The sequence below is a fragment of the Ziziphus jujuba genome, chromosome 9 (assembly GCF_031755915.1).
Source record: "Ziziphus jujuba cultivar Dongzao chromosome 9, ASM3175591v1".
NCBI lineage: Eukaryota > Viridiplantae > Streptophyta > Magnoliopsida > Rosales > Rhamnaceae > Ziziphus > Ziziphus jujuba.
This window is the reverse complement of record NC_083387.1, coordinates 27,323,145-27,467,323: the sequence shown is the minus strand read 5'-3', so window position 1 is coordinate 27,467,323 and position 144,179 is coordinate 27,323,145. Positions and strand designations below refer to the sequence as shown.

The window sequence follows — 144,179 nt, the reverse complement described above, 5'->3', positions numbered from 1 at the left end:
AAGAGCTTCTTTGACCGTTCTTGGTGCAACAATTTGATTAAGGGAAGTAGGAGGTAAAGGATGTTTAGTAGTTAAAAGAATTTTTGAAGTATTGGGTTTGAAAATACCATTTTTGGATCTAGTTATCATAGGATGAACTGATTGAGTATTTGGTTTGAAAATACCATTTTTGGATCTAGTTATCATAGGATGAACTGATTGAGTATTGGGTTTGAAAATACCATTTTTGGATCTAGTTATCTTAGGATGAACTGATTGAGTATTGGGTTTGAAAATACCATTTTTGTATCTAGTTATCATGAGATGAATTGATTGAGTATTGGGTTTCAACAAAGAAGGATCTGTTCTTAAACTAAACAAAACTGGTTGAGGAATAATAGAAGAAGTATTTGGCCTAAGAGGAGATTGAAGACTAGAAGATGAGTGTGAGGTATTAGGAGCAGAAGTAGAAGTATCAGACTGTGGAGAACAATTATATGGAGACAAATTAACTGGAGGAACAAGAGCAGAAACATTAGGTAAAGGAGAATTATTTGCCAGAAAAGAAATTGATTCAGTAAATGAAGTATTTTGAGGAAAAGAACTTGGTAAATTTTTATTAGGAATAGAAGAGATATTTGGAGTGAAGTCAGTCAAAGGAGTAGAGCAGACATTTTTATGCAGGATAAACAAAGGTGCATCAGAAGATGAATAAGAAGAGGAAAGACACACTTGGTTGTATGAAGAAAAACCAGTCAAAAAAGGAAACTCAGTTTCATGAAAAAAAGCACTATTTGTAATATAAACTCTCCCCGATGGATGTAAGCAATGATAACCTTTATAATCAGGGCTATATCTCAAAAAGACACACTTGGTTGTATGAAAATTCAGCTTGACCTTGTTATAAAGTCTCAAATATGAAAAACGGGCACACCCAAAATCTTTAAGAAAAGTGTAATCAGGTTTTTTATGAAACAACTTCTCATAGGGAGAAAGTTGATTAAGAACCTGAGTTGGTAGCCGATTGATCAAAAAAGAAGCATAATGAAAGGCTTCCCACCAATAAACCAGTGACATGTGAGCTTAAGCCAAGAGATGTCTATGCTTCCTCTCCACATTTCCATTTTGTGTGTGAATATAAGGACAATGATGCCTAAAGACAATACCAAACTTTGAGAGATAAGGAAGAAAGGATCTGAATTCACCTCCCCAATCAGCTTGAAGAACTTTGATTTGTTTATCAAACTACCTTTCAACCATAACATGAAAACTTAAAAAAATTAACAGAGCTTCTGACTTTGTTCTTAAAGGATATATCCAAACATATCTTGAGTAATCATCCAAGAACTGTATGTAATACTTGTATCCTTCCTTGGAACTAACTGAAGCAGGCCCTCATAAATCTGTATAAATGATTTCTAAAAATGCTGATGCTCTAAAAGTAGAAACAAGAAAAATTGATCAAATGATTTTTACCAAGTTGGCAGGCATCACAAAAGAACTCATCTTTATTAAGAAATTTCTTATTACAACTTTTGAGGACTTCCAATGTAACTTTATTAGTTGGATGTCCAAGTCTATTATGAAACAATGCAAACTCTGAAACATTGATTCTATGACAACTATCACTTGTTGCATCTGGTAAACACTGAGAGGAAGTAGTACATTGAGAAGAAGTAGTACATGATAAAGGAAAGCAAAACGATTCACCAACAACATCAGAAACACCAGCAGCAGATTTAGTAGCACAATTTGAGAAATAGTGACCCTTGTCACGATGTGAACCAAAGTCAACAGCACAAAAACTGGTAAACATCTTATTTGCATGTAGTCTTTGTCTTCTAAGAATAGGAGCTTGCAATTTGTACAATCCATCTTCCAATACTCCTCTAAGTTGAGTTCTACCTTACTTGTCCTTGATAAAACAATAGTTATCAGTAAACTCAGCAACCAATCCATTGTCTCTAGTTAATTGAGAAATACTTAACAAGTTTTTTGCTATGCAAGGAACAACCAAAACATTTTTAAGTCTTACTACCATAGAGATGGAAGGTATGAATGAGTTACCAATATGAGTAATATCCATATTCTGCCCATTGCCAACAGTAAGTTTATGGTTCCCTTGAAACTTAATATGCTCAAGCAGGCTATCACCATCTGCATCTACATGATTAGTAGCTCCACTATCTAAGAACCAGGAAGGACTTAGGTCCACTGTTGTAGACACAAGATTAGCACTAGAATGTGGAGAAAGAAACAGATTACTCATATTAGCTGACATTTGAGGCACTAAAGAAAGACCAACAACATTTGATCCAATGGAAGCTGACATTGGAGGCATGAAAGGAAAACCAACTAAATTAGATCCAACAGAAGCTTACATGTGAGGCATAAAAGGGTAACCAGTAGAATTCATGCCAACTGAAGCAGAAAGAGGTGCATTAAAGTGAGTTACACCATTATGAACATAAAAACCAATAGACTGCTATGGCACTTTACCAGAGATGTTGTTAGAACTACCAAGTGGTGTTGAGACACCATAAGAAAAAGGATTATACAAACCAAACATTGAACCATATGACTGTAAATTTGGAGCAACAATTCCAGGAGTTGATTTAGGCATAACTGGTGATCTCATATTGTAATTATACAAAAAGTTATTAGAAAAATCAGATTGTAGAGTGAGGTGCTCCAGCAAAGAAAGTCCTAGGATTAGTACCTCCAACAGTAAAGCTTGGCTGTGGAACACTTTGCCCAAACGGTTGAGCATACTTATAATAATAAACATCACCAGTATGTCTAACCATTTTATAAACTTGACAAATTGGTCAATTAGTACCCCTGCCACGACCAAAGAAACCTCGTCCTTGAGTATTGTAATTCTCATTTCAATAATTGTAGTTGCCAACATATCCTCTGTCAAACCGAACTCTTCAAGAGAAACCACGACCAGCATTGATATTAGGATCAGAAAACTAAAAATTTGTGAGATCCCACATCTGTTGGAAAGGGAAACGAAGCATGGCTTATAAGCGTGTGGATACCTTTCCCTTGTAGACGCATTTTAAATTTGTGAGGGCTGGGTTGTAAAAGGATTTCCCAGGCCCAAAGCGGACACTATCTACATGCGAGTGGTCTGGGCTGTCACAGATGGTATCAGAGCCGGACCCAGATCGATGTGCCAACGAGGACGCTGGGCCCCAAGGGGGGAGGATTGTGAGATCCCACATCAGTTAGAAAGGGGAACGAAGCATGGCTTATAAGCGTGTGGATACCTTTCCCTTGTAGACACGTTTTAAACCCATGAGGGCTGGATTGTAAGAATATTTTCTAGGCCCAAAGCAAACAATATTTACATGCAGGTGGTCTGGGCTGTCACAAATAAAGACACGTTCCCATGAGGGAAGGTAAAATCGTGAGGGGTAGGAAGATGCGTTTCCATGAGGGAAAGTAAAACCGTGAGGGATAGGATTGGGCTCACTACCTAGCTTCCAAAGCAGACAATATCTCAGTTAGGCCGAGGAGGCCCGGGCCAGTGGGACTGGCAGGTAGGGGTTGGAAGAGGATTCCCCCTAATCACTGAGATGCATTTTAAACTCGTCAGGGCTGGGTTGTAAGAGGATTCCCCAGGCCCAAAGCGGACAATATCTATATGCGGGTGGTCTGGGCTGTCACAGATGGTATTAGAGCCGGACCCGGATCGATGTGCCAGTGAGGACGCTGGGCCCCAAGGGGGGAGGATTGTGAGATCCCACATTGGTTGGAAAGGGGAATGAAGCATGGTTTATAAGCATGTAGATACCTTTCTCTTGTAGATGTGTTTTAAACCCGTGAAGGTTGGGTTATAAGAAGATTCCCCAGGCCCAAAGAGGACAATATCTACATGCGGGTGGTCTGGATTGTCACAAAATTACTTCCAGAGGTCTCAACATGCCCATGAGTTGGAGGTTAAACCAAGTTTACGAAATTCAAACCAGTATGAGAAACAAAACTTATCATATTTGCTGAATGAGAAGGTCTAAGATTCATAGAAAGAGCAGAATTATAGTCTTCCAACTTGCTTTCATACGCAAGTAATCGAGATCAAGCCTCTATCAAGCCAATTGAGTCTCGTCGAGAATTAAGATTTTTAGAGATAGGATCAAACTCAGGTCCTAAACCACCAAGAATATAATGTGCAAAATCTGTCTCATGCACAAATTCACCAGCAGCCTCAAGATCATCAGCAATTATCTTCATTTTGAGCCAATATTCATTAATGCTTAAACCTCCTTTTTTAGTGGATTGTAACTGTGTTCGAAGACATAAAATTTGAGATCTTAAGTGAGATGCATATGTAGATTCAAGAGTTTGCCAAACATCAAATGTTGTTTGTAACCCAACCAGATGACGTAGAACTTCATGTGAAATTGTAGCTCGAATCCATCCTAATACCAATTGATCCTATTTCAGCTAATAGTTAAGTTCTTCATCAACATCAGCAACACCGCCAGATCGATCATCCGCAAGAACTAAAACTTTTCCCAACGCTGTTCTTCGTATAAGAATGAATTTTTCCAGATCATGTCCTTAGAGAGTAGGAAGAATTTGTGACCTCCATTGAACAAAATTATCTTCCTCAAGCTTCATAACATTACTTGAGAAAGGTGAAACAAAAATCAATGCATATTTCTAAGTAGCCATGAAGGCAGGCTCTGATACCATGATAGGGAAGAAAAACAGCAAGAAAAAGAAAGAAAATGCAAGAGAAAATTCAAGAAAGAAAAATCAGAGAGAGAGCAAAAAACTTCCAGAGAGTTCTATTTTCGAGTTATTGTTAAACTTGTTGAAAAACAAGAAACTAATACACCAAGTATTTATATTAGTACTCTAAAGCAAAAACTAACAAACTTATAACTAAAATACAATCACGTGGTGGGTCACATGACATTTATCTAACTGGTGTGATAATCTGGCAACAAGGCTATGCTAAAGCTATGCTGAGCTGGCACTTTCCACAATAAGCTGGCTTCCATTTATGCAGATTTCAGGAGTGCTACCATAGAAAGAGTTGTTTACTAAACTTAAAGCTAAAAGAGAATTGCTCAGGTTTTTCAAACATGCAGGAAGCATACCACTCAATTTGTTATGGCCCAAACTATTATATTGAATGGAACTTAAATTGCAAAACAACGGTGAAACTTCTCCACTTAGTTTGTTGTTTGGAAGATCATAATTTAGAATGGATGGTGGCAGAAATGGAAGTGACCCTTGTAGCATGTTATTGTCAAGAAATAAGATCTTTAGACGAAACAATGGAAGAGCAGCAGGAGGTTGCTCAAAACCTGTCAAGAAATTTTGAGAAAGCTCCAAAACTTCCAAGGTTTATGTGCTGACGTTCAATAAGTGGGTATTTGGCCATGCATTTGGTTTCCAGCAAATGAAAAATATATTAGATTTTTTTGGTACCTTAATAAAGCAGGGAGGGTAGTTAAATTGCATGAGCCCAATTCTAAATAATATAATCGAGGAACAGTAGTACCATTTGTGATGTTTTTTTCCAGTATTGAGCACTGACAAATTTTTATATGATAATTGGAGTGCAATGAGATTTGTCATGCCAGGAAACATATCAAAATCTAAAGTTTCGCTCAACTGATTATCAACAAGACTAAGAACTAGAAGTTTCTTGAGTTTGGAAAATGAATTTGGCACAGTACCATACAAGTTATTGTCATTAAGTTTTAGTAAACTTAATTGGGTAAGGTTTCCAAGCCAAGGTGGAATTTGACTAGTTAATTGATTATACCCAAGTTCTAGTTGGGTAAGTTGGGTGAGATTTTAAAGGGAAGATGGGATATGGCCATTCAAAAAATAATCCTTTGAAAGGTCCAAATCAGTGGGCCTAGTTAGCTTACAAGGTAATGTATAAAAATCCATACAACCCATAATGTATAGTTCTCTTAATCTTGAAAGATTTCCAAATTCAAATGGGATTTGACCCCTCAATTTATTTGCTGAAAGGGATAAATAAGCAAGCATAGTTAGCTTACCGATTGATGAAGGAATCGAACCAGCAAACCCACTCCACTCAAGGTTGAGATATTTTAATTGTGATAGATTGCCCAAAGTAGAAGGGACTTGGGAATGATTAAAATCATTATCAGTAAGGTCAAGGATTCGAAGCTGAGAAAGCTGGAAAAGAGTGCTGGTGGAGTTGATAGAACCATAAAGACAACTACTGTTAAGATGAAGTGCGATTACAAGCCCGGATTCCTTATCACACTTGACTCCATCCCAGAAGCAACAATCATGGTTCTTCTCTCCTGTCCAAGATGCAACCTTTGGATATGCAAAAGGAAGCAAAGAAGCATTCTTGTCCATTACAAAGCTGTCCTTGAACTGCAATAATGCAATTCTCTCGTTGTCATGGCAAAGTGGCTGAGCACATGTGAAAAAGAAAATGATTTATGCAAGGTGAAGTAATGGGAGTTTTATAGAAAATCGCAAGAAGATGAACAAAGAGAAATCTAGTTCCATTCTTGTTCAGAAAATAATGGAAGGGTTGGGGAGAGAAGTATTGGAGTTGTTGAAAAGTCTTAAGCTTGTATTCATGAAAAATGGACAGGCTAATTATAGCAATAACATGGCATAAGCACAACATGTATGATAAAGACAACCAAAAAAAAAAAAAGACAAGCTAATTTGTTATTCTAAAAATAAAGTTAAAAAAAAAAAAGACAAGTTAATTTGTTATTCTAAAAATAAAGTATGAAAGGGTCTCAGCGGTCCATTACAGACTAATTAACAACAAGGGAGTATAAACTTTCTACTCACTCCAAGACTTGGGAGTAGTGTAGATTTCTTTGAGGTGTAGAGGGAGAAGACTGATTCCTGCTTTAGTCAGCCCATACATGTTTGAAAATAACATGCCTGAAAAAGGTCCAAGACAATGCTGGCCGGCAAGCCTAAAAAAATTCCAAGACAATGCCAGCAATGTGACTCAGCAATAACTTAAAATAAACAAGTCAAATCAAGGTTGTTTGTATTCTTCCCACTGCACGCTATTGAAACCAAACCATATATACTCATTTCCAAGATTTCTAATTCTAATTATATTTTATCTTAATGAGGTAGGCTAATATTGGAAAAAAATTAATAAAATAAATAACATGGAAGACCAAACATGCACTGTGAGATCCCACATCGTTTGGAAAGGGAAACGAAGCATGCCTTATAAGGGGGTGTGGATACCTTTCCTTTGAGAGGCCTTTTAAAACCGTGCGGACTGGACCCAAAGCGGACAATATCTCATACGGGTGAATTGGACTGTTACAGATGGTATCAGAGTCAGACCCGGATCGGTGTGCTAGCGAGAATGCTGGGCACCAAGGGGAGTGGATTGGAAAAGGGGAATGAAGCATGCCTCATAAGAGGGTGTGGATACCTTTTCCTTGAGAGGCCTTTTAAAACCATGCGGGTGGACTGGGCTGTTACATGCACGCTTTGGAATGTACACTAACTCCATCCTAGTATGCTTGAATGTACAATGCAATGATAGATGAAGCATAAACTGCCTTAAATAGAATTTATTTATAGAATCCCAAAAAATGTATTTACTTTATATATTCTCAAGTTGAGCAATCCAAGCACAAGATATTTAGAAGGCAAAGATTAAAGCTTTTTGCCTTCTTTAATACAAATACATAACCACAATCAAATATGTTTTTTTTTTTTAATTACATGAATTAATTCAAATGTCTTGGAGAGAGATGAATAACAATAGCAAGATCAAGAAGTTTCTGGAGACAAATGCCAAGATCATTAAAAAAATATATGAACCTATTTTCCTATTCCACCTCCATCCTCATTTAGAATGAAGATGAAAACAGAGATGGGAAAACAGGGCAGAAGCTGCGAAACAGAGATAGACATGGAGAGTACAAACTCTCACCTATCCTGTCAATAAAAGTTTGTGACTTTCATGATCAACTTTTTGTGTTCTCTGTTTAATATATATATATACAGTCCATCTATGGTGCGGACGGTTCTCATGCGGACCACAGTATTGGTGACAGTTTTTCATAGTATTGGTGACGATTTTCTAAGAAACCGTCGTTAATACTATGAAAAACCGTCACCAATACTGCGGTCCTCATGCGGACCGTCCTCACCATAGAATTTCTATATATATATATATATATATTTCAATGCAAAACAAAAATCAAATCTGCATAAAAGACACTAAAAATAGTTACCTAATGAATGATTACATCTTATTGAATAAAATAAAATGCTTAGTTATTACAAACTTTAGCTATGGGCATACCTGTTCTTTATTAAACTTAAGTACAACTGCCTACTACTATGTATATACACATTACATGAGGCATGAAATTGGTGGATGAGAGGAAAGATAGATGCTGTTTGGTTAGCTGACCTGCAAATATTGTATTATGAAAGTGACAAAGCGAGAGGAGGGGGGAGAGGGAGGGGAGAGAGAGGGAGTCAGCAATGGTGATTATGATTTTGGCATGTTATGGAACACTTCATGGAAATAGATTCCTTATTTGGTTGAAAATTTTGTAATCCATGAATTTTGAGGGCATAAAAAATTAATAAATTAAGAAAAAAATGATAATTAAATACATTTATATTTTACCGTTCCATGTCATCAAAATTGTGGTTCAATTTATTTTTTGAAACTAAAGCACATGTAGTACTTAATGTCAATACATGACTTAACCCATCATTCTGTATCTCTGCTTCCTCTGTTTCCTCTATTTCCTCTGCTTCTTCTATATAAACTAGTAATGTGATACCTACAACAAATGTCCTCAAAGCAATTTACAAAAATCTCTTCTTCTTTTTTTCTTTTTTTTTTTTTTCCGTGCATTATAATTCTTTTGAACATACTCATATGTTCCATTACCATATATTGGAGTTAATTAGGTATCCTACCAAATTAAAATAGCTTTTTCTTTTTCTTGGTCATCAATTTTAATTATCTTAATTACTAAACCAATTAACATACAGTCAACGAAAAGATGTTTAATTCATTCACTATCTTACCAATACAAAACAAACGAAATGATCCTACTTACAACTATTTATTGCATTGAACATGTGGAGACAAAACTAAAACATAAACATAGAAACAAAAACACAACTAAAAAAAAAAAAAAAGAGTAGAAATAGCTGCAAATACAATAAAGATTCTGTAGGTGAAAAAACCCAATTATTTTCATACTTGTGGCATAGCTTCCACATCATGATGTGATCATTTACGTAAAACTTCAACCTCTAACTGCCCCCCTCCTCCTTCTAACTGATATCCTTTTCATCAGCCACAGGTGCAAAATCTCCATAAACCAAAATTACTTTTTCACAAAAACAGTATTCCTAGTAGCAATTCCAACTGCTAGCCCACTAACATAAATGTTATCCAATCAAATTCAAAATGAAACCCCTGAGTCTTCAGAAGCTGGTGATGATGATTTTGGGCCTCATAATTCCCACACCCTGTTGCTAATGTATAATCACATAACCCGAAGTTTCCATGATATGAACTTGTTTTGCATGTAGCAAACTGGTTCCCCTGTAGTATATGTCTTGTTAGATGGTTCCCCTGTGGTATATAAAATTAGGTAACACATATTTTCTGTTTTATAGTTTATTTAATGTAGTTTTTGAATTGACCCTATTAGAAAATTTGCTGGCTCAACCCTTGTTGCACTTTGGTCTTAGGGACCAACAAAATTACGGGAACAATCTTCTCATAATCTTTGGTGGCTTTAGCCAATGACTTGTTCCTCAAGGCAACATGATCAAGTGATGTGTTAATATAGACTAGTCTATTTATACAGTTCTGACCGCATTCTACTTTTAAGGAAAATAAAGGATCAAAAGTTTGTGGAGACTAACTGCCTAGATCTTCAAAAAGGAGATGAGTTGCACGTGAGAATCTTCAATCAATTTTGTTTATCTCTATTATTAAATAGTAATTTCCATTGCTTGAATTTAAATTATAATTATTATATTCTCAATGAAAACTTTTCAAATTAGAAGTTACCACATTGATAATCATAAAGACTTGAGGGAAAATGAATAAGGATTACTTTTGCTGTCCAAATCTTCATACTAAATCTCAAGAACTATGTTATCATGTCATAAAAATGTTTCTCCTTTCCCTAACTTACAGATGTTGTTTGTCCAGTAAACTACAATATAATGTATAACTAAAGGTAAGACATAAAATAGCAAGAGTTAATAGAAAGACAAATACTTTTGTTTCTATGCTGTTCTTAATCTCAAAACATTATGGATAAATAGAACTTGATTACTTTAACCATCATTTCATTTCTCTGCTTCCTCTTCTTCTTTGTTTCCTTATAGATTAAATTAATATAAATTAGTAAATGTGATTAAAAAAAAAGGCTTCAAAGTAATTTACAAAATTCAATTTTTCAAATGGTTTTTCTTACTTTTTCATCTTGTTTTATTGTTAATTTTTGAACATCCCCCATTTTGTTCAATACCATATTGGACACAATTAGGTCATTTACCAAACAAATAGAACAGAGATAGAGATGAAGAGTGCAAATTCGGGAATAAAAACTCAACTGATAAATAAATAAATAAAGTGGTCATGCATAGCAGAGCACTTTTTTTGAACCCAGGACCCCAAAGGACAAGTTTGTACTCGTCTTCCATCATGGTGCACTTGAAGGGAATAAAAACTCTTAAAACCGTTAAGTCTATCTGAAACAGAGTATTGGCAAGAGTTTAGCTGTAAATATAGTTTAATAGAAAAAAAAAATGACAAGCTTTGAAGAAAGTATAGTTATGCATACATAAATAATTTTACTTGAAATATAAAACTTTCAATTTAATATTATATCGAGAAAGGAAAATATAACATAACATTATTTCCAGTAATTGGGGGCTACAATAGAGGCCAAAGCCAACAATACTGTGGAACTTTAGTGGGTTGTGCATCCTTTCATGGGAATTATATATAACATATGTATGCCAATATAAATCATTAAAAGGTGCATAAAAGAAACCTAAAAACCCTTAAATGATGATTACAAACTTGAACTACAAAAGAAAATTTTGGGACAAACGAAACCATCAAATGAAGATTGCAACTTGTTCGACAAAAGAAAAAGCTTACTACACACTTTAGCTACAATCACACCAGTTATATATTAAACATAAGTATATGATCCAATTCATACAAGTTACCTCTATAGTCTCACCCTAAAAACTCTAGAAATCAAATCTGGCTTCTTTGAGGTGATCACAATGTTGGGTTGAGAAGGTTACGACCAAGAGCAAGCTAGCTTGAAATGTTAGCAACAAGCAAACTTTTGGTGATGCTCTTGGGAATGGTTGTGTGTGAGTTGTGTTTTTAGGTTTTGGTTATGGTGTTTTCTGATTTTTAGGATTCCTAGAGTGTTCTAAGGTGTTGAAGAAGAGATAAGAAGAAGGGGACCACGTTGGCTTTTGAAAATAAGGCTTAGATGTGTAGCCATTTCATTCATTTTACAATATAAGCTTGAAATTACAACTAGTTCACACATGCCAAGCATGTGAGCTTACAAAATGAGTAAAGTATTTGAAATTTAAAAAGTAAAATGGTCAACACCTAACTTTTCATACATAAAAGAAGTAAAAATCAGCTGCAACATGTCTATTCCAAATATAGTAAAAAGTGGCACATGGTTTGAACCAAGTTCCTATTGTTTAACTAGTTTGGGTAAACAACCAAACTAGCTTCACCTACTTAGTTCCCCTTTGTATCTACTTATGAAACTTGGTTTGAATCATCCTTGGTCATCAATAAATATTTTTCCAAGAGATAGAAAAGTTCTGGAACCGGATCATGGGCCAAACAGCTCCAAAACTGACCCATACTCTACATACTGGGCCCATCAGATACAGCAATCTCTTTGGAATATAAAATGGACTTTTCCATGTCATTTTGATCTAAAATTTGAACCATAGTCTTCTCTATATGTCTGTAGACATCCCTCAAAATGTCAGCCCAAAACTCCATTTTCAACCTGAGATATAAGATAAATAGTGGAACTATGTTGCTGGAAATTATGAATCCAGCACCATAGGCATTTCAAGCATAACATTCCTACTCTTTTGTGCATAATTTTGCCTATAATTTTGCATACATAACTTAGGCACAAAACATTATCAAAATATACCTTGCATCAATTAAAAACATACAAAAAATATAAACTCATAACAGGAAAGGATTTGATACCAAGGTGTGCATGCTAGCCGGTGACATGCACCATCAAGTGGCAAAATTGCCACACTTCAACACTCCTCCTTGGCAATTTTGTATGAGACATTGAGAAGTCCTCTCAATATCTCAAATATCTTCTTTCCCAATGGCTTGGTAAAGATATCCGCCAAATTCTCCTCGGAAGTCACATACTCCAACTTCACTTCACCACTTGCTTCAAATTCCCTTAAGGAATGATACTTGACCGGTATGTGCTTGGTCCTCCCATGTTGGACTGGATTTTGTGCAATTGCTATTGCTGAAGTATTGTCACACAATATTACCGTGGCTTCCTCTTGCTTCAAGCTCAAGTCCTCCAATAATTTCCTAAGCCAAATACCTTGATTAGCACAACTTGAGCAAGCAATATACTCGGCTTCCGCGGTGCTTTGTGCAACGGTTTGTTGCTTCTTGCAACTCCATGAGAAAGGACCATTTCCAAGAGTGTAAATGTAGCCCGATGTGCTCTTGCTATCATCTAAAGAAACAGCCCAATCACTATCACTATAACCAAGCAAAGCTTCATTCATGCCATCCTTATACCATATACCAAAATCACTAGTACCTTTCAAATACCTTAGGATTCTTTTTGCACAACTAAGATGATTTTGTGATGGACTATGCATAAATCTTGACAAAACAGCCACACTAGACATGATATCCGGTCTAGTAGAGCATACATATAAAAGGCTACCAATTAAACTTCTATAGATGGAAGGATTTACCTTTGGAGAATCATCATCCTTCACCAACTTGGTGCCTTCATCCATAGGTGTGGCAACGCTATTACAATCCTCCATGTCAAACTTCTTGAGCAACTCCTTCACATAGCTTTCTTGAGATATGAAGATGCCCTTGGATGATTGGACAACTTCAATTCCAAGAAATTATTTCATCTCTCCAAGGCTAGACATCTCAAAGTTCAATTCTAGCTCACTTTTGAAGTTGCTCACTTCTTTCTCATTACCATCGGTCACTAGGAGGTCATCAACATAAAGAGACACCAACACCATGCAACCATGATTCCTAATATACAATGTAGACTCATTAGGACTCCTCCTAAATCCATGCTTTGTTAAAAAACCATCTATCTTGGCATACCATGCCCTAGGAGCTTGTTTAAGGCCATACAAGGCCTTGTGTAGCTTGTATGTCAGGACCCGTCCAAAATTCCTCCCCGGAACCCTAGACAAGCCCTAATCCCAGGGAAATACCACCGAATCTTCCAACGGAAAATCCGGCAGCACCTCCCCTAAGGGTAGGACTTACCAAAAATTACCTGCACTGAAAACACACTTCAAAAATTCATCCCCTTATTCCTCCCACATTACTACAATTTGTTTCCACAAATTTACAGCACTTCAAATAATAACAGCAGCAACCCAGTGCATAAATAATAACTACACGTCCAATATAGTATACAGAGCATTATACAACAAATGTGGAATTAATACTATGACAGATAAAAAGCAATACAAGATAGAGAGGAAAAAGGGAAGAAATACTTCTTGGACTTCGGCAACGAACTGAGACGTCGGGCTCGCCCCGGACAATCAACGTCTCCAACCTGGACCTAGGGGAATGGAATTTAAGAGTGTGAGATGCTAATCATTTCAGTGAGTGACCCTATCTACTGAACACCTTTAATATTAATAATATACCAAATAAAAGGATTTAATTAATCAATACCGAACAATTAAATAAATAAATAAATAAACAATTGAAGTAATATTTTCTCTCAAAACCCTCACTATTCACTCCATTGGAAATGTTCCCCTTTTAAAACATTTTCACAAAACCCGATATTCGTACTTCCCGAAAACCAAGGGACCAAATAATTTAATAAACAACAATAAATAAATAAATACCCAAATATAAATAAACTGTAATAAATTATAATAAATAATTTTGTACTCTTTGGGGTTTGAAATCTCTATCCGAAAAATTTGTACTTGACGCACCACACCATATACCAGTGATGCCCTCCGATACCCAGCGTCCTGAGCACTGATTGGCGGGGGGATTAAAGAGAGAAACTTGCAAACGGCACTTCGGCGTCCCGACAGTACCGCTGCTGAAACCATCATCCCGGCCAAGGGAGGGGCGGCTGTGGCCAATATCAAACTTGCCTGCCCACGGTCCAATGGCAACTCACGGGTGAAATAATAATACTTGTGCGCTGAACCACATATACATATACCAGAACACCAATACTGTGTGAATGCGTCTAAAATAATTATTAAACCAACCGTACCGTTTTTCCAAAATTACCGTGGAAAATATACCAAATTTTCACAAAATACCATCCCACATATTTTCTTTTAACAAACCGGTACGAAAACATCGATAACAAATAAACCATAATTTTCTCGTAACACAAGATGCAACAATTAAAATACCGCGGGCATAATTTATACAATTTAAACAAATATTTTCATAAAATATTTAACCCAATTATGCCCGAAAAATAATACTTAAAACCACGTACGATTATTACCGAAATACACTTTGCTCATGCATAAATAATAAATTAAACCACAATAAAATAACAATTACATCGTACCACATGAGCATGATTCAAATACCAATTAAACATAATTAATTGCCCAAAATATTTTTGAAGGTGGGTCACTCACCTGGAGCACGCAATTTACCTAAGATCCACCATGGGATCAATTCCATGACTCACCCGTGCTCCTAGAACAAAATCCACACACAGTCAAATAAATTAATATTTTAATCGGGTAATAATACCTGGTACCCAGGCGGTCAAACACAAACGTTAACCAACATGGTCGAATAATATACCGAATTGAAGCTTGAGCGACGAGGATCACGGATTTCGTCTTACTTTCCGGTGATGGGACCCGAGGTGGTCGGAATCTCGGCGGAAAGCTTTCGGGATTTGACTCCTCAATTCTCCCAAACCGTCGCAAATTGGTGGAAACGGATGCCGGATTCGGGTTCAGGAGGTCGAACACAGTCGGGAGGGATCAGCGGTGTGACTGGGTACTCGCCGGAACAGTAACTTCCGGCGAACCGCCGCGGTCACCGGCGGCGGCGCGTGCGGTGGCCGTTGGCTGGGATTTTTTGCAGATTTGTAGATCGAGGGGAGAAGAATCCAACGGGACCGGCGGTGAGGCAAACGGAGGCCGGACAGCGGAGAAATCGGGGTTTGAAAATTTTCGGCCCCTCGCTAGAAAACGCTCCGATCCCGGCGCGTCGGAGGTCCGGTGGCTGTGAAATTTGGTGGGTAGCCCGGACTTGAGGAGGTGGTGAGGGCTGGTCGGCGCCGGAATATTTGAAAAACTCCGGCGGCCGGTCGGACTCTCTCTCTCTTCCCCGAGATTTTTGTCAAATAAAAGCCACTGTGTGACACTATTCATTCCACGTGGACCAATCAGAAGCTGACACGTGGTGTCACTGTGCACTTAAGCCAGATATAATAAAATATTACGGTATCCGGCGAACTTCAAACGTCCATAACTTTTCAACCAAACGTCCAATTTAAACGTGCCGCTAGTCTATGAACTCGTATCGACGAGTACTTTACAACCGTACAAGAGTCAACACCAAATTACACCACAAGAAAAAGTCAACTCCGGCACCTTTTGGACTGTTTGCACCTCAACTTGTTTTGCCCATAACTTTCAAACCGTAACTCCGTTTTCAACGTGCTACTAGTCTACGAACTCATGCCAACGTGTACTTCATAACGGTACCTCAGTCAACCTAGAATTCCAATCGAGTCAAAAAGTCAACTTTTGACCCCTTGAGTCAATGATCAATAGTCAACCTTGGTCAACGTGCGAAAATTCCGACATGGTTCGGGACGGGGTGTTACATTGTATACCTTCTCTTCACTTCCTTTCTTCACAAAACCTTCGGGTTGCATAACATAGACCTCTTCCTTCAATATTCCATTCAAGAAGGCTGACTTCACATTAAGGTGATATACTTTCCAAAACTTTTGTGCCGAAATTGCAAGGAGAAGTCTTATGGTTTCCATCCTTGCAACCGGTGCAAAAGTCTCTCCATAATCCACACCGGCTTGTTGTGCATATCCTTTGACAACAAGCCTTGCCTTGTGCTTATTTATGGACCCATCCGGATTGTACTTGGTCCTAAAGATCCACTTCACCCCAATAGCATTCTTTCCCTTCGATTTTGTTACCAAACTCCAAGTGTCATTCTTGTTTATCACATCGATTTAATCTTGCATGGCTTGTCTCCAATATTTTCTTGCCATAGCCTCATGGACATTGATTGGATCACTCAATGCCACATTACACCTTTCATAAATCTCATTAAAAGGTCTTGTGCCTCTCACACCATCACCAATCTCCAAATCAGCCCCTATGGAGATTTCTTGCTCATTCTCATCATATTCATCATCATGGGCAGCACCTTCATCATTTCCTTGTTCCTCATCATTATCATGAGCTTCAAGCTGACTGTCTTCATCCATACTAGCCAACTCCTCCTTACTACAAACCCATTTAGCTTCCTCATCAACTTTCACATCTCTACTTATCACAAGTTTCTTGGTTTCCAAGTTATACACTCTATATCCCTTGGTCACATCACTATAGCCAACCAAGACACCAACTTGTGACCTTTCATCAAGCTTTCCTCTATTTTCTTGTGGTACTAAGATGTAACAAATGCTTCCAAATACCCTTAGATGATCAAAAGAAGGCTTATATCCAAACCAAAGCTCAAATGGGGTTTTACTCCTCAAAGACTTGGAGTAAAGCCTATTTTGGATGTAGATGGATGTATTAACTCTTTCAGCCCAAAACTTCGTTGGCAAGCCACTTTCAAACAACAAACATCTAGCCACCTCCATGATGGTACGGTTCTTCCTTTCACATACACCATTTTGTTGTGGTGTGTATGGTGTAGTGAATTGATGAACTATACCATGATCCTTACAAAGTTGTTTGAAAGCCTCACTTGTGTATTCCCCACCATTGTCCGTCCTTAACACCTTTATAGTGCAACCGGATTGATTTTGCACTAACTTCATAAATTCTACAAACTTATCCAAAGCTTGTGATTTTCTTTCAAGGAAATACACCCAACACATTCTTGAGTAATCATCAATGAAAGTTATGAAATATTTGCTGCCATTTAAGGATGGAACACTCATAGGACCACAAATATCCGAATGTATAAGTCCTAGCTTCTCCTTTGATCTCCAAGAATAAGATTGAAATGCTAGCCTAGTATGCTTTCCTTTTTGACACACTTCACACACATGTTCTTGCTTCTCCACCAATGGCATGTCTCTAACAAGTTCATGTGTGCCTACCAATGACTTAAAGCTAGCATGGCCTAGTCTTTTATGCCAAAGTTGAGAGGTGTTCTCAACTTTGGTGTTCAATGCAACCGATGCACCATTTTCATCCATATTCAACCTAAAATTCTTGTTCTTCATTCCAACACACATTAATTCATTTCCATGAGGATCAACTATAGTGCATATCATGTTTGAGAAGTGTAATGCATATTTGTTCTCAAGCATTTGACCTACACTAAGTAAGTTCTCACATAAAGAAGGTACATAGAAAGCATCATGGATAGTTTTGATACCTTTGGTGGTGTGTATCACCACATCTCCTTTGCCTTTCACTTCCATCAAGGCTCCATTTCCAATTTTAACTTTGTTGTGGCTACTCCTATCCAAGTTTGTGAACCACTCATGCTTGTGAAACATATGGTGTGTTGCTCCACTATCAATGATCCATCCTTCATCATTCTTGATGCTACTAAAACAAGTAGCAACAAACAACTCTTCGGATTCACTATCACTTGCATTATCTTTAGCAACATTTGCTTGTTGCTTATCTTTCTTGTTAGCCTTGCATACTCTCTCCACATGACCCTTTTGTTGGCATTTATGGCAAAATGCATCCGGACTCCACCAACACCTTCTTGGATGATGACCTTTCTTCTTGCAATGGTGACAAGGTTCATAGGACTTCCTCTCGGGTTTGCTAGTTTCACCTTTCTCTTTTATGACCTTAAGCTTGTTCTTCTTTTAATTTTGTGTCTTTTGATGTTGTTTAGACATAAATGCAGCCTCCATTGATTCTTCATGTCTAATCCTCCTCCTTTGCTCCGTAGCTTGCAAGGCATTCACCAACTCTGTCAAGGAAATTTCATTTAGGTTCCTTGACTCCTCCAATGAAGATATCTTAGCTTCAAACCTCTCGGGCAAAGAGATCAACACCTTTTCTACAATCCTTTGGTCACTTAATCTTTCACCTAGCACCCTAATTTGATTCACCATATTAAGAAGCCTTGTGGTGAACTCCTTAACTGTTTCTTTGTCTTTCATCTTGATAGTCTCAAACTCCCTCCTTAGGTTAAGGATTTGCATTTGCCTTGTCCTTGCACTCCTTTGGAACTCATCTTGAAGTTTTTCCCAAGCTTCTTTGGCACTCTCACATGCCATTATCCTTGTGAAAATGGTATCACTAATACAAGAATGAATGGCTGTGAGAGCCTTGAAACCTTTAGCCAATTCCTCTTCATGGTGCTTGATTTGGTTGACCGTTGCCCCTTGTCTCAAAGGCTCGAGTTCTTGGGGATTTATGGTGACCTCCCAAAGACCATAAGCCTTCAAGTGGCTTGCATCTTGATACTCCAAATGTTGTAGTTCTCCCCATTGAAGATAGGAGGAGAAGGAGTTAAAAAACTTGAAGAAGCCATGTGAATGTTGCTTTCGAGTATGAAGGAATATGAAAATATATTTGTGCTTTCAAGTATCTCTTCACTCTCAAGGAACGAACCAGCCCAAAAACCTCACAAATCTCACAAAAATATGCCTTGATCTGATACCACTTTGTTGGGGTAAGAAGGTTATGACCAAGAGCAAGCTAGCTTGAAGTGTTAGCAACAAGCAAACTTTTGGTGATGCTCTTGGGAATGGTTGTGTGTGAGTTGTGTTTTTAGGTTTTGGTTATGGTGTTTTCTGGTTTTTAGGGTTCCTAGAGTGTTTAAGGTGTTGAAGAAGAGATAAGAAGAAGGGGACCACGTTGGCTTTTGAAAATAAGGCTTAGATGTGTAGCCATTTCATTCATTTTACAATATAAGCTTGAAATTACAACTAGTTCACACATGCCAAGCATGTGAGCTTACAAAATGAGTAAAGTATTTGAAATTTAAAAAGTAAAATGGTCAACACCTAACTTTTCATACATAAAAGAAGTAAAAATCAGCTGCAACATGTCTATTCCAAATATAGTAAAAAGTGGCACATGGTTTGAACTAAGTTCGTATTGTTTAACTAGTTTGGGTAAACAACCAAACTAGCTTCACCTACTTAGTTCCCCTTTGTATCTGCTTATGAAACTTGGTTTGAATCATCCTTGGTCATCAATAAATATTGTTCCAAGAGCTAGGAAAGTTCTAAAACCGGATCATGGGCCAAACAGCTCCAAAACTGACCCATACTCTGCATACTGGGCCCATCAGATGCAGCAATCTCTTTGGAATATAAAATGGACTTTTCCATGTCATTTTGACCTGAAATTTTAACCATAGTCTTCTATATATGTCTGTAGACATCCCTTAAAAGTTTAGCCCAAAACTCCATTTTCAACCTGAGATATAAGATAAATAGTGGAACTATGTTGCTGGAAATTATGAATCCAGCACCATAGGCATTTCAAGCATAACATTCCTACTCTTTTGTGCATAATATTGCCTATACTTTTGCATACATAACTTAGGCACAAAACATTATCAAAATATACCTTGCATCAATTAAAAACATACAAAAAATATAAACTCATAAAAGGAAAGGATTTGATACCAAGGTGTGCATGCTAGCCGGTGACATGCACCATCAAATGGCAAAATTGCCACACTTCAACACACAGGTCCAGCCACCATTCCAATTAGCAATCCACATCCATATCCCACCACTATTGATTTCCATCCAAAACCAAATATGGAATCTGATTTCTCATTATTGTATTCATCATTAGAAGCTGGCAAAGTAGGAGTTTCACATTTTCTGGACAATGGAATGCCGTACAATCCCAAGTTACCCTCAAAAGAAGAATCTTGAAATGTTGAAACTTGTCCGCCTTGTGGTATTTGACCCATAAGTTGATTGTGAGACAAGTTTAAATATGCAAGAAACGTGAGGGTTGTCAATTGCTGAGGGATTTTACCAAAGAGCTTATTGTTAGATAGGTCCAATGATTCGAGCTCCTTTAGATTTGCAATAGCTGATGGGATGAGTCCATTAAAATTGTTGCTTGACAAATTCAGCATAATTAGAAACCGAAGATGCCATAATGTAGTTGGAATTTCTCCATCAAATTTATTGTTGGAGAGATCAACGGACATGAACTTGGAGCCTCTGCAGATTCTATAGCCAAAATGGGAACGTATCGCTTAATTGATTGTGGCCAAGATCCAAAACTTCTAAATCTTTGCAGTTGACAAGTGACCGTGGAATATTCCCATATAATTGGTTGCGACTCAAGTCCAATGTCATTAATCTATCCTTACGTGTGCAGATATGAGGAATATTCCCATGGAAGTTGTTTCTTCGAAGATTGAGTACAGCAAGGCCCCAGTTACCCAAACATTGAAAAATAGAACCTCCTAGACGATTACTTGACGCATCAAGTAGTCTTAGATTCCATAAGTTACAGAACAATGGATCAATTGTTCCAGTCAAGCTATTATTTGAGATGGAGAAATAAAGGGTGAACATTGGAGGAACAACAAGTGGTCCCTGCAACATGTTTGAATTAAGATCAAGATAAGTCAATTTCATCCACGGGAGAACTGATGGAACTTCTTCCCAACCGCTAATGAAATTGTGAGAAAGACTCAGCCATCTCAAGTTCATGGTGGCTATACTCAAGAATCATTTAGGTATTGGGCCGCCAATAATATTGTGAGAAAGATCTAATCTCACTAATTCATTTTGTGCTTTCAGGAAATCAGGAAATTCACTTAAGTTGCACGAGGATAATTGTAAATATTTAAACTTAGGAAGAGCATAAACATTCATACTTACATTTGTTGTAAGAGATAGGCTATTGTATGAGAGATCAAGATTATTAAGCATGCTCAGCTCTGAGAAGACAATGCCCAAATCGACTCTGCCACTTAAATTATTTGAATTAAGGTACAGATTAGTCAGCCGATTCAATTTGAAGATGGAAGTTGGAAAATGTCCATTTAATTTATTTCCTCCTAAAGTCAGAGTAAACAATTCGGATGAATTAGAGATCAAGATACTCTCAAGGCCTATAAACTGATTGTCATCTAGAATTAGGACTTCCAAAAGAGGCAATGTAAGTAGAGACGAAGGGATGACTCCATTCAAAGAGTTGGTTGACAAATCAAGGGAACTAAGAAAGGTCAAGTTATTAAAAGCACGGGATGGGATTGGACCTGTCAAACTAGTGTTATGGAATCCGATTTCTTCCAGAAGATATAGGAGTGATAATGGGAAGCTTCCATGGAAATAATTATCTGAAAGATCCAAAGAGGTTAGTTGTGTTAGATTTCGAAGTGAAGATGGTATCTGACTTCTGAAATTATTGTCACTAACATCTAAAGATTTCAGGTGAGGAAGGTTGAGTGAAGAAGGAAATTCACCGCTAAATTCATTGTTTTCCAGGTGAAGTTGTGTGATCTTTGCAAGGTTAAGTGAAGATGGAAATTGGCCATTGAAATAATTGCTTGACAGGGAAAGATAAGATAGTTGAGAAAGGTTCCAAATAGAATGAGGAACTGGCCCTGAAAATTCACGTTCAGAGAGACTCAAAACCTTCAAGGACTTGAGGTTGCCAACTGAATTTCGTATTTTCCCTTCAAATTTTGTTTGTTAAAGTTGCAAAGACATGAGATTGCTGCCAGAATGAAATTTGGGAAGAGAATCGATGAGATCACCATTACAAGACAGATCAACGATTTGTAAGTTGGGCAATTGGAATATCTTCTTCGGAAATTCACCATGTCAACTGCAGCTATGAAGAGAGAGATGAGTCAGGGAAGATAAATTGGCCAAGGATGCAGGTACTTTTGAAAAAAGATTTAGACTGTCGAGATGAAGTTGTCTTAAACTTGACAAGTTTTGGGCAAGCTTTCTCAGCAGCTCGGGATCTTGGTAAGGTGGACACAGAGAAAAAGGCCAGTTAGAATAGGAAGAAAGATCAAGTGAAACCAAATTTGTTAGGTTTAAGATTTGAGATGGCATAGGGTCACAAAACCCAGAGAGAGAGAGGTTGAGATGGGTTACCGTGGAAAGTTAGCCAAACTGAGCAGGAATTAGGCATGAATTGAAGTGGTTATAAGCAAGGCTTAGCTTTTCAAGATGAAGCAACCTGAAAAGGCTGCTGTTAGAACGCAAAGGGCAGCCATCAAGCCTGCTGTTGCTGAGCTCAAGGCATACAACATGACCTGTTTCCATATTGCAAGTGACTCCATCCCACAAGCAACAATCACTGCCTTCCTTCCAATCTCTCATCTTTGAATATTCTGGGTCTATGGGGCTAAATTCCCATTTGAGTTGCAGTAAAATGGAGGATTGGTGAGGGAGGCAAGAGGAATTGGAAGAGTGTGAAAGAAAGAAGAAGCATGATGATGAGACGAGCAGGAGATAATGGAATAAGAGGAATTGATATGCCGTTTTCATTTTCACAGGAATGATATTGAAAAATAGAGGAATCAGATTATGTATCTAGTAGGTTGGAACATATGAACGTTATAAGGCTTTATATAGTTCAATTTTTAGTATAGTGCAAATTTCAAATAGTTCCTCTTATTTTACACTTTATTATTATCATTGAGAATATATATGTGAATCTGAATTTTTGAAAATTAAATGGCTTTCCAAAATTTTAAAAAAATAAATAAAAAATCTTTTTGGTCAACAAGCTTCTTTCGAGTCTTTTTCTACCTTGAAAGTAGAAGTGACTAAAAACTCCATCGACATATGGAACACCAAAAAAGATTAAAAAATTGCAGGGATATGAATCTTGACCATACACCTATTTATTTAAAAATTATTTTGATAGGAATGTATTTATAGAGAAATATTCTACTCCGCCGTGTCAAATATGTAATATTTCTCCACAGCTTATTAGTTATATGTAATCTAACCATGAACTATATAAATGTAATCAATGTATGTAATTAATGGGTTGTTAGACAACATAAATTGTCCTATTTTGTCTTTATAGAAAAAAAAAATACGTCTATTTTGTCCAATAGTCAACGAGAATATTTTTTTTTTTAAATATTACAATGAGTACATGAATGAGATGGTATCATAAGTTACTCATAGTTGATATTTATGTGATGCTCAATGTGGGTCAGTGCAGCATACTAATAGACTATCTGGTATTTAATTTCACATCACTCGGGTGTAGATAATGGGATAATTCAATTGTACTAATATAGTTATCCTTATAACGCCAATATCTTTTCAGAACGGTTAGCTTCAAAATTTAAAAGAATATTGAAGTTAAATTTAATTGTCAATAATATCGATAGAGAATGACAGATATGCAGTAGAGATGAGATGTTATATTTAACAATTGTGTGTATGTCACATGCTTTATTTTGGTATTGATATAATTATTGAATTGCTTGGTTTACATTGTAAATGATATATATGATTGTCATACAGCATAGCATCAGAATTTAAAAGAATATTGAAGTTAAGTTTAATTGTCAATAATATCGATAAATAATGATAGATATGCCAATAGAGACGAGATGTTATATTTAACAGTTATGTGTATGTCACATGCTTTACTTTGGTATTGATATAATTATTGAATTGCGTGGTTTACATTGTAAATGATATATGATTGTCATACAGCATAGCATAATGTATCCATTACATATTATACTATCAGGACCGTCCAAAATTTCTCACCGGAATCCTAGACAAGCCTTGATCCTAAGAAAACCCTACCGGACCCTCCACTGGAAAATTCAACAGAACCTCCCCTAAGGGTTGGACTTACCACAATTTCCCTGCACTGAAAATACACTTCTATATACACCATCTTATTCCTCCCACCTTATTATAATTTAATTCCACAAATTTATAGCATTTCAAATAAATAGCAGAAAATCAGTGCATAATTAATAAATAAATGTCCAAGACAGTATACAGAGTTTTATCGAGATACAATTAAATATGAAATTTAATACAATAAAGAATAAAAGAAACAATACAAGATAGCAAAGAAAAGTAAGGCTCCTTGAACTTTCAGCAATGAACAAGACATCGAACTCGCCTCCAGACGATCAATGTCTACTAACCTGGATCTAGGGGAATGGAATTTAAAAATATTAGATGCTAATCATCTTAATGAGTGACCCTAACTACGATACAATTATTATAATAATAATAATATAACAAGAAGAGTAATTTATTAATTAATAATAAATAATAAAATAAATAATAAATAGTTAAAATATTGTTTTCTCTCAAAACCCTCATAGTTCAATCAATTGGAAAAGTTTTCTTTTTAAACCATTTTCACAAAACCCAACAATTGTACCCCAAAAATCAAGGAATAATTGAATTAAATGAAATGCAATAATATAGAATGCACATAAAATACAAATATTAATTTAGAACTCAAAAGTTTACATTGGAAACACTTTAAAAACCAATTATTAAATTTAGAATAAGATATTATAAGATGAAATAAAATAAAATCATAAATAAACTTGTATTAAAGAAATTTGGCATAAAACAAAAATAAACTCAATATATAAATTATAAAATTTATTATTTAAATCAATGAAATAATCAAATAAACATTTTAATAAATTTTAAACCTCCAACTTGAAATAGATTATAAGATATAAATAAAATTCATGTTAAAATCTTGAATTAAAACAAATAATAAAAACGTGGTAAAATACATTTAAACAATCAATCTAAAATACGTAGATTAAACAATTTAATTAATGAAGGAAACACTTAAATCGGTTTAATAATCTATTTGAAGTAAATGGTAAAAATATAAAAGAATTTATTTTAAAACACCAAATCCATTTAAACAGTAAAAATCAAGGTAAAATGCATTTTAGAAACATTAATTTAAAATAATTGACATAAAATATGAATAAATACATTTTAGAAAATACTAATTGGAAATAGGTGATAAAACAAATTAAATATACTTAATTTAAATACGACTTTAAAACTTTGGGATTTGAAATTTATATCTAAAAAAAATACATGCCGCACCACACTATATAACAGTGATGCCCTACGATACCCAGCGTCCCAAGCACCTTCTAGCAGGAGATTAAAGAGAGAAACTTGCATACGGTCGCTTCGGAGTCCCGACAGTGCCGCTGCTTAAACAGTCATCCCGGTCATAGAGGGCGGCGGCTATGGCCAATATCAAATTTGCTTGCCCTTGGTCCGATGGCAACTCACAAGAGACATTACAACTTGCGCACTTATCTACATATACAGTACAGAACACCAATGCTGTATGAATGCGTATAAAATCAATTACTAAATTTATTATTAAAATACCAAGTTTTTCCAAAATTCACAATCACACATTTTTCATTAATATCACCAGCATAAATCCATCAATAATATCTAATTTTTTCCATATCATAAAATCAACCAGATAATATTTCAAATGCATAAATATATATTTTGAAAGCACCATAATTTAAACCAATATTTTCTTGAAATCTTTAAAATTCAAATCATGCCAAAAATAATATTAAAACCACATGAAATTCGTATATCCTTAAAATCATGTAAATGCACTTATTATGCATCATAAAATCAACATCAAACTCAACAATAATTAATTAAAAACCTTAAACCATAATTCTTTTAAAATCCCAAATACATTTTGGCAACAACACATAAATTAAAATTCACATGAAAGCTTCCAACAATAAAATTTAACAATTATTAACAAAATCCCATATCCATAAAATTCTTGAAATCAAAATATTTCTTAATGCACAAATAATTATAATTCATTCAATTTTGGCATCAAAATTCCAAATATAAATTTACTAAATATTTAACACATGGAATATAATTTCCAAATATATAATTAACACAAAAATATATATAATTTATCAACCCAAAATAATTTTGAAGGTGGATCACTCATCTCGAGCACGCAATTCAATCAAGATCCTCCATAGGATCGATTCCACAATCCACACGTGCTCCTAAAATATCCACAATACACAAAACTAATTATATTAATATTTTAATCGAGTAACTCCCAAATGGGTACCCAGGGAGCGAACACAAACGACAACCAAAATTTATGAATGATATACCAAAGCAAAGTTTGTGAAACGAGTATTATGGATCTGGTCTTACTTTTCAGAGTTTGGACCCATGGTAGTCGGAATCTCACCGGAAAGCTATCAGACTTTAGGCCCTCGATTCTCACAATCCATTAAGAATTGAGAAAGTGGACATCAGATTTAGGTTCAGGGGGTTGGAATTAGTGGGAGAAGATAGACGGTGCAACTAGAAACTCATCGGAAATCGATTTCCCGACGAGCCACCATGGTCATCGGAACCTATCATTGCTAGTGGCGCATCCGGTGGCCATTGGTCGTGATTTTTGAGGAACAGGTAGATCGAGGAATGGGTGACTCAACGGGATCAGCGATGAGGCAAAACGGAGGTCTAGTTTAGGAGAAATCAACCGGAGAAAAATTTGGCACCGCCTTCAAAAATCGCCTCAATCCGAGTGCATTGGTGGTCGATTGGCCGTGATTTTTGGTTGGCCGGCCAGTTTTCAGGTGGGCTTCAAGGTTGGGTGGCGCATGTATGGAAAGGGTGGCCGAAAAATGGCAAATTGGCAGTGGCTGGTGGTGGTCTCTCCTCACTCTCCCCTCCCTTCTATCTCTCTCTTCTCCCCCAGCCCACATGTATTTTGGCCAAAATAAAAGCCACTCGTGGGTGATACTGTTCACTAGGGGTGGGTTCGGTGCGGGTTGGTTCAGTTTTATGGATTTTTTTAAACCGAACCGACCAATTCGATTTGGATTGGGTACAAACCGAACCAAACCAAACCGCATGTGCAACCCGAAAATCGACCGAACCGACCATCCTTGGTCGGTTTGGGTTGGGTTCGTGGTTTGGGCCTCGTGTTGGGCCTTAGCCCAAATTGTATATATATTTCAAATTACGTATCTTTTTGGACCAACATTGTATAAAGTTTTTTTTAGGCCTTTTTAATCATCCATCTATATTTTAAATTAGGTATCTTTTTCAAGTTATTTTCTAAATTAAATAATTTTAACATACATCCACCTAAACAAAAATACCAAATAAGTTAACTATTAAGCATCAAACATATTAAATAATACAACATAAAATTATACAACTATAATACAAATCTACAACTACCAACTTTTAGGCTTATAAAATGTTAATAAAAATAACTTTTAATAATTTTATTTTATAATTATATAATATATTTATATATAAAAGTAAAATAAAATGTTAGTTTAATTAATGATTGGTTTGGTTTGGATTTGGTTGAGTAAAATTTCATCCAACCAGCAATCCGAATCGATCGTTTCAGTTTTTTTTATATATTTAACCGAACCAAACCAATTAATGAGTTAAAACCAACCCAAACCAAACTAAATATGTCGGTTTGGTTGGTTTGGTCGGTCTAGTTTGATTTTTGCCCATCCCTACTGTTCACTCATGGGATTGGCTTAGAACACGACACGTGGCATACATTGTTCACTCAATTCAAAAATATATTAAAATATTACGATATTCGGAAAACTTTGCAGGTCCATAACTTTCAAACCACATGTGTAAATTAGGCGTGCCGCTAGTCTATAAACTCATATCGATGAGTACTTCACAACCATGCATGATTCAAAGTTCAACTTTGCACGAATAAAAAGTCAACTTCAGCATCCCTTGGATTTTTTGGACCTTAACTTTTTTTGCTCATAACTTTTAAACTGTAGCTCTGTTTTCGATGTGCTACTAGTCTACGAACTCAGGTCGATGTGCACTCCACCATGGTGCCTAAGCCAACGCCAAATTCCATCTAGAACAAAAAGTCAAATTTTTAACCCACTCGGTCAACGGTCAACCTCGGTCAATGTGCAAAAATTCCAATGTATTTCAGGATGAGATGCTACAACACCTTCTCAATGGTAAGAGGACCAGTTGATCAAAATAAAAAATAATAATAAAAAAATTTCTAACAAATTGGTAGGAGCAATCCTATTTTTAATTAAAGTTAAGTTCCTTTAAAAAATAAATAAATTTAAAGTTAATATGAGAAGGTCTATGAAATGGAAAGTTTTCAAGAAAATGAGCATTTAAAAGAAATTATTCCACTTCAAGGAATTGAATAAAAATTGATTCTAGAGCACAAAATGTTTATCAAAAGCTAATTATTATTTTGTATGTTTATAATTAAATACATTTATCATTTAAGGATTAACTTAATTCATATTTAAATTATATTAATTTATTAACTAGTAAAATAATAAAATATCACCTTGTCATGTTCTTTTAATTAATGTATTAGTAAACTTTTGGTACTCTTCAATAAATAGCAGAAAATGGAATATGTATGTAACAAAGGGAAAATGATCTTATTTCCCAAAAAAAAAAAGGATGGGAACCGCCGTTTTGACCTACTTATGTATGACACTTAGGCTGGCCGTAGCAACCGCCGTTTTGAATGCACAAATATTATATACATATATATATATATATATATAATACTAAAAAAAAAAAAAATAGAAGCGTGCAAATAAAATATAAGCCACATGCCTACATATTAAAGTACTCTTAAAACTTAAAATAATATATTGAGTTTATAAACCTATATTGCATGTATGATCCAACAAATTCTAATTGAATTGTATTAAAAATCTAGTCTAATGATAAAACTATTGAAAATATATTTTTAGATCCCAGTTTGACTAATACCTTAATAAATTTTTAATTTAATTTAAAATATAATGTAATATTTGGTTAAAAAAATAATTATAATTAATTTGCACACGCAATTTAATTAATTTGTTGGAGGAAGGTCCCAAGGTGTTTTTCTCTGTACTGCTTATTTTCCCTTGTTGGGTAGAAATTTTGTAGATTAAATTAACTTTGGTACTCTATTTGATAATGTCTTGGAAATTTCTGTTTTGTAGCCCTTAACGATGAACACTAAGGTGACCCATATTTTTTTTTTTATTTTGATGTAAATTTTATAGATTAAATTAACTTGGTAACTATTTAATTAGTCTGTAAAATGCTAAAGATTTAAGACCAAAATTTTCAAATGTCATGTCAGTTCCTATGTTGTGCCCGTGGTCATGAACACTACTAGAATTCTTTGCTGAGATGACATATATGCTGAGATGACATATATTAATTTGCTGAGATGAGTTTTTTTTCACAAAGTGAGTTTCACATTTTTTTTGGGCATTGTGAAAACTGCACAATCCCAAGTTAATTACCCTGGAAAGAAAATTTTGGAAGACTCGAAACTTGCTCTTCTAGTAGTATTGGACCCAGAAGTGCGGTAGAATTTTTTATTTTTTATTTTTATTTTTTTGATAATCGATACTTGGATAACATGGTAGTACAAGAAATCTATTATTGAAGAGTCAAAAATTATTTTGTGTGTTACATATGTTTTATCTTATTGTGCATAACTATAAGTTATTTGGTTTTCCATGCAAATAATATAGGGATAATACGATATATCTGTTATATATAGCATCTTCTCATATGTTAAGTAGGAGGACCGGTTGATCCAAAAAAAAAAAAAAAGGTTTGGTAGGAGGAATCTCGTATATTTACTTTAAGTTAAAGCTCCTTTCAAAAAGGGTGAAAAAAAGGGTGAAAAAAATAAACAAATAAATAAAATTAATGTGAAAGTGAGAGTGAGGGTTACTAATTAGGAGACCACGAAAAACGGTAAGTTTACAAAAGCAAATGTGAACTACTTAAAAAAGGGGTCTTTCCACGTTGAAGGGATTGAATAAATTTGATAGGAAAAGACTACACTTGGACTATGCATGCAAAGAAAAGGGAAATGACCGACTCAATCATAATAAATTTGTCTTTTTTGAAAGCACAAAGAAATGAAAGGATAAATAAATTAAATAAATTGTACAAATAAAGTTTAGCTAACAGATGTATTCCTCAATATTAAAGTCACTTTAAACAACTTAAAATAATATTAAGAATAAGATGGGAAAAAATAAATAGCAACTATAAAAATCAAAGAACTAGTAGTTGCAGCAGAGACATCCTGGACGATACTATTATATATGGAACTTATAATACATAATTGTGTATTTAGTTTTGGGATTTTTTTCCTCTGTGATATTGGTGATGTTCATGATGAACCTTTTTTTTTTTTTTCCTAATATATATATATATATATATGTATACATATGTATGTAAAAGACCCTTACAACCATCAAAGGAAGAAAATATTTATTCATTCACCAATTAAAAGAAAGTACATTTTTTCCACATGTCGAGACATCATTCCTATTAGTAGTCCACATCGATATATTGTAGTGGTCATTAGAAGCTGACAAAGGAACTTCACATTTTCTGGACATCGGAAAACCACATTACTATCAATGAAGAATTTGGAAATTAATGTCGAAATTTTTTCTCCATTTAGTATGTTGGACCCACAAGTGCAGTAGGAAAAAAAACAATTTTTTTTTTTTAACCAGGACACAGATAATGTGGTATCACAAATTACTAATTTATTGAATAATTAACAATTATTTTATACAGTTTCGATGCTATTGTGCATGATTATAGATCATTTAATATTTATAATGCATATGATAATTAGAAATGACACTACATAGTATAGGGTATACCTGTTATACGCAATACCTTCTTATACGGTAGGAGGGAAAGTTGATAAGAGAAAATAAGGAAAAAAAAAATAATAATAAAAAATTAGGTAGGGGGAACCTCATATATTTAATTGATTAAGTGAAAGTTCCTATAACAAAAAATAATAAAGTGAAAGTCCCTTTAAAAAAACATAATTATAAAGTGGAATTTAATAGAGGATCCATGAATTGGAAAATTTACCAGAACAAACCAACGACTTAGAAAAGAAACCTTTCCATACGTTCAATAGACTATACAAGACAAGATGAGAAATGGACATCTATGCACGTCAACTGTGACACACTTTATCTCTACTTTTACCAGCACCCGCGTTTTAAAAATCCACAAAGAAAAGAAAAGAAAAAGAAAAAGGTTTGTGCAAATAAAATCTAACAGCTGTATGTCTCAATGTATTACAGTAACTTTTTATTTTATTTTTTTATTTTGCTCAATAGGGTTACTCTAACCTAGAACTTTAGGTAGGGAGGATTGTGGATAATGAAGAACAATGAAGGAAAAATAAACCACTACAATAACATAAATAAATAAATAAAGAACTAGAACTAAGAAATGTTTATAAAAAACAATGAAAAAGAAACCGAGCTGCTAAATTTCTTTTAATATTGATGGTAGAGGATTCGACTAGATTATTTTTAAAATAAGTTGCCATTGTAGTTTAACTTTCACATTCCAATTTAAATAACTCTTTTTTTATGTCAAGTAATATGCATGCTTTCCATTTGAGAAAAACAACGTTGAAGCATCAATGTATTTGAGAAGGCAGTTCATTTATAATACCCAAAAAATGTAGGAATATTGTTATCAATGCACCTCAATTCCTAATTTCTAAATTAAACTAAATGAAAGATATAAAAATGCCCATGTGATAGGCATATATGTGGCACATGATTAATCTAGGAAAGGGATGTGGAAAGTATAAGAAAGACAGACAGTGTATTTTTTTATAAAAGTTTAGGGTGTAAAATGCTAGATAAAAAATTGGGGATGCAAACTGCAAACTCTGATATGATTTGGAGTGCAACGGAGCCAATTTTTCTTTAAGATAAAATTTTGAAGGTATCAAAACAGAGATGGGAAAACAGGGCAGAAATTAATAAACAGAGACAGAGATGGAGAGTGTGAACTCGGTCCTATCTTGTCAATGATTGTTGGGTTTTGATTATGTAACAACAAACCAAATTTGGAAGACTTGTTGTATCCAAAAAAAAAAAAAAAAAAAGTTGAAAGACTCGAATTATCAATGGATTAGTCTATGTTGGCTTTAAATAAAGCAGTTTATGGAAGGCTTTGGGTCATTAACAACCAATTAGTCTTGTACAAGTTGATCATATTCCACATCTTCTAATTTGAAAACATGCTCATCTTGATTGCGAGAAATTTTTAACTTTTTTTTGCTTTCAGAAGAAAAAGATGCAGTTGAATTGACCCATAATGGAAAAAAAGAACTTGACTTGTCCCCATCATTTTGTATCCCTGCTTCCTCTCTTCTTCTCTGTTTTTTTTCTTTTATTGATTTTCGCATAAACTTGTTATAGCTAAGATCGATCATCTATAAGTTGCTTCAATATGTACACATTAATTTGAGGATGCTACCAGGAAATTGTTACCATCAGATTTACAGCTAATAGAGAATTGCCGATATTTTAAAACAATCTGGAAGCATAATACTGTTTCAACCATATAATAAATTTTCCAATTTAATATTTGATTTATTCAATAATTACTACGGAAATTGTGTAAAATGACAACTAACCCATGTTCATTGGAGATGAAAAATGATTGGGTTCTTTTACAAGTATGAAAAAACAATAATGAAAAGATTTATTCTGTATTAGTCCTACACCGGAAGCTCAACGGTCAATTTGGAATTTCTTTATCCATAAATTGATGCTTCAACATTAATATGGAAATTATTTTGGTTTTAGGTGGCGCATTGGTGCACCAGGAGATGACATGTAGTTGGAAATTTAAAAATACCAACAATTTCTCATATAACAATCAATTAGTCTTTCATTCTTTTCATTAACAATTAATTAATGTTACAGACTCGCAAGAAAGAGAGAAAAAAAAAAATAGCTTGCATCAAGCACTTGAAGGGAATAGAAATTCATAAAACCGCTAAGTCCAGGTAGAGTAATTAGCAAAAGCCCAAGCTGTTAATATAGTTTAGGGGAAACAAAATTGACAAAATAAGACAGGTTTGAAAATTGAAGTATCAGTTATGTTAACATCAAAAAATTTGCTTGAAATATTATATTTACAGGAGACCATATCAAGATATGAAAATAAATATAAAATGTACATTGCTTGCCACAATTAGCGGCTACAAGAGAACGACCAATGCTAATTCTATTCTGGAACTTTTGAGGGTTGTATATCTTTTCGTCGAATATTTTTATGCGATTGGTGACATTCATGATCAACTTTTTGTGTCTATTTAATATATATGTCAATGCTAAGTGTGTATACATATATATTTTTTAAAAGGTGCATAAAGAGACACTAAAAATCATGAAATAAAAATTACATCTTGTTATATAAGATAATAATAGTAATAATAAAATTATTTGAGTAAAAAAGGGAAAGATTTTTCATTATATATGCTTAATTTTGTCTCCCATAATATTCACTTTATAAATCAAAATAGGACAATTATATTTTTTGATCCTATATGCTATTTGAAAAGTGGTACAATAGGATTTGAATAAGAGAGAAATGATCAAAGAAATAAAAGAAAAAAAGAATTGATTGAATATAAAATTATAATCTATATATCCAGGGGAAAAGAACCAAAGTATCCCTTAAGCTAGTGTGCAATAGAACTGTAGAAAACACCAATAAATGAAGTTAAAAAACAGAAAACAAAAAAACTGGGGATAGAAAAACAGAAAACAAATTAGATAATGTAAAAACAACCAATACTCAATCAAAGAGTAATTAATATATAACTAAAACAAGAGAAATAGCTGCCAACACAATCCAGATTCAGCAGGAGAAGACAACTGATTATTTTTATACTTGTAGCCTAGCTTCCACATCATGATGTGATCAATTATTTAACACTTCAACCTCTAAACCCTCACGTCCTCCTCGTTATAACTATCCTTTTCCCTTCCCACAGGTACAAAATCTTCATAAACCAAAATTGCTTCTTCAAGTACAACATTATTCCCAGCAACAATTCCAACTACCAGCCCACTAAAACATCCTGGCAAAAATGTCACCCAAACAAATGCAAAATGAAACCATGATTCTTCAGAAGCTGGTGGTGGTGATTTTAAGGCCACATAACTCCCACATTTTGCTGCTAATGGATAATCACGTAACCCCAAGTTCCCATCATATGAACTTGTTTCAAATGTAGCAAACTGGTTCCCCTATAGTACTGGTCCTGTAAGATTGTTATGAGAAACATTGAAGAAAGCTCGAAACGTGAGCTCCTTCAGTTGGAAGGGATCTATCCATGAAGCCTGTTATGCTCTACAAGTTTGATGGTATGTAGCCACTAAGAATCTTTGTTGGACAGGTTAACAACTTGAATCCCTTGTAGATTCCCTATACTTCCTTGAATCTCTCCTTGGATCCTGTTCCTAAAGCACAGCAGTAATAACAAAAAGAAAAAAGGAAAGGAAGGTATAGCTTGTAACATAATGAGGAAGACTTGAATCCTCAATGACTTTAAATAATGGCAGTTTGAGGAATGTTGAGTCTTGGTTCATTTCTTAAATAACAATCAATTAGTCTTTTCCCCCATTTTCTTTTTTATCATTAACAACCATTTAGTCTAATGGTAAAAAAGAAAAAAAAACAAAAAGTCTCTCATAATAGAGCACTTGATGGGAATAGAAACTCATAAAACTGTAAGTGTATTTGAAACAGTGGCATAGTAGGGAAGATGAAAACAGAGCCCCAACTTAGGACTGTCAATGATTTAGTCATGATCAACATTTCTCGAGATATTTTCTTTGCTATTTGTGACATCCATTATGAACCTTTTGTATTTATTACTTTTTAACACATATACAGAGAAAGAAAATATGATGGGTCGAGTCAACTTCTTTTCATCCATTATATTTCAATGCAAATTCAGTATTTGCATTGAAATATAATGGATTAAAAGAAGTTGACTCGACCCATCATATTTTCTTTCTCTGATTATTCTGATCTTCCCTGTTTTCTTATTTGTATTAAGGGAAAAAGATTTTTCTTTTTTTAAAGAAAAAACAAGTTTGAGTATTATTGGTGTAGTTATTTTACTTGAAATGTAATATTTTTAATTTAATATTATATCGAGAAAGGAAAATATAACATAACATAATTTCCAGTAATTAGGAGGTGCAGCAGAGACCCATGCCAACAATATCGTGGAACTTTAGTGGGCTCTGTACCTTTTTCATGGAAATCATATATAATATATGTATGCCAATACAAAACATTAGAAGGTGCATAAAAGACACTAAAAACCATCAAATGAAGATTACAAACTTGTACTACCAAAAAAAAAAAAAAAAAAAAAAAAGGAAGAATAAAAAGCTTACTATTCACTTTTGCGACAAAAAAAACCATCAAATGAAGATTACGAACTTGTTCTACGAAAGAAAAAGCTTATTACACACTTTAGCTACAATCACACCAGTTATACATTAAACATAAATATATGCTCCTATTCATATGAGTTACCTCTGTAGTCTCACCCTAAAAAATTTTGAAATCAAATCCGGCCTCCTTGAGGTGATCACATGTCCAGCCACCATTCCAATTAGCAGTCCACATCCATATCCCACCACTACAGCTTTCCATCCAAAACTAAATATGGAATCTGATTTCTCATTATTGTTGACACCATCAGAAGCTGGCAAGCGAGGGTTTTCACATTTTCTGGACAATGGAAGACCACACAATCCCATGTTACCCTCAAAAGAAGAATCTTGAAATGTAGAAACTTGTCCACCTTGTGGTATTTGACCCACAAGTTGATTGTGAGACAAGTTTAAATATGCAAGAAAAGTGATGGCTGTCAATTGCTGAGGGATTTTACCAAAGAGCTTATTATTAGACAGGTCCAATGATTCAAGCTCTTTTAGATTTCCTAAAGATGATGGGATGAGTCCACTAAAATTGTTGCTTGACAGATTGAGCATAACTAGAGATCTGAGACGCCATAACGTACTTGGAATTTCTCCATCAAATTTATTGTTAGAGAGATCAATTGATATGAAGTCTGTTAGAGTCGTTACCAACTCCATTTCTTGTCCCTTACATATTATCTTCACCGAATCATTATAAGTCCCTTTTTCATCGTATGCTGCATCTGACTCAAATCCCATTTTGGAAACTTTAGAACTCATGGAAGTCCAATTTCTAAAATATTCCAAAGGTAAGTTTCCGGTAAAACCATTATGAGAAAGATCAAAGGTTTTCAATGTCATAAAGCCAAAAAAATCACGAGGACACCATATTGCGCCACGAAATTTATTGGAGCTTAATACTAGAACTTGGAGCCTCTGCAAATACTGCAACCAAAACGGGAATGTATCACTTAGTTGATTGTGTCCGAGATTTAAAACGTCTAAGTTTTTGCATTTGACAAGCGACCTTGGAATATTCCCATATAGTTGGTTGTGACTCAAGTCTAATGTCATTAATATGCTTCTATCTCTGCAGATTTGAGGAATGTTCCCAACGAAGCTGTTTCTTCGAAGATTGAGCACCCTAAGAGAACCATCCAGGTTTTCCAAACATTGAGGAATAGTGCCATCCAGATGGTTATTTGATGCATCAAGTACTTCAAGATCCCTTAATTTGCAGAACAAGGGATCAATTCTTCCAGTCAAGCTGTTATTTGATATGAACAAAAACCTCGTAGACATTGGAGGAACAACAAGCGGCCCCTGCAACTTGTTTGAACTGAGATCAAGATGAGACAATCTTTTCCATTGATGAATCAATGGAACTTCTTCCCAACCGGTAATGAAGTTGTGAGAGAGACTCAACCGACCCAAGTTCATGCTTAAGAACCACTTAGGTATTAGGCCGCCAATTTTATTGTTCGAGAGATCTAAAATGCCCAAGTCATTTTGTGCTTTCAGGAAAAAAGGAAATTCAGTTATGTTGCACGAGGACAAAAATAAACGATCAAACATGGGAAGAGCAGAAATATTCAAACTTATATTTGTTGTTAGAGATAGGCTATTATATGAAAGATCAAGAGTTTTAAGCATGCCTGAGAAGATTTTGAAATCAACTCTGCCACTTAAATTGTTTGAACTAAGGTACAGTCCTCTCAGCAGAATAAATTTGGCGATGGAACTTGGAATATTTCCATTCAATCTATTTCCACGTAAAGACAGAATTTCCAAAAAGGATGAGTTAGAGAGGACTTCAAGGTCTATAAACTGATTGTCATCCAGATGTAGCTCTCGAAAAGAAGGCAACGTAAGTAAAGAGGAAGGGATGGCTCCATTCAATGAGTTGCTTGACAAATCTAGGATATGAAGGAAGGTCAAGTTACCAAAAGTATGGGATGGGATTGAACCTGTCAAACTGTTGTTACGGAAATAGATATCTTCCAGAAGATATGGGAGTGATATTGGGAGGCTTCCATGGAAAAAGTTATCTGAAAGATCCAACCTGACTAGTTGTGTAAAATTTGCAACTGAAGATGGAACACGACTATGGAAATTATTTTGGTAAAGATATAAATTTTCCAGTTGTTGGAGGTTTCCAAATGATGAAGGAAATTCACCACTAAATTCATTTCCTCCCAGGTGAAGTGTCCGAATTTTTGCAAGGTTACCAAGTGTAGATGGAAGCTGACCATTGAAAAAATTGCCTGACAGGAACAGATATGAGAGTTGAGAAAGGTTTCCAATGGAATAAGGAAGAGGCCCTGAAAACATACAAGATGACAGATCCAATTCATCCAATGATTTGAGGTTACCGATTGAATTTGGTATTTTCTCTACGAATTTTGTATTTCGGAGTCTCAAAAACGTGAGGTTGCTGCCAGAATGAAATTCCGGAAGAGAACCAGTAAGATCTTCATTATCCGACAGATCAATGGCTTGTATGTTAGGTAATTGGAATATTCTTCTTGGAAACTCACCAATTAACCCGCATCCACAAAGAGAGAGATGAGTGAGGGAAGATAAATCTGCCAAGGATTCGGGTACTTGTGAAGAAAGATTCAAACCACTGAGATGAAGTTGTCCAAAACTAGTTAAGTTTTGGGAAAGCCTTCTCAGCAGCTCTGGCTCTTGTTTAGTTGGATATGTGTCAAAAGGAAAATCCATGCCAGAATAGTAAGAAATATCAAGTGAAATCAAATTTGTTAGACTTGAGATTTCAGACGGTATACGACCAGAAAAATTAGAGTTAGAGAGGTCGAGATGGGTTAACCTGGAAAGCTGCCCAAACTCAGAGGGAATTGAACATGAACTGAAGTTGTTTTGAGCAAGATTGAGCTTTTGAAGATGAAGCAACCTGAAAAGGCTGCTGTTCGAACGTAAAGGACCATGAAGGCTGCAGCTAAGGTCAAGGCCTACAACATAACCTGTTTCCATATTGCATGAGACCCCATCCCATGAACAACAATCACTTCCTGCCTTCCAATCTCTAATATTTGAAAGATCGTAAATAGGGCTGAATTCTCGTTTGAGTTGCAGTAAAATGGAGGATTGGTGAGGGAGGCAAGAGAAATTGGAAGAGTGTGAAACAAAGATGAAGCATGCTGATGAGATGAAAAGGAGGTAGTGGTGTAAGAGGAATTGATACGATGTCTTCATTTTTACCGAAATAATTTTGAAAAATGAGAGGAATCAGATATATGTATCTGGTAGGCTGGAATGTATGAGGGTTATAAGGCTTTATATAGTTAAATTTTTAGTGTAACTTTCAAATAGTTCCCTTTAGTTTTTTTTTTTTTTTTTTTTTTTTTCCTTTTAACTTTTTTATTTTTTTATTTAGATTATGACCAACATTATATTTTTTAAATTAAACGTCTTCTTCTCTGTTTTGTTCCTTTTTTTTGTTTTTTTGGTCAAGATATGGAACCCCAAAAAATAAAAATCCATGGATATGAATCCCAACTATACATGTGTTTAATCAGCAGTTAGTGTGGTAGAGGGAAAAAAAAAAAAAAAAAAAAAAACAACCTGGTATATGGATAACTTGGTATCAAATATCATTTACAATTGAACACTTAAAAACTATTTTGTCCAGTCCAAATGCTCCAATTGTATCGTGTATGATCATAGCTTGTTCGGTATGTATCGCACATAATAATTATATGTGAAATGAAGGAAAAAAAAACAAAGATTGGTAGGAGGAATCTCCTATATTAAATTAAAGTGAAAGTTGCTTTAAGAAATAAAAAAATGAAAGTCCCTTAAAAATATAAAATAAAATGAAGTGAAATATAAAAGAAGGGATGGTACAATGGAAAATAGACAAAAGCAACTGAACGACTTAAAAAAGGAGTCTTTCCGCGTTGAAGGGATTGAAAAAAATTATACAAGAAAAGACGAGATCTATGGAACATCCATGGCAACAGAGGGGAAATGACCTATTCAACTATTGCACTTTGTACACAAAGAAATAGAAAAAAAAAAAACAAAAAAACAAAAAAACAAAAAAAAACAAAAAAAAATGAATGGACAAGATAAGGTGAAAGTTATAGGAGGGTCCATGAAATGGAAAATTCACAAAGTAAATGAGAGACTTGGAAAGAAGTCTTAAAGAGGAGAAATAACCTACCTAACCATAACACTTTGTAATCGACCCCAAAAAAAAAAAAAAAAAAAAAAAAAAAAAAAACATAAAAAAATTGTAAGACTTTATCCTACATTTACCAGCACCCACGTTTTTTCGAATGCACAAAGGAAAAAAAAAAAAAAAAAAAAGTTTGCACAAATTAATGTAAAATCTAACAGCTGCAAGTCTCAATATTAAAGTAACTTTTTTGACAACTTTATTCGTTGTGAAGAAACGTAGTCCTTAATTAATCAAAAGAGTCACAAATTATCATCTTAAAAAAAAAAAATGGCAAAAATAGAAAAACTATCAAAATATCATAATAAAGAATATATATATATATATATATTGAGGAACAAGCAAAGATTTTTTTTTATTTGCCAATTAGTTTTTAAAAAAATCTTTTTTTCCAATAAATTAGCTTGTTACAGTATCGGCTAGCTTTAAATTAGAAATGGCAAAAAATTCCACCAACATGTGGACCCAAAAGGAATTTCCACACGGACATGACCCCCCTCAACTTCAGTATGTTTTAATCACAAATCAGTATCACCTAAAGGAGCAATAGTTGACCAAATTTATATTAAAGGATCTGGACCTTGTCAAGTCAGGTTTACTGAGTCCCACCTATTAAAAAAAAATAATTGAGTCGCACATGCTATTTAATTAATTTGCCGGAGGAAGGTCCCAAAGCGTTTTGACTTTACCGCTTTTTTTTTTTTTTTGGGTTAAAATTTAATAGATTAAGTTAACTTTGGAACTATTTTAATGTCTTGGTAAGTATTATGTTGTGCCCCTTAACGATGAACACTAGGAGGATCTTCTTTTTTTTCTTTTTTCTTTTGGTAGAAACTTTACAGACTAAATTAACTTAGTGAAAAATTAATTAGTCTGGAAAATGCTAAAGATTTCAAAACCTTAATTATTTAGTCTGGAAAATGCTAAAGATTTCGAAAACCATTTTTTTTTTTTTTTTTTTTTTTTTTTTTTGCAAAAGTCGTGGTAGTCGTTGCTATGTTACGCCCCTGGTGATGAACACGAGTATAATTCTTTACTGAGATAGCAAATATTAACTTGATGTATTTAATTATGTTTTAGTTTTTAGACCAAAAATCTAACATGGAAAAGTTAGTAACGGATTTGTTGGTTAGTAGCTTAATGGGTTTTGACTTGTTATGAAACAGCTGGTGGCAATGGATTAATAAATTATTAAACTTTTAAACCTTTTATTGTCAATACTTGAAAAGAAAAATTTTGGAAATGTGGAAATTAACCTTGTTCTTCTTGTACTATTGGACCCACAGGTGCAGTAAGAAATTTCGATTAACTTGTACTTCTATATGGTATCACAAGTAATTCATTATTGAACAATCAACAATTATTTTAGACCATCCACGTTCAAGGGATTGAATAAATTATACAGGAAAAGACTATACATAAACCTAGCATGTAGACAAGAGGGAAATAACATACTCAATTATAAGAAATTTAACAAGCACCGGCCTTTAGAAAGCACAAAGGAGCAAAAGAATTAATAGATAAATTGTGCAAATAAAATCTAGCTAACAGCTGTTTTATTCTAGATTGGAATCACACGAAAAAGATAGACTCAACGAAATGGAAAAGGATTTATGGGGTGACACTGACACATTGTTGACTCTTGACTCAAGCCAGCTATTTTATACTATTAATCCTAAATATTTTTCCAACAAGTTATAATAGAGTTGCTCATGCAATTTAAATTTGGTTGGAGAAAAGTTCCCAGGTGTTTTCCCTTAATCGCTTTAATATTTTTTTTTTTTCATTTTGGTAGAAATTTTATTGATTAAGTTTACTTTTGTAACTATTTAATTAGTATGAAAGTTTCTAAAGATTTCAAAACCAAAATTTTTTCAAATGCCATGGCAATTACCATGGGTTATTAATGCTTGATCGTCTAGAATTGTTGTTTAATGTTTCTAACTAAAGATACGACAAGTCTCTTATTGGATTAATGCTGCATCATCTAGAATTTTTGTTTCTAACTTATTAGAATTCGATCAAAAAATAAAAATAAAAAAAAGGTCTGTAATTAGAACGACCTGATAATAGTATACTAATATCACTAATCACAACTGTTGCATTTGCTTTGTTTAATTGGACCAAGCTATCTTTTAAAGTTTGATTAGAAAATCAGTTTATTACCTCTAAAAACAGATATGAAGTAAAAATTGAAGAGGGTGGGCTACCAGACTTTGAATGTGTTTTCTATCCTCGTACCACAAATTCGGTTAATCATGCACTTACACATTATGGCTTCGATTCTACATCTTGTTCTGTTTGCTAAGAAGATGGTCCCATGCGGCTTTCTAATCTTTTTTCTAATGATGTTTTAAGAAAAACTAATAATTATCCAAAGTGGTTGCTTGTATATATTTTAAATTTTTTTTATTTTTATTTTTATTTTTTTGGGAAAATCGCTTCCTATGTAGCAAATGGGATGACAAGTTTCTCGGCATCAGTTGCTCATAAAAGATCGACCATATCAAAACTGATATTGAGGTGGGAATAAGATGGTTAAGAAACAGAGATGGGAAAACAGGGCTACAAATTAAGAAACAGAGACAGACAGAGATGGAAGCGAGCTGGATTCCTGTGAGTTTGTTATGAGAGGTACATTGAAGTATGCAAGAAAGCTGCTTCAGTTGATGAGAAATCTTTCCCTGAAATCTGTTTTGAGAAAGATCAAGGGGATTGAAGCCCAGATATTTTCCATGATGCTGATGGCATACTTCCAATAAGAATGTTTTTGGAAAACTTAAGAATTCAAAACCCTTGTAAACTCCCAATTCATTCTAGAATCTTTTCCTTTGAACCTGTTGCTTGAGAAATCAATCACCAAAAAAAAAAAAAAAAAAGTCCTGGATTTTGTAGAAAATCCTATCCATACCCTTGGCTGTTAATTTGATTATGAGTGAATAAGCTTGGGGCCATGAAACAATTGAGTTAGTAAAGCTCATGGCAATGAAATACAAATATCGAAGTCCAATCTCATTTAAAATGAAGATAAACGAAGAGATGGGAAAACAGGGCACAATAAAGAAGCAGAGATAGAGATAGAGATCAAAAAGAGTATAGCATGATAGAGCAATTGAAGAAGGGAATAGAAACTCATAAATAGAGCACTTGAAGAAGGGAATAGAAACTCACAAAACTTCCAAGTCCTTTTACAACAGAGTAATCTGCATGAGCTAAGCTGTGAATATAATTTAGGTTTAAAAAAATGACAAAAAGGAAAAGACAAGATTGGAGATTAAATTATCAGTTATGTATAAATAATAAATTTATCTTGATATATAAAATTTTAAACTGATCAAGAAAGGAAAAGCTGCAGCAGAGACCCATTGAAGAATCCTACTTAAGACATAACATTAAAACTGTTATGTTGTAATGAACATGTGGAAGGAAAATCTGAGAAAGAATATAACAAAAAAAACAAAAAACGAAAAACAAATAAAATAAATTAAAAAGGGGAAGCAAGTCACATGGAAGGCAACACAATCAGGATAATGCCGCAGATTCGTTTAAACTCAAGTTTCAAACTCCCTCCTCATTCTAATTCTCCTTGTCTCAACAACAATATGACATATAGCAATTTCAATTACAAGTCCACTAGCATATCCTGGCAAAAATGTTAGCCAATCAACCCTGAATCTCTCCCTGAGGAGGAAGGAGGGATTTCTCCTTCTTTTGGGAAAGACCAAGGGATTAAAGCTCCCAGATATATAAAACTTTTGAGGGTTGTGTATCTTTTCATCAGCTATTTTCTTGGATATCGGTGATATTCATGGTAACTTTACATGTTATCTGTTTGATATATATATATATATATATATATGTCAATGCAAAATACTAAACGATGCATAAAAGACACTTATTATAACTAAATGAAGATCACACAGTTTTGCCACAAACACAGCAGTTACTTATTTAACTTATTGCAAACTTTTGCCACAACCACAACTTTTACATATTAAAAGACAATTAACACATAAAAGACACTTAATATATAAAAGAAAAAGCTTATTACACACTCTTGCCACAACCTCAAGTGCATTCAGCTATGCTCCAATTCATTTCAGCTGCCCCTCTGCAGTCTCACCCCAAAAACTTTGAAAACCAAATCTGGCCTCCTTGAGCTGATCACATGTCCAGCCACCATTCCAATCAGAAATCCACATCCATATCCTATCACTATAGCTTTCCATCCAAAACCAGAAAAGAAATCTGATTTCTCATTGTATTGATCATTAGAAGATGGTGTGGGAGTTTCACACTTTCTGGACAATGGAATACCACACAATCCCATATTACCCTCAAAAGAATCTGGAAATGTTTGAACTTGTCCTCCTTGTGGTATTGGACCCACAAGTTGATTCTGAGAGAAGTTTAAATATTCAAGAAAATTGAGAGGTGTCAATTGCTGAGGGATTCTACCAGAAAGCTCATTGTTAGATAGGTCCAAGGATTCAAGCTCAATTAGATTTCCAATAGATGATGGGATGAGTCCGTTAAAATTGTTGCTTGACAAATTGAGCATAATTGGAGACCAACTCCATTTCTTGTCCCTTATTTATTATGCTCACCGAATCATTGTAATACATTTGTTCAGTGTAAGTCAATTTCTATGACTCATTTGACTTTTGGGAAACTTTAGCACTCATGGACGTCCAGTTTCTAAAATAATCCGATGGTAAGTTTCCAAAAAAATCATTATGAGAAAGATCAAGAATTTTCAATGTCATAAAGCCAACAAAATCATGAGCACAGCATATTAGACCGTGAAATTTGTTGGAGCATAAAATGAGAACTTGGAGCTGTTGCAAATTCTGTAGCCAAAATGGGAATGCATCACTTATTTGATTGTGTCCAAGATCTAGAACTTGTAAATCTTTGCATTTGATTAATGACCGCGGAATATTCCCATATAATTGGTTGTGACTCAAATCCAAAGTGACTAAACGGTCTGAAGTTCTGCAGAATTGAGGAATATTCCCATGGAAGTTATTTCTTCGGAGATTGAGCACAGTAAGATAACCATCCAAATTATCCACACATTAAGGAATAGTGCCCCCCCAGATGATTATTTGACGCATCAAATACTTCAAGACTTATATTACAGAACAACAGAAAAATTGGTCCAGTCAAGTTATTATTTGAGATGAAGATATAAGAGGTGGACATTGGAGGAACTATGAGGTTTAGAGAAAATATGATGCAAAGCTTAATTCGTATTATTAATCTATGGCAACTATTTATACAAAATACATTGAAGTGAGTATGGAAATAAATCAACAGATATGGTAAGTACAATATGACAGTATATTACAATTTACATATGAGTATTTGAGTCCCTTATAGAAACAACAAGTGGTCCCTGCAACATGTTTGAACTGAGATTAAGATAACTCAATTGTTTCCATGGAAGAATAGATGGAGTTTCCTGCCAACCGTTAAAGAAGTTGTGAGAAAGACTCAGCGAATTCAGGGTCATGATGGATATGTTGAAATATAAACTTGATTTTTTGGGTTATTATTTTGTGGGCCTTGGTTACTTAGGATCCAAGTTTTCTTAGAGTCCAAGTTTTAGAAACTACTTTTAGGGTAATTTTATGATGTTTTATGTAGGTAGGGTTAAGTATTAGTATAAATATTGTTATGTTTTTTCCTTGGGTGTGCTGTAAGCCACAAAAGCTGAGAATCATTCAATAAACCAGCAGCTGCAGTTTTCTTTCCTTCCTTCGAGTTTTGCTCTCTGTTTTGCTGTTCTGTTTTGTTTTGTTTTGCTTCTGGTTTTTGTTTCCATTCAACAAAATGGTATCAGAGCCTAGTTGAATAGTTTCGTGAACAGTAGCGACGTAAACAGTACCGTGATAAAAAAAAATGGCCAATAATGGTATGGTCCCTTTCCAAGTTCCAACACTCAACAAGAATAACTATGACAACTGGAGTATCAAGATCAAGGCTCTCCTTGGCACCCAAGACATATGGGAGATAATGGAGAAAGGCTACGTCGAAACAGAGAATGAAGTTAGTTTATCTCAAAATCAAAGAGATAGTTTGAGAGACTCAAGAAAGAGAGACAAAAAAGCTCTCTATCTAATCTATCAAGGATTAGATGATGATGCGTTTGAGAAGATCTCGGAAGCCAAGTCGGCTAAAGAAGCATAGGAGAAGCTTCAAATCTCTTACAAGGGAGCCGATCCAGTCAAGAAGGTACGACTTCAAACCTTAAGGGCCAAGTTTGAAATGCTGCATATGAAGGAAGGAGAACTCATATCTGATTATTTTTCTAGAGTATTGATTGTGACCAATCAATTAAAAAGGAATGGTGAAAAAATAGATGATGTTAAGATCATGGAGAAAATTCTTAGATCATTAGATTCAAAGTTTGATCATATTGTTGCCATTATCGAAGAAATAAAAGACTTGGAAGCTATGTCATTGGAGCAGCTCTTGGGTTCATTGCAAGCTTATGAAGAAAAGAAAAAGAAGAAGGAAGGAATAGTGGAACAGTTGTTCAAGACCCGAATTGATGCAACTAAAGAGGAAACCAGCAGCAGTCACAATGATCAAAGCCAACAAGGACGAGGCCGTGTGCGAGGACGTGGCCACTGGCAAGGACCTGGACGGGGCTGGAAGTTTGGTGATGATCATAACAGCAACTTTCAAATAGGAAGAAGATCAACAAGAGGTCGTGGGAGAGGTTTTTCAGCACCAAGGTATGATAATAAGTCCCATGTAAAGTGTTACAAATATGGGAAACTCGATCATTATGCTTCCGAATGTAGAACCCCTAGCTACAATAAAGTTAAAGAGAAGGCCAACTATGTCAAAGAAAGAAGTCAAGAAGATGGTACCTTGTTGTTGGCTTACAAAGATAATGAAAGAAGTGAAGACCATACATGGTACTTGGATACCGGTGCAAGCAATCACATGTGCGGAAGGAGAGGCATGTTTGTGGAGCTTGATGAATCCGTGAGAGGCAATGTATCTTTTGGAGATGAATCCAAGGTAGCAGTAAAAGGAAAAAGCAGCATCCTCATTCGGTTAAGGAGCGGAAAGCACCAGTTCATATCAAATGTATATTATGTGCTGAGTATGAAGAGCAACATCATGAGTCTTGGACAAATTTTGGAGAAAGGTTATGATATTCATCTAAAAGACAACCATCTTTGTATAAGGGCCAATGTAAGCAACTTAATAGCCAAGGTGCCGATGTCAAGAAATAGAATGTTCATGTTCAACATTCAAAATGATGCTGCCAAGTGTCTCAAGGCATGCTACAAAGATGGGTCTTGGCTTTGGCATCTTAGATTTGGGCATTTAAATTTTAGAGGTCTAGAGTTGCTATCCAAAAAGGAGATGGTGAGAGGATTACCTTGCATTCGTAATCTGGATCAAGTTTGTGAAGGGTGCTTACTTGGAAAACAATTTAAAAAAAGTTTTCCCAAAGAGACAACTTCGAGAGCTCGAAAGCCGCTGGAACTTATACATGCTGATGTGTGCGGTCCAATGAAGCCTAGTTCACTTGGTAAAAGTTACTATTTCCTTCTTTTCATTGATGATTTTTCGAGAAAGACGTGGGTATATTTTTTGAAAGAAAAATCAAAGGTATTTGAGAATTTTAAGAAGTTTAAGGCTCTTGTTGAGAAAGAAAGTGGCTGTTTGGTTAAAGCTATGAGATCTGATCGAGGAGGAGAGTTCACATCAAATGAATTCCAGAAATATTGTGAAGAACATGGAATTCGAAGGTTTTTAACAGTACCAAGATCCCCCCAACAAAACGGTGTGGCAGAAAGGAAGAATAGAACAATCCTAGATATGGCGAGATTGCTGAAGTAGTTTTGGGCAGAGGCGGTTACATGTTCTGTCTACCTATCTAACCGATCTCCAACAAGAAGTGTGTGGGGAAAAACACCTCAAGAAGCTTGGAGTGGAAGGAAGCTCGGTATTTCACACCTAAGAGTGTTTGGAAGCATAGCTCATGTACATGTACCTGATGAGAAAAGAAGCAAATTGGATGACAAAAGTGAGAAGTATGTCTTCATTGGCTATGACATAAACTCCAAAGGGTACAAACTCTACAATCCTAAGAGTAGGAAAACAATAATCAGCCAGGATGTTATATTTAATGAAGAAGAAGAGTGGAATTGGGAATCACATGATGAAAGCTACAATTTTCTCCCATATCTTAAAGAGGAAGAAGCGGAACAGCCAGGTATGGAGCTAATAAGAGAGGAGTGGATCACCCACCAGCTTCACCAACAGCAAGTCTTCAAGAAGGCGGAAATTCAAGTGAAAGGGCCCCACAGTTTAGGAGTTTACAAGAGGTATATAAGGTAACTGAAAACCAGGATGATCTCACTTTGTTTTGTTTATTTGCTGATTGTGAACCCGTGAACTTCCAAGAGGCAATGAAAGACAAAAATTGGAAGAATGCCATGGATGAGGAGATAAAAGCAATTAAGAAGAACAAAACTTGGGAACCAGCTTTACTTCCACAAAAATCCAAGGCTATTGGTGTGAAGTGGGTGTATAAAGCCAAGAAGAATGCTAAAGGTGAGGTTGAAAGGTATAAGGCAAGGTTGGTAGTGAAAGGCTATAGTCAAAGGGCTGGTATAGACTATGATGAAGTTTTTGCACCTGTTGCACGATTAGAAACGGTAAGGTTAATCATCTTATTGGCAGCTCAACACAATTGGAAAATACATCAAATGGATGTGAAGTCTGCGTTCTTAAATGGAGTTCTTGAAGAAGAAGTTTACATCGAACAACCACAAGGATATGAAATCAAAGGACAAGAAGACAAAGTCTTAAGGTTGAAGAAAGCACTTTATGGGTTAAAGCAAGCACCAAGAGCTTGGAATGCTAGAATTGACAAGTATCTCCAAGAAAGGAATTTTATCAAGTGTCCATATGAGCATGCACTTTACATTAAAATTAAAAGAGATGATATATTGATTGTGTGCTTGTATGTAGATGACTTAATTTTCACGGGCAGCAATCCAAGTATGTTTGTCGAGTTTAAGGAGGAGATGACGAGGGAGTTTAAGATGGCCGATATTGGGCTCATGTCTTACTATCTCGACATTGAAGTAAAGCAAGGAGGTGAAGGCATATTAATTACTCAAGAAGGGTATGCTAAGGAGGTACTTAAAAAGTTTAAAATGGATGATGTAAATCCGGTTGGTACACCAATGGAATGTGGAGTCAAGTTATCAAAGCATGAGGAAGGAGAAAAGGTGGATCCAACATTTTTTAAGAGCTTTGTTGGAAGTTTAAGATACTTGACATGTACAAGGCTAGATATTCTCTATGCTGTAGGAGTTATAAATCAATACATGGAGAATCCAACAACAACTCACTTGAAGGCAGCAAGAAGGATTCTTCGTTATCTAAAAGGTACAATAAGTTTTGGTTTGTATTATTCAACTTTCGATGATTACAAGCTTGTTGGATATAGTGATAGTGATTGGGGTGGAGATATAAATGATCGTAAAAGCACAAGTAGCTTTGTGTTTTATTTGGGAAATACGACGTTTACATGGATGTCAAAGAAGCAGCAAATTGTTACTCTTTCAACATGTGAAGCGGAGTATGTAGCTGTCACCTCTTGTGTTTGTCATGCAATTTGGCTTCGAAACTTGTTAAGGAGATTGGGCAGTCCACAAGAAGAACCAACCAAGATTTACGTGGATAACAAATCAGCAATAGCCCTTGCCAAGAATCCTATTTTTCATGATCGAAGCAAACATATTGATACGCGTTATCATTATATTAGAGAATGTGTTATCAAAGGAGATGTACAGCTAGAGTATGTGAAGACTCATGATTAAGTAGCCGATATTTTTACCAAGCCTCTCAAGCATGAAGTCTTTGTTAAATTGAGAAGTCTAATAGGAATAACTAATCAAGTTTAAGGGGGAGTGTTGAAATATAAACTTGATTTTTTGGGTTATTATTTTGTGGGCCTTGGTTACTTAGGGTCCAAGTTTTCTTAGAGTTCAAGTTTTAGAAACTTCTTTTAGGGTAATTTTATGATGTTTTATGTAGGCAGGGTTAAGTATTAGTATAAATATTGTTATGTTTTTTCCTTGGGTGTGTTGTAAGCCACAAAAGCTGAGAATCATTCAATAAACCAGCAGCTGTAGTTTTCTTTCCTTCCTTCGGGTTTTGCTCTCTGTTTTGCTGTTCTGTTTTGTTTTGTTTTGCTTCTGGTTTTTGTTTCCATTCAACAGGATATGCTCAAGAACCATTTAGGTATTGGGCTACAAATTTTATTATGAGAAAGATCTAATGACAGTAATTCATTTTGTGCTTTTAGGAAATCAGGAAATTCAGTTATGTTGCATGAGGACAAATCTAAATACTGAAATTTGGGAAGAGAAGGAATATTCATACTCACATTTGTTGTTAGAGATAGTGCATTATGTGAGAGATCAAGATTCTTAAGCTCTCCCATCTCTGAGAAGATGCCGAAATCAACTCTACCACTTAAACTGTTTGAACCAAGGAGCAGTGATGTCAGGCTTTGCAGTTTGAAGATGGAACTTGGAATACTCCCCTTTAATTTATTTCGATTTAAAGACAGATATTCCAATTGGGATGAAATAGAGTTGATACTCTCATGGTCTATAAACTGATTGTCATCCAAATATAGGGATTGCAAAGAAGCTAACGAAAGTAAAGATGAAGGGATGACTCCATTCAGCGAGTTGCTAGACAAATCAAGAGTCGAAAGCAAGGTCAAGTTACTAAAAGTTTGGAATGGCACTGGACCTATGCAACTATTGTTGTTGAAGTAGATATCTGCCAGAAGATATGGAAATGACATTGGCAAGCTTCCATGGAAAAAGTTATTTGAAAGATCCAGATCGCTTAGCTGTGTCAGATTTCCAAGTGAAGAAGGAAATTCACCGATAAACTCATTGCTACCCAGGAGAAGTTGACTGATATTTGCAAGGTTCCCAAGAGAATAAGGAACAGGCCTAGAAAATATACAATTCATGAGATCCAAAACATTCAAAGAGGTAAGGTTGCCAACTGAATTTGGCAATTTCCCCCCAAATTTTGTAATCGAAATTTCCAACGACAAAAGATTGCTGCCATAATGAAATTCCGAAAGAGAACCGGTGAGATCACCATTATCCAGCAGTTTAACTGATTGTAGGTTAGGCAATCGGAATATTGTTTTTGGAAAATCGCCATGCAAATTGCATCTATCAAGAAAGAGATGTGTTAGGGAAGATAAATTTCCTAACGATTCAGGTACTTTGGAAGAAAAGTTTAACCCACCAAGATCAAGAACTCGTAATGTTTTCAGCAAGCCTTCTCAGCAGTTCAGGCTCCTGAATATTTGGATAATAATCTCCGATATCCTCACAAAAAGGAAAAGGACCTCCAAAATAGTAAGAAAGATCAAGCAAAATCAAATTCGTCAGCCTCAAGATTTCAGATGGTATAGGACCAGAAAACAGAGAGCAAGTGAGGTTGAGATGGGTTAACCTGGAAAGTTGGCCAAACTCCGAGGGAACTGGGCTTGAACTAAAGTCGTTGTAGGCAAGGTTGAGGTTTTGAAGATGAAGTAAGTTGAAAAGGCTACTGTTAGAACGCAAAGGGCCCTCAAGCGAGCTGCTGCTAAGGTCAAGGCTTACAACATGACCTGTTGCCATATCGCATGAGACTCCAGGCCACAAACAGCAATCGGTGCCTGCTTTCCAATCTGTCATCTTTGAAGGTTCACCTGGTTCATCGAGTTTAAACTCTTGCTTTAGCTCAAGTAAAATGGAGGATTGGTGAGGGAGGCAATAGAAACTCATGACCGAAGAGGAATTGGAAGAGTGTGAAGAAACAAACAAGAAACATGATGATGAGATGAGCAGAACGAAATAAAATAAGAGGAATTCACACATCCTCATCTTTTCTGTTTTTGTTTTGTTTTTTTTTTTTTTTTTTTTTTTTTTTTTTGGGGACAAAATGTATTATGAGTGATAATGAAGATGAAATGGGAGGAATGAGAGATTTGAAATTTGTGAAGGTTATGACACATTATGTAGTTAAATCTCTAGGGAAATTTTCAATTTGTCCACTTTATTTTGATTTTATATATGTTATTGGGTTGAATTGAACAAGGTTTTCGCTATAAAAGAATGGCATTACCCAAAAAAAAAAAAAAAAGAAAAGAAAAGAAAAAGCTAAAAAAAAAGGAAAAACAAAAAGCGTGGCCCCTACTATTAAGTCCTTTCATTTCATGGACTGTATTCGCAGCCCGCACTCCATCCCATGCTTTTTTATTTTAAAAGCCAACCGTTAAAAATGGGTATTTTTTAATGTTTCGCTTTTTATTTTGAGGAATAGGTTGGGATGCTCTTAGGTTTTGGTTTTTTTATTATAAAAATAAATAAAAAATAAATTGATCTCAATTTTTGCTCAGTATATTATATACATGAGGGACAAATTTGTTTAGCAGCGTATCCTCAGCTATCCCGAAGAAGGGAAAGACTATATTTATATATAAAGAGAGTTAGCTCATGTTAAGTTAACCTGACCATTTTAACATTAACCTTTTATTATGGGCTCTTAATTTAATGGTTTTTGCATTATGTATTTCATTGTTAGTCATTGCATCACATTGCGGACTAAAATTTTATTTAAATAAAGTGAGTATTAGAAGGACCTAAATAATCATAAAAAAAAATTTTAATCTCAATCTTTGAAACGATTAAAAAATTAAAAAATGAAATTTTGATGATAAAACTATCAATCGATTTAAAAGAAGTCTAGTTGAATACATATATATATATATATATATATATTTGACCTATTGAGAACTTAATTCTCATTTTATATTGGGTAACTAATCACGTAACAAATACTAAATGTTGTCCTTTACTCAATTAGTATGTTAGTTGTAAATCATTAATTGAGATAATACTATCAGCAATTAAGCTTGACACATCAACACACTCCCATCTTATGTGGGAAATATTGTTCCTAACCTAGCATTACTCATACTAACCCTTATTTAATAAAATACGTGAACAAAAGTTTGTTAAGAATTTCATCAAATAAGCTTAAAAATATTAAATAGGTTTTCAATAATGGTTTTACTAGAGTCACCAAATATATTTATTAAATTTATTTATCAAATGATATGATAATATTTAATTGATTTATTTTTTTATTCTCATAATTATCCATATTTAATTATTTAAATATGTTAACTAATAATATTTTAATAAGTATCATTTTGTAAACATTTGTTAATTGATTTATTGTTTTATTCACTTAATTATCCATATTTAATTATTTAAATGTGTTAACTAATAATATTTTAATAGTGTCATTTTGTAAACATTTGGATGCATATATGTTTCCGTAAATCTGTCAAATTATCATTCTTCAAAATTTCACTTTAAATTAAGGATCCGTTTGGGAAGTATCAAAGTTAAATGGGAAAATAATTTTCAGAATTTAGTTTTCTGTGATTTAGTTTCCTAACAATTATTTTTTCTCCTGGTTTATTTGGTAAGTAATAGAATAGTTGGGATTTATAAGTAATTAAATTTAATATTGTTTAATAAATTAAGGGTAAATATGTATTTTAAAAAAATTTCAAAACTAATTTCTTTGGAAATTTCAAAATGACACCTATATATGTGGGAACAACTTTCCTACATATTTTTCTACACTAGTGGGAATCTAATTCCCTAGTCCCACACTTTTCTACTTTACAATAAACATCCAAATAAAATAAAGTTATCACTTTCATAAGGAAAATAGATTCTCAAGTTATCACTTTCATAAGGAAAATAGATTCTCACTAACTTTACTTTTATCCAAACATATCGTAAGAGAACAACTGAGTTATTAAAGCAACCAATTTCTTGGTCAATTTACCAAGTGAATCCCCCATCCCCAATATAAAAAATAAAATATAATTCACTTAAAAAAAAAAAATTGAAAATCATACTTGGTTGAAGGTAATTTGTCAATATTTTTACACTATTAGTTGTTACTGCATTGTTGAGGCTACAAGTAAGCTATAAAGATGCATATCTACAAGTATATAAAATAGAAATGTTCACCTAATTATATATATAGATTAAGGAACAAGCTAAGATTTTTTTTCTTTTTTTTTTTTCTTTTTTTAATCCTTTCGGTCAAAAGATTAGCTTCTTCCAGTATTTTCTAGCTTTAGATTAGGAATGGCAAAAACTTCCAACATATGGACCCAAAAGAAATTTCCATGGACATCACCCCTTGACCTTCCTAGAGGAACAATAATTGTTTCAGCCAAAAAAATAAAAATAAAAGAGGACTTATAAATGAACAAAATTTGTTTGGAAAGGATTGGATATTCTGATCAATCTTTTTTCATTTTTCCTTTTTTTTCTTTTTTGCACATATATATATATATATATATATATATATATATATATATATATATATATATATATATATCTATCTATAAGTCAATCTGCTATTGAGCCGTCATGATGATTTTTTCATTAAAGTTTTTATTAGTAACTTTTAAATTATTTTAAAGGCTAAAATTTAAAGATATTTTAATATATTATATAGATTTAGTGACAGGTTAAAATTCTAGAAAAATAAAGTAAACTAATTTAGGTATCATTTAAATCTCATCTATATATTTAAATATTTTATTTTGAAGCAATTTAAAAATTGATAAATAAAATTATGATAGAAAAACCATCAAAAAAATATTATGATAAATGGATATATATATATATATATATTGAGGAATAAGCTAAGATTTTTTTTTTTTTTAACTTTTTGGTTAATAAATTAGCTTGTTACAGTATTGGATACTAGCTTTAAGTTAGAAATGGCAAAAAATTCCACCAACATGTGGACCCCAAAGGAATTTCCACTCGGACATGACCCCCTTGACCTTCAGTATGGTTAAATCACTAATCAGTATCACCTACCGTAACGTCAAAAAATAGGAATGGCAAAAAATTCCAACATATGGACCCAAAAGAAATTTCCATGGACATCACCCCTTGACCTTCGACCTTCCTCGATGAACAATAATTGTTTTAGCACACAAAAATAAATAAATAAAAGGACTTATCGATGAGCAAAATTTATATGGGAAGGATTGGATATTCTTAGTCTTTTTTTTTTCTTTTTTTTTTTTTGGTAAATATATATATAGAATCTGTTTATGGTGCGAACGTTCGCACATTTTTATCATGCGGACCACTGCAAAAATGATAGTTTTTTAAGAAATCTTCATCAATATTATTATGGTGCGGATCATCTATAACGTCCGCACATTTTTATCATATGAACCACTGCAAAGACGACAGTTTTTTAAAAAATCTTGGTTAATATTATTATGGTGCGGATCGTCCATAATGTAGAATTTCATTATATATATATAATATAAAAATTTTAACTTATATATATAAAAGGTCTTAACTCTTAATTTAAAAACTTCAGGTTATGACTTCGACGAAGGTCGTCAACCCTTAGCCTTAATCTACAGAATTCATTATAAAGTCTCAGGAACTAATATGAACTTTAAAGCTAAACAACACAATGCTAAAGGTCATACTATGTTAATCCAGAGTCAATACCAAGATTTAAATATTAAAATCCCTAAATTAATCAAGTGGTCAGATGTTAATTTACCCTCTGATTGGGTATTAACTGATGTCCGTAGTCCAACCCCTATTCAAAATATTTTAACCAACACTGACTTCATTTCCCAATCTGATGATGGATCAGTTAGAATCACCTTTGATAGAAATCCTAGATCTAATCAATCCTTAGGAACCTCCTCAAGAAGATCCCTTAATCAACCAATCATAGAGTCAATCTCTTCTGATAGTATATCCCGAAGAGATTATGAAATAGAAAAAGATTTACAAAAAATTAAAATTCAAGAATTAGAACAACAGCTACACAAATTACGATTAGAAAATGAACTTAAAAATCTTAGATTAAAATCAATTCACCACACTGGACAAGTTAGTCAGCCTCGTTACAGTGATGAAGAAATAAAATCAACACAGTCACCCACAGCCTCAGATTTCATCGATCCCCAATTAAACACATTAGATACCCCTTTTAAACCACACTGGAAACAATTAAATCAAGAAATGATGTCCGATAAAAATCACGATAGATTAATCAAATATAGACAATCACACACTAGAGAACAGAAAGAAGAAATTTGGCAAACTTGGAAACAAACAATGTTACAACTTAAATTTGACATTAAATTTTTTGATTTTCTTGAAAAATTCTATTATCCTTTAAACAATTTAAAAACTTTAACAAAAGAAAAATGGATTAAATCAGATAAATCCACAGTCATGTCTAGTCACCCTCCAGTTGAAAAAATAATCATTCCCCATTTAGATAATCAAGTCATAGCCTCACCCTTTAAAACTTCCACAAATGAAAATAACGATTTAATTAATGAGACTCGAAAAGTCATTGAACAAAATAATTACACAAATCAAAGTCTTATTACCATAGGTAAACAATTAGATAAAATAGAAACCAAAATTGATAATTCCTCTAAAGAAGAAATTAAACCTCAACCACCAATAAAATTTCTAGATATTACAAAAGTTCCAACCCTTCCAAATAAAACTAATCAATTAAGTCAACTCTTAAAAGAATTACAATTAAAGACTTCCAGTTCCAAAATTGAAGCCTCTTCTTCAAATCTAGCTACCAGAATCAAATCAATCTTCCATAGATAATCATATTAATAGACTTAAAAATCAAAAACCAAGATTTAATACTTTTAAACAATGGAATAATAAACCATTACCCCTTGAATTTCAAGAATCAACCTCTAAATTTCAATTCTCTGTCAGTTCTGATAAATTATACGAATGGAATATTGATGGATTAAAAGAACAAGAAATATTAAATAAATTGCACCACATGTCCATGGTTGCTAATAGTTATTTTACTAATCAAAACCTTCCCCAACCTGAAATTGTTGAATTATTAGTCACAGGTTTTACTGGTACTTTACACTACTGGTGGACAAAACATTTAACAGATCAATCTAAATCAGAAATCATTCATGCCGTTAAACTAGATGAAGAAGGACTCCCCATATTTGACGAATCAATAGGTCAAGGTGTCCCAGATGGTGTCAATACCTTGTTAGCCACAATAATTAGACATTTTATAGGAACCCCTACAGCTGTCACCGAAAGAATTCATAGTCAGTTAACCAATTTACACTGTCCAACTCTTAATGATTTCGAATGGTATGTACAAACATTTACTTCTGGAATCATGATGAGAGACGATAGTAATCAACCCTTTTGGAAAGAAAAATTTATCAATGGTCTACCCCAATTATTTGCTAGGAAAATCAGAAATGTCTTAAGTAATGATAGTGGTCACATAGACTATGATTCATTAACTTATGGAGATATCGTCTCAATAATCAAAAAAGAAGGACTCAAAATGTGTACTGATATGAAAATAGCCAATCAATTAAATAATGATAAAAAGAAAACTAAATACGAATTAGGAAATTTTTGTCAACAATATGGTCTATCTACCATAGCACCCTCTAGGCAAATCAAAATCAAAAACAAATCACATAGGAACGCTCTTAGAAACAATAAATATTCAAATTCTAAAGTTTATTATAAATCCCATAAGTATAATAAACCCAATCCTGATAAATTTTATAAATCAAATAAACATAAAAAAGATTCAAAAGATAAAACTAAAATCAAATGTTATAAATGTAACAAATTTGGTCATTTTGCTAATCAATGCAAAGTCAAACAAACAATCAAACAATTAGAAATACCAGAAGATCAAAAACAAAACTTAATCAATGTCTTAGGTATACACAACACTGATAGTGAACATAGTGAAAATAATATTTACACTGAATCAAGTTCTGACGAATCAAGTATTCACACTAAATCCACTAGTGACACAGATAACCCTAAAATTACTTTAGGATGTTTAGATGCTTGTTGTCTAGATACCTGCTGTAATCAATCACTTAGTGTCTTAACTAATTCTACAGAAGATAAAGATATAATCTTAGAATTACTTAGTAAATTAGAGAATCCTGATGAAAGAATAGAATACATGAAAAAATATAAAAAGATAATAACTGATACTCACAAAGAAACAAATCAACATAATAAAAGTACTCAAAAAATCTGTTTAATAGAAGCCTTACAAACATTTAATAAATCAAAAACTAAACCCATAACTGTTCAAGATTTACAAACAGAAATTAAAACAATCAAGTCTGAAATTAAAGAATTAAAAATGGAAAATCATTTAATTAAACATCGATTACAATTTATTCAGGATAACCCCCATCCTCTCAGTCCTAATCAACCTGATGAACAGGAAGAAGGTTCTTCCCGTGATAATTGTCTAGCTTCAATTCAAAAAATCAAACTTAGAAAATGGCACATCAAAATCACCATAATCATTAAAGATTTTCAATTAACAACAATTGCACTTTTAGACTCCGGTGCATATTTAAATTGTATTCATGAAAGTCTTATCCCTAATCAATATTATACCAAAACAAAAGAAAAATTAAGTTCTGCCAATGGTAGTAAAATGGATTTAAAATATGAAATCAATCAAGCTCAAATTTACCATAGTAATATTTGTTATACAACTTCTTTTGTCTTAATCAAAAATATGACAGATCAAGTCATCCTAGGTATTCCTTTCCTTTCTTTGTTATACCCATTTATCACAAATCATGATGGTATAGTCAGTCACCCTTTAGGTGAAAAAATCAAATTTGATTTCTTGCTTCAATCAAATAATGTCCAGATTTTTCAAGATCAATCTATTTCAAAACAGCTTAATCAGATCCAAATCCATCATCCTCCTTTTTATTCCTCTTATCTTCCATCTTTCAATCAATCCTGCTTCTATACATATCAAATCATTAAAACTTTATTTCACAACCTATATTTATATATCTTTGCATTTTTTCAAATCTTTGCATACTATCTTTTCTCTAATCATTTTCATTACAGCATGTCTCGCCCACGCGGCTACATAATCATCAACAGCACATCTGTTCCAATTTGGAGTGGCGAAAATTCTGAAAAGAATTTCCCAACCCAATTTGAATTAGATACCCCCCAAAGAGCCTTAATCAATTCCATTTGGAATCAAACCCATTTTGAATCACCTGAAGAAAAACCAGATTTTATTCAAACCCTTGATAACCTTTGTTTTTACTTACAATCAATCAAACAAAAGCCCGATAGTAAATACTATTCTTATTACATCCTATTTACAGGCCCAAACCCTGGCCTTTATAAAACTTGGTCCCAAATAACCCATGAAATAGCTGGCCAAACCAATACCCAATACCGAGGCTATTATAGTCTCCATGAAGCCCTTGAAATCACCCATAGAGAAATAGGTCCAAAAACCTTTATTCACCCTTGGGTTAGAATGGACCCAGAATTTTCTAAAACTCTCCGTTCTGTCCACAAAATCATTTCTAATCAAGCTTCTAGTTCCCAATCCGCCCAAAAAATGCAACATACCCATCCTCGACCAATCACTGTTATTGCCAACCCACACCATCCCAATAATCAAACTATTCAAGCCCAAGATCCTCTAGATCTCCTCAATAAACCTTACCTAGATCATCCCTTAGAATTCCGAGTTCATGAACTCAAACATAAGAATCAATGTCTTAAACACCAAATTCAAACCCTACTTCATAATAATGCCATCCATCAACTCCATATTAATCACCTCCAAAAAGACCTAGATTTTTGGACCAACAAACAAAAACAACCTCTTAATCAAAACCACGGTTCTACTAGCCATTCCAATCAACCTTTTCAGCTCATTGACAATCCTTATCCTTTAATCAAAAATTCCACCTTACCTTGGAATCCTGCCCGTATCTTTTTCTACCCTAATCAATGGTTACATCAAGATGGTTTACCCAGTGATATTATTTCCCGTATTTGGAAAATCAAAAGAAAACAATTTTATGATGAATTTAATTTCCTCCAAAAAATGTTACGATCATTCATCCAATCACCCAATACCTGTCCCCGTGGTATGTATGCATATTCGGAAGCTGTTTTGCATCCTTCCAATATCAAATGTACCACATGTGACCCTGAAAATATACCCCTTAATCATGTTGGCTGTCCACACCAAATCAGTTATTGTATTTACCGTGTTGGCCTATATGCCGCAACCTTCCACAATTTTATTTACCAAAATAAAACAATCACTTGGGCCACCCTCTTTGACTGGGGATTAGTTGGTACCATTATATTCACCCATACAGATCAAGCCCAAAACTGTACTGAACTAATCAAAATGGCCATCACCTGCCTCTTTTTACCCCATCATTCAGCACCATTAAAACAACAAGGATATATTGCTGCTCACATCACATCCACTCCACCAGAATGGATCCATGGATGGGAACCAGCACGCCACCTAATCACTTTTGAAAAATCAAAATATGCTACTAATCATTTCCGCCAAGACGAACAGGTACGTAGATGTTCCAGTCCAATCACAAAACAATTACGCCATTGGAGAGCTGCTGTGTATGGAGACAACTTTAATCTCCAACATATCACTCAAAAATATTTTTTAGCCAAAGAAAATCAATATACAAAATTATATATACACAATGGATTCAGATATGTATGGAATGATGTATTTGTATCATTTCACTACAAAACAATGTATCCAGACCTTGCTGCTATTTATTATAAAATTTTCAAAAAACAAAGAATCATTAATACAGACAATAATCAAGAATCAGATGAAGACATAGAACTTGATCCAGATGAAGACGATACCTACCAGTTTGGAGATGAAGAAGATCACAACATCAACAACATGTTAGAAGCCTGAAGTCATAATCAATGTCAGGAATCTTTGACAGTACAAAGTTACTTTCAACATTCCACTCACAAAAGCAGATCACGAGACTTTACTGTTCAATCACTATTCATGAACAATAAAAGAAGCCGAAAGCATATCACTATTCAATCAACTATTCATCAACAGGAATCAAGTCCTCCTTTGCCTATAAAAAGGAGCCTCATTCTCATTCCAAATCAAGTTTTTTCTTTGGAAGTTTTTTCTTTCAAGAGTTTTTTACTACTGAAGATAGAGAGAGCTTAGAGAGTTTCTGGCAGATTTCTCCTCTTTCCTCAATCTTCTTCTATCCCAAAAAACTCTGTAATCAATTTATTTATCCTGAGTGTTGAGTGCTTGTAACACTTTGGTTCTTCATAATCAAGTAAGCATTCATATTTATCATTCATATATTTTAATTATTTTATTTTCATATATTGCTTGGCTGGTTATACCGCCTTCAATATTATTTATTTTCATTAAATCATTTATTTTCATTAAATCATTTATTTTAATTAATTATTTTTATTATTCTTGGCTGGCTTTGCCGCCTCTATCTTTTGTCATTTTCATTTCCTTCCGCATATTTATTCATACTCTGTCTGCTTCATCATTCATACTCTACTCGTTGCCCCCTTAAGTTAGTCTTCTATTGAGACTTTTTGATGATTTTTTCATTAGAACCTTTATTAGTAACTTTTAAATTATTTTAAAGATTAAAATTTAAAGATACTTTAATAGACTATATAAATTTAGTAATAGATTAAAATTCCAAAACGACAAAATAAATCAATTTAGATATTATTTAAATCTCATTCATATATTTAAATCTCACAATTTAAAGCAGTTTAAAAATTAATAAGTGAAATTCTGATAGAAAAACTATCAAGATATCATGATAAAAGAATATATATATATATATATATATATATATATTGAGGAACAAGAAAAGATTTTTTTAAAAAAAATTTACCTAAAAAAATTAAGATTCTTTTTTTTTTTTTTAATCTTTTTGGCCAATAAATTGGCTTGTTACAGTATCTTCTAGCTTTAAATTAGAAATGGCAAAAAATTCCACCAACATGTGGACCCTAAAGGAATTTCCACATGGAAATGACCCCCCTGAACTTCAGTATGTTTTAATCACAAATCAGTATCACCTAGAGGAGCAATAATTGACCAAATTTATACTAAAGGATCTGGACCTTGTCAAGAAAGGTTTACGCAGTCCCACCTATAATTGGAAAGTTGGGAATTCCAGAGATATTAAGATGGAAAAATTATTATAAATAAAAAAAAAAAATTGTATTCACTAGCATTAAATTAGAATGACAAAAGTTCCCCTTAATATATGGACCCAAAAGAAATTTCCATGGACATGACCCTTGACCTCTAGCAAGTTTAATCATTAATCAGTATTGCCCACAGAACAAATAGTTTACCAAAATTTATATAGAAAGGATCTCGATATTTTCTGTCTTTTTTTTTTATGTATATATAATATAGAAATGTTGACCTATATATACATATAAATAATATAGAAATGTTGCTAAGTCCAGATAGAGTAATTGGCAAAAGCTGAGCTGTTAATATCGTTTAGGGGAAACAAAATTGACAAAATAATACAAGTTTGAAAATTAAAGTATAAGTTATATTTACATAAAAAAATTTGCTTGAAATGTTAAATTTACAATAGATCATATCAAGAAATGAAAATAAATATAAAATGTACATTGCTTTTCGCAATTAGTCGCTACAGCAGAACGACCTATGCCAATTCTATTCTGGCATTTTTGAGGATTGCCTAATTTTTCATCGAACTTTTTGTGCCTTCTATATAATATACATGTCAATGCTAATATATATATATATATATTAAAAGTGCATAAAGAGACACCAAAATCATCAAATGAAGATTACATCTTATTCTATAAGATAATAATAATAATAATAAAACTATATGAGTAGTAAAGGTAAAGATTTTTCATTATATATGCTCAATTTGGTCGCCCACAATATTATATTTATAAATCAAAATAGGACAATTATAATTTTTTATGCTATTTGAAAGGTGGTACAATAGGATTTGAATAAGAGAGGAAATGAAGAAATCAAACAAAGAAAAAAAAAATATTGAATATAAAAGAAGGTATAATCAATATAATCAAAGCCTAGTTTTCTCGAACTCAACATTATTGGGTAACGACTTGAAACGCTTTTGTCACGCATTAAAATAAAGAGCAAAGCTTGCTTCTTTTTCTAGTCCACAGTTGTGCTAAAGGGAAAATTATGGCACTTGGTCTATGAATGCGTGTTTGATCATTTATAACTTAGGGACCAACTGAATTATTGGAACACAGCTTCTCCAAATGTTTGCCAGCGTTAGGCAATGCCTTGTTCTTCAAGGCATTGTGACTTTGTGACGTGTTAAAATAGACAAGTCAAAATCAATGCTATTTGTATTGTCCTTAACAGGTGTCAGCATGGCATACGCTTTAATGATTGACCTATTTGTGCTCGTGCCATGCTTTACCTGTTTATTTGTATGCTGTAGTATCCATGTTTATATATTCCTGTTTATGCCGGTTTAATTTTTTATTCATGCCAATATGTTTTTTATTCATTTTAATTATTTGTTTATTGAAATTAATACATTTTAAAAAGTGCATCTAACAAATAACTTAATTTAACTACAATAAATTTATTTAATTGTTTAGTAGGCAATTAATATTTACATAAAAGAGAAAAAAAATTGCATAATTAATTGCATGGCTTTGAAGCCAAAACAAATATATATAAATAAACAAAAATATAGTAGTAAACAGTTAAAAAGTTTAAATCTTAAATATTATTAATTTAATAAAGTATTACATTGATAAATTTAAAATAATAATAATAAAACAATGAAAAATATAAGCATATTAATATAGTTTATGTATTCATAAATTATCCATGCCAATCGTCGTGCCATGGGCTCATGTCATATCTAGCCCATTATGGTCTCGTCCCTGCCATGGGCCTCCTAGGCATGGGCAATGCATGTTTCGTGGTTTGCATGGCATAGTTTATATTGTATTTTAATTGTGCCATGTCTATGTTGCCCAATCTATTTTATATGTATATTTTTTTCCACACTAAGATTTTATTTGGTAAAATTTTTTCTATTTTTTATTTTTCAAAGGAACTACCGGAAAAATTATTTTTTACTGGATTTGATTAATAGCTTTTCTAAGGACTTGAAGTATTTTCAAAAACTGTCCAAATACTCCTACAAAAAGGAACAGCTTTTGAACCTTAAGACTCTATTTTGGCATTTGGTATGTAGGATACTATTTGCTATGGAGGACGGGGATCGGTAGGGCTATTATTTTGGATAAGATTAGCTGATAGTATTGTTTTGAGTTTGATGTAGGTAGGGTTGGACTAAAATGTTTTTTTGATAAAAAAAAACTATAGATTAAATTTTTTATTAAAAAAAAACATTTGATTCATTCAATATATGTTCATACCATCATAATAAAATAAAATAAATACTTATTTGTTTGGGTTTTTTTGTTTTCAAAAGTTATTCCATTGCATTAAAAGCCATTTTATATTTTTACTTATTTTCGTTACAATTTTGACAGAAACTTTTACTCAAGAAAAAAAAAAAAAAAAAAGGCAATGGGTTCTAATCCTAAAATTTTGATGCCTCTATTTAATTAAATTGCTTTAAATATATGAATGATAAAAATTAATTTATATATTACGATAGAGAACTGATGGAGCGGTCAAAATTTAAAAAAAAAAAAAAAAAAAAGGGGAAATTGATGCATGCAAACAAAAAAAAAAAGGGAAATTGATGGATGCAGGCGGTTTTTCGATAGCTCAGGTACGAATAACGTGTAAGTCTGACGTGTATTTGGGACGAAGCTTGAGCCACCTCTTCGCATAGGTCATCTTGTCCTGTATTTTGTGGGACTATTTTAGCATTCAGGATTACTAAACGCATTCCATTTGCAGCCGCAAACAGCGAATTGGGTCATCTAGCCCTCTTCTGCCTACCACTATTGTTGTGGGGGATTTGCATAGATAGAGTGTAATATCATATAGCTTTTTGTAATTTGCAAGTCACTGTGGCAGTTTGAATATGATGTTAAAAAGAGGGATTTAAGGAAACATTTGTAGCTCGGAAAGTGTATCAAATTTATTTTTCTTTACTAACAAGTCTACTTTTCTTACAATATTTCAGGAAGTGTGTTGGCACTCTTGCTTTGCAATTTACTATTTTCTAATCATTTTCCATTCCTGAAGGAAACAAGCTAGCTGAAAGTCCCCTCCACTCCCATTTCCTCCCACACCATCCTATGAAGATTCTAACCATCTCTTCACCATATCCTGAAAATTCCATGCAGTCCTAACGTCAACTGATACATAGAACCAAAGATTCCTCATCCAACACTGAAAGAGTAAAAGCATATGACCCAACTTTAATTAAATAATTTGTGGGTGTAAAAAAATAAATAAATAAATAAATTTTGCATGGAAATATAAATAAATAAATTTACAACTTTAATTAAATATAATTTATATATATATTTTGTAAATATAAATATAATTTCTAAACTTTTTATTTTTTTTAAAAAAAATAAAAACTATAATTACAAAATAATTCAATCCAATTCAATTTCTATACCAAACATGGGACAACTAATCTATCGTTCAGTCCGAAACTATACCAAACACGGTACTGTATTATTCTATCATATCCAATCCTATCTGATTCAAACCTATCATATTCGATCCGGACCTATCCGGTGTACCAAATGCCCCCTTAAGGTTTTAAAAACCAGAAAGAACTTTTCAAAAGCTATATCAAACAGGATCTAAATGCTAAAACGATCTAAATGCTAAAACTAAACTAGTCAGTATCATTTACTGTTTCTCATTTTACCCTTTTTCAGCTATAACTTAGACAATTGCTTCAAGTTCTCCAAAATATTTTCTTCAACTCCTCCAAAGATCTTACCAATTCGGAAAGAACTGGATCTTCATTCAAGAATCTTATGCGTTTCAACGGCCAGTTGAGACCCTAGAATAAGTACAAATTCTTTCTTTTCGCAATGCAATATTCTTCACTACAAATATTACCAAAATATAAAAGATTCGTCACTACAAAAGGATATTAGTAACCCCACCATTAACTACTCCATTTATTAATTTCATGGTACTAGAAATACATGCCCTGCGGCCAAAATCCATATGTTGCATGTCCAAAACGAAAACCAAGCCTGGTCTTGAAAACCTTTTGCATAAAGACAAAGATGCACTAGATACATAGCCGGAACAGCCATTGATTGTGGGTTGATGAAGTGTACTATCGAATAGAAAACCAAGCAGAATATTCAATGTTTAATTTAAAAACCTTGCAAAGCATTTTAATAACGCTCTCAGTCCTGAAATAGAAGAATTTCTAAGAGCAGTACAAATACGTCATCCGCTCCAGCTGAGAGAGGAGAAGTCCGAAATGGGAGATTTTAAGGTCCCACTCGAGTATCCAAGAGAACTTCCCAAACATTTCTCACCCACGAGCCTCCTCATACGTATAATGCATCTTTGGGTCTTTCTAATAAAAACTAAAATCATATTTGACATTAACGAAGCCGGCAAATATTGGAAAAGGAAAGTAAATATGGTAGAAGAACCAAAAACAAAGGCAGAGTGGCAACAAAACTAAGACCCAAAAATTGTATTTACCAGATATATATCCTCAAATTACAGATGCAATCCAAGCACAAAATATTTATAAGAGATTAAAGCTTTTTTCACTTTCTTTCATTTCATACAATTGTATATAATATTACTTGGAGCCTATTGCAAACGACAGTTTTGGCCTTGACTTGTTCTTACCCAACAATTTCATCTGGTTCTTCTGTTCCTGCTCCTCTTCTTGTTTCTTCCTTCTCATAGCCTCTTCTTTTTGCCTCTGAAGCTCTTCTAGCTCCCGATACCGTTCCTCCTCCCTTCGCTGCTGCTCCAAAGCTTCCCTTCTTTGGGCTTCTTCAACCCTCCTCCGATTTTCTTCAAGCAACCTCTCTAGCTCTTCTTTCTCTTGCCGAACTTGTTCCTGTGAACCAAAAATCAAAAATTATCGAGGCACTGATAAGCACAATAAAATGTTTTCTTTCATAATTACATGAATTAATTCAAATGCCTTAATGAAAGAGATGAAGAACAAGATTAAAAAGTTTCTGAAGACCAGCTGCCAAGATCTTCAAAAATGAAATACTCTCAGACAAGTTAGTTGCAAATATATTCATCAATCAATTTTGTTTATCTCCATTGTTAAATGTTCTCTTTACTTGAATTTAAAATATAACTATTAGGTTCTCAATAAAAAAATTTCAAATTAAAAGTTATCACCACTTTGAAAATTGTAACAAACTCAAGGGAAAACAAGTAAGAACTCCCTTTGCTGTCAAAATTGTTCATACATTAAATCTAAAGAACTATGGTATAATGTCATAAAACTGTTTTTCCTTACCCTAACTTACAAACGTTGTTTGCCTAGTAAACTACAGTATAATATATAACTAAATATAAGACAATAAAAGAACAAGAAGAGCTGAATAGAAAAACAAATTGACCACAAGCACTGTTAATTGCTAAAGGTGTCAAATTCAGCATAATATGGAATGCAATGCGGCTATAGACTTACACCAAGTGGCAGAAGAATGACAGAAGAAAAGTATAGCACAAAACCATTTACCTCCTTTTGTCTAGCCTCGATAAGAGCAGCTTCCTTTTCTTTTTCAAGTTGAGCTCCAACTTCATCAAGAAGTTTCTTCCGCCCCTCCTCCAATCGCCTCTGTATTTCTACTTTAATCTCCTCAGAGTTTAAGCTCTCTTCGACCTTTCTAGAAATTGCTTCTTCCACTCTCTTTGCAGTCTCCTCTTCCACCAGTTTCAATTCTGCTTCCTGTTGTCGCCTGAGCAGACATGAGAAAATGTTAAGCAGGAAAGTGACCTCTTTCCGTCAAAGGGTGAAAATGCCACACTTCCGTTGAATGTCTTCAATCCAAGCAACAGGAACTATCACAATACTAAACGTATAATACCTCCTTTCTTCTCTTTCTATGTCTAATCATTATCTGTGCTATAATAAATGGCAAACTAACCTTCATGAAGGCAAAGGCACTAAACAATATGCTTATGCTTTTAAGGCATACCTCTAACCGAATCCTGATCCAAACAATCAATTTCAAAACTGGTGAACAGTAGATAGTAGACAAAAGAAGCACCCATTTTGATCATCATATAAAACAAGTTGAACTATAGCAGTATCTTCCTTGAGAAAAGCCTGTGGAGAAAAATGTCAAGTAAACCTGCTGCAGGTTTAAAACTGATCACCGACATTCTTCAATTTTGAACTACATGCATTTTTTACATTAAGAAAGATGGAAGTTCAAAAATGTATGGCCAAATTTTAGTGCTTTTTGAGACCAAAGCACCATAGCATTGACATAAGCTCAGAATAGAATGCTCAAAAAACACTAATGGAGAAAAAGAAAGGCCCCACATTTGCGAAGCACTACCATCATTTGGGATATCAACACAAGCCATACAAGCCCAAGAAATGGTGCATCCCAACTAAAGCCTAACCTGACCTGCATTTGATACCATACTAAGCACAAACTATGCACGGATGAGTTTCTTAGGTAGGACATAACAAAAAAATAACGAATCACGCACTTAATCAATTAATTAAAAAAGTTTTGGAAATCATCAAGATTTATCGTAATATTCTTTTTTAATCCTTTATATAAGATCCCATTTATACCAAATAACCAATTAATGCCCAATACTCCAAAAGCAAGATTGTGCAGGAATAAGAATTAAGGCTTAAGAGAAGACGGCGTTGTGCATAACCATAAGAGAAACAAATGACTTCATTCATTTTAAGTTTGAACTGAGAACATCTGAAATAGCCATAACAGGTCAGTTTAGCAACATGGCTCAAATAAATATTTAAGATTAATTAACTTTGAAAGGAAATCAGTAAAAGGAAATTCTTAACACAAGTATACAACTGTATCAATACACATTTTTACTTTGAATGCATCCTCCAATTGCAAGTAGTAAGTACAGTGTCATATAAAGGAATTATTCAGATTATATGTGTCCAACTGAAGAATATCATTTCATTTCTTCGCAATTTCAACTCCAGAAATTTATCGTTGAGGAAAAGATAAAGAGGTTAAATTATATATTAAGCAAGATCAAATAACCCGCGTCATGTGCAAGAATATCAGCCCAGAGTTTAATCCCTTACGAAATTGACAAAAATAGCATTTAAAAAAGAAAAGTAACCATACTTTCTAATGGACACTGAAAAATAATAATACTTTGAATGGCTATAATCAGCTAAAAAATTGACATTTCCAAATATACATCTAGTAAATGATATACCCAGAAATTATTGACATAACCCATAACTGAATTCAAAAACTAAAGTGATTCAATACATTTCATGAATTATATACTGCAGGAGAAATAAGATAAACAGATCTCTTGAAAGGATAGCAACTCTGAAGACATTTCCTTCTTTTTATTTATTTTTTTTTCCAAGAAAACAGAGGATTAATAATGTTAACACACAATTTGAAGATTAATGATTTATACCTTTTCTTTTCCTCCTCTTCTTTTTTCAAAACTTCACTAGATATTTTGCGCTCTATTGAGCCAAGACTTGAGGAACTTGTACTTCCTTGCTTCTTATGGCGTCTTGGCGTAGGCGAACGACTTCTACGTCTTCTTAGAGTAGGTGAACGACTTTTACGCCGTCTAGGGGAAAGAGAAGGACTTTTTCGTCTGTGCAGCAATATAAAATTAATTGAGTAACAACCATCAATAGAGCACATAATGCATATAATCCACAACTATCAAGCCAGCCATCACGTAGCCCAAGAAATACAAAGACATGTACAGTTACCTCATACATTGTTAAGAATAACCTTTGTTTGCTCCATCTTTTATCACATGAAGAACCAAATGTCACAAGCGAGCAACAAAAGGACACCCAACGGCACCCAGCACCTGCTCACTTCCCATAGATGGGAAGAAACTGAGTTCTTTTAATTTATTCGGAAGAGCATGCATTCTATCTCGCCCTGACAACACTATTTTTATTCGACTGTCACTCCAGAAAATCATATTTGGCATCTTTCTTCTTATCTTTATTTTCACTTTTTTCTTATTATTATTATTATTTTTTTAAAACAGAATCAGAAACTGATTTTGCTAAATGATCCTATATCGTCAACATTTACTCCCAGCGTCAGCTAGCATAATCATCAAATTTTAGAATCACATAAGTAGCACTTGGACATAAGCATGACAGCAGTGAAGCCTAATGTACCAGTCAAAATGTTTCCATAAGGAGCAGAGACAGAAAATTCCGACACGTCAAAAGCATAGCAAAGGTAGACACTCAAACCACTCATTCCTGTCCACTTAAACATGTACAAACAGATAAGTTCAATGGCAGATCAATTTGCATGTAAAACTCAAATTAAAAAGTAACATTCAACATATGACCCCATTACTTATCTCAACAAATTCGATAGTAATTCCAAATTTACAACAACCATTTTTTCCCGTTTATTGTCCACTCATACCATTCAATATAATTAATTTAAGCTCTATCCAAAAACTGCTTCGACATTGAAATTATACAAGTTCCAACCATCAAGAAGCAAGGATTAAGATGCGTACAGTAAAAGTCGAACATTATGTAAATCCAAACCGCATCAGCAATATGTGAGTCCCCAGTCTTTCTTAAGAGTAGCTTGACAATTAGCTAATATAAAATTCAGCATTAAACAAAGCAAGAACATAAACGGGATCACCTGCTATGCGAATAGGATGAATATGGAGACCGGTTTCTTTCTCTCCTGCTTCTTCTGCTATACCTATGTCCTACTGGAGATGGCGAACGCCTTCTCCTATAAGACGGTGATCGAGACCGTGACCTTGACCTTGACAAATCCCTAGGCATCTCGATTTCAACCTCTACAGCTCACACAGACAACAATCCTTGCAAATTTTCCCTAAAAAAAAAAATAAAAACCTAATCCAATCAAAATCGCACCAAAATTTACAAAACGCACAAATTTTGTTTTTCCTTCGCAGAGTAATTGAAATACGTACAGGAAATGCATGGAAATCTATTGGAGGGACTCGAATGGTTAGACGTTCGCACCGGATATTCGAAAAATTCGAAACTTCCGGAGCTTCAAAATCTCACGCCTAACCCTTCTCAAAATCGAATACAGCGTCTTCGGTGAAGAAGATCGAAGGAAGAGAATCGATCTGATATCGCTCAAGAAGATTGAAGATCGAGCAGAATGGAGAAATGGACAGGAGGAGGATGTTTCAGCAAAGAAGAGAAAGAAAGGCACACCAGAGAACGGCGTACGATGAAAGATTGTAACCTAACGTTACGCACTTTTTCCTTCTTCTTTTTTTTTTTTCTTTTTTTTTTATTCTTTTACAATCCCAAAAAGGAAAATATTATATATATAATTAGAATTTTTTTAAAAAACAATTGTAAAAGCGTATTTCGTAATGTTTTTTTTCTTTTTTTTCTTTTTTTTTGGGGCAAATTTATAACTGTATTTTTATTCTCATGGTCTTCTTTCTAAAATAATAATAATTTGTTATTATTAGATTTTTTTCACTCATCAACTTTTATATATTTATGTTAAAAATGAAATATATGATAGAAAAATCATTACAAAAATGTTTGTTTTTTATTTTTTTACAAAAAAATGTTCGTATTCTCTATCAGTTAAAAAAAAAAATTTATTTTATCCTCTAAATAATTAATTTAATTATTCAACAATTAAAGGAAAATAATAATGTCCTGATAGTTTTTGGCTACAATTGTAATTAATGCACTCCTTACCTCTCCTGAAAACGCACCGTTTTAACCTTCCTTCACCACTACCACCCCAGCCCAAATCGTTCCGGTATTCAATATTTCCGTTCCCTGAGATTTTCTGCGATTCTCTTCCTTTGTTTCTGGGCAGCCTCATATTCGATTTTTCTCCATTTGCGCTCAATCTTCAATCTTCCTCAGCGATATCAGATCGATTTTCATGCTTCGATCTTCAACAACGAAGACGATATTTTTTTATTTTTCGGAGGCTTAGGCTTGAGATTGAAGCTCCGCCTGTTTCCAATTTTTTTCGATTCTCCGGTGCGACGTCTAACCGTTTCACTTGGTAATCGATTTCCATGCATTCGGGTCGGGAAAAGGTACGAAATTCAATTTACACTGCGATAGAAAAAGAAAAAGGAAAAAAAAAAAATTGTGCATTTTTTAATTTCGATGTGTTTTCGATTGGAATTAGGTGTTTCTAAACTTTTGGTTGTTGTAATTATTACATGTCTTAAGTTGATAGGATTTCTTTTTTTTTTTTTTTTTTTCTGGCTCAAACATTTGAGATTGATAACTTTAGGCTGTTATGTGATTCTAAAATCTAAAAAATTTGATGATTTTGCTAATTAACTTAACGAATAAAACGTTGATGATATAGGATGTTTTGGCTAAATCTCAGTTTCTGATTTTGTTACAAAATGGTTGTGCCAGTGCCACTGAAAAACTTTTTTTTTTTTTTTTCCATATGTTTCTCATTTCCATTTCCTTATATCTTTGACTGCACCTAAAATTCTGTTTCAGGATTCAGCTTCTTTATTTTTTTGTTTTTGGGTGGAGTTGTAGTAACCACTACTTAGTTAAGAGAATCAAAACTGATTGGTTTTACTTTTATATTATTACACATGTGAATGTGTTTTTGGGGGGATCATTTTATTGGGCAAAGTCTAGCTGCCTGCTAAATATGTCTAATCTATCTTAACATATTGAAGCACCTTCTTTTTTCAAAAACAAAAAAAAAAAAAAATATATATATATATATATATTGAAGCACTTTACATATTGTTCTTTTGGTAAATATAACATCGAGGGAAGACAGAACTGCAAATCATATGTAGTTCTGGGAATGTGAAATACACATCCTACCCTGCCATCAAAGAATGAAGGGCAGTTATATTGCAGTTATATTTATATATATATGTGTGTGTGTGTGTGTGTGTTTATATGTGTATATATATATATATATATATAGCTAGAAATTGTTGCGCAGGAAGTTTATTAGTTCTGTTACATGTATAATATAGCTAGAAATTGATGCACCGGAAGTTTATACTTCTGTTATATATAAAATACATGTTGTATATGTGGACAGGTTATTCAACTTCAAATGAAATAGTCAACATATCAACATCTTTTAACCATTTCTTCTAATTGATTGGGTTTACAGATTTGGAGTCTGAATTTTTGCTTTACTGCGGCAGTTTTGTTCTTGATGACAATTTAAATTTGGTGGCAGCTACATTTGCACTAGGCATCTAAACTTTCATGGATACTAGCATTTCTGAGAGCAGTTCCCCAACTCAACTAAAATGGAGAAAAGTGGCTTATGGAGGGATGCAGCCTGGGTTTGATGATAACCACACCGATGAAACTTTCCTTGAAGAGATGGTCACAAATGCCAATGTCGTTAAAAGGAACATGGTAAATTTGATGCTGGATTCAGTTTCCATCTCTCAATATCTGTGTATTGTCTCATTGGTTGTCATGGTTTGGACCTACACCCTTAGATCAACTCTTGACGAAAATTCACTATTGTTTCTTGATTTCGGCCTTCTGGGATTGGGTTTCCTAGTCCTGTTGCTAACTGAAGAAATGCTTTCCCTTAATCTCCTCTTTCATTATTTTCTAAATATTTCCTTTTTTATGACTGGGTTATATGTTTTGGCTCCAATATATCACACTCTTACAAGGTCCATAAGCTCTGACTCCATTTGGGCAGTGACTGTTGGACTTCTTTTGATCCATCTCTTTCTCCATGACTATTCAGGATCTACCATAAAAGTTCCAGGGGCTCTTAAGAATCCTAGCTTGACCAGCTGCATCTCTTTAAATGCTTCGGTTGTGGCCTCAGTTTTTGTTGCTTCACGCCTTCCATCGAGGCTGCATGTTTTCGCCCTCATGTTATTCTCTTTGCAAACCTTCCTTTTTGCTCCATTGGTTAGTTACTCTATTAAGAAGTACTCCTTTTGCTTGCACATTTGGTTTTCTTTCGGCCTGATGATGATCACATTAGCTTTTGTTTATACACTGCATAGTTTACTTTTCGTGTTGTTGTTAGGTTTATTGGTTTTCATTACTGTAATCTGCCCTTATTGGCTTATACGGATTCAAGAATACAAGTTTGAGATCAATGGCCCATGGGATGAGGCTAAACTTTGTTTTGATATAACAGATTGAATATTTTGAAAGATGGCCCCATTATTTGAAATATTTTTCTTCTTTTCTTCTGTTTCCTTAGCATGTGTTTTTTGTTAATATTGTCATCTGTCACATTCCATAAATTATGATTCTTTATCACTGATGTGGGTCAAGAAAAGCTTTCGTCCAAAATGCAAGGTTGCTTTGCCTATATTGTCTTGGTATCTAAGATTCACATTGTGAAGCTATTGCGTCCATAGTCTTGAAAGTATTTGGTTGATTCAGAACTGCTAGAGAGATGATCACTTGCTTTAAGGCTGCATTAGTCTTGAAAAATACCAAATTCTTAACAAGGTAACTCGAACTAAACATATAAAACCAAAAGAAAAGAAAGAAGAAAACCTTCAAGCCTAAATATCAATTTTATTGGTAGTTATAAATATATTTTTTTACATTTCCATTTTGCTTTTATTTTATCAATATTTTTAAAGGATAACAATAGGTTATTTTTATTATGTCTTGCTTAAATTCTCAATCGTAGACCTTTATCCTTGAATTTTTCTTCTTTTGTTGTACCTTTATCCTTTTTGAATCAATGGCCCAATTTTCACGAGTCGGTTATTAGTCTACATATGGCGTGAGCCTTCAATTGTTTGTTTCTTTTTTCTTTTCTTTGTAGTCAACACAAAACCTAATCAATCACTAATCAATTTGTAACCTATCAACGAAAATCTGAGCCATCTAATGCTGAATTTCACGTTATTTCCAATCAATTTCTTATCTTAATAGTCAAACCAATTTCATACAAAGAATTGTCTTTTCCATTCGTTTATCGTAAGAATTGTCTTTTCCATTTGTTTATAGTCTTCCTTTCAATAATGTTCAATGGTGACCATTTTAATTGTTTGACTTTTCGATTTTAGTTTATAGTTAAACTTCAATCAATGCTATCGTTTTTTTTTTGTTTTTTTTATTTTTTACTCAACATCTTTTTCATGATTGGTCATTTCTGTTAGGTCCTATAAATTATTGGAAGTTATGTTTAAGAATAAATAAATTCTATGCAAATTATAAGAGGTAAAAGTTCCATAAAATTTAATTAACTTTAGTAAGAGTTAATGGTCCTATAATACTAGTTAAAAAAAAAAAATTAGAACATTCTATGCATAGTTTAGGACTTGCGTTTTTTAGAGTTTTGACATAAGTAAAAGAAAAATTCAAGAACGTAATAAAAAAGATAAATATCCACTAGTTAACTAGGTTTCAATCTGTTGAGATTGGATAATTTTCATAGAATATACCATAAACTAAGGGTCTTGAGCTGTAAAACTCGTTAAGGCCTTGAACAAGACGATAATATTTCTTAATCACCATCGACGAAAATTTCTAAACCCACATTAATTCTGAAAAGGGTTAAAGTTTTAAAATTAAAAATTTTACAGATATTTTTCAACACTCACAATCATTATAGATGCATCAAATCAATGTGACGTCACCCCGATTTTGAGATACATAAGAGAGCACCACAAACTTTCTTAGAAACCTTTTGGATACAGAAGAAAGATCCGTTTTTGTCAATAATTATTAATATTCTTTTAAAAAAAATCTATGTATATGCTTTTCCAATTTCTATAGTTGAAAAAGGAAAATAGTACCATTGTTATAAGTCTTCATCAAACAGGCTTAGTGATATCCACATTTATATGTCAATTCCTAGCATATATAATTGTCTTTTAATATTTAAAAAGATTGAGTTGTTACCATCTCTGGTCAACGACAAAAATTTTAGGCAGAAATTCAAGCTCATTAAATGAACAAAAGATGTTGAAATTTTTATATTAAATCAATACCAACTCATAGGTTAGGTGTTTGTTTTGAAAAATAACATAAAATAAAATAAAATATTTCTGGTATAGGTGTCAAAACTGGATAGATACATAAATGTGCATTTTCCTTTTTATTAGATTATAAAGAGCATGATTTCATTCAAATTCAAATTTAGATTTTAAGAACAATAAACAATTAATAATGTCTGAATTATGGACAATGCTAGGATTCCAAATTTTAGCTTTCTAATTTTTATTTTTTTTAAATAATGTTTTTTATGGACAGTGAAATATACAGAAACAGTTAACGTTCAAATGGTTAGTGGAGAAAAATTTAGAAGCTTAAGCATTTTCCTTTTGCTAGTGTTACATGCATCAAAAAATTTATGAAAAATATTTACTAAATTACACTTGTCAAGATATTATAGATCGTTATATTAATATAATTTGCAATCAGATCTTATATTAGGTGTTAGGTCATGTTATCAATAATAAATATATAAATATAATTTTAGATGTAACACTATAGGACCTTAGGCCCCCAACATAAGATGGATGACAATAAAAAATTATATATCTATATATAAATTTTTTGATGAATAATATATATATATATATATATGAAAATTTTATAATGCGGATCATATCTAAACCGATGCTGCACCGTAAAACTATTATATATATATATAATTAGTAATTTTTTTATTTTAAAATATTTTTATTCTAGATAGTTTTTAAAAATATTTTACTATATATAATGGGACATTATATAAAAATTATATATCTAGCTAAAAATGAGACAGAAAATTCCTATATAGTAGAAACATTTTATGAATAGAATAATACAGCGTTTCACAAAATATTATAGAATGTTGATTTTAATTTTACACAGCCTACAGTATATCTCGCAATATATTATGAAACGTGATTGCTTAATTTTTCTTGAATTTTTTTATCCTAAAGAATGGAACTATCTATATATATATAACATGTGCATCCATCCATACAGTGAGGGAAGGGCATGTGTGTATGCACCATATATGGATGCTCTTTAACCCCAAAAAAAAATATGGATGCTTGCATCATATATGACAGCATGCTTCTCTAAGCAGGCACCAATAAAAAAATTGGTCGTTGCCATTCATACAACAACCAAATGCCATCAAAAACATGAAAAAAGTTATATATAGAAAAGGCATTTCATTTTATTTGAGAGCTTCAGATCAGTTTGTGCTCTCAATGGGCTGCTGCATACTTACCATTACAGTGCTCTCTGGGCTCCACACATCTCTCTCTCTCTCTCTCTCTCTCTCTCTCTCTCTCTCTCTCTCTCTTTCTCTTTCTCTCTCTCTCTCTAACACGTGATCATCCCAATCCCAAAACAAAAGATAAAGACAAATATTAAGCCGCTCTTCCTCATCCATTTTCCAAGTGCACACATCTTCCATGCAACACATTTGGTTTTCTCTTTCATTCTTGATTGGATTCATTTTCATATATATACCAACACATATGCTTCTGTGGTGGATATTGTACCTTATTTGGCCCACTAAAGGTGTCAACATTTGGAACGGAAAGCAGGAAAAGTAACAGTACCCTTGGGTAATTTAGATTTATGTATATTAAAATTGTCATTCCCTGTTTTTTTCTCTTGCAGCCCACAAATTTTTTTCCTTTTTTTTTTTTTTTTTTTTTTTGGGTGAAAACTTGCTGCCCACAAATTGATAATAATAATAATAATACCATTAGCAAAGTACAAGGAGAGCACTTGGTTACAACAATTTAGTTGAAGAAATAATGAACAACTTCTTCTACATCTGGATAAAGGTAGCTAACTTGCTTTATATATAAAAAGACCATTCTTGGATCTTCTTTTTTTTTTTTTTGGCTTCCTTTTGCAGTTTTCTTTCACTGAACTTGTAATCTAATTTGGCAAGCTAATTTCATCAAGATCATCAAGAGATAAGAAAACTTCATCCAAGCATGAAAGCTCTGTTCCATCATCATCTTCATCACGCTCATACACTCTACAAACCACCCATTTACTATAATCCTGAAAACACCAACACAAATACCAAAATCATCAATAACTTATGTACACACATATATACAGTCCCATTATAGTGGGTATGGGTAATTTTTACGAAAAGACTGCGGATTACACGTAATCCATATATATGAAAGAAAAAAAAACAAAAATGATCTTTCAACGTCAAAAGATTACCTACGCCCACTATAGCACGAATTTGTATAAATACATACATACACATACATATATATAAATAAAATGTATTATATACTAACTATTTTTTTGGTTGATCTTCCTTTGGATGATGATCTTGATGAGGAAGAAGAAGCAGAATCTGAGAGATGATATTCATGCATTATCCAATTGGTTTTAATGCCGGAAGGAGATTCCCCCAGGTAGAACACCAAGTATTTCTTTGTTCCAACTCTTCTACCGGAGCTTGAGAGAACAGCTTCCTCAATTCCCATTGCTTTCCAATACCCATTATTCGTAACCCTTTCGTTCTGAGTTTTTCTGCTGAAGAAGTACCATTGATTCCCTTCCTCCAAAGCTTTACCTATAAGTACACACATCAGTATGTACTATATACACTGCCATGCATCCATGTCATTGCATGTATTATGTATGTCCATCCCAACTGCTAGAATTTTACCATACTATTGTGCATCCAATTATATGAGAAGGAAATGAGGAAAAACTCATAGCATGTGCAATACATAACATTTTCGTACACCTAATATATATATATATATATATATACGTACCTGTGAGGTCCCATGGATCATAGGGGTAGAGATCGAGATCGGGGATGACGTCGGGATGGCAAGGCAAAAGGGAAGCCTTACGATGAAGGAAATGAACAACAAGCTCTTCATCTGTGGGATAGAATCGAAAACCAGGAGGAAGATTGACATTGTTATGATCTCCCATAACTCAAAATTAATATTATTAGGAAAAGCAGAGAAAAAACAAAAAGGAGGAGAAGAAAGATAACAAAATGAATAAGGAGGGGGAATGATATAATTGGTGGTAATAAAGGAAAAGGGTTTAAGTTGTAGATGATATTTATAAGTGTCCAAAGAGAGAGAATATATGTGACGTGAGAAAGAAGCAGAGGAAGGAGATTTGATCAAAGTAAAATCATAAACAGGGGAGTTTCAAATAAAAATGAGAAAAGAGTGCTTTTTAATTAATCTTGCTGCTTCCAATACGGCCGCCAACGGAACATGTTGGATGCTTACTAAGTAACGGGGAATTTTTAGAAGAGAGAAATGGTAGTGCCACAAAAAATAAAAATTTGGGTACCTTTCTATATGTGTTTTATATACTCCATGCTATTAATTATTGCTTCTTTCTTTTTCTTTTTTTTTTCTTTTTTTCTTAAGAAAAAAAAATATATATATAAAATTTGAGACATGGGCGTGGGTCATCAGCACACTTCATGCTGATATCATGCATCTTGGGGTATCCACGTGTCAAATGAGAAAATGGGTTTGGTCCTGGACCAATATTTAGAACTTGGATAGGCCCCACTTTTCATTTTGGAGGAGTGTGTGTGTGTGTTTTGCGCCTATATACAAACAATCATTTATCATAATTATTATGGTTTTTTGTTTCTTTTCATTAGAAAATATATAAGTCATCTATAAAAAATTAAGTTATGGGTCATTTTTCTTTCTCCATATGCATCTCCCTTAGGAATAGTAATGAATGGTTTTTAGTAGGACAATTGAGAGATCTCAAACGCACACTTCACATGAAAACGTACCAATAAATAATTATCAAAACTATTCCTTAGGATGTGGGAGTTCAACAAGATTTGCTAAGGTCACTGTTGGACACTTTCAAAAATGGTTCCCACTTATAATTTTATATAACATATAAAACAATCAATTATGTTTTGTTATCAAAGAAAACAATGAAAGTAAACCAAGAGCACAAACTCTTTATAGTGCATTTTATTCTAGCTAGGGCTAGCTACTTTGCTTAGACTTCTCCAAGTAATTAAAATGATCATTAATTAGTGTCCAATTTTTGTTTTAAATATATTTTATTTGTTCTTTTAGGATCATTATAAACTGCCTAGATGATGTGTACTAAACCCACATATATTATTTTTATACTCTTAATCAAAAACTAGCAAGTGACACACGTCTCCATATATAAATAAAATATTAACCAATTATATGGATACCCATCCAAATGTTAGATGTCACTTTTTAATAATGGTTATTATTTACTTATTTTTGCTTTTTTATTATTACATCGTACAAATCGTTATTTTTTAAAAAATTATTCACTAAATATCTATTTGTAAAAATTATTCGATCGAATCTATGTTCGGAATCAAAAGTTTTACCAACCTTTTTGCCCATCTTACCTTTTAACTAGCTAGCAAAGACACATGCACCTAGATAAAAGTCAAACGGAAAGTGGAATATTTTTCTTTTTTTACCATTACAGTAATTACTAATCGAAAGGGTGTATACATACATACATACATACATATATATATATATATATAAAAGAAAAATATTATTTGTTTTTCATTGATGAATAAGTAGAAACTTATAAATCTCATGATATTTATTATTAAAAAATATATTTTTAAAATTTTAAAATAATAAATAATAAAATTAAATATTTTTATTAAAAATTTTCAAATAGATTGATGAACTCATCAATAACAATAAATAGCAAAAATCTTATTTATATATATATATATATATATATATATATATATATAAAGCTTTTATACTTTAATTGGCGCCTTGTGTGTCACTTTCAATGGATCGGTCCTAGAAATTAATCAAGAAACACGTTAAATAATCATCAACACATTTTTTTTTTTTCCTTTCAAGTGCGTTTTCAGATTTTTATTTTTATTTTTTTTAAATTTTTTGCTAATGATGTTTTCCTCAGATAACCAAAAGATGGATATTTATATACATACATATATATTCTCATTTATGCTCAAAGGAAAGAAACAGTTAATAAATTTTCCTTCTTTCTTTCAAAGTCCTTTGTCTTTTCCTAATTAAATAAATAAATAAAGCACCTTTCTTAAAAAAAAAATTGATATATTATTTGGAATTGGCCTATGAAAATTGATATAGGAGTACCTAAAAATATTCTCTTCCCCGAGAGAAAATTTGATTTACACCCTCGAAGTTTGGTAGAAACTTTATCAACACCTCATAGGTTTGATAGAAATTTTATTAACACTTTAAAGGTTTGAAAAATCATTACATATTCATTGAGGTTTCATATATTAATTATCATTTATCATTCTTAAAGTTGATCAAATTGATTTACGAAAAATCTATTATATCCTTATGTGTCAAAATAAATGTTACATTATTAGTCTATTGTCGACAATTTATAATTGTGTACATAAAAAAAATATATATATATCATTTACTATAAATTTCATTTAAATAACAATAAAGAATATAATTAAAAAAGTAATAATGATAAAGATTATAATTAAATAGTAATAAATAAAATACAGTTTTAATATGTATATATTATTTTATAAAAAGATCATAAAATAAAATTTTGATATTTATTTTGAAAGGGGTAAAATAAAGTTTTTATAAATCAATTTACTTAAAAATCAGTTCCAAGATTGTAAATGATAATTTTTCCAATCCTCAGGAGTGTAAGTGATAATTTTTTAAACTTTACAGATATGAATGAATTTTTATCAAACATTGCAGGCATAGATGAGATTCTCCCCCTTGTTTGGCTCTCAATTGTTGAGGCAAAATAAAAGTTTTTGGGATCCCATCCTTGATTATGCTTTCTTTGATATAACAATACACATATGATCATTGTTAAGTAATTTTCTTTGTTGCTTTTGACTCAGCTTGTTGATTATAGTGGTCGAGTACAGAAAGACAAATCATGCTTTTTGTTGATGGAGTTTTCTTTCAATGGATTCTCCATTTGAGAAAAGTAAGGATTTATGAGCTTCTTCTGATCTACAAATTAATGAAGACAGTAAATTGGCATTATGATTAAGAGAGACTATATCACTAGCCTTAAATTTATTACAAAAAAAAAAAGAAAAGTTCTATACATACATATACATATGGGTTTAATATAGTGAGGGATTTTTAGAAATGAACTATAAGTAACTGTCATTTAAAACTGTCATATCACACAAATCATATAGATTTAATGGTTATAAATATTGTCATTTATAATATTTTTCCCTATGTCCCCACTATATGATCAAAATTGTATATATATATATATAATGATCTACTAAGCTGCCTAGTTAATTTTTATCATTGGTTATCTAAGAATAAGTCCGATAAATTATATATGATACTATAAATTTAAAAAAAAAAAAAATATATATATATATATATATATATATATATATATATATATATATTAATATTGAATAAGTAAGAAAAAGTAAATCCTTTAAAAGAAATCAATTAAATTATTACATGATGCTAAATAATATTGGACTTTTTTAAAAAAAAAAAATTATGCATTTCTTTATAATTATTCTCATTTAGTTTTATGTCATGTTAATATCTTGCACTATAGGTGAATTAAGTAACCCACTAGATCAAAAATCTCTAATATATATATATATATATATATATAAAAGGAACCTATACAAAGATACTATAAGAATAACATTTACAACCATAAAATGTATATGATTTTTATAATCTAAATGAGTCTTTCATAACTTTTTTTTATAAGTGACTTACTATATGAAAACAAATATATATATATATATATATATCACTATATAGGTCCACACCAAACTGTCGTTAATTTTGCGCCGATCAATACAAGAAAAAGTTAAAAAAATAAAATTTTCCTCAAACAATGATTCCCGGTAGGAATTATTCTACTTTCAAGACAAAGGGAAAAGAAAAAAGTTACGAATATTTCAAATCTTAGTGGTTGTCAAAAGAAAGTTAAAACGTGCGAGTAATTCTTTTATCCATATATAAAAAAGGTTTCCTGCGAACATTGACCTTCACTTACTAATCTTTATTTATATGGTTCTCGTAACCCTTGAAAAGTGAAAATATTGGTTTCTTTTTTTCTTTTATTTTTTTTAAATGTTTTTTTTTATATTGGTTTCTTTTTTTCTTTTATTTTTTTTAAATGTTTTTTTTTTTAAAAAAAAAAAAATTGAACAGAGAATTAATCGAGAAACACGTTAACTTTAATTTGGCGGTGTGTGTCATTTTGTCTTGGTGTTTAAATTTGCTTTTCATTATTGCATCGCATCTTAGAAATTAATCAAGAAAAACGTTAATTAATCATCTCGTCCAAAAAGAAAACAATCTAGTGTGTTTTTATTCTTTATTCTTTAGTAATGATGTTTTTGTAGACATACCATGTAGTACTTTAATGTTGACTTGGTTTAATTATGCAGTAATAGTTACTAAAACAATTATTAAATTTATATATCAAATGATATGTATTAAAATATTATTAATTGATATATTCATATAATTTAAATGTAAAAAATAAATTTTTAAATGAATAAATAAATTGAAAAAATAATTTAATTAAATACTATCATATTACTTATTACTTGCTGATAAATAAATTCAATGAATATATTATAACTCTAATATTATTGTGAATTATTAGCTTGACCAAAAGAGGAATATATATATACATACATAAATGTATCATTCTCATGTGAAGGGAAGAAACAATTAATTAATTCTCATTCTTTCTTTCGAAGTACTTTTGTCTTTTTTTACAATTTTCTTATAAATTTTGTCACGGATTAAAAGGGGTTGGCCTATGCAAATTGTTTTGGGAGTACTTCAAAAAATTTCCTTCCCTCGTTGGCTATTGATTGTTGAGGCAAAATGAAAAGTTTTGGGATCCTATGCTTGATTGTGTTTCCTTTGATAACAATAGATATAGCATTGTTAAGTAATCTTCTTAATTTGTTGCTTTTGTCTCAGCATGTTGATTGTAGTGGTTGAGTTTAGAAAAGGCTAATCATGCACTTTATTGATTGAGTTTCTTTCAATGGACTCTCCATTAGTTTGGAAGAAGTGAGAACTAATAAGTTTCCTCTTTACAATTAATGTAGATGGTGAATTGGGATGAAGATATTTTATCTTCATTTATGATCGATCAATAATAGAATATTCATTTTTTTAATTTATTTTATATTTTTGTTATCGTTTTTAAATAAAATGGCATCATCAATGGTACCTGGCAAGAATGAGAAAGGATAAAAATAAAATAAAAATACAAAATAAAATAAAAATCATTATTGGTAAATTGGCACTCACCAAGAGAGACTCCAAATCACTAGCCAATAGGTCGGTGCATATTTTTTCAGGGTTATTGAAGTATTTAACTAATATATAGTCATTATGTCCACAATAAAATGTGGGTGCAATATGCAACAAAGAAAGAAAGAGTTATAAAAGCACAATTTTCCTCAAACAATTTTTACCAATACGAATTTTTCTACTTCAAAAGATAAAAAGAAAATTAAGGAAACAAAACATGAGCTTAGAGTAAACGTTAAGGGAGTTTACACGTGTAAGTAATTTTCTAATCCATAAATAGAAAATATATATTTTATACAAAACATGGACCTCCAATTTACTAATCTTATTTACGTGGTTCTCGTAACCCTTGAACAGGTCAAAGGAAACGACAAAACAAAATGTAATCTTTGTCCGACTTCATTTTAAAACCAAATTAAAAACAAACCAACAGAAAGAATAAAATAAAATAAAATAAAATCTTAAACACAATAACTAAAGTCCATAAACATTTTCAACTAGCAAATACAAATCAACCACGTGGGTTATTATCTCCCTCTAATACTCCACATTTCAATGCCATAATGGTGCTTAATTCATGGTTGTTCGAAAATCATCATACTTAGTTTTTGGATCAAAGAAAAATCAAAAGAAGTTGAAGAGAAGAAGAAGAAAAAAAAAAAAAAATTCAAAAGAGGAGAAAAGAGAGAGCTGAAACACTTGAAGAAAAAAAAGCTTTCTTTCTTTCTCTTCTTTTCTTTTCTCTTCCATTTTCTTTTTCCTCCAAACAAACATCCATTAATAAAATCTCCAAAAATAAAAAATAAAAAAAAACATATAAATATATAAACCAAATCAAAACTCCATGGCTCCTGGCAAGTTAAAAAGAGCCATTGGTGCTGTAAAAGATCAAACAAGCATTTCCATTGCCAAAGTCGGAAACAGTGCTTCATTAGCAGACCTAGATGTTGCCATTGTTAAAGCAACGAGACACGAAGAATATCCGGCGGAAGAGAAACATATCAGAGAGATATTGAGCTTGACATGCTATTCTCGAGCCTACATAAGCGCCTGCGTAAACACCTTATCTAGGAGGCTGAACAAGACCAAGAACTGGACCGTGGCTTTGAAAACCCTAATGCTGATCCAGAGGCTGTTGGCCGAGGGAGATCCGGCTTACGAGCAAGAGATCTTCTTCTCGACAAGAAGGGGAACGAGGTTCCTCAACATGTCTGATTTCCGCGACGCCTCCAACTCCAACTCGTGGGATTACTCGGCGTTCGTGAGGACTTACGCATTGTACCTGGATGAAAGGCTTGAGTTCAGGATGCAGAGCAGGAGAGGCAAGCGAAGCGCCTTCGGATTCGATGACGACGATGACCCAGACGCTTATTACAACAATAACAATAGAGACAAAGACAGAGAAAGAGACAGAGACAGAGATAATAATAACAACAACCAGCAGATATGTGTGAGAGCCACACCGGTTCGTGAGATGAAGACCGAGCAAGTGTTTTCCAGGATTCAGCACCTGCAACAGCTCCTCGAGAGGTTTTTGGCTTGTCGCCCTACAGGTTCGTATTTTGTATTTATATAATGTATTCGATTTGTATATGTACGTTTGTGTGTGTGTGTTTACATAAATTATAAGCTATTCATGTGCATGAAAACTGCAATTGATAGCTTGTATACGCATGCTTCAATGCCATGCTTATCTATATATGCATGAGTTCTTTCATATCCAATATTACCATTTTAATGCTTGAGAAATTTGTGTATAAATTGAATGTGTTGATTTTTAGTAATTTTTCCCTTCTTGTGTTTTAAGTTTGGGTTTCGATTTATTAAAATGATGTACATGTATGTATTTATATATATATATATATATATATACTTGAAAAATTAAATTAAATCGTATTTTCTTTTAACTTTTCAATGGTCAAAGTTGACGAAAGCTCATTTCCTGCAACTACAATGTCCATATGCTTAATTTTATGCTAACCAAAGGCCAATAAAAGGAGCAAATTTCAGATAGTCCTGGGATTAGAGTTGGTAATCCAGAGACAATGATTGTTTTTCCTGCAAAACACTGTAACTATTCTCCTAATTAGTTCCTTAATTTAGTATCTTCCCACCAAAAAATATACCCAATACTTTTTGGAACATTTTTTGTTACTTTTTAGACACACTTGATTAATTATGTGAAATTTAATGTTACTAACATTTTTGTATATGTATGTATACATATACAAAACAGGTGCAGCAAAGACAAACAGGGTTGTTGCAGTGGCTCTTTATCCCACAGTGAAAGAGAGTTTCCAGATATATTATGACATCACAGAAGCGATGGGCATTTTGATCGACCGCTTCACAGAGCTTGAGGTGTCTGAATGTGTCAGGGTCTACGAAATCTTCTGCCGTGTCGGAAAGCAATTCGACGAGCTAGACATGTTCTATAGCTGGACCAAAACCATTGCCATTGCTCGCTCCTCCGAATACCCAGAAGTCGAAAAGATCACCACCAAGAAACTCGAGGTCATGGACGAGTTCATTAGAGACAAGTCGGCTTTAGCGCAAAGTGCAAGAGCAACATCCGAAGAGAAACCCGAAGAGCCTGTGAAAGAAGAAGAACCAGAAGAGGATATGAACGCCATTAAAGCTTTACCAGCACCGGAGGATGTGGTCGAACCCGAAGCCGAAGAAGTTAAGGAAGAAGAAGAGCCTCCAAAAGTGGAGGAGGAGCTCATTAAGGTACCACAACTAACAGAGGGTGATCTTTTGAACTTGGGAGACGATGCTCCAACAAGTGAAGAGCATGCTGATAAGTTGGCTTTGGCTTTGTTTGATGATGGTTCATCAGCAACTGCTAGTTCTGGTACTACTACTGGACCTGGTTGGCAAGCGTTTTCAGAAGAAACCGCCGATTGGGAAACAGCCTTGGTTCAATCTGCGAGCGGATTGCAGCACCAGAAGGCAGCACTTGGCGGTGGTTTTGATATGTTGTTGTTGAATGGAATGTATCAGCATTCAACGAACACATCAGCAATGCAAGCTCCTGGATATGGAAACAGTGGAAGTGCCAGCAGCGTCGCTCTCGGATCAGCTGGACGACCCGCAATGTTGGCGTTGCCAGCACCGCCGACGTCCAACAATCCGGGAGCTAGTACGGTGCAAACAGACCCGTTCGCCGCCTCAATGGCTGTCGCACCACCACCTTATGTGCAAATGTCAGACATGGAGAAGAAGCAGAAGCTGTTGTTGGAGGAACAAATGATGTGGCAACAATATGCAAGGGATGGAATGCAAGGACAAATGGGATTTTCAAAATTACAACAAAACAACTACAATAACTACAACACAGGAGGTTATACACGCACTTACTGAAAAAAAATTAAGAAAAAGCTGAGATATGAAGGAGAAAAAAAACAAATCTGATATTTCTTAACCTTGCATTTTAGAGTAATTTAATTCCCTTACATTTAATTTGGTTCCTTTTTTGTTTTTTGTTTTTCATTTTCATTTTTCTCTTTGACCTTTTCTTCTGTCTTTTGAGACAGACACTTTTGTTTTGTGAATGAGGTTGAGGGGGTATATTACTATTCGGGGCCCGAAACCCATTTGGAGTATATTAACTATTAATAGGTAAATGCATGTTTCATTTTAAGTACATTAACTTTGGAATTATAATTCACACGAGGGCACTGAAATGAGAATGAAGTACTACATACCAGTTTTCATATGCTTTTTTATGTTGCAGAAGAGCATGATTCTCTGTACATTTTGTTTTCAAACACATACATTGCCATGGTGTAACAATGTGCAAGTGATTTTTGTAAGTAACAGTTTAGACATTGTCATTCTTCGTTGTTCCACAAATAGAACAAAAATTACAAATTCAATATCATTGCACTAATTGTGATTGCGTTATTGAGAATTAATATCATAAACTTGTTTCATGAGCAACTAATTACAAAGAAAAACCTGGCTTCAGCGGGACTAAACTTATACGCAAATATATAAAAAAAATATATATATATATATATATTATTATCTTAATCTTGTTAGTAAACTAATACTATTGCCACCAGCTACTCACCATTTTTTAATACCAAAATGACATGTCAGCATCTTATTGGTCAGGTAGTAGAACCAACAAATAAGACATTGTCATTTCAGTCGATATCCAAAAAATTGGTATAATAAGTTGGTTCCTACAGTATCTCTCTAATCTTGTAACGCACACCTTTCCAAGTTTGGCAGCCCATGGTCGTATGCTTTCTTGGAGACACCCAACTTCATCCCAACAGAAACCAAGGTCTCAAGCGACCTGGCACTATTCTCTAGAAGGTCCTTGTCGATCTCAATCGCATTCTGCAAAACATAACACAGGATAAAGAAGCTAGAAGGAAATTACCTTTTGTATACAGCTAAAATTTTAAATATGTTGCCAGGTGATGCTAACGAAAAATGCATTCATTTAAAATTGCACAACTTCTGGTTGTAGACAAGATTTTAACTTCTCGAAGAGAAATATCTCTGCAGATAAACTTGGAAAGTGGAATTTTGGAAAATGAACAGGTTAATGTGTTAATGTCTTAGAACAGAAATTATATTATTTTAGAATAGCTCAAAGAAAACTGAATTAAGGTAGAAACTCTATTCATATTCAACAGCCGTACACTCTAATACTAACCTTTTCGAAAACACAGATTACCGTGCTTCCACCAAATGAGAAATATCCAAACTGTAAATGTATGCAATGTCAAATTAGCAGTGACAACGGAAAAGATAAGTAAAAAAGAAACACGAAGGAAATTGTATAATAAATTTTAACCTCATCTCCCTTCTTGACATAGTCACCCGTCTTCTTTAGAAAGGTTATGCTGCCAACCATAGTTGCTCCAATTGCTACAAATGCCACCTGCAGCCAAAAGGTTAGAATATTTTACAACTAAGTTGTCATAATCTTCTTAATCTGGAAAGAATGAAGTTTCTGTTAGCCATCCACAGCTAAACACTGACGGGATATAAAAATGAGATCTAAATTCGAAGCCATGAACGTAAATTAGACATTCAAGTATGAAAAATGTATCATTCATCTTTCTAGGTTTTTTCTTGTCCTAATACAGCACAGCACAAGCAGTGCAGTAACAAATAATGTGCAAAACATTTTCCTTAGTCCAGATGCTTAAGCAAAACTCTCTTGAATATCCAACCTGTTGGTTATCCCCTATAATTTATGCAAAATTCTGGAAAGCCAAATGACAGCACTGACAAACCTTCCCAAATTCTGCAGTGGAAATAGTAGTTACAACGCGCTTATTCTCTGTGAAGACATTACAATATTTGCTATTTATAGCTATGGGGTTAACCTGTAAGAAAATAGCAACTTTAATTATTACTAAATAAATAAATAAATCAGAATATGAAGTCAAACAAATGACGACATATTGAGCGACATATCAATTAAGTATATCTTATAAGTCTTCTTCCACATACTGTATATAAACACCCAGGTATGCTGACAAACTTCCCAACTGTTCCAGTAACAGGAACATGGAACCGATGATAATCCTGAAACAATTGAAGATATGAAATTTTGAAATAGAATACAACAATGTATAAAGTTGAAAATCATGGTATATTTAGAAATAAAATAAAATAAAATAAAATACGTTATCAAGATAAAAACCTGAGGTGCCAAACGAAATATGACCAATGTTCCATCAATAAAAGCACTTGAACTGATTTCTTGCCCAAGAAGACCTTGTATTGAAAACTTGCGACCCTAGAAATAGAATGATGAAACGAAGATTTATCCAGCAGCTTAGATCAAATTGAACTATTATAAGGAATATTAAAAAACATTACACATGAATAAATTATGCATAAATGCCACATTATTTATCGCACCCCAGTTATAATTACATATGGATATCTCATGCACCAATTATCTTCCCAAAACTTCTGGGTATAGATACAAATGGACACCTCATGTTATTTCAACTCAAATGCATGACTGATGTTGTCCAATTTGATTAGAGTCTCAAATCAAGTGTGTGAACTGATGCATATCTATCCAAAACTTCAACTAGAAATGTTTTTTTCTCTAATCCAATGCTTTGCATTCCTATGTAGAGGATTTAGAGCATTTTCAGCCATCAAGCCCCACACTTGCAGTAGCTGGAAAATGTTCAAATACAAGTGAAGTTCATAAAAGCTCTCTAATAGATGCAACTTCAGGGGTTTAGCTGTATAAGCAATGGCATGATTACAGGGGGGCAAAAAAATAAAAAATAAAAAAATTCACAATTCAGATATCAGTTTGAGGTTAAATGCCCCTTATAGTAATATGACAAATACGTCACTGTAAGATGCATGTATGCAATAGTAAGTAAACCACTCTTTTAAATTATAGTACTTCCCCTAAGCATACAATGTGAATTAGTGTTCACTTCAATCTTTCGGTTTTTTGGTAAATTAGTGTTCATTTAAATTATTTTATCATCAATCATCCAACTTTTTTCCTTTAAAATAAACATGCAAATTTTAATTATTAAATATGGAAAAAGAGAGGCAATAAATACTATCTACAATATTTGTAAGTAGCAAAAGAATACCTTAATCCAAAATCTTAGACTGTCATCAACACATGTAAATGCTGTCAAACGGCAATCAGCAGCACAAATGGCAACGTTATCATCTTCCATGCAAGCAATTGGTCTTACACCAGGCTTCAGCTCTCTCACAAAGAATTCATTAAATGTCTGCACAAGAATAGCTCACTTAATATTACAACATACAAGGTTCTGCTGATGCTATAGATATGTCATCACCCCATCCAAAACTCATATAAACCAAGCAAAAGGCACTAGCTTATCCCTTCAGCAGACAGCTGAAAGCCCAACAAAAAATATGAGCTTACCCCCAATTTGAGGTTAAATTTATAATGGTAGATGATATCAAATAGAACAAGGGTTGAGCTGAATTTTAAGAGGAAAGCAAAACTAAATCCAGTCTAACTGTATTTAATAGATAATGTAGGACACCATTGATAAAATGCAAGGTGAATAAACTTTGCCAACTGTTCTGGATTCTCCAAGTCTTAGGACTCTGCTTTAAAAGCCAATTGTTTGCAGTTACTAGTAATAGATAGTTGTGCTAATTGTGAGAAGTACTACTAACCTATAATGATTGTTTCATCAAATAGGTACATGAGTTGTATGGGAACTGATTTAGGCACATGGAATATGATTCATTCACAAGAGATCTAAATCACTATCTCTTTCTAATTAAATGCATATTCAAACACCACACAAAAACTCCATCCACCATTTTTGAAAAGGTGACAGAAGGTCAAATACGATTTAGGCCATGTGATTCTTGTTCTTCCTTCTAATATCAGTCCACATCTTTGGACTGCTAACCAATAGAGAAGTTAAATTAAATATTCAAATTCCAACTACTGACAGAAGGCTGATGTAATGAACAGGGCTTTGAAGAACAGTATCCTACAACTCTCAAATAAATCAGCAAGATTATATCAGAACAACCAGTCGATTCAAACAAATTAAAGTAACTCTATTATTATTTCAAATCAAATCATGGACAAAAATATTGTACATCTAAGTGGAAACAGAGTTTAGCCTGTACTTTTCATTAAGTAGGCAGAAAATATACATATCTACACTTTATAACAACATATTTGATCCAACATGCTAACACATATAATTCATGGAAGCAAAACGATGAATATCATTTTAAATTAAGGTCTTAGCCTACCTTAAAATGTTCCAAAGGGTGCTTGACATCAGCTAAATTGATTTGATCCTGTAGCACCATAGATAAACAATATTGTCAGCAAGAGTGATGCATCAGGATTGCATAAAAAAACTTCAACACCAAAATTATGTTTAAAAACACAAATTCATTACTCGTCAACGTGTTTTACTGACAATTGCAAAAAATATATGAAAGGCATTACAAGATCAGAAGGGAAAGAAAAATTACTAAGAAAACCTCAATCCTTAAGTTACATGCATTCATAACATTTTTGTGAAATGTAATCTAATGTACCAACAAAAAAACAACCAAGAACTATTCTTGGAAAAAGCTCCATCCTTTGTAGAGTGGCTCAGTAGATAACTAAGTTCTAACCATGTAACTAGACGTAGTAGAAATCTGCGTGAACGATTCCACTTCAACAAATTGAAGGAATCAGAATATCACTAAATGGTTTTAAGTAAAAATAGTTTTCACCAGTGATTTTCAAATCCAAATGTATATGATGCAAAAAAAAAAAAAAATCAGCTCTTAAATTCCAAATGATATATGGAATATACTACTCGAAAACTGTTTATCAGGATATATTCCAAAATATCAGAAAAAAGAAGAAAAATATTTTCCTTGTCCATGAAAAACCTTTAAAACAAATTTCCAAATCCTTCAATACATTTGGAAAACAATTTTTAGAAACTATGCAACCAAATATGGATCTAGTGATCTATTGTCTTCAGAAAACAGAAAGGATAACAAGTGCAGGTGTAGCTTATTTATCATCACAAACATACAAAGTCTCCTGCCTTATTTTCATTACTTTAGGATACACCATCATTTGTGCATTCCATTTGAACATGTTTTCCCACACATACTCATCTTGGATTACATAGAATCAATGTAACAGCACCCATGCGCATAGATATGGATCAAGCATCACAACATGTTCAGAAACTTTATAACCCTAATGCACAAAGTTTGAAAGAATTCAATTCAAGAATATATCATTTATGAAGAAATATTGTCATGCCTTAAAAAATTCAACAAACTTCGGTATATCTTTAGCAGATTCCAATGAATTCATCTTCCTCCCCTGCTTTTCGGAGATGCTTTGCAAAATCTCCTTCGCCCCTACATGCAGATGGTGTCATAAGAGTCAAAGAATGGAGGGAAATTAATTAGAGAAAAACCAAAATAACAAAAACCTAGCCAGAGAATATTAATGCAAGAGTTAACTCCATATCAAGACTATCGACTGCAATCAAGCAAGAAGCACAAGCTTAATCAATGAAAACCTTAATTATTTCCTCTAAATTTTATATTTTGGATTTTTAATTTGAATCAAAATCCTTCCAATAACTACTCAACATTTTCATCAAGCGTGAACACTGAATGATAATTAGTTCTTGCTTATAATCATTAAATCAACTAATTAAATGACTATAAGAGCAGCTATTCATATTATTAATGCTGGAAAAATAAAAAATAAAATAAGCGAAAAACAAAAGTAATGAATAACAATAACAAAAATGCTATGGAAATATGCATGTAATGAAATAAAACAGGAAGATGAGATACAAGATTTAAAAAAGCATTTCTGATTATTTTTCAATAGTTCAATGATAGATCAACATCAGTAGAAGATGCGAGCATAAGAAGTGAAAAACATGCACAATAATTGCATGAAAGGACAACATCTAAAGACTGAAAATTAATAACTGTATTTCATATAGAGCACTGTTAATACTGAATCCCATTATCCCCAGAATAATTTACTAATTAGTTTTAGTCAAATTCTCAATCTAACACCAAAATATTCCACAATTTGCAGAAGCAATTCAATTGACTCACAGGACAAGTAAATGGAAGAGGCGGATAGAGAGATAAATGTAATCCATACACATACAGTATTTCTAGGTATTAAAACTAATTAATAAATACCTTTACCAACAAGCCCAAGCCCTACTTTTGACTGGTAAATGGCTCTCATTGACAACACAATTTTTCCATCAATTAATTCTTCCACAAGCCTCTTAGTCCTCCGATCAAATACCTAAAACAATAAACGTTTAATAAACAGACAAGAAAAACTGAATTCTGAGATTAAAGAAACAAGTTTGTATTAAAAAAAACACAAAATACAAAGGGGTTTTTAAACAAAGGGCAGCCATTCCTTTACTTAAAATAATCTTTTGAAGAAAAATATGCTCAACTCTTAGCTAAACAACAATTACTTTTTGAAGACAAGGTGGTCGTTTTTTAATAGAATAAAACCTATGTAAAAATAAGAAAAATAAAGAACAGATAACAATTCTATCAAGCAACTTAATGCATTGTAACAACTAAAAGGCATAGAGCACCTCTGTCTTAACATGTATGGTGCATTGTAGATAAGACAGATGAATAAAACAAAATGCAAAAGTATTAACTATGTCATGATTGAAACTGGCAACAGTATCCTTGCATCAAAAAAAGACTTCAAGTGGAAGCAAAAAAAATTAAAAAAAGACTTCATGAAAACTTGTCACAATGGTAAAGCATCTCAAATTCAAATCTGTGTTCTTTAGAGCAACATCTTCACGCATACAATATACAAGCTGCATACAGAAAAAATATAGGGCATAAAACAAAATATACAAGGCCAACGGAAGAGTAGCATAATGCTGCTTAACAAAGTAAGGCCCAAACTTAATACCCTTACAGGAAACCAGCTTCACTCTTTTAAGGCCAAAAAAAAAATAAAAAAAAAATCTTACAATGTAAGAACAGATCCTAAAGCTTAAACAATTGAAAAGGACAAAATCAAAACCAAGAAAGGATACCAGAATTCACAGAAAAAACACAAAAAGAAAAGAAGAAAGCATACCAGAACATGGGAAGCACTTGATCCTTTGTTCAAACCAACATCATAGGATGAAAAATGGGCCCATTCACTTAATTTGAACATCCACCTACAAATATGTGATTTGACCTTAGCATTCCGACATTGGGATTGGGACATTATTTCAATCACAATGATCATACTAAAACAAACCATATCCCCCTGATATGATAAATTTCTCACCCATATGAGGCCTCCTTGTCAGTTAAAAATCCTCCTGTCATAACTTGGTTACCAGTTCCTTCATCGAAACACAGGGTCAGATGAATCATGTTGTTCAGCTTATCAGAAGCTTCCAGAATTTCACCACAAACAGGACAGCAAGTCATTATTGGTTCCCTGGAACACATTAATGTATAATACGAGTTGCTTCATTTAGAATCTAAGATTAATATCAGGAAAAATATTATTCTTAAGTCACCATCAATTGAAAGGCTTAAACAGTTAAGAAGTGGACCCAACTGTGAAATATCAATCTAACATATATACAAACTTAACAATTTGCCTCCTGTGTAGCACATTCAATAACAGGAAAAAATGCAGGCCTTGCATGTCCAGAATAAAAAATTACAAAAAGGTTAGGAGGTTCCAACTACAAGACTAGACAAACAACCAGATATTGATTTTTCCTTAAGTTGCCACCAATTTTAAAAACTCCAAGTTGCTAAAAATGGTTACAAGTATGTATATCAAGTTAACACAAACATGCACTAAACAATAACCAATTAATAGAAAAAGGTCCACATTTCATATACAAATAGTAAGCCCTGAAAAAAGTGGGCCATTTGATATAAATTATAAAATCTCAAAAGCAATATTAAACTATACTAGAGAATAAAGATAACAATCTTTAGATGTGATGTACATTCAAGAATCGGCATTCTCTCAAGTAAAATACAGGCAAAAAGGCAACAACTATAACAAGAATGATATTTTACTGAGATGGAATATGGGAAATTTAAGCATAAAACTCAACAGATATCAGATAATTACAGCATATCTAGTTGCCGAATGTTAAGACATTAAAAATGGAAATATTCAGCAGAAGATAATTACACAAGACAAATGATTTTTGTTATCATATGAACCAATATGAGATGAAAAACATAATGGGAGATGAAAATTGAAATTTTTGTGCCTAGACATCAAAATGGAACACCACAACATGATCCAGACCAATGGATTTAAAATTTATATACATCATACCGTTCTTGTTGAACAGCAAGAAGTGAAGCCAGTTCATCCAAGCTAACCACACCATCCCCATTCAAGTCCGCCTCTTTAAAGAGTTCCTCTTTCTGATGAGCAAGGCAAATGATAGCTAAGAAACTGAAAATAAAACGAAAGGGAGAAAGAAAAACAAGGATAGAGAGAGAGATAAAGAGAGAGAGAGAGAAGAAATTAACAAAGACAAGAATAAATAATTTCACAAGCAGCATTTGGATCAGAGAAGATTTAGAGGTGGACAACATCATATTTTGAATTAGAAAACCTATAACAGTTGGGTAGAAGCACTTTAAATATAAAACAAATATATATATATATATATATGCCTTTTAGACAAAAGCTAGTGGATGTTCAACATAAAGGTTGAGGCGGTCACCTTAGCTATCTATAAAACATGTTATTTGAAAGCCTGAATTCACAATTCCCAGAAACAGAAAAAGAAAATACAGTAAATCGTGTTTTCACTTCCAAACCCAGCTATTCAAAACTCCAAGAAACTTCCAGATAATTTAACTTTAGCAGGCCTGTATTGATACCAAAAGAATTTGTGAAAACAGATTCAAAGAAGTTAAGTTACAAATACATACCTTAGCCACTGCCACTTGATTCCCAAAAGCATTAATTAACTCAGAAAATTCAGGGAATGAAAGCTGCCCATCTCCATTATAGTCCTGTATAGAGTATGAAGGCTTAGATATCCATATGTCACATTAGAGGGTGAACACAATAACTTCTTCAGTAATAGTAATACCTCCGAGGAAACCATCATAAACATATATACAAAATTTAAGTTTAATATTGAAAATTACACTGATTCCTAAGTGCCTATGAATACGCACTCATAAAATGATTTTCACACTTAAAAGTGTTACATATTTTCAGTCCTATGACATTTTTTTTTCTACTAACACACATTATGTTTATCAATATAGCAACTATAACAAACCAACATTTTGTTGAAGTAACCATAAGATCTAATAGAAAATCATTTAAACATACCACGATAGATAAGATGCGCCTTGCAAAACCTTTTTCTGTTTCAACTGGATCCTGTCAATTTTTTCAAGTAACCATCAAAAACCATAATTACTAACTAATTAATTCCACTAGAAGGATATGTCACTTCTTGCACACCTCAACAGAGCATGAAATGTGGATTTTGCCAACCACCACATTTGGTGTTGATGGATCTAACAGGTCAAATATTTCATAGTCAGAATCCAAATCCTGCAAATCATATCATGTCATATGTCACTGAAGAGATGGAGACAGAGAGGAGCGAGCCGCGTCATCTTAATAAAACTCAATAATGATTATGTGGAAGAAATTTACAAATACAAATTGGATTTTAATTTCTTCAGTAATGTAGAAATCCAAATGATGATTAGTTCAATAACAAATGTCACTCACCCGTGTTAGGAATTCAAGTAAATTAATCTCACAATATCCAATGAGCTTGTTGCTGGACAGTTTATTGGTCTGCATGGTATAGAAATTATAAAATTATTATAATTTCTACAATTCAATTAACTTAAAATAGAGAAATCTATTGCAATTTTTCAGAACAAGGAAAAAAAAAAAAAAAAAAAAAGGGGTGGCATCAAGCTTTAATGCCTAAACATGCCAAAAATTGAGAGGGAAAAACACAAGCACATTTATATATATATATATATATATAATACATGTGCAGCAGATGGTAACACATAAAAATGCAAGTATCATACTCTGGGCCACCAGAGACCAACTCAAATATGGACATGTCAGCAACAAAATAAATACAAATTTCAAAATAACACCTATAAATTCATAATAAATATATGCCAAACTCCATATTTAGTTTCAAAATAACACTTAAGCCGGATCGCTGTACTTCACAGAACCAGCAATTTTTTTTCAAACATGCACAACAACTGCTTTTGTAGCAAATTGAAGTAGAAGCTAGCAACCACTTTCCTCAACAAACAATCTTGACTTATTTAAAAAGTAATGCGATGAAAAGGGATAGTGTAAATTAAGTTGTAAACCTCAAAGACGGATATCCTAGCAACTTCAGGCCCATTCTTCTCCAAAAGCAGCTTTTTTTCCTGTTAAAAAGGAAGGCAAGGTTGGCATAGACAAAAGGGTTACTTTCAAAACAGTTTGTTTATACCAAAAAGAGAAGAAAAAAGGAAAACGCAAAAAAAAAAATAAATAAATAAATGATACAGCAAAGTTTCTATCACTTTGTGACACCAAGGTAGACAAAAGGGTTACTTTCAAAACAGTTTGTTTATACCAAAAAGAGAAGAAAAAAGAAAAACGCAAAAAAAAAAAAAAAAAAAAAAATGGTACAGCAAAGTTTCTATCACTTTGTGACACCAAAGAACGGCACCATTATGCAGCCCAACCCCAGTACCATTTAGCAACTGCCACGTGACAGTTAAGGGTCATATTGCCACGTGGCAGTTGATAAACGGTGCCAGGCCAAACAGTGACTTCACGAGTCGAGCTGAAGAGCATTTTCCATGGCTAAGAAGGATACTCACCGAGTTCCAGACTGGTTTGTCAGTGCTGCAAGCCACCAACCAAAAAAATAAAATAAAAATAAACAAACATGGTATATGGATTAAAATACAAAAACAAGATTAAATTAAATTTTGTTTTTGAAAAAAAAAAAAAAGAAAAAAAAAAAGGTAAGTTTTGTTTTACGAGTCTGAGATTTGGGTACGAAACGTCTGTTCTCCAAAAGAAACGCAAGCAAGCCACTTGTCCCTGAATTTCATCTCCCCCTGTACACACACCCAAAAAACAAAAAAAAAAAGTGAAAATGAATACAAATCATTTTTTTTTCTTCTTTTTTATACTCTCTTCCTGAATATAATAATTGCTAATAAAATTTAAAATTTTGAAAAAAAAAAAAGAAGGGAAAATTACACGGATAAGAGTGAGAAGAGCGATTCCGGCGAAATGATCAGCATCGAGAAGTTTCTTATGAGAAGACGAATCGCTTCCACTTCCATTTCCATTTCCATTTCTAGTTCCACTTCGAAGATGACGAAGACGATTCCGAAGATGATGACGTTCAACCCGCAGTTTTTGCTTCAGCCTCGATCGCCTCGACTCTTTCCTCTCTAACGATGACGACGACGACGACGATGGCTCTTTGGAGTTCTCGTTCCCCATTCTCTCACCAACTCACTGACTCCACTCGCTCTTATTCTCTCTCTCTCTCTCTCTCTCTCTCTCTGTGTCTCTGTGAAAAGAAGGCCTTTTTTCAGAGAAGCTATCTTTCAATTTCAATGTTATAAATATTGTGTCTCAGATATTCACTCATCCGTAGACCAAAAGGAACATTCTTTAAAGTTCATACACAGAAAGTGGATTTCCCATTTTCATATGTCTTTTGGAATTTTCTGTTTGGAAACTTTTTTCCATTTTTATTATTCTTATTATTATTTTTTTTCCTTCTCTTTTCCTTTTCAATATCAACCAACCATTCCATTATTCATTTTTTGGAGGGACTCATTCTCATTTTTCCCACTTCCCAATCAAAACTGAGTGCAGTCACTCATAAATACTTTATAATAATAATAATAATAACAAAATTCAAGATAGAAAAAATTTGGGTTTTAAATTAGAAAAAAAAAAAAAAAAAAAAAAAAAAGGAAGAAAAATTCATTATGGGTCAAAATGTAATAAGAAAGAGAGATTGGTCAAATCAATGTGAAAGCTACGGGCGAAAGGTTTGAAGTGCTCAATTGGCAACTGATGTGGCGGCTATAATTGAAGAATTGAATAATTCCCACTGAAACATAAAGTGGGGTCCATCTTTTACCTGATAGTTTGCCGCTGTTATGATTATTATAATTAAATAGAGGGCCCACCATTTCCCACCCAAAAAGAAAAAAAAAAAAAAGGAAGAGTGCCCATCGTTATCTCAGTGATAACTAACAAAAGATTTTACGAGAAATTCACAGCCTTTTTTTTTTTTTTTTTTTGTTTTTTTAATGAAAAGGAGAAATTCACAGCCTTATATGTTTAGCTAATCCTGAAAGAGTTCTTCCAGTACATGAAGAAGATAGAGAGAAAGTTCTTTACGTTCAGTGATTTAACGCTTGAACATCTGTGGTGGCTGAGAATTAACAAAGTTCTCCATGAAAAAAAATGTTATTTTGTTTACCTCATCTCCAAGTCTGATTCAGCAAGTCAACATTAGAAGGAACTATCTCCAACATGATCTCATTAAGATTAACACAGATGCAGCCGTGAGAAAAAAAAACAATAGCTTGTTGGCAATGATTGCCCAGAATAGAAGAGGAGAGGTATTGCACATCCATACTTTCAAATCTCTCATAACTATTCCTGAAGTGGCTGAACTGGAAGCGGTAGAGAAAGCTTTGAAGGTGGCAATTGCGCAGGGATGGAACAGAGTGATTGTGGAGTCAGATGCTCTCACAGTTGTGACTGCTTTGTCACAACTGTTACTAGGTTTCCCTAGATCAGCTAATAAGTTGGCCAACTTTGTGTGTAAATGGGCGGCAGACCAGTGTTTTTTTGGATCCGGTGGATCCGAATTGGCTGCCAACTTCATGTTTTGTTGGCATGATTCAGAAAAATGTATCTCTGAAAGCTTTTTAAATCTAAACTCATTTGTAGCTTTACATTTTGGTTTCAATGAATTTCAATTTCAAACAAAAAAAAAAAATATATATATATATATATATATTAATTATGCCAAGGCAGATATTCTTTTTAACAAATTATATTCTTCAGCCAATCAATTTAGCAAGTATTTATAATTACCAAAAAAGATTATAAAGTACTTATGTATGAAAAATTACTATTAATGTATCAAATTTTTGGATACAGACTATTATAATATGTTAATAATCATAAATTAATTTAACTTAAATAAAAATCATGAATAAAATCAATAAAATAATATTATATCAGATGATATTTAAAATTTAATGAACAAATTTAAAACATTAATATTATTTGTAAAAGACTGTACGCTTATTTTGTCTTTGCCCTTTACTTCGCCGTGTTTGTGGCTTTGCCCTCTAGCCCGCCTTGTTGGTAATGAATTGTCCGACTTTGGATTCCATACGACATTACTGGAATGAGAAATTTGGTGGTAGAATGTGAACTGATTTGTTGTCGTAATGCTAATGAACATTTTGTATATGTTCCATAGTTTAAGTGTAACTTGGAGCAAGTAATTTTGGAAAAATCTTGATATAAATGAATTCGAACAAGTTTCTTGCTTGGATGTTGGAGAAGTGGATGAATTCCATCCAATTTTCTACCTCATCCACAAGTTGATTATTAAAAGTTGATAAATTACTTCAAAGCATGAATTGGAGCATCCCAAAAATGTAAATGCCATAATTAATGTTGGATTATCTTTGTGAGTTAGGATTGTCTGTTTTAAAATTTTTCCTAAGGTAGTTATTGATGATTGCTTAGGAAATTTATATTTTTCGTTAGAGTTCTGACAACTAGCCCTATTCAATGGTGTTCAAATCATCAATCATTTCATTTAATATACCATTTTATTTTGAAATTAAAATAATTTTATATTTATTAATTAGTTCATAAAAACAAAAAAGTAAATTAGATAGATAACAAAATATATATTAAATTAAATTATCATAAAAAATTACATGAATTCTAAGTGATCTATAAAGCATGTTAAGGCTTCTCAAGAGGATGAAAAAGAAAAAAATGGGATTAAATAGAGTTTTGGAATAGTTTGATATAATTAGCCAAATAGGATGTTTTTTCTTTACACCATGTTAACGTGCTTTAACTTTAGGTACATATGCTTCTTGGATGGAAGAGGGGTTGGATTTGCCTACTCAAGCTATTCAAGGTGATTTATGTTCTTTCTGGTCCTTATGAATGTAATTGTTTTTCCTAAAAGGAAAAAACAGGCACCTAGTTCTTCTTCCTCATTGTGATTTCTATGCCATTCCGAATTCCTTTTTTCTTTTTTCTTTTTTAATAAATAAAAGAAGAGGATATTCTTCAATATATAAAAATAGATATAAAAAAATTACTATATTACTAAATTGAAATTTTGCATACCAATTTTGTAATAATATTTTAATAGTTATAAGTTAATAAATACAGAAATAAACACAAAAAAAATTATCTCATATCCATTGGTATTTAAAATTGGATGAATTAAATTTAATAATAATATTAGTATTTTTTGCATGATAAACAAAAAAAATAGATTACTAATATTTGTATAGAAGCTCTATGTTTATTGTGTGGTCCTTGTTTTTGGCCTTGCCTTCATTCGCCTGTTTGATAATGAATTGTCCGACTTTAGATTCCATTCAAGATTATTCCAATAAGAAATTTGGTCGCAGCTTCGAGTCCGAACTGATTTGTTTTAACATTGAAAAACCTAAATTATAATGCTAAGGGACATTTTTTGTGTTTGTTCCTAGTTTAAGTGCAGCTTCGAGCAAGGGATTTTGGAAAAATGTTGATATGAATAGATTCTTAAGATTCTTCCTACCTGGGATGTTGAAGAAGTGGATGAATTTCATCCAATTCTCCACCTCAACCACAAGCTGATTACAAAATTTGATAGGTCACTTTAAAGCATGAATTGAAGGATCATAAAAATGTTAATGCATTAACTAGTGTTAGATTGTCTTTGTGAATTAGGATTGATTAATTGTTTTTGAAAATATTTCCAACATAGTCATTGATGATTGCTTAGGAAATTTATGTAGTCCGTTAGCGTTTTGACAACTAGCTTTTCTCCGTAGTTCAAATCATCAATCATTTGGTTTATCTTTTTAACATGTTATTTTATTACAAAGTTAAAAAGAGTTTTTATATCTAATTAATTTATCATACATATAAAATAAAAAAACGATGAGACAGATAAAAAAATAGCCATTAAAATAAATTATAAAAAAAAAATTACAGAAAAATTTGCAAGTGATATACCAGTAAAAGGCTTCTCAGAGAGCACGAAAAAGAAAAAAGATTTGCATTTTGAAGGGAAAAAAGTGAGATTAAATATCGTTTAGGAGTGGTTTGAGAAAATTAGTAGAAGGGGGCGTATTAAGCTGTTGTTTGAATGTATAGGAGGTTAACCTATACGAATGGATAAACGGGCCTAGGACAGCCCAATTGGAAGATGGAGGCTTGGAAAGGCCTTCTAGTAATTTCCAAGCAGGCCCAAAACACAAAGCTAGTGGTTTGGTTTGCTATATCATTCTTTACTGGTTCTTCCTCCGGTTTGTGATCTCTGCGCCACTCCGAATTCTAAGAGGTAAACCCAATAAATCCCTTTTCGTTTTCTCTAATCTCTTCCACTTGCAATCTTTTAGAATCATTTTGATCTTTCTTTTTATTTTTTATTTTTCCTGCTTTTAACTGATTGATTGGGTGTTTGAATTGAATCTGATTGTTGGAACCTGCAATTTTTTTTTTTTTTTAATATAAATTTTCGGGTTGATTTTCATGTTATGGAAAGCTGGATAACTACGGTTTGAGCTTTTGACAGAAGTCCGACCCAATGAGATTGGTGGGAAATTTTCGTTTCCATGTTGTTTACTTGGTGCACATGATTTACACTTAAAACCCTTTTAGTTTTCCTTTCGATTATGGATCAATTGGTTTTATACAAACCATTTGTGTGTTTTCCCCAATTCTTTTGACAGCAGAATCCTTAGTTTAGAAAGTTCATATCATAAAACTAACATTGAGTACATATAAACAAAAAACTGGGAGTTGGGATTTTGGTGTCTCTTTGGTTGTTATGTTGACAAGAACATTTCTTTTTCCCCCTTTTTTTTTTCTGTTTATTATTTATATGTAATGTGCTCAAGAGTTGTTTAGTTTTATTGTTTTTATGCATAAAAATGAAGAAGAAGCAAAAGGTCTTATGATTTACCGTGTGATTTCTGTTGTGCAGTAAGGTATCTGTCTGCCTCCTCATTGTTGAGCTGTTCGACTTGTCTTTGTTATTCGCTTATTTGCTATGTAAGTAAACGTCTCTATATTATGAACCTCTTGTTCCTTATCGTTTTCTTTACATTTGATTTAGCTTTTATCAAATCTTTAATGTTTGCAGTTAATGCCCAGAACGATACTATTTATTTTCTTCTTTGGTTCAGCACAATAAGATTTCAGATTTTCTTTCCTTTGTTTATGTTTAAATTTTTGTTGAATTGTCATTCTGTTATGAAGAATAGATATTGTTGATGTATGCATTTAATCTGGGGGGAACAAGTAATCTTAATTGGCTGAAAAGGGTTTGTTTAAAGATATCTAATGACTGTTGAATAGAAGATATGGTTTAATTGTAGAGCTATTTGAAGGCTAAACACTGTTGGAATTACTTGGGAGTTTTAGGATTTAACCGGCTAAAGGAACAGGAAAAGTTCCAGCTGCAAAGAGGTAGTAAAGGTAATATTTTGGGGATTTTTCCACTATGGAAAAAGCAGTACCGGTGAGCATGCAAAGCTAAGAGAGTTGGAGAGACAGGAAAGACACTTTAGATCGCCTTTTTATACTCAAGATTCCATTATCAAAATTTGGTTCATTTTGATTTTCAAGTTGTCAATGGTTAGTCAGATGATTATCCTCGAGTACCTCTCCCAGTTTGCAGTAGAGCCTAATTGCTTGCACTCACCTTGTGATTCTGTAAAAGTCACTTTGCAGTTAGGATCTATAATCTATTTATCTCTTTTCTATTGGAGAGACTTTTCACAGACCTCAGTTTGGGGGAGAGAAACGTTGACCTTGAACAACTTAGAGAAGTGACGAATTAATTAGTCCTATACCCACGGAATGTCCTGTTCTGCCTATGAGATACGTCATTTCAGCTACCAATACCAAGTCCTTAACAAAGTTTGCAATTGCAGAGGCCTCAACTTTTTGGTGAAGGTAGCAGTTTAGAGGGTAGGCTTGATATTTCATTGGATATCGGATCAATGTGAGAGGACTCAAACTCTCTTATCCATTATTATTTGGTTCTGTTGCTTGGGTTACGACTGTAAAGATAATTTTTTGTTATATTGTGTTTCATCTAATGCCTTTATTTATCCACTGATGCTTAATTATTTCTTGTTTTGTTTGCCGTTTTCTTCCCTGATAAATTTAGGGCGGACGAGGAGCCTGTTGATCAGAAGAAGCTGCTTGAAGAGTCTTGCAAGCCAAAATGTGTGAAACCATTACTTGAATATCAGGTATTTTTTGTCTAATTGAGTAACGTAATTTTGGTTGTGCTCGTAACTATTGTGTAAGTACATTGGTTTGCTTGGTTGTACTTTTACATGGGTATAAAGTTGGATATGTTAATGCTTGAGTTCGGATTATCTGGACATGATGCATCTGTCTTTATGTTGGAGGCCTTAATATCATCATCATACATAGTGAAATGACAAGTAAAATTCCTCTTAAGAGTCCAGAAACTCTTGTTTCTTTCCCTAGTTCATTGATCTGTGTTGAAGTCGTGGTTATCTGTCTTCGATTTATATTTTTAGTTGGGAATATATGTCTGAAGTTTGGAAATTTCTACTTTGATACAGGCATGTGTTAAAAGGATCCAAGGTGATGAATCAGGGCACAAGCACTGCACTGGACAATATTTTGATTACTGGTCTTGTGTTGACAAATGCGTATGTGTTATTCTGCAACTAAACTGGAATTTGTTTTATGTTGTCTTGTATGCTGTGCTAACTGCAAAGATAACTTTGCTGCAATGCAGGTTGCACCGAAGCTATTTAGCAAACTGAAATAGCCCGCGAGATAATTTTATTACAAGCATTTATGAATTGCTTTCAATTATCAAGTTCAAGTGACTGTTTCTCAATAGTTGATTTTGTACCTCTGGACTGCCAATGCCTGTGTGGCTTTCTTCAAGAAGACAGCATTTTTTTGTGAACCATGGAGCATCTAAGTTCTATAATCAATAAAATAGAATTCTCAACTTTAGTTTGACAAATGGAAATTGGATTTCTGGTCTAGTTTAAATTTTTGGTATTTGCAAGTGATAGTGCTGGTGGTATTGGATAAGAAATAAAGCTTTAATGTGATTATGATTTATTAGCAGCCAAAAGAATGGTATAATTTACTCCATGTTGTTTTCTCACATATTCTTGACTATGGTGAATAAAAACACTACAAAGACGTTTTTGTTTTTAAAGGATTTACCTCATATATCTCAATTTACTTGCTTTTTTTGACCAGTGATTGTGCAATATAATTTAGAACATATCGGCTAGGAGGGAAAAAAAATTTTGGAGTTTAAAAATCTAGCATGGGTTTCAGATCGTTTCCAAACTTTGTAAAGTCCCTTTTATTTATTATTTTATTTTTTATCCTAAACGCAAAAAAATTAAAACAAAATGTCTCAAAAAGACCGTATACTTTGTTAAAAATGGTATAAATCATGATTACATACTTAAAACAATTCTGAACTCTTCCATTTTTCTTTTATTACTTTTTTGCAATAAATAATAAACTCAATATAAACATATTATTTTATTCTTGAAATTCTTCCTTTTGATGAAGCAAGTCATTTAGTTCCTTTTACGTACTCTTGTGGATATCAATCTCTTTTCACTTTTACTTTAATGTCGTTGACGTTGTTTAAACAAGAAAAAACATGTATAAGTCATGAAATTGTCAACTCTTTTAAGTATTTCTTTCTACTAATATTTATGAAGACCTCAAGGAAATTAATGTAGACACAGTTGAGACGGGATTGAGTTTCATGAGTACTTTAACGAATACCTTACAGATAATATACTAGGTTTAACGGTTAGTTAACCAACATAAGGTCTTAGTTTAATCTGTAAATTTGAAATTGTAAGGTTAGTTTCTAGATCAGTACGAAATGTCTATGAGTTGGACAAGAAAGTTGCTCCATATAAGAAATTCAAGATTTATTTTTGTATGGGGAAGTTGTGACTTTTTTATTAGGCTTTCTCTGAGAGACCTAACTAAATTAGTTAGCATTTAGCTAGGGAACTTATATATACTTAATTCTGTCATTATTACTTAATTAACAAGTGATCATTTATAGCGCAATTGAGACTTGGTTATGTTTATGTTTATGTTTTTTTTTTTTTAAATTAAGCATAAAAGTGAGAACTTATTTTGTGATCTTCGACGAAATAGTTTTTTTTTTTTTTTTTTGTTGGTCAAAACAAAGTATAGGTTTGTGAGATAAAAAATTAGTAACTTTAAGATTGGTAGGATCGTTGGAGTTTTGGGCCAAACTTTGTTGTACTAATACACAAATAGAGAGAGAAAGAGAGAAAGAGAGAGAGAGAGAGAGAGAGAGAGAGAGAGAGAGAGAGAGAGATAAAACTGTAGCTAGGCAGCTGATATATGGTAAAAAGTCCCATGCAGCTTATGAATTCCAGCTGCAAAACGCAGAAACATTATTTGATATAGCTAGGCAGATAGTGGTATTATTTCTTCAATGGCTCTTGGAATTTACAAAAACCTTCAAGTTGGCTCTTAAAAATTGTTTCACTGGGATGGGGAGCTATTTGCACCCAAAAAGCAAGACAGTAATCACAACCTTTTGTTATTCTTTTCTAGTGGAATTATTGGGGAACTCTCTACATGCTTATTGCTGATCATATACTACGTGACACCGACCAATAGCATTGAGAGCCACTGTCAAGAAACTTGAATTATGTGCATATTCATATAGAGTTGTGAATTCCTTCAGCTTTGTTTTATATACAATATAAAATAACTTGCATCTCTCCTATGCATAAATAAGTGCCAAGTTGAGCTCACAGATCTAAGCAAAGAATTACTTTGTTCTTGACATCTAATTTCAGAGAATGACAATGAAATGTGAGTGGTGGACTTATTTATTTGGGTTATGGGGAAAGATGAACCAATGTTGTTGATAAGATCATTCCGTTAGTTTGGGTATGCCAAGACACACATACTAAAACAATCAATAAGCAAACACTTTTTGGATCATTTCAAGTTACAGAAATTCTCGTTTCGAAGTTACATGTATCGCTATAAAAAATCATGTCACCAATCACTAACAATTGTCAGAGCTTCCTAACAACAAAATGATACCACTTCATTTGTGATAAATTTAATTTAGTTTTGTTGATAGAAATTTATGGCCAAAAAGAAAAAAATATTATTCCTTTTTTCTTAGTGTATGTTGAAGTGTTGAAAATCTTAATATTTTCTCAGTAGATTCTATTATATTTGACAGTTCAAACCAGTTGGTGACTTCTTGAGTATGTCTTCAATTAGGGACTGTTAAAAAGTGACTAACACTATTCTCAATTTAGGTGATAATTAATGAACAGATATTAACATTTTAAGATGGATCTTGGAGACGATTTTGACAGTTGGATAGTTGCCATGGATCCAATTCGAAATACGTACGCATAGAAAGAATTGATAACATGTTCATAAGCGCTATATAAACTTTGGAGTCTTGGACTTTCATGGATTTTATGTATCCAAGGCCAATCATATCCAAGTGTGTGTTATCACATAATTATCTTTGGACCACCTTTTGTGTATTATCTTGTGCAAAAACTATGAGGTGCATATTCATTATAGATAGTAATTTTATTTAGAAGCTAGAAGAAAACATTAGAAAATTAAACTGTCCCTTAATTTGCAGTTCCCCAAGGTGGTTATTATGGCCAAATTCATGACTCAGCCATTCCCATCGTAGGACTCACACAAGCCACTTTGTTTTCCATTCATAGCAAGTTTTTCACTTCAAGTTCCAAGTTCATTATTGTTCCCATTTTCAAGGTCCATAAAAGTTTATTTCTAATTAGATAAATGCTTTTCAAGCCTTTCCATTCTGAGGCATATATGCGTACCATAGATTAAAAATAAATCCACCTTCACCAATCCATCAATGCAGAAAGCATCCGTCTTCTTCTTGTTCTTCTTCTTCCTCTTCAATTTCCTTGTAATAGACTTGGTTCATTCGGATGCAAATTTTGTGTTCAATGGATTCTCCCAAGCAAACTTGAGCTTGGAGGGAGACTCATTTGTAAAATCCAATGGAATGCTGGTTTTGACAAATGACTCATCTAAACTCCTAGGCCATGCATTCTACCCATTTCCTTTGCAGTTCAGGAATCACAGACTTTTCGACAACATCAAATCTGCATCTTCTGCTGTTGTGAGTAGCTTCAGCACTAACTTTGTATTCTCCATTGTTCCAAAGTATCCTGAACTTGGTGGCCATGGCCTTGCTTTCGTTCTCTTCTCCTCCAAGGATCCAGAAAACTGTCTTCCAAACCAGTACTTGGGGCTCCCGAATTTCACAATCATTACAGAAGTTCCAATTCGAATGCTTGCTGTCGAGTTTGACATTGTTCAAAATTTTGAATTCCAAGACATGAATGACAATCATGTGGGGATTGACATATCCAGCTTGATCTCCAACATATCCGAGCCAGCAGCCTATTTTAGTAGTAACTCGAGAAACGGTGAAAATGGCAACAAAAACATCTCCATCATTCTTAAGAATGGCGATCCAGTTCAAGCTTGGGTTGATTATGATAGCCAGGCGAAGGTCATGAATGTTTCTATATCTCCTATTGGCGTGTCCAAACCTTGTCAACCTTTGATATCATTCTCAACTGAGCTCTCACCGGTTCTGGATGAATTTATGTACATTGGTTTCTCTGCTTCAACGGGATTGCTCACTGCAGCCCACAATATCCATGGATGGAGCTTTAGAATTGGTGGGAAAGCACAGGACTTGAATCCAAAGGACCTCCCAACTCTCAATTCTAATGAGGTAGTTCACCAAAAAGGATTCAAAATAGGCATAACTTTAGCTAGAATAACTCTTGTCATCTTGGTAATATCTGGTGCTATTCATGTCCTATGCAGAATCAGAAATGAAGACGAAATATTAGAAGATTGGGAAGTTGAATATGGAACTCGGAGATTCAAATACTCTGAGCTTTACAATGCCACTAGGGGGTTTGGAGACAGGAACCTTATTGGTTCTGGAGGATTTGGGAGGGTCTACAGAGGGGTAATCCCAAGCACAGGTCTAGAAGTTGCAGTGAAGAGAATTGCACATGATTCTCGACAAGGGATGAAAGAATTCGTAGCAGAAATCACAAGCATGGGGAGACTCAGGCATCGAAATCTTGTCCAGTTACATGGCTGGTGTCGAAAATTAAACGAGCTCCTTCTGGTTTATGATTACATCCCAAATGGTAGCCTTGACAAGCTTCTCTTTGAAAATGGCATGCCAAATAAGAAACTGACTTGGAATCAACGATACAAGATCATTATTGATGTTGCACAAGCATTGTCGTACCTCCATGAAGAATGCGATCAAAGAGTTATACACAGAGATGTGAAACCAAGCAATGTTCTTATAGATGCTGATCTAAGTGCAAAACTAGGAGATTTTGGCCTAGCAAGGATTTATGAACATGGACTCCGTCCAGAAACAACCCACATTGTAGGAACTCTAGGATACTTAGCCCCAGAACTAACCAGGACAGGGAAAGCCACAACTAGCACAGATGTTTATGGATATGGGATTTTACTCCTTGAAGTTGCCTGTGGAAGGAAACCAATAGAGCCACAGAAAAATGCAGAAGAATTGCTTTTGGTTGATTGGGTTAGAGAACAGCAATCCAAAGGAGAAATCGTTAGAGCTGTGGATCCCACATTGGATGGATATGATGAAGAGGAAGTGGGTTTAGTGCTCAAACTTGGGTTGCTTTGCTCTCATCCTCATCCTGAGTACAGACCCACCATGAGAAGGGTTGTGCAGTTTCTGATGAGAGATGCTAGCCTTCCTGCATAGCCAAATGATGTTCATGTGGAATTTCCAAGGATGGTGATGATGGAATATTCAGATAGTCTGCCGGAAGATTCTGATCCTTTCTATAGCAGAATGATTTCTTCCAAGAGTAGTAGCTTCACAAATTTCGATAAGAAAGTTTCTGCAAGTCAGGGTACTAGGATTACATTTTAGATTTTATCATGTGTAAAAGAAAATAGAAATGACTTTTGTTTTCTAGCCATTTCGTGCATCTGAGATGGTTTGTGAGAGTGATATTTCTAAAACAAATGGCATTTTGTTAATAAATGAATAATACAGAACCGATATTAGGCCATCTTTCTTCAAAAGTATGGTTAACATGATTAAACTAATAGCACTCATAACATACTTAAACAAAGTTTAGAACAAATTGGTCAAGTAAAACCACTTTCTTCATCAAAACCTTAATTGATGTCTGACATAATTAAACAAAGCTTACTGTTTTTATAATTCATCAATTGTTCCTTCAACTTTAATAAGACTGTATAATTTCATCAATTCTAACTGATTCTAATTGATATGCGAAAGTCGGTATAAGCATTTTTTAATAATGGATTCATATATATATATATATATACATATATATATTTTTTTTGTAATGAAAATTATATTTTCATGATTGTGATAAACCGTAGCAGAACTCTTGTTATAATAAAAATCTTACCAGACAGTTGAACTCTCGTTTAGGAGGATGTCAAGAATGGATGATACAAGATATCTTCGTTTGATCTCAGACTGAGAGATTCGAATTCGGAACTTTTGCATGGGAAAATAGTAATTTTTGCCAATAGGGCACCTCCTAGGTGACGGTACCATGTTTTGTTGAACATGACTTACATCATCAATGCAACGTTCAACTACTCAACTGAACCAAATAATGGTCATTTGTGGCAACAAATAATGGCCATAACAAATGCCTTTTTACATGACATACAGAAAATAGTGTTCATTAGTCTTACAAGTTGTTCATCCACCAATTTGTAGGAATGTGTTTTAACTTTAAACTAGAAGGGTAAACAGCAAATAACGCTGCCAGAGTAAAAGATTGTCATTTTTCATGTCCAAAATACCCTTCCAAATGTTATGTAAGTGGCAGTGCAAACATCATAATCAGGAGACTAAAAATTTCAACAATGGTTTTTTTTTTTTTTTTTCATTATTATTTTTATTAACAAATTGTGCAGGAAGTAGCTACATCTTCAAAATGATTTGGTACAGAAATATTCAAAATAACTAACAGGTACCCATTAATTGAAGGTCACTTGTTCAAGGACATTTAAGAATGATAAAATGGGAAATTTCAGGAAAAGAGAATAAATACAAAAGTTTTCTCACTGATTAGGCTTGTGCAATTAACTTTCATTTTTCGGTTGGAACCACTTGGTGGGAGTTGGAATTAGCCTTAGTATCAAATAGATGCGAACAAAGCTGTTCATGAATTGATCTGAACTTCTCTCTGAGCCTCTTGATCTGAAAAAAAAAAAAAAGCCGATATATTGGATAAAACAGAGACGGTGAAATAGTTTGGCCAAAATACAGAGTTTCAATGATGGAAAATTAAATGTAATTTGGATACCCTTTTCAGCTCAATTTCGATATCTCTCTTCCTCTGGCCCAATGCATGTCGCAAATTGCTGACGTCAAAAACATTATCCATGTCATCTTCAAAAGCAGATTCTAAGTCCTCACGAAGTAGTGCAGGCAACTTATCTACAACTGGCATTAGAAGAAAGCAGTTGAACTGCAAAGAAAGACAAAACAAGTGAAGAAAGAATAATGGGAAGGAAAAAGAAAAACTAGGAGTAAATATAGGCATATCATCATATTGTACTTCTACATTATTATAATGCTTATATATAAGTCTCTATCAAATAACAAAAGAATGAAAAAGCCATCAAAGTCAGGAAAACATGGAAGAACAACACAAAATAAGGTAAAGAAAGATAAAAACTAATCTGCCATCAAACAATGCTTGAGAATTCCATCAAACAGTAAACAACAACTAATATCATTTGATATGCATTACTAGACGAGCAGCATTTATACCAAACCTTTAATTCAGCAGAGGCCAAGAAATATTCCCTGATGCCATGAAATATTTGTTGCACCAGTGCATAAACAATCCTTTCAGATGAAGGAGCAAGCCTGCGGTTCCAAAGCGTGCTGTCTAGAAGATCAGCCAGCCTTGTTTCTGTTGTCTGAACAGAAGATGTTGAGTCAATTCCTGAGGCCAAATGACTGAGCTTAACATCTGCCTTAGGCTTTGATTCCTGCTTGTCATTGGCATCTGAGGAAACACTTAAACCCACAGTGGACTGTTCCGTTCCACCAAATGAGTCCAAGAACTGACGTAGTCCAGCTCGATTCTACACATTTGAGGAAAAAAAAAGATTCATAAGATGACTAAACATGACCAAAAAAAAAAAATCCAACCAAAATGCATATGGTTCCTTAGGAAGTTCCTGAAAGTCTCATCGTAATGAAAATCTAGGCAAAATAAATTCCTTCGTATGGAACAGTACAAGAACATAACAGAAACCTTTATTAAAAGACAGAAAAGGGGGTGAAGATGATGAAAAGATTAGGCAACTGCTAGAATGGACTCTAGATTGTCTACTTGATGCTAGTACAACACAAAGATACAAATTAAATACCGAGAGTCAACAAGTCAACTATTCACCTTGTTATGTAGGGACCAGGTGACATAACGGGTGGTGCTTACTAAATCCTCCATGCATCTGCAGCAAATAAAATATCAAAATAAGGGTAGGTCTAACTCGAAAAACCCAGAAAATATTCATTGGGAATTACATATACATGATACTGAATCTGAAGTTACTTTCAAAAATAACTCATGCACCCAAAAATGGAAAAGACAGAACCAACAACATTTTTTTTTTTTTTTAACTGAAAATACATAGTATCACCACAAAATCACCAATATGCATAGAAATAATAATAATAATAATATAAATACCACTACATAGAAAGCAAATTTGTTTAGACTCTAAATGCCATCAATTAGGAAGAGGAGTAACAACAAAATCTTCAAAACAGATGAACATTTATAAGGCAATAATTGTTATGATTAATGCTAAACAAGTATAGAAAATGCCCAACTATAAAATATATAAAACAATTTCCTTTTTTTTCTTCTATAAATCTAATCAAAACATTGATTATTATAGAATAAATAAAGGGATAGAGCTAATAGGATCCCTGTGCTTCTCAAGCTATCTTGAGAACTATTAGCAATTACCATATCCTTTTTCCCAGAAAAAAATGTTTCTTCAAAACTCAGAATTTGAGGAGCATGGAAGTAGTAAAATGATGAGCACCGTTGATGTTGATATGATTCTGATTATATACAACGTAATGAAAGGGATATAGTTACAATAAGGCCAAGTATCTTTACTTTTCACGGCATGCCCTTTCAGTAGATTCTGCAAAGTTGTTATAGGCAGAAGCAACACGCCTTAGAAAAACCTCATGGCCACTTAGATACTCACCATCTTTCTGTTGAAATCCCAAGTAAAGATGAGCAACAAAAATTGAACGATATTTGAGAAGGTTCTGTAAGAACAAGTTAAAAAAACAACAGATCAAAATGAAGACGGAGCCCACACCTTTAGAAGATAGACTGATATTGGAAGCAATCTCTTCAGAATGTGCAAGAGTCTACAACCTAACTGCAAAGAGTTGAAAGAATATTCAAGGTAGTTAGGAAGATTAAAGAGCTTTCCAAAAGGGATTCAGCAGCAGGAACATCATTTAACTTTCTAGAAGACAAAGGGCATGGTTCAATTAAGTGTACGAATGCTCAAAAACATGATTGGAAAACTAAATGATGAACAAACCTTTAAACAAAAAATAAAGAAAATATTAATAAATAACATTTTGCATCACCTGACAAAGGAATGGTTCAAATGCATCACGAGCCCTGGCAACAGCTATTACACATGCTGTCCTGAAATCAATTTAAAAAATAAAAAACAAACATTTGTCAATCAAAACCCTTGAAATATTAGATTAGAAGATCTTAAATACCTTGAGTAGTTTGTTCCATCATGTATATCTTCTACTCCACATGCATTTACAATTTCTTCTCGTGTTATTGGAGGGCATTTGATTCCTCCAACAACAAAGCGGAACTCAGCCATAGCACGATGATACTGTGCACCGCCATACAAACGCATTCCTGCATTCTACATGGTTGAAGGAAAAATGGTTATATTATAAAGAAACTCCATTAAATAGAGCATTATGGTAAGACAAGCGTTTGGCTTACTGGTATAAGTTTCTGCGGGAACTGAGCACCATCTAAACCAACAAATGCACCTCCATTGGCTCTCTCATCTTGCAGTGTCTCACCTTCATAAAACAAAATAAGAAATTAAAAGAATTCTTGTCTGAAAATTTAGTGTGAAAACAAAAATTATCACTAGAACAGAAGATAGATGTCGCCATTGATGGAATAAGAAAGTCATATTTCTTAAACATGACAGCAAAATAAGCTAATATCAACCATATCTCAAGTTGCGCATGAAGGAAAATCAAGATGATTTACCAAATTTATCTGGAGGTGCAACAACTGTTCCTTTTAACAGCAATGACAGCTGAGAAATAAAACATGATTTATTCAGCTTGAATATATACATAAATCTCAAAGCAATAACAATAATGACGAAATTATATACACAACTGTGTCTGGGTGGTGTTACATATCAGAAGTTCATATCAAAGTCCAAAAAGTTTGAAAGCTCATTTTAGGCAGAATATTATCTCAACTCATGACAAGACCAAGATTTTTCTCCCTAAATAAACTACACAAACACACCAAACGAAAAATTGAATAAAATGAAAATTTTGTTATTGATAATAATGATAACCATGGATTATCAGACTGATATTGACTCAATTAATAGACCTTGGTCAAGAATAGATCATGAAACGCTCTTCCTTTCTCCTTCAGTTTGACCTCATCTAAAGTGCTACATGAAACAATAGAACAACCAAAATAGAAGTGAGCTAGGGAGCAAATGTTAAGATAAATAATGATAAAACTAAGATAAACTTTATAATTTAGCACCACCCACCCCATGGCTTTGTTGATTTTAAGCAATTAGAAGAAAAATAGAATAGCCATGTAAAAGAGCAACCAAAAAGTTTTGTTTAAGTCAAATTACAACCTGAGTTCTTGATTTATTTCATTCATCTTCCGTGTTGTACTCCGGTACTCCTTTTCAAGAAGTGGGATAATCAATGGAACACTATCCATATACCTGGAGAGACATTCATCTCAAACTTAAAAGGTATAATCTAGTAACTCAAATGTACAATTCACTACGCGTAGGGAAGAAAAGCTAAAGATGGGAAAAAAGTGCATACCTTTTCTGTAGCAATTCTTCCAAAAATAACCTAAGTTTGCTAACACCTATTCTACTTTTTTCTTGCTTTGAAAGTGATCGGCCCAACTTCTCCTCCAATAATGTAATATCTTCCATCTCTCTCAAGGATATAGCCTGCATCAAGAAATGAAGAAAAGAACCAAAAAGATTCAGTAGTAAACTTGAAATAAGAACATGATAAATATACAACTGCATATGCAAAACTATTACAACTCCTTTCCTTTCTAAACCCATCAGTATATTTCATATATAATTTTGTAAGAATCTAATTTTTTTGCCTTTCTAAATTTAGGCTTCATGAACATAATCTCGACATATGATTCAAAGATACCACTTCAACTAAAAGCGCCAAATAGACTATTTAAAAATTTTGGAACAATATTTTCTTTTTCTTCACAATTTAAAATTGTTTGTTTGCCTTAACATTCAAAAAACAATCAATCACATCAGGATAGTTATACTGGACACATTTTCAGAATAACAAATTGTCATCACTGCAAGTAGTAACCTGTTTAAACTCATCATTTGATCTGTAAACTGAGTCAGGCCCAGAACCAACTCTTCCAGAAGGCACAGATGTAAAAAAGGGAGAGTCACCCAGTATGAAACCATCAAGCGTACATGCAGGTGGTGAAAGAAAAACTTCTACATCTGATGTCCGTGCAAACTGGGGTATTTTAGTATCAAGCTTGGTTGACACAATAACAGTCCTTGAAAGCTCAGGATCAATCTGCATTAAATCAACACAAAATTTCATTACTTTTTTTTAATCTAGAACATGGCATTTAAAATACTTTAAATAAAAAGGTCACTACAAACATACAACTACTAATTTCTATTGATGCATGTAATAACTAATACTAGCCTATATAGTAGTAGCTTTAACTTTTGCAAATATTGGTTTCGTTACACACTATTGGAGTAGTTGTATTATGTTCTTGTATTTGAATCCGGGTTCAAATCCTAGTGACCATCTATCTCTTCTAATTCCTTTGATTATAGAAATGTGATATATTATCTTCCATGATTACACATGGGTGGAATGTTAACTGATTCGTAATTAGCTTGATATATATCGTTGAAACTATCTCCTAATAGCTTATGCTTTTTAAGTACAATGCTTACATTAACATAGCTAAAATTTTTCAATCGGATGTAAAAAAGTAGTTCTTTCTTCTTTGCCATGTAAATATTTAAATTTACAAAAATATTGCAGGAAAATAAAAGCATTAGCAACAGAAATGATACTTCTTATCCTTTAACAATAGTAAAATTATAATTTAAAATTCTCTATGAAATTGTTACATTTATATCCATTCTCAGCCATATGGAACTTGTATGTTTTTACTTTTAACTGGTCCAAAGGAGTATTAATCCATAATGTGCAGGCCTTTGCCATACAAACTTACTGGAAACTAGAAAACTAGAAACTGTCCTGTCTTTGCTTACAAAGCAAAGCCTAGGGGAAAACAATTATGATTCAAGACATACTTGCATCACCACCCTTCGCGTAGTCGCATTACTCCAGTCACTGCAATCTTCAAGACACAATATAATAAATTCTTTATGTTGCATTTTTGTCCGTACTAGTGACTCCACTGCACGAGCTTGACCCTGGCATGAATGTAAAAGCAATCACCATTTCAATCACAGGTAACATAGCAATGAAGTTAATCCTAGAAGTGTTCAATAAGTTTTATGATCAACCTGTAAATCTCGATTCTTTCGACCTGGAGCTGGAGCAATAAGTCCAGGAGTATCAATAATAGTAAGGTTTGGGCAATACTTGTATTCCACTGCAATGATTATTTCCTTAGATGAGAACTGAAAAGGCTCACTTTCCAACCTCACGTTTTCAGCTTCAATATATGCCTACAGAAAACCATAGAATAGTTGACTCACTGGATAAATATATCATGCTGTACTGAACTACGGTGCAAGTTTCAATTGATTTAGATATGTGTTGACATATTCCGTGGATGTTAAGAATTATAATTTTTCATGCATATGCTACAATTCATATGAAATTGGGCCAGACCATTACCTAGATGCTACCATTGCTTTTTCTTTTCTTTTATTTGTCCACCCCCCCCAGATAGAAACAAATACTTTTAGTAAATGCAAGACTCTGTTCCATGAAATTCAGATAAAATAGCTGGCAAATGCAGATGCTCTTTTTTATATGCCTCCTAATGATTACAAAACCAATACAATAGTGTCCTGAAATCCAACAATTTTGACAATTTTCCATCCCGATGATAGAGCTCCACAAACATATTCTAGACATCTGTCTGTATAAATATAAATATCTATATGAAATGCATATATAGGATAATTCAATTCCCACAGACTTCCAGCTAGTATGAACATAAACACGCACGTAATTATGATGGCTATTACTAATATAAACCAACAGGATTCTACTTCACACATTATCAACTAAAATGGAGAGAAGAAAAAGAAATAGTAACTGGATACGACTTTAACTTCCACAATACAGATAGTGATAAAACATTATATTAAAATAATAATAATAAAAAGTTTCCTTTTTTCTTTTGCTTTTTTTTTTTTTTTTTTTTTTTTTTTGGGGGGGGTTCTTATTCATATTCCTCACTTCCTCTCACTTCAGTTTTGCTTCAATTGCTGAAAAGAAAGACCGCCATTCATACACATTTTTCCCAGAAAATATACAAAAAAGCAAAAACAAAAACAAAGCTTTTAAAGAACCAGCTTAGCAAAAGACCAAAAAGCACCTGAATTTCTTTAAGGGTCTTCTCCTCAGCAATGTTGGGGTCGGCATCGGAGACGAGACGGCACAATGGGGCGTCTTGGTGAGGATCATACTTCATGTGGAGAGTAATGGGTCGGCGAGTCTTGGTGCCACCACCGACATGGTTGAACTGGAAACCCATGAGAGCTTCGACCAGTGCGCTCTTGCCGTCGGTCTGGTGGCCGACGACAAGCACCGCCGGAGCGTCGAAGGGTGTGTGGAACTCCTGAGCGAGGCCGTGGAGCTCATTGTAGGCCTCGTAGAGCTTCGCTTGCTTTTCCCACTTAGCCTCCATCTTCTTCTTCTTCTTCTCCTTTCTTCCTTCACTTTTGGCCTTCTGAAAATGCTGACTCAGTGAAAAAAATAAAATAAAATAAAAAAGAAAAACACTGATTTTGTTGGAGAACGTGAAGGAAATTAATTTTTTATTAGTTTATTTATTTTTTAAATATCAGTTCTTAATGAATTTTTTTTTTTTTTAGTTTTTATTTTAATAAACAACAAATTAATTTTTTTTTTTCTTTTTGGTTTTAATATTTTAAGTAGAATATTTGAATTTTGAATCTGCCAAAGGGGGAAAGATACGATACTGAGTAAACCTCGTTTCATTCTCACCTTTCCTTTTTTATCTTTTCACTACTCCCTTTTTGTTTTTGGTAAATTGCATTTTATATCTATTTTTCAATTTTAGAAATTATAAAATTACTATGTAGGACTATTTTTTTTTTTTTTGGGGGTATGTTTTCTCTATATATGTTTTTTTTAATATTTCTCTACCTCCTGTTGTTGCCTTCTTAATTTCCTTATTGCTTGTGTAAGGTAAATTTCAATTTCCTTTCTTTCTTTTCATTAGCTTCATGGTTAAAAAAAAAAAAAAAAAAGAGATTAAAGGCAATGAATAAAACTCATATGTTTTCTCAAAATTAAAATTTTGTGAAATATTTTGTTTGAATATTTTTCTACTAGGCTAAAGTAAAGAAATTGAAGATATTTTTTACCTGTTCTGTGGCAATGCCAGAATGCTTGAGGACGTTGGAAGGATGTAAATTTTTTTAAGGACATGAAAAAGGTAAATTTTGGGTTCTTTTGCTAACATGGTTTTTTGGGCTTTTCATAATTTAAACTTCCTTTTATATGATTGTTCTTTTAAGTTGAGCTGTTTGGAATGGAAGAAAATAAAAATGATTTTGGTCAAAGATCGTTTCCTAGTAGAAGATATGAAGAATAGTTTTAGGCTTTAGCTAGTCATGGACAATATACACGTGTTATCTCACCAAGAGGTACCAATAAAGTGCCTCATGATCTAACCAAGTTTGCAACTTCTTAAGATCATATTCGAATCTTGGATGGAGGATGCATCATCTAATCCTAACCGATTTAGCTTCTTTTTCGTTTTTTTTCTTAATAAAGACTGTTTTCTTTCAAAAAAATAAATAAATAAATAAATAAATACTTATTTTAGTACATAATTTTTTTCTTTATTTTGATTTAGTTACAACCATATGGTTATAACAAAATACATAATACTCTAAAAAAGACACTTATCAATGTTGCATTATACTAATCAAATAAAAATCTATAACATTCTTTGATCACATTACATCACATTTTCATCAATAATTTCTCATTGTTAAATTCATATGGCATGCAAGCTATATTCCCCAACAATTATATTCAATGAAATCAAAGGAATTATTATTAAAAACAAAAAAGAGGAAACTTTCTCATAAATAAAATTACCGAGATTTAATTGAAAGAATATAATATTCCATACCCTTTGCTATACAAAAAGTAAACTGATTACACTTATTACATGATCATACAACTATACAACAAATGGTGGAAAGAATTGACAGTTGTTGCTAAGCATACCAAGAAAATGAAGCTTTTCCCTTCTATATAAAAGGAAAGAAAAATGAAAATAAACAAAGAAAGCAAAGAGAAAACAAAACTAGGGTTGTCGTTCATGGAAGTTCAGGGAAAACCTTTTGCAAGAAATTGAAGAAACGTTTAGCATATAGCTTGGGTTCAACCACAGAAATCGTATCAGGGTCAATCTTTATAGCTTTGTATGCATGTTCAAGTTTCTTCTTTATATTATATTCCTGCAGTACGTCAATTATACCCATATAAAGAACGACATCGTAAACCTCAAACAGTTCAACTTCTGTCGAATCAGCCGCTTCAGGCTGAAGCTTGTGATTCGCCTGTGCTGGCATGTTTACTCCTAATTGCACTCGTAACCTGGGAAAATGCAAGTAATTTTTATACAACAGTGAAACTCAATGTTCGGTGTCAGAGGAAACAGTTGCTTTTGCAAAAGATAGGATCAAACGCTTAATCTTTCATAATATGCATGCATGCTTTTCATATTAAATTAAGTAGGGTGAAAAAGATAGGATCAAAGAATCATCAAAAACTAAAAACCCTTTTATTGGAAGAATGAGAATTCAAAACTCCCTTGATCGTTCAAAAAAGTGATGATTCCAAGACTTTCATTAACCATTTTGATTTTGGACGAAATTGAAACTCCATGTAACTTGAATTTATTTAGATTCGGAATTATGAGATAGGATTTCAATATTCTGTAAGGATGACAAATACCATAACATGGGAAGAAAACAAATAAGTACTTATAGCTTCCCCTAAATTATTCGGAAGTTCTAATAGAATCACTCCTACCAACTGAAAAATTAGTCAAATATAAGAAATAAGGATATTCCTTGACATGAACTTCCATGAGATTCTATAAGAACCTCCAGTGAGTCCTTAAATTGGAACTGAAGCCCATCAAACCAACCCCCTATTTGCTGCTAACAACAACTTTGTAACTGTGCCACAAGGATTCTTTTTCCAAAAGGAACCACAACCATCTTCCCAACAATATTCCCAATTCTGACACATCCATTCTCTATAGGAAGAAATACCAGATGATTTTTACGAGTGAACATTACATATTTCTTCCTCCCTCTATTTTTCTCTCTGTTTCTCAACCACTTTTCCCTTTCTTTCTCCTCTTTCTTTTTCCCAAGTGGCCAATATTCTTAATTTTAGCATAGTAAGTGAACTTGTGCGACTAACAATCATAGTTATCAACATGTGTCAATTTCGATTAACAAGAGATGATTGTAACATTTTAGTTCCTAACTAATCAAGGTTGAATACTTGAACAATGACAAAGGTGACATATCAATCTAATCATTGCAAAAAAATTAAGATAGAAGCTACCTTCCCGTGCCAGGGAGTAAAAGATCGACTTCCTTGTCGCCTAGAGAATATGCTTTCAACGTTTGCCCTCTCATGTGAGGACCTGGTGCAGTACTCACAGAGCTGGGTTCATGGGTTACCAGTAACAGACCATTAGAAGGAATTGGTAGCTCCCCTATTGAATTTTCACCTGCTTCGATCAGATTATAAGTCAAGAATGTTTAAATAATTAAATTATGAAAATTAAAAGGAAAAAGATTTAGAGTCCTAAAACAAGCGTGCATTCATGCAACTCACTCCCCTCAATTTTTGTGATTAACACACTATCCCAAACAAGCATATGACAAAATATGCATGCAACCCCACATTATTTTAGATATTGACAGATTGCTTATCTTCATAAAAATAATTGTTTCCACACTCTGATTAACAATTTTCTATTTAGTCTTATATGAAGCAATGCCTAAACACTCGTTCATTTTTATGGCTTGCAATAAGCATAAAGACAGGACCTAAAGGATATCTGTTACAGTAACAGTCAAAGCCAAAATCTGAAACTACTATAAGAAAACATCGAATTTATAAGAAATAGGTGGATGAACATATCAAATAGACGACCAATGTTGTGATACCCTGTTAAGTTAGATGTTAAAGAAGTGCTTCCAACTATGTGTATCATGCTACACATAACAAATACTTAATGCTTTCCTCAAATGCAGGCGTGTCTGGTAAGGAAGTGAACCTTAAACATACAATATAATAAATTAGTATCAATGAGGATAATAAAATTTGAACACAAGATTAGTTGGGTAACCCTCATTAATGCTAATACGGTATCAGATGTGCTCACATATAAGGCCCCATCTTTATCTTATCATTATACGAGTCTACACATGACAGTGAGTGTTAGTTATCTACTATGTTAGCTTGATATATAAAGTTGGCTTCACTTATGTGCTTAAATTTTTAGAATATATGATAATAACAGCAACTCGTTTTATAAGTGTACTATGGATACAGGTGCTTGCGTTATTTTCAAGTGTATATATTAGGCCCATGATAATCTTTTCTGTAACAGTGTACTGCAAAAAGAATGTCGAAATAGACAAACCCTAAAAGTTATTGAAAAAATGGCAGCAGGGCTGCACTTGGAGCATGGCCTGTAATCATTTTGATTGGAATAACAGTAAATGATTTTTCATCAGATGTTTGTTCTTAAGCAATCTGAGGTTTGAAAAGAGAAAGAAGAAAAGGAAATGCAAGAGTTTTATAATGTCTACAAAAACAAAGTTGAAGATGGAAAGGAACTCATGTTAGAACTAGACCAGATGAAGAGGCAACATTGTCGTAGAACTTAAATTGAGGATTATAAGAACTAGGTAATCATTAAATTATAAGCTACAGTAGATAACAGAACATTCACTAATTCTCTGCTCCCACTTTATGCAGAGGTTAGAAGATAACAGAACATTTGAAATCAACAGTAAGCAAAACATTAACACCTCATTTAATAATTTTTTACATCAGAAAGAGATGCCTACCATCACCATTATGAGTGCTCTCACGATTGTGTGTTGTACCAGGCAGCCCAGGAGCTCTAAAATGTAATCCCAACAGAAGACTATAATCAATTATCTGCTGAGATTCTAAGAACATGGAGTCCAGTAATATTTGTCTGCAAAAAGAGGAAGACATAGTTCTGCCACTCATTAGAATTGGGATCAAATTTTTTATATGGTTAACTATTTTTGGTGCAATTTTAGTGTTTTTTAAGATGCATACCTAAGCTATCAGCCGCGAATCAATACTATCAGAAGTGAACACCATGTATTACTGCAGATATAGATAATAATAAGACTTCAAAATGAAGTACTGGTTTGTCCTTACCTCCAAAAATTAAATAGAGAAGTACTGTTAAGTCAAGACTCAAAACTAGATGAGAAAAATCAAGACTCAAACAAAAAGAAATCTTCAATTGCAATGGCTTCAGATATGAGATCTAAATTTATTCATCTTACAGCTTGTCCAATGAAATAAGTCGCAGCTAATAAATTTCCAGCAAACCAACAGGAAAAACAAATCCCGGTGGCATTTTATACATCTGGCACACCATATATCTGATGTTCAGTTAGGTTCCTAGCAACTTCCATTTTCAAAAAGTCATAGTTATAAATTTCCTTCCGAAAGTATTACAGTTAATGCTTTAAGCATTTCAAAGCTTTCTCATTTCCTAAAGTTAATAGTATACAATATTAAGAGTTTCTAAAAAAACATTTTGTTACTTACCGTTCATAGCCCAGAAAATATATCTAAGATTTTTAAAGTATTGATAATTTCAATTTCAAAAATTCTCCATCTTCTTACACCATTACAAGCCATGTATCCAAATAATATTTGTTGTAACTTTTTCCTCCAATGAAGCTGCTTCCAAAAATTTGCAGTCCCTTCTCTAAATTGCTTTCAGCACTTGAAAACTTTTTCTTCCAACAACCTTAATATTAAGCTTTTGCCAACCGTAATTTGTAATCTATATTTCTACGTTCTAAATCATGAAGCTTGAAATCAAAACAATAAGCCCTTCATGACCTCCAGAAACTTCAAAGTAAATATATTTCTACCACATTAGACTAAATTAAGACAGTGCTGTTCAGTAAAGATCATAATAAAAGGGAAAAACAGCAAATGAAGCACTTTACAATCGTCAATATGGCAAAATGTTATCTTCTTAAATAATATCAAACAAATTCCTTATCTATCAACAGAGTGAGATCACCAAATACTTATACGAGCACAAATAACCACATATTTCCAAAATGAACTTACTTGAGAAGAGCTTCTTGCAATAATTTGTCCATATGAAATTCATATTTCAGATCAAGATCTTTCAATGTGGTATTCTGGTTCCTTTTTTCTTTATCTGTGAATCTCCCATAAGATGACCCTTTCAAATCGTAACGACGATGAATTTGTAATTCAGTATAAAACATGTTTCCCATGACGACAAAGCGTACCTGAAGAAAAAAAGGCATCAAAGAGCCACGTAAGAAACAAGCATGGCAGATCTAAAACTAGGGCCATTTGACACAAACATTACTACCTTTCTTCCACCCCTCAATTTTATGCGATGGAGCCCAAAAAATTTTGTTATTAGAGTATTTTCATATTTTCCTACATGGTCATAGTACCTAGGCAGCATCTTGAGCAGAACCTACACATAGAAATAAAATAACAAAAATAAATAAATAAATAAAAACAGTTGAGTTTATAAATTCACAACAAGTTCCTTGCATAACAAATAACTGTTCCAAAAATAAAAAATTTCTTAATATGTATTAAATTTCAGAAAAGAAAAGCTCAGCTTCTAAAACTGCACATAATAAGCAAGCCTATTAAGCAATTATAAATACACAGAAACGGTGGGGTTTTTGATAAGAAATATATTATCAAATAAAGATGGAGCACAAAGATCATGAAGAGGATGAGAAATACTCAACCATACAGAAATTCCACAAATTTAGTATTCAAGAAATTTTGAAAGAAGTTTAGTACAAATCATTGTTTTATGTAATTTCAGAGTTTCCTAAAATAAAAATGTCTTCCAAAATTACAAGAGATAATTTAGTATGGAAGTTTTTATAAGTTCAAACCTTGAGTTCAGATCTTTTTAGTGTCTTGATCACAAATCTATCGTCATGAGAGAGATAGAAGATACTGCCACTTTTCCCTGGAGAAGAAAGCTCCCTTAAACCATTCTCACCACAAATGGACATCATGTACTCCGCTGCATCTAATCTGAACATCTCCCGCAAATTCCTGTAAAAGGCTGCAAAAGTTAGGGGCAAACAGCGGCTGAAAAAAGGAACTGCACTGAACAAATTAAATGACCAGCTCATTGGTTAAAAAACGTGTATATAGATAAAATAATTACTTCTTTCCCTATGAGGAAATAAACAATACTGGAACACATGAAAAAAATAAAAAAGAAAGTTTGCTAAGCAAATAAAGGCATGCAACATCAAATATGTTATAGCTGAGTTAAAAAATGTGAAGAGGGGTACTCAAAAATTGTTTGAGATACATAATGAGCGTTTTTAATGTAGGCCAATTATTTCAGCAATTAAGCACCCATTGCAGCCACTAAAAGCTAAAGACCATCCAGTGTGTCAAAATGCCCATCCATATGGAACCTACGCAGATGATTTGAAGTCAAGTATCTCTCAACCAAACAATTGAAAATGCTTAGTGCTCTAAGCCACGTTCTTCCTTTGTAACGCAAGCATTATGACTGTACAATTAATAAATACCTGAAGACCATAGGACAATAGTCTTTCCAGTAGAAATCAACTGATTTGTGGGGAGGTGTAAACTGGGAACCATTTTTGGGGAAATACATCCTTATTCTAGCTCGATCTCCAAAATCAGATGATCGGACTTCACGCATAGGAACTGGTGTAATCTTGCCAACTGTATACCTGAGAACTTTCAAATAGGAATTTTAGTAGAAGTCATAGAACCTAGAATATTAATTGAACTTCAATTTAAAATTTAAAAAGAACATGCACACACAAAGAATACCAGTAAGAATTAACTAAAGTAAAAGAAATGCAGAAATACAATATCATTTTGTATTTTAAACTTAAAAATTATCATTAGTATCTAAATCAATTTATAGTGAAAAATACGCAGCTGAAGTAATTATTTAAACAATGTTGCACAAGGAAAATAACTACATCTTAGAAAGAACAAAGGAGGTTAAAAATATAATTTTTGCCATATTTTAAAATTACTTTCATGTACTCTATTACTGTTGCCTTCTCATTTAATAAGGAACACAACAGAAATAGCTTATCATATTTGCTGGCTGTGGAACAATCCATGTACTTGGTCCTTCTCTCATATTTGAGATATAAAATTACTTTCAACCAAGCGGGTCTACAATTTTTACCAATTAAATATAAACATGCATGCATGTTATGTCTTTAAATAATGTGTATTATTATACACACAGAAAGATTTCCAATTCTCAGCCTCAGATTATAAATTAAGATCTCAGTACCAGTGACTGCACATGCAATAGGCAGTCATTTTGTCCAGACAGTTGCAGTAATATAAGGGACTTAAAGAATAGGGGATCAAGTGATATACCGAATACCAAGCTGCAAATTAAGCCGTAAATAATTGCTTCGACGACCCTGAAAAATGCCTAGACATGAACTCTTGCTTAAGTCTTTCCCATGAAATTTATTTTGCTGTTTGTATTTTTGTGATATCTCTGCATAGTTCCTAACTGTCTCTTTAATCAAAACCCCTTGCGTGTATTCCCTTTCATAAACTAATGTATTGTTATCCGACTCATGTTGACCTTCCTCGGAGGTATGGAAAGACGTGCACGAGGAGTCATGACATATAAAATCTCTACCAGGATCATGAGGATTCCAATTTTCATTTAATGATGTAGTCCTGTGTGATATTCGACCTGAACTTCTTAAAATACCACCAATAGAAATCTTCTCAGAAAGACTTCTTTTAACACTAGGTCTTTTAGTATTTTGTTCCTCTGAATTCAATGAAGAACAAGACAGTAAGCTCTTTCCATCATCATCGTGATCATGAGAGCTACAACACTTCTCTAGGGATGGATATTTACCTCCAGCAGGATAGAAAATTCCTTCTCCATCCTTTAGGCCCCGACGCCACATCCCATAATAATATCCCCCATCTGCAAATTTGTAAATTCCATACCCATGTCTTAACCCATTTAACCAATGCCCATTGAAAAGATCACCATTTGCCCATTTCATAACCCCTCTACCACACATTTTCCCACCTTTCCAACTCCCAATATATGTATTTCCACTGTTCCAGGAATACCTACCACAACCTTCATGCACTCCTTCCCTCCATGAACCTTCATAAATGTCTGAATTACAATACTGCTTTTCTCCAAATCCATGCAAATAGTTCATCCTCCAATACCCTCTGTAGACAGATCCATCTGTTCCAACGAAGGTACCAAAACCATGTAGGTAACCTCCAGAAAAATCACCCTCATAGTTTGCTCCAGACAACCAAATTATCTGGCCTTTACCTGTCATTTTTCCTTCTTCCCAATCGCCATCATAGACAGTTCCATCTGACCAAGTATATTTACCTCTACCATGTGGGAGTATTCCCTTAAAATTTCCAACGTAAACATCTCCATTGGGGAAAGTTTTCTCTCCATGCCTGAAATTAGTTTTAAAAAGTATTAGAAATCAAGCCAGAAACCATGTATCGTCATTCATATGTGTACAGCACACATATATAAACCCTTATTTTAATCAAAGTAGATAGGAATTACAAAACATTAAGAGGATGAGAAATCCTGAATAGTAACATTGCACTTATAACCCTCAAGAAAATGTGTATCTTACAGATTCGTACCCGATATTTTTCATTAGATAAGGACAAGAGAAGAGAAGAAATTTAATTAAGTAATTATTACCTTTCAGCGTCTTCCATGGCAGTATTACAATAGTTGACTCAGCTGTTTCGATGATTTTTACAAGTTTCATCACAAATACTCTAGACAAAGTCTAGAGAAGTCATTGACCAGTATGAAAAACAGAATCCCCATTCACGTACACTCTGCATACAAAACCTTCTTTGTTCACCTACACCACCTATTTTAAATTTAAACCATCATGTCGAAGAACAAATTACTAAATGTAGAATATAATCATGCAGTTGTATGACTCTCTAAACTCAACCATACTGAACGAGCAAATACATGCATATCTGTGTTTCATTAACTATATTGCTACAAAAATTCAATATATCAACTGATCTTCAAATTCTGATCTGATTGGTTTGGCAAATCAGAAGTATGAGCTTAACTGACATCTGCGATGGTTGCTAGTCATGTCTGAATTCCAGATGATGTTATTGCATTTATTACTTTCCTAGGCTGATGCAAGCTAAACAAAAAGCTGATTATAATCAACTAACAAGATGATTAAGTTATTCCAGGTAAAATTGGCGATTTAAATTGAAATATCAGTTATCACACTTCAGTTAATTTAAAATTGGAAAAATTCTACTAAACTGAACTGTCAGTGAGGAACAAAATGCCAAAACACAGGTAGCATGCCAATGTTTAATGTTTCCCTATAGTGCGCGTTGTTCTCTATTCAAAATTTTGGCCAGGAAAAAATTTAACTTCTCTTACAATTGTTTTTTATCCAATTTTTTTCTTAACTTTATAATATGCTTTAGAACCAAGATGTTGATCCATATAACATCTAAAAATGCAGCTTGCAAAAAGGAATGTCAGAATTTCAAAAACTAAAAACTTAACATATAAATAAATATATTTTTCTCTGATATTAAATCTTCCATTCCTGTATTGGGAAAAGTCAATATCCAACATCATTCAGTTTCTACAGATGCAGATGAAACTATGGAATTAGCAAGTCACTGAAAGCGTAAGAATCAGCATACAGAATACTTCCTACATCAACTCAATTCTGCCAAATTAATATTACAAGATCAAGTTGCTCAATATCTTAATTTGACCTGTGCAAGAAAAGAAAGAAAGAAGAAGTACATAACCTTTTACCTTTTCTTCACAATTCTTTTGTAACAAAAATATGAATTTTTTAATAAGGTAAAAAAAAATTAAATAAATAAATAAATAAATAGATTTAAAGCTTATATAACTAACAAAATTTCAGCTTTTGGGCAACTGCTTGTTAGCTTACCAAATCTTTGACAACAAATTCAAAAACCCATTCACTTATATTTCCAAACGATCTAAGAAACCCAGTAGACACATTGAATATGAAAATGCATGCCGCACCCAAAACCCACCTGGAAAACAAAAAAAATAAAAATAAAAATAAAAATTCTTAAAAGTAAATAAAACCCAGCCTCAAGCAACACAATGAAACAGATTAGAACCACAAGAATTGAATAATATAAAACTTACTCAATAAAAATTGAAAATTTTAAGAACTTCTATAGTACTTATAAACACACAGTAAAGCATTTTTCTGATACGAATTTAAAATTAATGATCCAGAAACTACAAACAAAAGCTATTTGATCTCAATGAGAGAAAAAAAATAAAATAAAATAACCTGGATTGATAAATAGGAAATGAATCCCTATCTTCCCAAAACAGCAAGAAAAATCTACCAAAATAACTGAAAATCCCTAATCGAAATTCAGGACCATAAGGCAGACAGCAAACAGAAAATCCCTTTATTTATTCACTCTTTCCAAAATTCCAAGTCGACCTCTGCTAGTCTGCACCAACAAATAAACAATTAAAAACTAATAATAATAATAATTTTTATTAAAAATTAATAATAATTCAAATAAATTAAATATAAAAGAAAAAAAAAGTTGAAGGTGACCATCTCCTCCCAGATCCTCTGCTTGAACTGACACTTCTCCACACACACACTGTCTCTCTCTCTAAAACTCTTTCAGTTTTTTTTTTCTTTTTTTCTTTTTGGAAAAAGGCAACAAAAAAATTTAAAAAAAAAAAAAAAAAAAAACTACCTTCCTTCGTTTACAGTTCGGAATCCGAAATTCCAAAAGGACCCACATCGTTGTTTTTTTTACTGAATTTGTTTTTTTTTAATAAGTGATTTATGATGAGCCAGTAGGCTCCACTTGATTGGATGACAGAGTGGGAAAAGCGTGCACCTGAGTTCTACCTGACTCTTTTTACATTTAAAGTATCTGCCACGAAAGGCATACAGCTCAGGGTCCCACTTTTCGTTTTGTCTGGTCCCACACGCTGATCACGTGACTATTTTCTTTGAGTTTCTCTCCGTATTTCCATGAGATCACGTGGTCGATGTTAGGAGCTATCAAACACACACGTGTAAGTCTGGCAGTCAACCCCCACCGTTCGATAAATTGGGCTTCAGATCAAACTCATCTGGGCCGTTGATGTCTTGTGATCTTAGATTATTGTTAATGGGTTTTTGTGCACTTGATTTTTCTTTCATTTCTATCTTTTTGAGGGGTCAATTTTGTTATTCCTTATCATGCATGCAATCTAGATGGAAAGTTTGAAAAAAATGAATTTTAAATTCTAAAGTGATTGAATATTTTAATTAAGAACTTATTCCCATCTAATTAATTACACGTCTATCGTTTAATTTTTATTTTTATTTTTTTAATTTGAAGAAGAATTTATTCTAAAGTGTATGGTTTTTCTATATGAGATTGGTTGCTAATTAACCAATCTATTCTTTGGTTAGTGGTAGGGGAATTTCAATGTAATTTTTTGACGAGTGATAGAAAATGTTGGTGGGCTATTTAGGTATATGGACATCTATTTAGGCTATGATTGGAAAGGGAATTGTATGATTGATCTTAATAGTTATTAAGTCTTATTTTAATGTTAAAAGAAGTCATCAAATTAGTTTCAAGCAAAAAAAAAAAAAAAAGAATTAATCAAATTAGTAAATCCCAACCCCATTAGTATATTTCAGCTACAACCCATGAACATTATGCGTAAAATATATATTGTCTACATTATTAAATAATTTAACTTGTTTATGAAAAGAATTGATTGGTATATGTAACTATTTATAGAGAATAAAGGTTTTCTTGAAGCTTTTGGTAAGATGCATAGTTTGTTTAAAGCTATGTGGATCAAACATGAGGACTTTGCCAACTTGGTAAGTGATTCTTGATATATAAAACCTAGTGGATGATATATTCAATTTACATTGGAGAATTTCACTTTAAATCTTAAATAGTGAAATAAAAAGAGTGTTTTTTGGTCACCGTTTCTAGAGGGAACAACGTTTTCAAACTAGTCTAGAAAAGCATTCAAATGAGCTTTATGCATAAACTCATGTCTGTTTTTTAGTACATTGGAAAACTATGCACCTCAATATGCATGGAAATATTTTCATATGGGGAATATCTCACTTTAGATATTCCTTCTTTTTTAATTTTTAATTTTTAATTTTTTTTATTTTTTGAGAGAGAGAGAGAGTCTCACTTTCGAAATAGTGAAATAAAGAGACTTTCAACCACCTCCTCTTCTAAAGGGCAAATAATAACAATAATAATAATAATAATAAAATGGAAATTTTCAAGCTAGCTAGGCTAAAGTTTTCGTTGAGTTCTACACATGAACCAAAATCCATTTGTTTGTTTAATTTAAAACAATTCTGAGTAAGTAGTATAATCTTCATTTGGAGAAATAAAATGAATTATGGATGTAAAACACTAAAGTAGGGTCAATCATTGTGATTGAAATGCCTTAAATCAAAAGATGGAAACTTAAGATTGAAGGTCTAAAAAGTGTTGATAGTTTGCACATGGATTACAGGTATAAAGAAAGGCTAAAGAGAATGGTTATGAGTTATTTTAAGAGTTAATTTGAACCTTATAATGTTCACCTTTCTTTTCTTGAAAGCCGGTTTGTCCATATTTCAATTTTAGATCTTATTAGTTTTAAAAAAAATCAATTTACACCTCTAAAGTGAATGTGAATGACAGAAAATGTTGTTAATAAAACACAAAGGTATTGGAGGAAGATGCCGATTTAGAGATCCAATTGAATTTAGGCCAAACTTTAAAAGAGCTAAAAAATATCAACATAATTATAAGAAATTTTTCTTCAACTGTGTCCCAAATTTCAATTCCCCCTCTAAATTCTAAAGCTTAATTGTAATAATATTTTCTATGACATAATATTAAATTTGGATTAAATCAGCCCAATCCACTAAATTATAAGCTCGGCCTCGACCACTTGATCATTCGATGTCCTTTATTATCTTCTTTTTTCTTTAAAAAAAAAAAAAAAAAGACTAAATCACTAATCGTTGGCTCAAAGTGCATCTTTTGAGAAAGAAAGAAAAAAAAAAAGTATGACACTATATATACCAAGAAAAGAGTATGAAGCTTAGTTAGTAAGAAATATAAAAAGAAATGTAAATCATTGATAAGGAAGCATTTAATCAAATGCAAATCGCACTTTGAGAAACAGTACAAGACATGATACAGATTGTCTTTTTCCCAATATGAATCTTAATTACCAAAACTTTTGTAAGGATGTCCAGCACTAAACTGCTTTCATTTTATATTACAATGTTGCACCTCCACATGCATATTGTCTCTTTAGTAGTTGAACATTATATTATATGTATACCTATTTATATACACATATAAATTAAGCCCACCAGCCTTAAACTCTGTGTCTCCAGTCAACCTTAGAGATCTTACAAATCTTTACTTTGATCAGTAGATAGGTAAAATCGAGGAAGCAAGATCATCGATATAAAATTAAAAAAAAAAAAGAAAAAAAAAGAGGTAATTGATTAACGAGAAATTAAATATATGGAAAGTATGTTTGCAAAATGGTTTATATTGACATGTCAATTATCTATTATCAAAGGTAAACATTGTATTACAAAAATATTAGAATATGCATAATATATGAATATATGTGTGGAATAAAACACAAACAAAGTATGAAAAATTAACAAAATAAATACAAATACAACCTGAAAGTCCTTTAGCTTTGATCTGTGTATGAAGAATAAATTGATCCGACGCCTGTGTGGTACCACAATGTTCTTAAGACAATTTTCGTTCCACTGGTATAGATGTTTTTCCGACGGGTGTCTTCCAGGATACAACGGAATCGAAAAACTCTCGGATTTAGCACCTTCGAAGCTTTCTCTTCGAACCTTTTAGTGTACTAGATCTTTTCCACTCTTCCTATGTAAAATATACCAGGAAAAAACAATACGCAAGAAAAAACACATTTTTCTTATTTTTTTTTTCTCAAAAAACGTGAGGGAGAGTGAGAGGTTTTTCAAAAATTAATTAAAAAATGAAAACACTTTGTTTTCTTTTTCTTTTTCACTTTTTCCAAAACGTAAAAACCACTTAAAGCCCATTAACTCCCCACTAACCCCACTGACCCAAATCATTCAATAAAGAAAACGTTTAAAAATGTTACAATCCCCCACATGAATGATTTGACTTCTAAGGATTATGCAAGATTCTGGTGGTAAAGCTCTACAGTTGGAACCTGTATAGGATAGGTAGATGTTACTCTTTGAACCTTCCCTTATAAAATTATATCTTCTTTACTAACTAATGGTAGATGCGATATCTTTGAACCATTTCGTCGTTTGTGTAAATGACAACATAGGTCACACTGATTACTTCCTGGTACACTTTAGTTCTCACTGTTGTGTTCATTTTGGCCTTGAACACCTGCCTGGTTCTGCGAAAGTTTCTAAAGAATTGTGCCCTTAACAATTCTCCTTTGAAGCGGCCACTCTTCTCTCTCACATAGGTGATTCCTATTTCCAATGTAATCAACATAACTATGCATAGATTACTAAACACACACTTTTAGGAATCATTAAAAGCATACTTCATGCTTAACCTCTATCTATCACTGTTTCATCATAGGAATGGACAGAGAATTAACCCCCACAGTGATTCATACCAGTCTTTACAATTGCGTTTTCCTATTGAACCTAGATCTTGGGATCTCCAGTCAACTAGGTTGGGTTTCCATTGTATCAACTTTACTCACGGGCTTCAATCCCATTCCCCTCGATGATTTCTCAACTAGTTCTCTATTTAACCCTTTGGTTAACAGATCCGCAATGTTATCCGTTGACTTTACATAGTCTATCGAGATAACTCTAGTTGAGATTAACTGTCTAATAGAATTGTGTCTACGACGAATATGTCTAGACTTTCCATTATACATAATATTCTGTGCCCTGCCAATCGTAGATTGACTATCACAATGTATACTTATAGCTGACACAGGTTTAGGCAACCTTGGAATGTCCTCTAAGAATTGGCGTAGCCATTCTGCCTCTTCTCCACATTTATCTAATGCGATGAACTCTGATTCCATCGTGGATCGAGCTATTACTATTTGTTTTGAGGATTTCCACGTTATAGCTACACCCGCTAATGTAAATACATAGCCACTAGTGGATTTTGAATCCCTTATATCTGATATCCAGTTAGCATCACTGTATCTTTCTAATACAGCAGGAAATCTCGTATAGTGCAGTCCGTATTCACAAGTATATCGTAAGTATCTTAATATTCTAACGATTCCTTTCCAATGTTCATCATTTGGATTACTCGTGTATCTACTTTGTTTACTTATAGCATAGGCTAAGTCTGGTCTTGTACAATTCATTAAGTACATCAGACTTCCAATCACCCTTGCATATTCCACTTGAGCTACACTCTCTCTTTATTCTTAGATAAATGTAAACTCACATCAATGGGTGTTCTGGCTATATTAATGTCATCTTTACTAAAATTAGCCAGTATTTTATCTACATAATGCGTTTGACTAAGAATGATACCATTCGAAGTCCTCGTGATTTTCATCCCTAAAATCACATTTGCAAGCCCCATATCTTTCATATCAAATTTGGATTTCAACATCGCTTTTATAGTTTGGAGCATATTATCTTCACTACCTACTATGAGTATGTCATCTACATACAGACAAAGAATGACATATCCATTCTCTGTATCTTTTACATAGATGCACTTATCACACTCATTTATCTTAAATCCATCACTAAGCATGGCACTATCAAATTTTTGATGCCATTCCTTTGGGGCTTGTTTAAGTCCATATAAGGACTTTACCAATCTACACACTTTCTTTTCTTGTCCTGGTGCGGAGAAACCCTCAGGTTGCTCCATGTAGATCTCTTCATCGAGATCTCCATTAAGAAAGGCTGTTTTCACATCCATTTGATGTACTTCAAGATTCCGCAATGCAGCAATCGCCAGTACCATCCTTATGGAATTTATTTTCGTCACCGGAGAATAAGTATCAAAATAATCAAGGCTTTCTTGTTGCTTGTATCCTTTAATTACAAGTCTTGCCTTGTACTTATCTATTGTTCCATCTGCTTTCATCTTCCTTTTAAATATTCATTTATAACCTAACGGTTTACAACCTGGAGGAAGATCTACTAGTTCCCAGGTATAATTTTGCAAGATGGAATCAATCTCACTTTTTATGGCTTCTTTCCATAAATTTCCTTCAAGAGAACTAACAGCTTCTTGAAAGCTTTGAGGTTCACTTTCTAGCTCAGTCTTACTCTTTTACTTCGTCTTAATTCAACCTCAGTCTCAACTCCGGTCTCCTGATCTTGATCACTATCATGATCATTATCACTGATAGCATCATAAGTTCGTTTAGACGTACTCGGTCTTGCTTCAATTTTATACGGAAAAATATGTTCGAAACATGATGCATTTCTCGATTCCATTATTGTATTCTTGTGTATATCAGGAATCTCTGACTTATACACGAGAAACCGATATGCACTACTATTTTGTGCATATCCTATGAAGATGCAATCTACTGTCTTGGGACCTATCTTTACCTTTTTAGGAGTAGGTACCACAACTTTGGCTAGACACCCCCACACTCGTAAATATTTATAGGTAGGTTGTCTTCCTTTCCAAAGTTCATACGGTGTTTTCACCTGATCTTTACAGGGTACCTTATTTAAAAGGTCGTTTGCCGACAAAACGGCTTCCCCCCACAAGTTCTGAGGTACTCCAGAACTTAACAGCATTGCATTCATCATTTCTTTCAAAGTTCTATTTTTCCGTTCTGCCACACCATTCGATTGCGGCGAATATGGTGGAGTAACTTCATGTATTATGCCATGTTGAGCACAATACTCTCCAAATGGAGTTACATACTCTCCACCGCGATCATTTCTGATCACTTTAATTTTTCGGGTGAGTTGATTCTCAACTTCCGTTTTATAGAGAATAAATTTCTCTATAGCCTCATCCTTGCTCTTAAGCAAGTATACATAGCAATATTTCGTGCTATCATCAATAAAGGTGATAAAATATTTATTACCACCTCTAGTCGGTGTAAACTTTAAATCACATACATCACTATGTATTAAATCAAGAGGTTCATTATTTCTTTCAATTGTTTGATATGATAACCTCGTTAATTTCGCTTATACACAAGTTTCACACTTATGTTTGGTATCAATATCAAACGTGGGAATATGATTCAAGTTAATTAACCTCCGCAGAGAATTAAAATTAACATGACCTAGTCTACCATGCCATAAAATGGAAGACTCAAGCAAGTAAACGGAAGAAGTACTAGCTTTATTATTAATAAACTTTGGCTTTACAGTCATTACATTCAATTTGAACATACCATTGACTTCATAGCCCTTTCCCACAAACATCCCATACTTGGACAAGATAACCTTGTCTGACTCAAACATTAATCTAAAACCATGTTTGATTAGCAGCGATCTAGACACCAAATTCTTTCGAATGTCTGGTACAATACACTATTTAGAGTCAGATCCTTCCCAGAGGTCATCTTCAGGACAATCTTGCCTTCCCCTTGGATTTCCGATGTGGAAGAGTTACCCATGAACAACTTCTCTCCATTTTCCTTTGGTTCGAAGGAAGTGAACATACTCCTATCTGCACACACGTGGCGGGTTGCACCTGTATCTATCCACCACTCTCTTGGATTAGAACCCACTAAGTTCACCTCAGAGACAACAGCGCTTAGATCAATATCATCAACCTTTCTTGTGATGTGATCCATCATCTGTGCCTCCTTGTTCCTTTTTCTTTTCGGTAATCTACAATTTGCCACTCTGTGACCCATCTTGTCACAATTGAAGCATTTTCCTTGGAACTTGGCCTTTTTATAGATGCCTCATTTAGGCCCCAACTTGGAACTCATTCTAGGTTTCTTCTTTTGACTCTTGGAGCTACTTCCATGCTCCATGATATTAGCCTTCATCTCGGCCTTCATGGCTCTTCTGTCAGACCTCCTATTGTCATCTTCAATTCGAAGCTTTCCGATAAGAGCCTCCATATCCATTTCCTTTCTCTTGTACTTGAGATAATTCCTGAAATCTCCCCAACTAGGAGGTAACTTCTCAATCATTGCAGCAACTTGAAAGGCTTCATTAATGAACATCCCTTCTGCAAGAAGTTCTTGGATGAGCACTTGCAACTCATGTACTTGACTCATCAATGGCTTGGTATCCACCATCATGTAGTCCAAAAATCGGCCTACCACAAACTTTCCAGACCCTGCATTCTCAGTCTTATACTTTTGGTCCAAAGTTTCCCACAGCTCTTTTGCTGAATTCGTGCCGCAGTACACTCCATACAACGCATCGGATAAGCCATTCAGGACATAATTCTGACATAAATAATCAAAATTCTTCCACGCATCCACCGCCATTAGAGTCTCCTTATCACTCTTGTCATTGCTTGGTGGTGCGTCCTTAGTCAAGAACCTCGCAAGGCCCAGCGTAGTCAAGTAGAACAGCATTTTCTGCTGCCACCTCTTAAAGTTTGCTCAATCAAACTTCTTCGGTCTTTCTGCATGACCTGCCGGAGGAGGCACATGAAAAACAGGCACATCTCCACTAGCCATTTCTGAATCTGAAAATAACCCAGAAATTCAATTAGCTGTTATATTCAATCTTTAACAAACTAATTATAACCAATTTCCAAAAGGAAAATACACAAAAAATGTGATTTCTGTATACACCACAAAATGTACTGTTCATGGCTACTGATCACTGTTCATCCGTACATTTCCGTATAGTTACTGTTCACTGCCACATGTCGTTATATCTATTTGCCACATGTCACCTATAACAGGTCGACACGTGGCTCTTTCTTTTGTGACACACGGCGGTATCTGAGTCTGACACGTGTCACCAAAATCAGATAGACACATGGCCTCACTTGCCTGCGACACGTGGCTGTCTCTGGATGAGACACGTGGCGAGCAAAACAGGCTGAATTCTCTTGGGCCTTGTTTTGTTTGGGCTTGGGCCTTGGCTGAACAGTAATCTGTTCTAACCGCGGGCTGGGCTGTGTAGCTGTGCCAGATCCATCAAAATTTAAAATTCAGGCCAACTGACCCAGAAACCTATCCAAACCCGTTTTTCCGACCCAGTAGCCTGTTTTCTGACCTGTCTTCAACCTCCAACCGGGTTTTTCAGCCCGTTTCATTGGTAAACGGGTTTTTTGACTCGGTTCACCATTTTTATTACTTTCTGCACTGTTCCAGTACCAAAAAATACCAGAAAAGAATCAAAAAATTTAGAAATTTATGGGTGATTTGATTTTAGAAAAAAATAGTTTAAACAATAATAAAGAATTACCCAAGAATTCTAAAACCCATGGGACCAAACAAATATATATATATATATATATATCTATATACATTATATACATGTACAGTCCGTCTATAGTGCGGACGGTCCTTATGCGAACCACAGTATTGGTGACGGTTTTTCATAGTATTAGTGACGATTTTCTAAAAAACCATCGTTAATACTATGAAAAATCGTCACTAATACTGCGGTCCTCATGCGGACCGTCCTCACCATAGAATTTCCGTATACATATATATATATATATATATATATATTTTAAACATAGAACTAAATACAAAATAATTATAAATTAAAAATAAAAACCCATCAACAAAAAGGTATACAGGTTTGAAGGCAAAAAGAATAAAAACATGTATATATATATATATATTTCCATCAACAAGCATCATCAAAACAAAAATATTCAATTATTCACAATTCCACATATATAAACATATATATTAAACGGGAAAATTATCTTAAGAATGTATTACAAAAATATTAGAATATGCATAATATATGAATATATGTGTGGAATAAAACACAAATAAAGTATGAAAAATTAATAAAATAAATACAAATACAACCTGAAAGTCCTTTAGCTTTGATCTGTGTATGAAGAATAAATTGATCCGAGACCTGTGTGGTACTACAGTGTCCTTAAGACAATTTTCGTCCCACCGGTGCAGATGTTTTCCCAACGGTTGTCTCCCAAGATACAACGGAATCGAAAAACTTTCGGATTTAGCACCTCCAAAGCTTTCTCTTCGAACCTTTTAGTGTACTAGATCTTTTCCACTCTTCCTATGTAAAATATGCTAGGAAAAAACAATATGCAAGAAAAACACATTTTTCTTATTTTTTTTTTCTCAAAAAACATGAGGGAGAGTAAGAGGTGTTTCAAAAATTAATCAAAAAATGAAAACCCTTTGTTTTCTTTTTCTTTTTCACTTTTTCCAAAATGTAAAAACCACTTAAAGCCCATTACCTCCCCACTAACCCCACTTACCCAAATCATTCAATAAAGAAAACGTTTAAAAACGTTACAAACATGTATATTTATATATATATATATATATATCAAAGGTAAATATATACTTATCGTTTCGAGTTCCAATAAATGAAGGAATTTGGCAGGATATAATGTAAAATTTCAAAATGACCAATTTAGTCAGTCCTGCATTCCAAGTGAAAAATTTCAGAGGCCAGATACACATTGATCAGCCTCATTGGAAGAGTTAATCCAATTATGCAAGAGTGAGATTCCAATGTCCAAACAAGCTATCATCATCAATATATAGTTATATACCACTCAAAGATTCAAGCAAGTAAATAAATTTGTTAACATTTTTTTTGTCAACAGCATTGAAAAAAAAAATGTTGGCTCAAATTTTAATATGTTTGGTCGTGAATGACCAAACATATATATGTGTATATATATATATGTAAAAATGAAAAATTTGATAGTGTAAAGAGAAATTCTGATCTATGTAAGTAGAAGCTAGCTCTAGTGGTACTTGCTATGATGTAACAACTTTTGTTTTAGTTGGTAATTTCGTTTTAAAAGATTCAAAACGAAAAAGTTACGTACGTAGTAATATAAAAACTGATAGTACAAAATTGTGGTTAACATTAATGTAATATCATGCATTGCAGGTTCCTTAGCAGGGGAAGTTAATTAACAAAGGAGCTATTTGCATTTACTTGTGAAAACAGTTCAGAGGACATTACCATGAAAACAGAAAACATTTTTAAGAGGAAGTGATTATAGGAGGAAAAATGGTGCTCAACTTCTTGGGAAGGGAAGGCCAAAATCATGTTGACAGAGGTCACTCCTTCTTGTGGCAAATGTCTTTTCTGTTCATTTTACCATTTTGGTTTCAAAGGTATGTCTTAATTAGTATAATTATACAAAGAAAAATATTCTAAAAAAAACAAAAATCATATTGAATTAATTCTTTTAATTACAAGAAAATTACAGGAACAGCTACTCTATTTTACCAATTTTGCTTATGTATCCTTTTACATACATTTTTTTTTTGTTTCTTTTTTACATGTAAAATAGTACTAAAAAAAATGGACATAAGTTATATGGTTCACTACAATAAAAATGAAATGTAAGTTGGTGTATATATATATATATATATAATTCATGAGAATGCAAAGTAACATTTCTACAAAATTGACAAAATAAAAGGGTTGTTTTGTGTAATTTTCCTTCTGATTTAATATATATATATATATATATATATATATATATATGTATGTATATATTTAATTGTTAGTAAGGGGAAGTAGAAGAGGAGAAAGTGGACTCCTATGCGTGCATTTTATACACAATCCAAGGAAGAAATAGAAGAAGGTGGAAGTTTATTTGGAAAAACCACGTTCACGAGAGAACAAAGTTGTTTTTGTGGAATCTTACGAACTTTGGACCCCCGTATTTGAGAATTTAGTAGCAAGAAGAGTGGAAGCAGAAAGAATCAATTGTGTTCATGGCTGTAACGCTTCATAAAACAAAATACAATGTGTTCTTTTCACTACGAAGTAGCAAGAAGAATTTGGTTTGCCACTCCATGTGGGATCAGATGGGCAACAATGGGTTATAATGAGCTGATGTATTTTATTAAGTGTCTGTCTAACCCGGTAGGAGTACTGCCAATGCATGTGGAAGACAAAGAAAAGTTTTTTTATTCTCAGTGCAATCACGCTTGAGCAGCTGTGATGGCTTAGAAACAGGGCTCTCCACGAAGGAATTGTGAAAATGGTGGAGTATTCAACAAGCTTGATAATTAACAGGTTCAAAGAATTGATTGAAACTCATTCGCGAGAAGAAATGCTTAGAAGGTCACAAGAGGGAGCAGACCAACAATTCAATAGCAGGTGGAATGCCCCACCAGCGGATTTTATAAAGATAAACACAAATGCGGCAGTGAGAATCAATGGGAGGTGTTTGTCGATTGTAGCTCGAGATAGGAGAAGAAAAGTGCTATTCATTCAAACCTTTAAATCTCCGATGCCAATTCCTAAAGTGGCTGAGTTGGATGCGGTTGGAAACACCATGAGAGTGGCCCATGCACAAGGCTGGTCTAGGTTGAGAGTGGCCCACCGTTCAAGGCCAAACCGGTCCCTTTTTTTTCCTCTCTTCATTTCCTACTAATACCCAATGTCAATCTATCCTAAAACCTAGGTTATAATCACTTGCATACAAAAACCTAAATCTTCAAAAATTCTACATTTTTAACCGGTTCTAAACACAAATCACAAGTTTCAATGTCTCACATTATACTAAATTTGTAAGTATTTAACGGTAAGGCAGCAAATAAACAAAAAAAAAAAAAAAACCCACACGGATCCACGGCAAGGCAACAAATAAACACAAAAACAAATCCACACCGATCATGGCAAGGCAAAAAATCCACACAAAAACAAACCCACACCGGTCCACAGCAACAAATAAACAAAAATATTAAAACAATTACCTCGGAGATAGCCGTTCAAGGGTGCTGAGATGAGATGAAGTTTTGTTTTTTTGTTTTTTCTTTGTATTTTTTTTGGGTGCTGAGATGAAGCTTCCCTTGGCTTTTCCATGGCAAGTTTTGTTTTTTTGTATTTTTGTATATTCTTGTAAAAACAATTACTTCATGTACTTTGTTTTTTTCTTTTTTTTTTAAAGTAAATTTTTGTTCTTTGTTTATTTAAAATATAAAAGAATATCTAAATTATTTTTTATTATTTTAAGGTTAGAAGCGGCAAGTTCTTTTGGGGCCCGTAGGGTAGCTTACAAGATGGCCCATAGTGTGTATAAATGGGCGGCATCCCAATGTCTTTTTGGATTGTTTGAACCTTGTCGAATGCATGATTCATGGTAATATATTTGAAGAAGCTTCCGAATCTAAGTTCATTGTAAAGCTGTATTTTTAGTTTTAATGAGTCTCAGTTTTAAACCAAAAAAAAAAATGAAAATAGAGTAATGATGATAAACTATGCCGAAAGGAATAGTGCATTTTATTAATAATAAAACTATGCTAGCATTTTTGGTGCATCCCATGGAGGATAATGTTTACAATAATGAAAATAAAAATGAAAACTGAAAATTGAAAACTGAAAAAGGTTTCAACTTCTAGTAGCCTTAGGGCATGTTTGTTTCATCAGATTGGACAGGATTGTGTCCTAATCCGGTGTTTGGAAGGAACAAATGAAGAAGCGGATAAGTTAGCCGCTACAGTAAAATAATCCCCCGAGAGGAGGATTAAGCTGACCCGTCGTTCCCCCTGGGTCAGGTTTCTGTCCGGAGCTCATCGAAGGCGTTGCTGGTGTCTCTCGCGTGCCTCTGCCCAGATCAAGCTCTAGTGTTCTTCTTCTTGAATCTGTGAGTTTGCCTTCTTCTTTCTCTTCTCATTGTTCGTCTGCTTCTTCTTCTTCATGTTTCAGTTTATTTCTTTTTTATTAGATCTGCCTATATTCCTCTTTTTTGATCTGCCAGAAAAGGCTTTTTCTTTTTCTTCTTCTCTGTTCTCGTTCTTCTTCTT

At 33.3% G+C, this 144,179-nt stretch overlaps 14 protein-coding genes across 29 annotated transcripts; 4 read left to right on the top strand and 10 right to left on the bottom strand.

Moving 5' to 3' along the window:
* Positions 1-4,953: 4,953 nt before the first annotated feature.
* LOC132799436 (receptor-like protein 35) lies at positions 4,954-6,342 on the bottom strand. The gene is made up of 2 exons (XM_060811258.1): positions 6,012-6,342; positions 4,954-5,303 (listed from the first exon to the last, which is right to left on the bottom strand). Exons 1-2 carry the CDS (start codon positions 6,340-6,342, stop codon positions 4,954-4,956), a joined length of 681 nt encoding a protein of 226 aa, XP_060667241.1.
* Positions 6,343-20,140: 13,798 nt separating this feature from the next.
* LOC132799435 (receptor-like protein 35) lies at positions 20,141-22,726 on the bottom strand. Its single transcript, XM_060811257.1, has 4 exons — positions 22,624-22,726; positions 21,309-22,108; positions 20,731-21,020; positions 20,141-20,648 (listed from the first exon to the last, which is right to left on the bottom strand). Exons 1-4 carry the CDS (start codon positions 22,724-22,726, stop codon positions 20,141-20,143), a joined length of 1,701 nt encoding a protein of 566 aa, XP_060667240.1.
* Positions 22,727-34,264: 11,538 nt separating this feature from the next.
* On the bottom strand, positions 34,265-38,755 carry LOC107427745 (receptor-like protein 33). Its single transcript, XM_048481063.2, has 3 exons — positions 35,874-38,755; positions 34,729-34,783; positions 34,265-34,570 (listed from the first exon to the last, which is right to left on the bottom strand). The coding sequence occupies exons 1-3, from the start codon at positions 38,753-38,755 to the stop codon at positions 34,265-34,267; spliced, it is 3,243 nt and encodes a 1,080-aa protein (XP_048337020.2).
* Positions 38,756-44,061: 5,306 nt separating this feature from the next.
* LOC107427753 (putative receptor like protein 25) lies at positions 44,062-44,523 on the bottom strand. Its single transcript, XM_016038134.3, has one exon. The coding sequence runs from the start codon at positions 44,521-44,523 to the stop codon at positions 44,062-44,064; it is 462 nt and encodes a 153-aa protein (XP_015893620.3).
* Positions 44,524-49,991: 5,468 nt separating this feature from the next.
* On the bottom strand, positions 49,992-52,133 carry LOC107427765 (receptor-like protein 33). 2 transcript variants are annotated; one of them, XM_060820227.1, is made up of 2 exons: positions 51,282-52,133; positions 49,992-51,205 (listed from the first exon to the last, which is right to left on the bottom strand). In XM_060820227.1, exon 2 carries the CDS (start codon positions 50,992-50,994, stop codon positions 50,218-50,220), a length of 777 nt encoding a protein of 258 aa, XP_060676210.1. In that variant the 5' UTR covers positions 50,995-51,205; positions 51,282-52,133; the 3' UTR covers positions 49,992-50,217. The 2 variants fall into 2 exon arrangements, with proteins under 2 accessions (XP_060676210.1, XP_060676211.1); XM_060820228.1 differs by having other exon boundaries at positions 49,992-51,384; positions 51,492-52,133.
* Positions 52,134-66,594: 14,461 nt separating this feature from the next.
* Positions 66,595-71,428, bottom strand: LOC107427763 (uncharacterized protein At1g10890). 8 transcript variants are annotated; one of them, XM_048480062.2, is made up of 5 exons: positions 71,082-71,428; positions 70,781-71,001; positions 69,555-69,743; positions 67,642-67,861; positions 66,595-66,999 (listed from the first exon to the last, which is right to left on the bottom strand). In XM_048480062.2, the coding sequence occupies exons 2-5, from the start codon at positions 70,927-70,929 to the stop codon at positions 66,733-66,735; spliced, it is 825 nt and encodes a 274-aa protein (XP_048336019.2). In that variant the 5' UTR covers positions 70,930-71,001; positions 71,082-71,428; the 3' UTR covers positions 66,595-66,732. The 8 variants fall into 8 exon arrangements, with proteins under 8 accessions (XP_048336019.2, XP_048336018.2, XP_048322754.2 ...); XM_048480061.2 differs by having other exon boundaries at positions 70,781-70,981; XM_048466797.2 differs by lacking the exon at positions 71,082-71,428 and adding an exon at positions 69,865-69,968 and having other exon boundaries at positions 70,291-70,923.
* Positions 71,429-71,755: 327 nt separating this feature from the next.
* Positions 71,756-74,299, top strand: LOC125420252 (phosphatidylinositol N-acetylglucosaminyltransferase subunit C). 3 transcript variants are annotated; one of them, XM_048466791.2, is made up of 2 exons: positions 71,756-72,191; positions 73,293-74,299. In XM_048466791.2, the coding sequence occupies exon 2, from the start codon at positions 73,357-73,359 to the stop codon at positions 74,266-74,268; it is 912 nt and encodes a 303-aa protein (XP_048322748.2). In that variant the 5' UTR covers positions 71,756-72,191; positions 73,293-73,356; the 3' UTR covers positions 74,269-74,299. The 3 variants fall into 3 exon arrangements, with proteins under 3 accessions (XP_048322748.2, XP_048322747.2, XP_048322746.2); XM_048466790.2 differs by having other exon boundaries at positions 73,259-74,299; XM_048466789.2 differs by having other exon boundaries at positions 71,771-72,191; positions 73,328-74,299.
* Positions 74,300-77,776: 3,477 nt separating this feature from the next.
* LOC107427761 (NAC domain-containing protein 104) lies at positions 77,777-79,359 on the bottom strand. Its single transcript, XM_048480288.2, has 3 exons — positions 78,849-79,359; positions 78,360-78,640; positions 77,777-78,108 (listed from the first exon to the last, which is right to left on the bottom strand). Exons 1-3 carry the CDS (start codon positions 79,012-79,014, stop codon positions 77,980-77,982), a joined length of 576 nt encoding a protein of 191 aa, XP_048336245.1. The 5' UTR covers positions 79,015-79,359; the 3' UTR covers positions 77,777-77,979.
* Positions 79,360-84,996: 5,637 nt separating this feature from the next.
* LOC107427787 (putative clathrin assembly protein At1g03050) lies at positions 84,997-87,854 on the top strand. Its single transcript, XM_016038175.4, has 2 exons — positions 84,997-85,936; positions 86,620-87,854. Exons 1-2 carry the CDS (start codon positions 85,228-85,230, stop codon positions 87,744-87,746), a joined length of 1,836 nt encoding a protein of 611 aa, XP_015893661.2. The 5' UTR covers positions 84,997-85,227; the 3' UTR covers positions 87,747-87,854.
* Positions 87,855-88,377: 523 nt separating this feature from the next.
* Positions 88,378-99,692, bottom strand: LOC107427778 (phosphatidylserine decarboxylase proenzyme 3). The gene is made up of 21 exons (XM_016038161.4): positions 99,160-99,692; positions 98,935-99,014; positions 98,772-98,796; positions 98,271-98,330; positions 97,657-97,725; positions 97,381-97,473; positions 97,246-97,296; positions 96,834-96,917; positions 96,226-96,317; positions 95,203-95,358; positions 95,005-95,089; positions 94,080-94,191; positions 93,169-93,269; positions 92,145-92,192; positions 90,983-91,129; positions 90,055-90,150; positions 89,862-89,936; positions 89,642-89,734; positions 89,197-89,283; positions 89,056-89,106; positions 88,378-88,733 (listed from the first exon to the last, which is right to left on the bottom strand). Exons 1-21 carry the CDS (start codon positions 99,406-99,408, stop codon positions 88,587-88,589), a joined length of 2,001 nt encoding a protein of 666 aa, XP_015893647.3. The 5' UTR covers positions 99,409-99,692; the 3' UTR covers positions 88,378-88,586.
* A 3,743-nt stretch (positions 99,693-103,435) lies between these two features.
* Positions 103,436-106,204, top strand: LOC107427780 (cytochrome b-c1 complex subunit 6-1, mitochondrial). Of its 2 annotated transcripts, none has more exons than XM_016038166.4 (5): positions 103,436-103,525; positions 104,171-104,238; positions 105,362-105,446; positions 105,789-105,878; positions 105,968-106,204. In XM_016038166.4, coding segments are annotated over exons 2-5 (210 nt in total). In that variant the 5' UTR covers positions 103,436-103,525; positions 104,171-104,236; the 3' UTR covers positions 106,001-106,204. The 2 variants fall into 2 exon arrangements, with proteins under 2 accessions (XP_015893652.1, XP_024932712.1); XM_025076944.3 differs by lacking the exon at positions 103,436-103,525 and adding an exon at positions 103,758-103,780.
* Positions 106,205-109,123: 2,919 nt separating this feature from the next.
* Positions 109,124-111,049, top strand: LOC107427760 (L-type lectin-domain containing receptor kinase SIT2-like). The gene has a single exon (XM_025077538.3). The coding sequence runs from the start codon at positions 109,124-109,126 to the stop codon at positions 111,047-111,049; it is 1,926 nt and encodes a 641-aa protein (XP_024933306.3).
* Positions 111,050-112,192: 1,143 nt separating this feature from the next.
* LOC107427776 (dynamin-like protein ARC5) lies at positions 112,193-119,669 on the bottom strand (the record flags this gene model as incomplete). The annotated part of the gene is made up of 17 exons (XM_016038159.4): positions 112,193-112,537; positions 112,644-112,808; positions 113,119-113,433; positions 113,748-113,805; positions 114,483-114,583; positions 114,694-114,756; positions 114,974-115,034; positions 115,115-115,272; positions 115,356-115,438; positions 115,635-115,683; positions 115,995-116,058; positions 116,257-116,349; positions 116,456-116,589; positions 116,984-117,205; positions 117,967-118,089; positions 118,183-118,347; positions 119,229-119,669. Coding segments are annotated over 17 exons (2,406 nt in total), but the record flags the coding sequence as incomplete, so codon positions are not given.
* A 1,296-nt stretch (positions 119,670-120,965) lies between these two features.
* Positions 120,966-130,989, bottom strand: LOC107427795 (phosphatidylinositol 4-phosphate 5-kinase 8). Of its 5 annotated transcripts, none has more exons than XM_025077393.3 (12): positions 130,849-130,989; positions 130,570-130,738; positions 130,192-130,300; positions 128,937-129,114; positions 127,598-128,677; positions 126,757-126,924; positions 126,100-126,265; positions 125,550-125,660; positions 125,276-125,463; positions 123,994-124,127; positions 122,474-122,645; positions 120,966-121,489 (listed from the first exon to the last, which is right to left on the bottom strand). In XM_025077393.3, exons 4-12 carry the CDS (start codon positions 128,951-128,953, stop codon positions 121,210-121,212), a joined length of 2,316 nt encoding a protein of 771 aa, XP_024933161.3. In that variant the 5' UTR covers positions 128,954-129,114; positions 130,192-130,300; positions 130,570-130,738; positions 130,849-130,989; the 3' UTR covers positions 120,966-121,209. The 5 variants fall into 5 exon arrangements, with proteins under 5 accessions (XP_024933161.3, XP_015893671.3, XP_060676363.1 ...); XM_016038185.4 differs by having other exon boundaries at positions 122,474-122,642; XM_060820380.1 differs by having other exon boundaries at positions 128,937-129,079.
* Positions 130,990-144,179: the final 13,190 nt, after the last annotated feature.

What these genes read in the sequence shown, in the direction of transcription:
- LOC107427765 (XM_060820227.1), bottom strand. Translation starts at nt 50,994, where the DNA reads ATGAATTGTATATTTTCTAGGCCTGTTCCTTATTCTCTTGGGAACCTT.
- LOC107427763 (XM_048480062.2), bottom strand. Translation starts at nt 70,929, where the DNA reads ATGCCTAGGGATTTGTCAAGGTCAAGGTCACGGTCTCGATCACCGTCT. An exon ending in TCATCCTATTCGCATAGCAG is followed by an intron (nt 69,744 to 70,780) that starts GTGATCCCGTTT and finishes ATTGCTGCACAG; the next exon opens with ACGAAAAAGTCCTTCTCTTT. An exon ending in TCGAGGCTAGACAAAAGGAG is followed by an intron (nt 67,000 to 67,641) that starts GTAAATGGTTTT and finishes TTTGGTTCACAG; the next exon opens with GAACAAGTTCGGCAAGAGAA.
- LOC107427753 (XM_016038134.3), bottom strand. Translation starts at nt 44,523, where the DNA reads ATGCTCAATTTGTCAAGCAACAATTTTAACGGACTCATCCCATCATCT.
- LOC107427787 (XM_016038175.4), top strand. Translation starts at nt 85,228, where the DNA reads ATGGCTCCTGGCAAGTTAAAAAGAGCCATTGGTGCTGTAAAAGATCAA. An exon ending in TTTGGCTTGTCGCCCTACAG is followed by an intron (nt 85,937 to 86,619) that starts GTTCGTATTTTG and finishes TATACAAAACAG; the next exon opens with GTGCAGCAAAGACAAACAGG.
- LOC125420252 (XM_048466791.2), top strand. Translation starts at nt 73,357, where the DNA reads ATGGATACTAGCATTTCTGAGAGCAGTTCCCCAACTCAACTAAAATGG.
- LOC107427745 (XM_048481063.2), bottom strand. Translation starts at nt 38,755, where the DNA reads ATGGAAACAGGTTATGTTGTAGGCCTTGACCTTAGCTGCAGCCTTCAT. An exon ending in TTTAGGGTGAGACTACAGAG is followed by an intron (nt 34,784 to 35,873) that starts GTAACTCATATG and finishes GCTGTGCTTTAG; the next exon opens with GAACAGGATCCAAGGAGAGA. An exon ending in GGAATCTACAAGGGATTCAA is followed by an intron (nt 34,571 to 34,728) that starts GTTGTTAACCTG and finishes CCAGTACTATAG; the next exon opens with GGGAACCAGTTTGCTACATT.
- LOC107427760 (XM_025077538.3), top strand. Translation starts at nt 109,124, where the DNA reads ATGCAGAAAGCATCCGTCTTCTTCTTGTTCTTCTTCTTCCTCTTCAAT.
- LOC107427761 (XM_048480288.2), bottom strand. Translation starts at nt 79,014, where the DNA reads ATGGGAGATCATAACAATGTCAATCTTCCTCCTGGTTTTCGATTCTAT. An exon ending in TGATCCATGGGACCTCACAG is followed by an intron (nt 78,641 to 78,848) that starts GTACGTATATAT and finishes GTGTACTTATAG; the next exon opens with GTAAAGCTTTGGAGGAAGGG. An exon ending in GAAGATCAACCAAAAAAATA is followed by an intron (nt 78,109 to 78,359) that starts GTTAGTATATAA and finishes TGGTGTTTTCAG; the next exon opens with GATTATAGTAAATGGGTGGT.
- LOC107427778 (XM_016038161.4), bottom strand. Translation starts at nt 99,408, where the DNA reads ATGGGGAACGAGAACTCCAAAGAGCCATCGTCGTCGTCGTCGTCATCG. An exon ending in GCTTGGGCTTGTTGGTAAAG is followed by an intron (nt 93,270 to 94,079) that starts GTATTTATTAAT and finishes ATCTGCATGTAG; the next exon opens with GGGCGAAGGAGATTTTGCAA. An exon ending in TAATCTGTGTTTTCGAAAAG is followed by an intron (nt 88,734 to 89,055) that starts GTTAGTATTAGA and finishes TATGTTTTGCAG; the next exon opens with AATGCGATTGAGATCGACAA.
- LOC132799435 (XM_060811257.1), bottom strand. Translation starts at nt 22,726, where the DNA reads ATGGAGTCACTTGCAATATGGAAACAGGTCATGTTGTATGCCTTGAGC. An exon ending in GCCTATCTCTTACAACAAAT is followed by an intron (nt 21,021 to 21,308) that starts GTAAGTATGAAT and finishes AACATGTTGCAG; the next exon opens with GGACCACTTGTTGTTCCTCC. An exon ending in TTATATGGGAATATTCCACG is followed by an intron (nt 20,649 to 20,730) that starts GTCACTTGTCAA and finishes TTTTGGCTATAG; the next exon opens with AATCTGCAGAGGCTCCAAGT.
- LOC107427795 (XM_025077393.3), bottom strand. An exon ending in TTGCAAGAAGCTCTTCTCAA is followed by an intron (nt 124,128 to 125,275) that starts GTAAGTTCATTT and finishes CTCTTTTTGCAG; the next exon opens with ACAAATATTACTGGACTCCA. An exon ending in TTACTCCCTGGCACGGGAAG is followed by an intron (nt 121,490 to 122,473) that starts GTAGCTTCTATC and finishes GCATTTTCCCAG; the next exon opens with GTTACGAGTGCAATTAGGAG.
- LOC107427780 (XM_016038166.4), top strand. An exon ending in AACCATTACTTGAATATCAG is followed by an intron (nt 105,447 to 105,788) that starts GTATTTTTTGTC and finishes ACTTTGATACAG; the next exon opens with GCATGTGTTAAAAGGATCCA. An exon ending in GGTCTTGTGTTGACAAATGC is followed by an intron (nt 105,879 to 105,967) that starts GTATGTGTTATT and finishes GCTGCAATGCAG; the next exon opens with GTTGCACCGAAGCTATTTAG.
- LOC132799436 (XM_060811258.1), bottom strand. Translation starts at nt 6,342, where the DNA reads ATGGACAAGAATGCTTCTTTGCTTCCTTTTGCATATCCAAAGGTTGCA. An exon ending in TTCGATTCCTTCATCAATCG is followed by an intron (nt 5,304 to 6,011) that starts GTAAGCTAACTA and finishes ATTTCTTGACAG; the next exon opens with GTTTTGAGCAACCTCCTGCT.